The sequence below is a fragment of the Hippoglossus hippoglossus genome, chromosome 17 (assembly GCF_009819705.1).
Source record: "Hippoglossus hippoglossus isolate fHipHip1 chromosome 17, fHipHip1.pri, whole genome shotgun sequence".
Lineage (NCBI taxonomy): Eukaryota > Metazoa > Chordata > Actinopteri > Pleuronectiformes > Pleuronectidae > Hippoglossus > Hippoglossus hippoglossus.
Genome location: NC_047167.1, coordinates 1,475,018 through 1,601,010, shown reverse-complemented (window position 1 = coordinate 1,601,010; position 125,993 = coordinate 1,475,018). Strand labels below are relative to the sequence as shown.

Below are 125,993 nucleotides of genomic sequence, written 5' to 3'. Positions count from 1 at the left end.
AGCAAACAGTTACAAGTAAGAACAAAGGATTAGATGAAGGACGACTGCTCAGTAGAACAGAGAGGAACTCTGGGGTTATCACCTTGACTGATTTCACCTGTGTGCCACTGTTGATGTTAAAAACTGAGCACAGGTTTAGTCATCACTCAAGCAGAAAGCAGTTCAGAAAACCTTTTTTAAATGTGAGAGGTAATACCTGCTGCAGAGTGCTGTTGCTCACAACAGCTGTGATGAAGTGTTTTTACAGATCATCAGCCAAATAAGGCCTCACAGCTATAAACATCACTCTCGTTACTTTCATTAGAACAACCAGTCTGACAGAGCTTAGAGTTACACAACTGTTCCTGATGTCTCACTCCTCGCTCTCCCCTCTATTCCCTTCTCTCTCTCTGCTCTCCTCTCTTTTCTCCATTTTTCTCCACTCCCCCCAACCGGTCAGGTCAGATGGCCGCACACATTGAGTCTATGTAAAGTGCCTTGAGATAGTGTATGTTATGATTTAGCGCTATATAAATAAAATTGGATTGAAGTGAATTGAATCTCTGGTCGGGACTAAGCAATAGATATGACATGCATTGCTTCATATTGCTCTTTAAACTGTGTGTCCAACAGTAGAAACAGTGGCTGCTAATTAGCATAGGAACAGGACGACAGGCAGCAATGTAAGAAAGAGAACGTGGTCATTCGTTTTACTGCTCACGCTGTGGCTCACTCCAGCAGCAGGCTCTATTGATAGGATTATTGATAATGTGGTTTTTGTCAGGGTTAAGAGTCGTCCACTTGCTGCCTTTTTAGAACCGCATCTCTACTGTTCCCCGATAGGCCACAACATCCCAGTCACATTTAAAGTTACTTTCCATTCCAAGTCTGGTCTGATATTGTCTCTCCATCAGTGAACTCAGATGGCTGTCTTTCTGGTTTGCTGATTGAGTGCATGGGTCGCAGTCACCTCCAGAAGCGTCTCTGCTGCAGCTCAGCTGTCAGGTAAGACATCTTGCAGTTTACAGACGTTATAGGCGAGAGCAGAGTTTTCCAACTAGTGTGTTGACTGAATCAGAATGAATTAGACTCAAAGTCGAAACAGATCACAAACACATGACTTTTGGGCTGTAGCTCTCTGGTCCATTGTACTTATAGTAACCATGGCAGCTAGCTCCCAGGTGATAATGGGAGAACAAATGAATCATGGGTGTGGGACCCTATGACAGACATACCCTGCTCAAATGAATGTTTCTACAAACCTTGTACTGAAGGCCGGGGTCAGTCCTGTGAGAACACTTCTACAGTCCACAGTTTTGTTCTGTTGTGTCCAACTGCCACAGGTATATCAGCTCGATTAAATTCAACTTTAACCAACATCAGGCCAAATCAAGAAGATTTACAAATATCCGCTTCTTTGTTTGCACTGTGGCATAAAAAGGATCAGTATGAAAAGAACAGAATGTGAATTTACAGAGGCGCATTATAACTTGCAGAGGTTTTAATTATATTGACTTAAGAGTGGATCCTAATGGCGGCAGTGGACAATGACTGTAGACTATAATGGCATCCGATCTTGATGGTGGATCATGATCATGGTGGCTGCTGACCATGGACTATGATTGCAGCAGGACTGCTTGATATATAATATTTCTCCTCGGATCCTCGACCGTTACTGACAATAATCCATCAATTCATTGACCTCCAGTTATGCTTCAAAATGTTTATTCTTATCAATGCTGCTAAAACCTTTATCTTGATGATGTTCTCCTTTACACTTGACATCCATTGCACTTCTGTCCGTCCTGGGAGAGGGATCCCTCACATGTGGCTCTCTCTGAGGTTTCTACCTTCTTTTTACCCTGTTAAAAGGGTTTTTAGTAGTTTTTCCTTACTCTTGTTGAGGGTTAAGGGCAGAGGATGTCACACCTTGTTAAAGCCCTTATGGTTTTGAATAAAATGTTATCACATCAATTGACACACACACACACACACACACACAGATGCTCTGCCTTTGATCTTCGCTGATCCTGTGACTTTTCAGTGTTACCTCTATCAGGTAAAAGTGGTTAAAACCCAAAAAGTAAAAGTGTATGATTGTGTGATAAAATGCTGAACTAAGATGGTTACCATTATACATCTGTAGCATGTGAGCATGTTAGCCTTTGGTTTAAAACAGCACTTAATGTGGTTGGAATATTAGCTTCACAGTCTTGTTCTCACTTCGGTTACGTTCACTACTTTTGCTCTGTTGACTATTGAAAGTGGTTTAAAAACAAATAAAAGCAGATACATAAAACCAGTGAGTAGCCCCTTTAGAATGATCTGGATGAATTGCATCGTGTTCATGTAGGGTTTTATTTGCAGAGATGAAGGTTGTCGATGCCACTTCATCATTCACCGGTTTGTTGGTACTTCCTGATGTTGTGTCCATCAAATTCTTTTCACTGTCAGATTTCCATGATTGATAAGTGTGTTTCCTACACCAAGAAGTTTGGAGGGATGTTTCCCCCTGTCCATTTGTTTGTTGGTTTGTTAGAAAGACTGTGCAACAACTACTGGACTGATAGGGGAAGGATGTGTTATGGGTCAGGTAAGAACCAAACCCAATTTGGTGTGGATCTGGATAAGGGGGGTTGATCCAGGACTCCTTCATCACTTTCTTTAACATTGTGAAATAAGGAGATTTTAGACAGGGAATGATTTATGGATCTTGATGAAAAAACAAGCAGGTATATTTAGGTAAGGGATGTTTATGACTATATGAAAATTGGTGCAGCTTGAGTGAATTTAAGGAGACTTTTGTAGGATCCAGCTCTGACACCACTCAACAACCATTATAGTTATTTACTGGTGCTGATATCATTAGTAACATCCTTACATCTATTACTATCAATCCTATTTTCATTATAACAGATGGCCGTTCACATTGAGGCTGGTTCTAGAGGTTTCCTCCAGTTAACAGTTCTATTTTCTCCAGTCAAAGCTTTTGCTCGTTGTGGGAACTGTTGGATTTCTCTATAACTTCATATAAACATGTGAAGTGCTGTGAGGTATTATAGGTTGTGATTTGGTGTTACACAAATAAAACTTAATTGAATTAAATAATGAGTAGAGTCTGTCTCATTTCTTTACACTGGTACAGCTGATTGTTTATTCTCTACCATGTGATACATGTCACAAAGCCATTTACACTGATCTTATCTGTCTATCTATCTATCTATATATATATATATATGCTCATATCGATTACTGCAAATCTATAATTTCATCTTTTTTTTTGGTGTCCACTTTGGGCAGAGAGGAGTATGCAAGTCTGTCGTTCCCATTATAATATCAAATGTATACTGCAAACATGACTGAGGTCTATGGGATTTGTATGGGTATCCACAGTGATGGCGAGTATTAAACTAGAAGTCAGTTGTATGTAGAACTGTAATTACTTTCATTTGTGACTAGATAGCAGTGAAAACCGTGACTTTAATAAGAAATGATCCTCACAGTTCACCCTCTCTTTCCAACCCGCTAGCTTTGGTTGTGCGATTGCAGTTTCTGTCTGAACTAAAATGACATTAGCGTTTCCCCTCAATGAGACCAGTGAGACGGACCTTTGGGAGTAAAACTGGACTTCCTGTCTACAGAATACTGTACAAGTGAAAAGTCGCTGGAGTCATCGTTGTGTTGTCCCAAACCTTTTATTTCAGCTCGCATAACAGATCATTTACAGAAAACCGTAATACTTCAAATCTCCATTAACAGCCCATCATTGTCAGTACATCACAATAATTTAATCACCATGGTCATCGTCTACAGGACAGTATCAGATCCACACACTGAAGGTCATGATCGATGGACAAAACTTTGAAAGAGATGGAGCTGTTTTTATAAACCAAACAGAAATATTTCCCCACAACACCCCTGAGCTCACTAAACCCAGATGCTGTATGCTGGAAACAAAGTATTGCAGCCCATTGCAGCCTGTACATGACTTCAGACCAAAGTTTAGGAATGACAAACTTTCACCGGGGCGCTGCAGTGTGGCCTCTCTGCTGCTTGACTTTTATTGCTTTTCCTTGTGAACAAGAATAACATGTTTGTGTTGAAGTAGTACTGCCCCTTAGACCTGCCTGACAAACAGCTTATGGCTTTGTAAAAAAAAGCTTTTAAAGCATTTTCAGAAAATTAAGTTATCTTTATTTCTCCAAGTTCTTTTTAAAAATGTTCCTTTTAAAAATCTAGAAGCTCTCTTGGTAAAGATTGCAATCTTCAATGTTAAAAAGATTTGACAATTCACATTGACTTACAAAGTGGTAGGAAGTAGAAAAGACCAGCTAGTGTTACAGAGAAACAGGACAAAACATCCTACAGAAACAGCTACTGCTCACCACTAGGGTGCGCTACATCCCTAAAAACAGCCTGCTAGTTACAGTATGTGAGGACTACACACACACACGCGGGACATGAGAATTCTTAAAAAGTGAGGAATGTTTTTCTAATGTTGCTCCTCCCACTGTAATGTTGTGTTGCAATAATTCCTACAATGTCAGTTGTACAAAGAGTTCACTGTCAGTATCCAAAGGAAAATGTGCTGCACACGTTGCTGCAGCCACTGTCCCAACACCACCTCAGTCACAGTAATTCATCATATCCAGAGCAAGGTGATGTACAATTAGAACAGGGGCAAGAAAAGAACGATAGCCAAAACATCAGGTCGCCCTTACTCCAAAATACAGACAGAGAAAGATCTCATTTGGATAATTTTGTTCTGGGATTTGATGGAATAATTCATAAAATGATGTTTTGTGCTCTGATCTTTTGGGCCTGCATCAATGTTTTAAAAAGCTCATACAGACAAACTCTGATGTTTCAGAGGAAAAGGAAACAGTAAATTAGTTTCCCTTAAACCAACAAACCAGTAAAGCTTCACTGCTGAAGAGAAAAACAAAGATGTTGGTTCAATTTACTGGCATCAGTTGGTTAGTAATGACTGCACTTCCACAGGAACATGGCTCCTGATCTATTTAACCCTCTATGAGTCAGAAATAACTTTTTTTTTTACACTGAAGCTACTATTACAGAAACGGATTCTGTCTCACACAGGGTTAACCGCATCAGCCCAACTATCCATGTTGCTGGTGTGTTCTTAAACAGAATCTTGACACCACCACGTGACAGCTTCGCACCATCAACAGTGGCCTACGTTACATCACAGTTCAAACTCAAAGAGCTGAAGTAACATGTTGCAACTTCAGCTGAAACCTGTTTGATCGCCTGGTTGGTTGCTCTTAGTATTCATGTCTGGAATATGAAAAAAAAAAAAAAAAGACTATACAGACCACACATACACACACTGGTACACGTTATTAGGAAACAAACTGAAGGAGAAAAAACAAAATCTTCAAAACGACATCACGACACTTGATTCTCACAGAAAAGATAGATTAGCAAGAGATTTGTCAACACACTCATGAGTAAAACATACACACACTCATTCACGCACACACTCTCTCCAAGTTCACATGCTAGCATATGGCTCATCCTGGAATCGACACATACTGAGTGGTAAATAAACTGGATGGGTGGGGGGGTGAGGAGGCTGAAGAGGGGAGGCAGGTGACAGACTGTACGACAGCTTTGCATAGAATCTACAACAGAGGCCAAAGAAAACTGCTGAGTGGAGCTGAGCTGCTTAATTCTGAATTTCCACAGCTACGGGGGGGGGGGGGGGGGGGGGGGGGGGCTAAGCAAACTTCCTGATAAATGGAAAAGATTGGTCTTAAGTCATGGCCTCATTCTGCTTGGAAATTGTATTTAGATACAAGACGCCCATCTCAGAGAAATTTCAAAGTACAGTTCCAGATACTTTGCTGTTACAGCTCAAGACTCTGGTAGACCTGCTGCAAGTAGAGCACACAGATGTCACATTGCCTAGACATTTGGCCACTCACACACACGCACACGCACGCACACACCACCCTGAACAAAACTGGAAATGGGTGCTCAACTGAAAAAAAGATAGTGAACCAAAACTAAGAAGGAAAAAAAACAAGAATGGTAAAAACAGGAGTACCATATTAGTAAACAGTTTTCAGCCATCATTTCACGCTAAAAGGAAAATTTAAAGAAAGGTGTGAAAACAGAGGGGGAAAGATGGGAGGGAGGGTTGAGGTGTTGTCACAACGACTCATTCGTTCCCCGGAGGTGGAAAAATGCACCATTGTTCTGAGCGCACTCAGATGGTGCTGATGCAACGTCAGTGGGTCCCTGCTCCGTCACCACGACTGCAGCCTCTACGTTTCTATGGAAGCACAAACAGGATGATGTTAACCTTCACACAAGTTTTGTGATTACTTTGCGTTGGAAGGTAATTATAGTGTTCCAGTAAATATTTCCCATTTCCTAGCTTGTGTATGTCTGAAACGGTGTTAGATTCAGTGACATACACTGTCACTAGTTAACAATTCATGGTAGATCACAGGTTTTTTCTATAGTGCTGTGTGTAATTCATACACTTTTGTATGCAGTGCTTCCTTCTATACTACTGACACAGCTGTAGCAGGAGAAGGGGGATTCTTCCTCCACACAGCTGGCATCCTCCTGTAAACAACTGCTCTGGCCTCATGTCATTCCTTATGCAATAGGAGAAGTCTCACATGGTTCCACTGCTAAGCCAAGATCAGAGAAGGAACAGATCTCTCTACGTTATTCAAATATACATCCAAACCACAGGGGGAGCTCGGCTGGTTAAAGGTCTCCTCTGTTCCGTCCTGCTCTGTGATCACACATTCTGTGCTTCAGAGCAGCTAACATTTAGTCTCTTATTGGTTCTGCTGTAATGCCTCACCAGACAAAACACTACCTGCCGCTGCAGCATCTGTGTGATCATCCTTTAAGATGTGGTAGGTGGCAGAGCACAATCTTTAATGACATCACAGCTCCCGACAGTGCGTCATTGTTATTTTCACTAAATTCTGTCTTCCCCATTTTCCAAGCCAAAGCCAGTGTTGCATTCTCTCTGAACTATTTATGTAAAATGTGGAAATGACTTAAACCATGTGAATGGATGATAAGGTCATAAACTGTATGAACATCACTAATGAGCATCATGCTAGTGGAAGACAATGTTTACCTGTGGGCTCATCCAGAATCTGTTCCTCTGTCTCGACAAACTCAGCTTCTGCAAAGACAAATATATATTGTAAATTATAATTATATGTAATCCTGAATAATGATGTTTCCTCATAAAGCATTTACCTCAAACAAATGTATCACACGTCTCTCCCCTGTGTCTTTGTGTGTGTGTGTGTCTGTGTGTGTGTGCCTACCTTCTTCTTTTGTCTCCTCTTCCTCTTGGGCTACTTCTTCTGTCTCTGTAAAAACAAATACACCAAAAATCATACCTGGATCATCAGCTCCAGTTCTCTATGCTAACAGATTAGCAGAATTAAATAATAGTACACTTCAGTTTGTTATCTCAAGTCTATATCTCCTAATACAGCTACTGGACCTACAGTGGGTACTTATTTTCATCGTCTCTTGAAATGAGTGAACTTTATTCCCTCTGATGGTTCAGTAATCAGTGCTGAGTCACTACTTGCTCATAAAGCTACTTTATGCTTCAGATAGTACTGAAAATGGAAATCTGTTTGTAAGAACCTCAGATACTTGGTGAGCACTGAATGGTTTCTTCTCAACTCTTTAATCCAAATAAAAAAAACTGTCAGAAACCATCTTTGAAAAATATGTTTAATTGAATATATTTGTAATTTGACTTTTTAAGTTTGTCCCATCTGCTAACATGGAGGGGATGTATACTGCAGCACCAGGAGATGATCCAAATTTTGTTTGCTTCACTTTTGGGAGCCGTCATGTAGTATAGTCACTGGTGTCCACATTGAAAAGGCCTATAGACACTTTTTTACACACATGCAGTGTAAAAATTTGCAGCGTTTCCCTCTTGTTCTCAACTTATACTCAAGAGAGTGAATACACATCCCAAAAATGTTGAACTATTCCTATAAGAGTGATACAGTATGTTGATCAAAGTCAAAATACACCTCCTTTTCCTTCTTACCTGGGACTGTTTGCTCCTCCACTTCTTCTGGAGTATCCTCTGGGGCTGCTGCCTCCTCTGCAGCTGCCTCCTCTGCAACCTCCTCCACTGCTTCTTCTGGAGCTTCCTCCTCTTCCACAGGCTCCTCAACAGCTTCTTCTGAGGGAGCGGCCTCCTCCTCTACAGCTGGCTCGTCTGAAGGAGCGGCCTCCTCCACAGGCTCCTCTGAATGTGCTTCTTCCTCCTCTGGCTCCTCTGAAGGTGCTTCTTCCTCCTCTGGCTCCTCTGAAGGTGCTTCTTCCTCCTCTGGCTCCTCTGAAGGTGCTTCTTCCTCCTCCACAGGCTCCTCTGACAGTGCTGCCTCTTCTTCTGCTACCTCTTCAACAGCTTCCTCAGCAGGTTCCTCAGCTGCTTCTTCTTCTTCTTCCAATACCTCCTCAACAGCTTCTTCTGAAGGAGCTACCTCTTCTTCAAATTGCTCCTCAGCAGCTTCTTCTGAAGGAGCTACCTCTTCTTCAAATTGCTCCTCAGCAGCTTCTTCTGAAGGAGCTACCTCTTCTTCAAATTGCTCCTCAGCAGCTTCCTCTGTGGTAGTAGCCTCCTCTTCCTCAGCTGGCTCCTCCACAGCTTCTTCTGTAGGAGCGCTCTCCTCCTCTACAGCCTCGGCCTCCTCCTCAGCAGCCACCTCCTCCATGGTTTCCTCCACTGCAGCCTCTGCTTCAGGTTCCTCCACAGCCTCGTCAGCAGTCTCCTCCTCCACAGCCTGCTCGGTAGCCATTTCCTCCACTGGCTCCTCAGCTGCTTCCTCCTCTGCAGGCTCTTCTGCCATCATCTCCTCTTCAGTGACTGGCTCCTCCTCAGCTGGAGCAGCCTGAATTAGGCAATATCATCAGCAAAAGGTTAATAAGATATGGACATATTTGATTAACACACACACACACACACTTTTTGAAGGGTCAGGAAGACGTATGCTTTTCAGAACTAATGTTTGTTACTCTTAAGATCAGGAAAATACAAATGATTCATTGTGGAGGGCCTCCTTTCTGGCATCTTCCCTGCTAATGAGCTACTCCTCTGACTGGCAGTCACACTGGGGTACAGTCAAGTTCTTCTCTAGAAATCTGTGAATGAAACAGTATGCAATTATGATGCAACAATAACAAAAGGTCATATACCTCCTCTGTGGCCTCCTCGACTGGGGCCTCCTCTGCAGGGGCATCCTCCTCTACAACAAGAGGCTCCTCCTCCAGCACCTCTGGATCCTCCTCAATCACCTGGAAAGAAATACACCAGACAGATTTCAGGGACAGCTTCACATTTATATTTGTGTAGTTGTAGAGGTAATGATCCCAGTGCCAATGGAAAATCAACCTTCAGCAGGAATATGTTCCACTGAAAGCATTCAATAGTGTTTGCATCTGAAGCTTTTCTAATATTAACCTGTACAAACCTCAGGAATCTCCACAGGTTCTGGTTCAGGCTCTTCTTCAGGCTCTTCCTCAGGTTCTGCCTCAGGTTCTGGTTCAGGCTCTGGAAGCAGAGAGTTGTACAGATTGTACTCCACATAATCTTGAGTTGCCCGCTGCCTCCATCCCACCTACACTTCTGTACTGTATCTAGTACACACTTTTGTGTCCATCTAGGAATTTTCAATGATTAAGGCATTCCCACTCAGTTACCTGATGGTGGAGCAGAAGTGTCCTCTGCTACATCAGCTTCAAAGATCTCCTCCACAAGTACAGGGTCGGGCTCAACAACAGCTGAGGGGAGAGAAGACGACAAGGGAAATTTTAGCATTTTTTACATTGAGAGGCACATCTGTGTTATATGTCTACAAACATATAGAGTGATCAAAGTGATTCACTTGTAGCAGAATAAGCCAAAAAGTGTAATTTATTGATTTTATTTAGATTTTTTTAAACATCCCTTATTAAAAAAACCCAACTGTTGAAAACTAGTCCTGGCTTCGTGAACACAAGTGTAACTAATGACACTATTAACTGCCACATTACATTAAGGTATTACAAGAACCAATACTTACACAATAAGTCAATGCAAAAATTCTCAAAATTCTTACAGTATCAACAATGTCATAAGTGCTGCACATGAACTTCTTTCACAACTGATGAGTGCAGCAGAAAGTTTTTACAACTTGAACACAAATTAGTATAATACTTAATTTCCTTTTTTTAATATACAGAGCAAGTGTGGGGTTAGGGTTATCCTAGCCTAACCCTATCCTAGCCTAACCCTAACCCCATTCCTCACATTGACAATCGTCAGCACCAACAGAACCTCTGAATGACGGCTCAGTGTGAGCTGCTGGTGTCTGGCTGGTTACAGCCGTAATCCCACCAGCTGAGGAAGCTCGGTCACCTGACTACACCTGCGCTCCCTCTTCCCTCATTATCTACCATCACCATGTTCCTGTGCGACACTGGAGGGAAAGTATGTGTATAATGAACGTGCGTTTGTTACCCTCCGGTGTGGGTTCGGCTTCAGGAATCTCCACTGGGGCAGCAGCGTGTTCGTTACGGGAAGTGATGACAACAGCTTTCTCTTTCAGTCCTACATGAGATGATGCACACGTTGGCAAGGCAGTAGTAGAGACAGAATATCATTTACATACTGTATGTGTGGGTCCATCATGTGAATATTCAGTGATTGTGGTGTTAATTTTACATCTGATTTGTGGCTGTTGCAGAAGAAACTGAACAGAAGTCGTTTAGGTGGTATTGTTGCACAATGGTGTGAGTGTCTGTGTGTTTTAAAATGACTTGTACAGGACCTTGTGGGGACAGCTTTGTGTAATATCACAGAACATCATTCAGATAAAACATCACTTTTAACAGACCATGTGTAAGAGAGGCATTGGTTTTCTTTTGCAGACTGAAATTGATCTCATTAACATATTATGGTTTGTTGTAGATTGTTGACGGAAACACATTTGTGTAACATGTATACACAGGGAACCTTTTGTGAACTGTCATTTAACAGTGTACTGAAAAGTAATCCGTGTTATCCCAGGACAGGGAACTATTCTGAAGAGCAGGTCTAAACTGGATGTCAGTCTGAAAACAGAAAATTGAATAGGGTGATCTCCATTTCTGAACCTCGAAACACTCAGACGATTGACTTAACATCACTTTACGGATCAAGAACAAAAAACACGAGAAAGAAATGGATCCAGACACTTTATTGACAAAAGACAAAAACTTTAAGATAGTGGAACACAAATCTCCCTAAATTAAGAAAAACTCACATTGTAATGTTATCTATTGATTTCAATCTATTCAAATCCAACCATGATCACAGATACTTAAGTGTCTCATACTTGATATCAATACCATTTTGGACCCCTGCAGTTTGAGTTCCATCCCCCCCACCATCCCAATCTTCCCTTATACTCTTAGAAAATGGAAGCCAACTAAAAGCCTACAGCACAGCTTTGTTTCTGAACATTGGCTGCCGTCTGCTCATTACAGCTGTTCTCACATATGGACTTGGAACGATGTCTAGACAATTGGGTATGGACACAACTGGAGACTGTAAGATGTGTTCTCAACCACTGGACATACTCTGGTTTAGAGAGCACTGGATAAAGAAGGCAGAATAAATGATATTGTCAGCACATCTTTACTCCAGACACTGTCCTTCTCTGTTCACAGTCATTACACAGACTTCGTCCCAGAGGGCCCTTGAGACTCATTTCATTTTTCTGGTAGCATGGACAGCTAAGGTGGCTAGCTCAATCCAGAACAGGACGAAAGCAATTATGACACATAATATATTAAATTAGCCGAGCTGGAAAGAGAGCAAGCATGCTACGGTCTTGTTGTTGGGGAGGCCACTGAACATGTACTTCAAAACTAAACTGTTTACTTTGTTGCATTTGACTGCAAATTTGTTTCCTTCAATATTCTAAAATCATATTCAACAGGTGAAATATCTAATTTGTGCACCATGATGGTCATAGTGGGGATTAATGTGGACCAGCTGACAACCACTGATCTATACATCAACCAAATGAGGGAGGTATCATAGAAATAATAATACAAGATATTGGTACGGTACCAAAACAATGATTTTGAAGCATCACTGTGACCAATACAACAATGACAAGGCATAGATTCTTCTTTACCTTCATTGGATAAAAAATAGGCCAAACTTTGCAAATGTTAGTTGTCTAAACATGAGTGGATGTACAAAAACTTTGTAATGAATTACTAAGTTTAGTTCAGAATTGAAGTAGAACAAGTGACAAGTATATGAATCTGACAAGATTTGATTCTGAACAGGCAATGAGTGAATAATACTGGCTTCCTATGGGATCAATATAGCCCCCGTGAGACCATTACCTCTGTTATCACTTCTTGCCTCCACCGTCTTTGGTTTTCTTCCTTTTTTCTTTGCCAGATTCTCTCCCTCTACCCTTCTCCTCCTGTGCTTTCCTTCCTGCCCCCTCTTCCTTCGCTTTCTCTACCCCGTTCTTCGACTTCTCTCTCTCCTTGTCCTTGCCCTCCTCTGTCTTTATCTCATCCTGTTGTTTTGCCTTTTCCTTTCTTAGTTTCTCCAGAGAATTTGCCATCTCTTCTTTCTCCATCTTCTCCTCTTCCTCCTTCAGCCTGGCAGAGACTCTTTCCTTCACCCTGGCTGTCATTTCCTTCCTCCCCAGATCCAGCTTCTCCTCCTCCTCCTCCTTGTTCAGGAGCTGTCTGACTTCAGCCAGGGCCAGCTTGGCGAGCTTCTTAGCCTCCACACGTTCGTGGATGATGGCCAGCTGCTGCTTTAGAGCATCCCGCAGCTTCCGGCCCACATCCTTTATTGGAGGGGTCTCTGGGATGAATGATCAATGACAGTATTTGGGGCTTGACCACTCAAATGATTTGTTATGGGATGAAGACCATGCTTATATGTTACTGGACATCTACACACCAGACGGGCATGTCCATGTATTAATTAGGACCACAGCAAGACCAGGTCCATGCCACACTTGGTTTTTATTACTCTCCAGACAGTGTTGACTTTGTACACACCACCCGGATGTTACACTCGTTTAAGAAACAGGTATAAATTCTGTTCTATTCTGGTTTACACCAGTTAAGCAATTTCTTAAACATGAGCTAAATGTGTCAAGCACAGGCAAAGAATGAGGCCAAACATCTTTAAATCTCTGCAAACAACAAATAACCAATGCTTAATTTAATAAAATGGATCCAGAGTGTGTTAGTTTAATTAACACCCACTAAAACGAGTAGCTGACACTTTGTCCACTAGACCACACTGTAGCACAGCTTCATGCATGTGGCTGCCTGACAATACCTTTCTTAGCTCCTCTTCTGTCTGTGTCACCTGGTTTTTCATCTGACATTACACAAGAACAAGACATCAGTTACATCACTGGAATTCTTTACAGCCAATACCAGCGTTAATGTTAGAGACACACCATGTGTTATTCAACTGCAACTGACGTTTTGTATGAGATACACAGTGTTGCTGTAAAAATCTAACAGTTACTTTACTAGGCATCAACAAGAGATGAAATTCTGCTTGGATGAATCTAAATTGAGCCAGGTAGACCTTTTTACAGTCAACAATGTCACTAGACGAGCTAGTAAACCAAGAAGACCCTAGCAGTGGCTGACCTAAATGGACTATATGATATATTCTCAAAATAGGGTTTTATATAAAGGTTTCACAACTTTTAAATGTTATTGTGACCAAGTAATAAGTATATTAGCAGAGGTCAAGGCAAGGCCAAGGTGTTTTTAATGCACCAACTAAGTGCATGGATTTTCGGTCTCAATAACAAAATCTGATCTAAAACAAGTGAGGCCATTAAAACTAAAAAGTAATAAACTGGTTCTCTGTTTGCTTATGTCAGCAAAAAAGGGAAAAGATTGAGCATAGATTGTTTGATTTAAAAGGTCCAGTTACTGCTACACTGAGAGACACACATAGATGCTGCACATGACCCTAAAGGTTGTACTTTACAGAATTATACAGTAATAAATCTTTGTGCTTCAACAATAGCATGTATACTCATTATCTTAACAAGTTAAAGCAGGACTGGCCTGTTTCAAATCAGGTATCCTCTGTGCAATAGCTATTCAGTTGAACTGCAAACACACACCCTCTGTCACATGCACAGGGGAATAAATCTGGTGCTGGTTCCAATCTACAGGCAGCAATTATTGGATTCAAGCATGATGAATCAAACACCTCTCAGCATTAGCGGTCTCAGCCCACTGCTACCAATTCAACACACCCTTCTACCGCAGCACACTCCTCTCAACTGTCACACAACACAGACAAACTGGAATGACCACAATTCTATCAGTGCACACCCATAAACCTGAACCTTGACATTTACATCTCATGGCTGAGAACTACCGTCAGTGTATGATAGATAGATAGATAGATAGATAGATATATATATATATATTCATAATTTGCTGAGCAGACAGATGGTACAAGATAAACAATATGAAGCTCAATTCCTGCACAATGCAAAAGAACTTGAATGATGGGAAACAATCCTACAAAGCTTGTGTGCCACCTTAAACTGATGATCATAACCCAATATATCCCTTTACATTAACATGAATCTGCATCCAGATGTGTAAGCTGGTTAATGTCATCTGAAGACAGGGCTCAACTTTCACTCCTACAACTGTGGTTTTATTGTGTAAAGTGGGGAGACTTATCAAACATGGTGTAGTTAAGTTGAAAGAAAACACACTCAAATAGTGCCTGTGACCACATGCTGTACACAGACCTGTGTACTACCTGAATGACAGAGGCAGAAACTGACCTCATGTGAACACGCAAAGCACAATTTGTTTTGTGTACCCAGCTGCATAACTGAGGATCCAAGTGATAGAAATTGTATCACTCGTCCGAGGAACTGTACACGCCAGTAAATGAGCAAACACATACATGTATGTATTTAGACATCCGCTCTACCATAAAAACACAGGTCTGCTGTCGTTGTCTTGTAGAGAGTTAGAAGGGAAGGTTGATGGCTTTTATGAAGATGACAGCACCTAACAAACTAAGCATAGACTGGAGAACAGTAAACCAAGTCCAAAAATGGTCTACCTGCACCTTTAAAGTGTATGTAATCCATACAAAAAACAAGTTGCAGTTTTACAGGGGCACTGTGCCAAGCCATTTCCTGGTCAGGACTGGTTGCAAGGCAACTTGGTCCAGATAGCAGACAGGCAAAATAGTGGGGTCTTGCAAACATTAATGCTAGATTTGACATTTGCAATTACTATTGCAGATAGCAGTAGTTTTAGAGCCTCTCAGAGCCATGCTGCTGTATGGGTGTCCAATCTTTGCTGAGGAAGCTGCTTTTCGCATTTTTTGACATGGAGGATAGGCAGCAGAAAGACATTGGCCAGATTTATTATTCTGAGGAGTATGACTTCAAGGACAGATGTTCAGATGATGTGGCTGAGATCCAATCACAATGCAAACAAGTCCATCTCCAGATTTGGTCTAGATGTTCTAATATGATTCCGATGGATTTTGGATATATGGGAATTTGCATTTACACCTGCATTTAACACCATTTTTCTAATCCAGATACTAACCATGTTACTACCCGATAAAAATAAGATCCAAGACCAAAAGCCTTTAACGTGACAGTTTAAAGTAAAAAATAGTTAAAATTCATGCTCACAGTCCAGAGTAAATGTTCTCAGGATCAGCTTTATGGCATGCAGCAGTAGGAAAAGATTCAATGTCTTAAAAGAGACAACTAAGCAGCTGTCCAAGTGCAAATCACCTGCCAACATGTTTGTACAGAAAATAATGCATTTATAGAATCTTAAAAAAGGTTTAAGAGATGACTTATAAAAGTGTTCCTGAGTATCATGTCCACATCACAGCAGAGGAACCGACATCTATAAAAACTCCTTCAACAGGATTTTACTTTCACAAAATTCTGCTGGAACAATTAAGCAAGTTTTTCAAGTCTGACAATACTTGGGGATTGCAGTGGGTGAAACCTGGGATAGGTAGGGCCTACAGCAATAGACAAGACTGGAGATATATATACCCAAAGCTACTGGCTGGGTTAATTTGCAAAACCTGCAAAGGTATGAAAAGAAACCCTTTTCCAGAACGAGTAGCTTAGCCTGTGGGATGCGGAGACCCTTAATTTGCGCTATTGATTGTGGAGGCCGACTATAACAATCTTCTGCCCCTGTTTCCCATCATCTTTTGCTCCTCTTCTTCGGATTCCGCTTTCATCATCGTCCTCCTCATCCTCGTCACTGGCTTCCAGAGCTTCTCCTGAGGCACTAAGTTCCTCCTCATCCTTGGGCTCCAGGGGATTTATCAGACCGTACAGGAAAGTGAAGAAACTGTTTAACCAATCAGAGCCGCCCTCTTCCACTTCTTCTAACCAATCCAGAACCTTGGATTCACCCTGACCATCGCCCTCACTGGTCAAGCCTATGCAAACAAGAGCGGGTGGGGGTCGTGGATGGAGGAGAAGTTCGGGAGCACGGTGTGGGAAAACAAATGGAGGGACACAGACAGCGGGAGGAATAAACTAATAAAAAGGTCAGAGGAAAGAGAAGTGGAAAAACATGGAGGAAAATAATGCAAAATGAAACAATATTAAGAGCAGAGGAGAAAAGAGAGGGAGGGAAAGAAACAAGGAGAAGGTAAGAGAAGTTTAAGCGTAGGCTAGGCAGCAAGGGATCTACTTAGTCTCTATTTAAAACCTGTTAGAGTTGGGCTGTCTACTCATGACCAACAAAATCAAAAAGGAGACAGTGATGACCCTGCACCATGTCACAGCAAATCAGCATCGACCTGAACTCTCTGCACTGACTCAGTTCAAACTGAGAATTCAGTTCAACCTGCTCATCATGTGTAGACAGCCTAGAATCACAGAACAGGAGTTACACAGACTAAAGAGGAGATGCTACAGAAGAGTTTCCATCAAATGTAAATGTCACACTTTGTGTTTGCATGAGGGGAGCTGAAAACAGCATAATCTGCCCAAGAATCATTAGACTTGCAGACGATACCACACATGGAGATTAATCAGGTTGCTAATGTGGTCACTGTCGATGTAAATTGACATTTATTATGGGAATTAAAATATTGAATTAAAATATTACACTATGCATTCCTTTTTTGTCATCTCTAGATAGTACTACACTACAAGAGCTACTTTGAAAAGATAGCTGTTACTCAGATATTTAATCTTAAAATGTGATTGATGCCCAGTAAACATTGAGGTAGATACAGAGGGATCAATTACTAGAGGGAATGACTGAACATAAAAAAGGTCAAACAAACATGTAGGTAGTGATAGGATAGTTTAAAATGTACATCATGTTTAGAATGTAAGAATAGCAGTAATCAATATTGTAACTACAACAATGTGGATAAGGAACATGGAGGATGCTCTCCCATCATGGTGGGAGGTGGAGAAAGCAGCAGTTTGCCAGCAGACACAAGACTAGCTGAGCTAGTTAAGCTGATAAAAGCTGCTTTCATACATACACTGGATGCCGCAGATCCTCCGTACTTTCTCTGGAGGAGGTGCATGTGTGAACGCAAATGTGAGACGTCCACAGTTTCTACGTACTTTATTGGCTTGTTCTGTTATGAACGCGTCTGTGCAGAGAAACTCCTGCTGCGTTGGGCATGTTTGAAAGGCAAACTCTGGGTAAACGCCGTAGCAAATTGTCCGGATTTTACCCAGAGGTCCTGTCGGAAAATGGCCATAGAGTGCTCAGGTAAGAGTCAAACTATTCGCACTGTAATGAAAATGGACATATTACATTCTACTTTGTACTTTTTACTATAGAAGAGCTTCTATGGGTCTAAACAAAGAGCCAAGATACAGAGCTACACAGAGGAGACAACAAAGGATAAGATGAGGATAAGTCGTACAGAATATGCATGGGATCATGCACTGCAGTGCCAAAGCTTAACCATAAGATTGCTGCTTAAGATAATTTGGGTAAATGAATGTTAAGTGAGGGAGGTCACAGAGACGTGGAAAAACAGAACCACTTCTGTTGACAGATTGAGCAGCCTGGAGTCTGATCAAACTAACTGAGCATTCAACAGAGTGAGAAACCATCATGTACCCGAGGACTTCAGGGCAGAAACAGTTGCGCAAAGTTTGTAAGGACATATCATTTATATCCTTAACGCTGCTAGCTGCTGAATATCTTAAACACTGCAAAAGGCATTTTTTCCTGTTGATTCACATACAATGTTGATGTGCCTTCAATAGATTCAGACAAGAAGCAGCAGCGTCCTGTTGGGACATACTTAACTTTGAACTCTAGTGCCTGTCAGAGTTTAAAGCCAGATAAAGTTCCACTGCTTTAATGGACTCCAAATATTAAATTTGACAAATGTTCAGGTTTTCTGAGGTGGGACACATATCATCTCGTTGAGCCTGTTATTAAACAGACTCTTCTGTTTGAATTTGGCCATTTGATTACAGCTGTGGTCCAACATGTCAAAACTAGTGTAATGAATTGGCAGAGTTAAAAAAAGAAGCAGAAGCTGGTTCTGTATAAAACCATGCAACATGCAGCAGACTTCACATGGACAAGATAACAGGGAGCTGGAATTTTTTTAATCCAGATCCCAAATATCTAAAAAAAAAAAAACAAAAAAAAAACAGTACCACTACAACATAATCTGGTAAAAAAGGCTTGTCCATTCAACTTTTAAACTGCCTCATTAACCCCATTAATTAGTTAAATTTTTGACAGCAGGTTGTTTCACAAACCTCATGGGTTAGTTATAGTACTTACAAACACGGAGCACCTACTGTACTTTCTGAAGTTGGAGCCTATTGGCTCAAGAGTTTACGGTATGTGAGACTAATAAAAAGCTTTTATAAGTGGAGAAATTGAAAGAGATGCATAGTTATTTAGAATTACAAAACTGTTAAGAAAACTCACCAAACCTCCAAGAGGTACTTCAGTCCACAAAGTGTTATGGAGGAGTTATGCTTTTTTTGTGGTTATCATTGATTATATTGTCTCTATGGCAACTGTATGATTGTCAGTCATGCAAAAGAAACCCAAATGCCATTTCATGATTTCATCAAACATAAATTACACATCAGTGGTCTGCAGAAACTGTCACACTCAGAATGAATCTTTTCCGACTGTATCACGACAGAGAAACTAATAATGCAGTATAAAATTGTAAACGTTTGTCAGCGGAGAAGAAAATATGTTCCATCTTTTTACTTTCTGCAGGACACGGATAGTGTAATTGGCTGTAGATTAGAGATAAATTAACTTGCCTAAAAGAACTTTAGCGTCTTCGACATCAAAATCACCATCGCCATCTGTATCGTATGCCACCAGTTTACCTACAGCATTGACAAACACAGTGGTCTTAAGGTTTATCCTCACAGGAATCATAACACATTATTGAAAGGTGTACATTTGCATGCATCATCACGGGTACACACAAAAAGATGGACTTCACATCCCAAGTCTATGTCCTTATCTTAATTTTTTAAAATGATGTTCCCCATGATAATCGTTCCTGTTCAACCCTTTCCAGACAAAACTCAATACTTGCTCTGCATAAATTTGCTGTCATTGAAGCCAATGAGGCTTCAGTATACTCATTTAATCTAATAAAATCTAGCAAACAATAGAAGCGAATTTTATTTAGTTCTGCATTACGTATATTGCATACAATGGTTTTCAGACCGAAATGTGAACTTATCCTTTAAAGAGAAACACCAAGTTCATGAGACTGGCTTCTTATCATCCATCACTATTGGAAGGAGTTAAGCGGCGATATGATGGATTTCACCAACTCAATCAGCTAGGTGAATTTCTTCAAATGTGGGAGAACATGGGGACAGTAAGTGTAGATGGCTTTGTAAAAACTTGGAGAGGTTTGTCCAATAATGGGATCGAGGAAGGGCAGAAACAAGTCTGAGATGAAAACTATCGCTGCTCCGGGGAATAGGCCTTAAAATTACTGCAGTAGATTTTTCTAAAATTTGCATTTTAGCAGCTAAACAGGGATGATGATGGTCTCTGGCCACAGTTAGCCTGACAAATGGAGAATTTTATTCTATTAGACTATTACTCTGAGAAATGTAAAGTGAGTGAGGAAACTATCTTGACAGCACAACTATAAAAGACATGACAACAATCGTGGCTTGTGATTTTTACCTTGCAAGGCCTCAGACAGGTTAATTTGTAAGCCTTTAGCCTTGTCTGCATGCAAAACACAAAACATGTATATTGGAATAACGGCAAGATTACAGAACAGATTTGTAATTCATAGAATAAGATCAGATAAAGACAAGAACATTCAACATTAATAATTAGGAATGCAGATTAGTGGGAGACAATACAGGGTAATCAAACGTGACACAGACATGCAACTAATAGGACAATTCAGTGAAGCAGATCAGTTAATGGGTAGTTTACGTGGTCCACATGCAACAGACCAATGAGACAGCACTGACGGAGATAAATGTATGTTGAACAATGCATGGTACTTGTGATTAATAAAGACATCTTAATGTCTCAAAAAAAAAAAAGGTGCATTTTCTAAACTAAACGTGACATAAGTGATATAGACTATTTATAAACTTTATATGCTCAACTATATAAAAGTATGATATAACCTGGATGCTGAACAGCACAACACTGGCAATATTCAAATTGATTGAGATTTTTACTTTTTTAAGATTTAACTGACATATCTGCAGCAGTTATCGAGAAATTGATTTCACTTCCTTTTCAAGAGTATTTTGTTTAAAGCAAGTGTTGGTGCATCAACACATCGTACGGAAGGTGGCTGCACACTGTCAAAGCATGGACTCACCTGAGGAAGAAAAGGAAAAAAAACGCCCACGATCATTTAGCATGTGTCCCCAATAGGTGAACCGCGGCCTGGACCGGACCCAAATGCTGTTCTATACAGACCCAGAACTATTAGTTTGGGATGGACCGCTTCCATTTTAACAGACCGCTTCTATTTTAACCTGCGCAACCCTCGCATAGTAGTCATGGCAGCACATGCTAGAGTTTACTGAACAAGAGAAAGTAGCAACAAAGAGAAAAGTTAAAGCTGTTTAGTTGTTGAGATTGTTTATATGTGTAATGTAGTTATATATCATTTTTGTTGTGGAATAATGTCTTGCAGTGCATACTTTTTATTGTATAGTATTTGTATTCAAGAGATGATTAAATGATATCAATGACCAAAACTTTTTAAATTTTATTTTTGATAAATTCATTATTATATTAATCGAGTCATAAAAACCTATCGTTAGATTAATTGAAAAAAATAATCGTTAGGTGCAGCCCTAGTTGATGAGAAAGTAATAAACAGAAGGACAGTGGATGGAAGCAGACTCACATCAGGTTAGTAATGAATGCTGAAGGTCTGACTAAAATGCTCTGACAATGGTAAAAATCATGGTTAGACTGGTTCATATTCAGGGTTGGGGTTTACTTAAGGAACAGATGACAGTAGTAGCTGAGGAAGGGTGATGTGGGAGAACGTTGAAATGATGACAAAATCCACACAAGTTGCTTCCATACATTTTCAGCAATGTGTATGAGATGAAAAACACTGTAGAAAGGAAGTGCACAATAATCTGCTTTTCAAGTCAAAACAGATGTGTTGCACAGTGAACTCACCAAGGACTCCCTGATAGTCAACCAGGTCAAAGTAGACCACGGCTACAGAAGTCCAGACTCCGAGCAGGGCCAGGACGATGAACCAGGTGAAGAAGCTGCCGCTGGATCCAGAGTCGGCCTTCTTCCCATTCTTACTGCCAGCTTGATTTTTCCCATCTGCAACATTACAACAGTATATGGTGTCAGATTCATATGTGGAATTGACACTTGGATTTCCTTTTTGCTCTAATATCAAATCATTAAGTCACATTGAGAAGCTGGTAGATTTTATTACCACTTTATGCATTTGCATAGACTGTATCATGCAAGCTTAGTATGGAATACAGCAATACCAATCATACAGTCTTGATTAAGAAGTTGTCTTTTAGCTTAACCACGCTATACGAGTTAGCAGAATGTGGAGGGAGGTCTGCCAGTACAGAGAAAAGTAATAACAAGAACTGATAGTCCACCTTGTCAATTACAGTAGATGTAGCTTGATGGATTGGTATTGTTTCCCAGTAAGTCACAGAATCACCTGAATACATCTGTGGCAGGTGAACTTTATCTGCTCATATCCCTGATCACTCCCACACTGTCACTTGGTCCGCTTTAACCTTAATTTTAGACCCAGCCAAACCTTCTAAACATGACTCTAAAGGAAGGAGTCATATAAGAGAGTATGGTGGGCAGAAAGTTCTGATAGAAGAAAACCTTCTGAAAGGAGCCGCGTGTCAACGTTTCCTCAGAACTGGCTCTGGGGAAAAGAGCCATGCGATGGAAACGGAAAAGTAAACCACATCCCAGAAGCTATTCCGGGGGTGTCGACGATATCCGACAATGCATGATGGGAGAAAATAGAGGCAGGGAGAATGAACAGGTGTTGTAGGTCAAATCTCACACAGACACACACTCAAAGAGCATAGTTCAGAGTACTTACATATATGATATACATTTCAAACAGTTTGCACTGATAAATATAGTGTTAACTTTGAACACAAGGATTTTCTATCACTGTATCAAATCCTGAGCTTCATTATGAGTTTGAGTCATTTTTTGGGGGATAAAGACTAAGTTCAGTTTACCATTAAACTAACATATACTTAAGTCTCTTAAATTCTCTAAACGTCTGAGGAATCCACGTCATCTGACACAGGAGACAGCAAAGGACATTTATATCTGTTTTGTTTCTATGTTTCTCAGACAGTTCAGCGTTAGTGTCTAGATTAGCATAAATTATTTAGCCAGGGGAAGACTGCAAGTTGCATTAACCCTGTTCGGGATCTACATGTGACCATGACAAAGTCAAACAGACTAGGACCGTCTAGAAGCACAAGTTATAGGTTCTAAAATATTCCATCAAAATACTGTAGTGTTGCAAAAATCTATTTGTGTTGTTTAGTATGTGTTAATCCTCAACAGCAACTGGCCAACTGGACAAAAAACAAAAAAAAGGTCACACACAAGTTTAAATCTGATTTAGCACACAGTTCCTCAACACATAACCCAACAATCCCCATACATGACCTCCCAGATGATTTGTCTGTCCATGTCAGCTCTCTGGTCAGTAGTCCTTGAACGCACACCTTCCTCACCTTGCATTTCCCCAGCAATGACAGTGGGGATCGCTGTGATAACAGGAGTGGCGGCGGACTCCACCAGGGTTACTGGATCACCCATCCCTGCCGACTGGCAGCCGGGTTCACTAACTAATCAAACAGGTTTACTGGCCACAGAGACAGCATGCAGTCCCAGTTCAGAGTAAAGAGCTGCTGTGTCTCCTAGCCTCGAGTCCTCTTTGTCTCACTATCTGTCCCGTCCCTCTACCTCCAATGACTGCCTTCCTTCTCTTACTCAACTGTAAGTCATCCTTGCTCGCTGTCCCTTTTGTCTATAAGCCTAATATAGCTCTGGGGGTCAAGAACAGCTATTTATAGTATGTTGGCCCAGCTGGCACTGACACAGACAGAGAGAAGAAAACAGGCATCAACATCACTGACAGGCTTGCCAGCCACTGGCAGCTTTACACAACTACTCTCTTTCCACCACCTGATCTGGAGTATTATATTCAATTATCTCTGCAGCACTGAGAGACCAACCAAGCATATAACTCTAAGCACCTGTCCAGGTGTTCTGACAAACAGCCCTGAAGGCAAACTTCTCCAATGTGCACTTATACTGAGTGCAGCAGTCTTTGTGACCAACTGTCGTTTAAAAGTTCCATTCTTTTTTTTTTTTTACATTTCTCAAAAACACCTGTCAAAAAACTATCAACACCATCAACACTGCACTTCTTCACATTCTTACCAACACTTGCCATGTTTGACTTTGATCAAATGACTGGTTGTTGAGAATGTTGAAGGACAGTCAGACAGAAATGTCTTTAATTTATACTAACATAACCAACATAAGTAGCAGATTCTTATCTTTATATGTGTGTAGTTAGCGTGACCATCAATTGCTTAAGTGGAATAACAGAAGTGCTGAAATGAAGAGTTGATAAATAAAGTAGTTAATTGGCTTAAACTTAATCAGCCAACAACCAAATAATAGGTATTTTAAATCAAGAAAATATGCCAGTAAATTTTTGACAGTTCCCTGCTGCTTATTTCAGTTCTGTATCAGGGTTAATATTGTTTCCCTTTAGTTTCGTACAGATAAAATAAACTTAAAAGAATGCAGAATTTTTTGTATTTTATGCAATGCAAGCCCTCCATAGTATCATAGTTCAGCTGCATCAGTCATTTAAATGACAGTTCTTGTGGCCTAAGGCTGTTACAGCCACACAAAGCTTCTCTCATTAACGCAGCATAGGTTTGGGGGTGGTGACTGACCATTATTGTGATCTACAGGTGATATGCACAGCTTACACACACACACAAAAAATACCACACATGTTTTCATTTAAAGAAAAGTAAATCACACTGACAGGGCACTGAGATTAATCCATCAAAAGCTGATTCCTTCCTCTAACACACAAACTCAGTCTTTCTTAAACCTTGGCTTAAGGAAAAAGTAAATGTTACACAGACATAGGCACTCGGGGATTGTAAATGTCAATACGATTACATGAGTCACATTCAAACTAAATCCTAGTTTAATTTGAATCAGTTTGGAAGAAACAGCTCTCAGTCAAAAGGGGTTTCAAAGTTCTGTCTAGTTCTTGGCAAACAAACAGCTCACAAACATGATTGAAAAAGTTCCAGTGACAAAGATGTCTTTTGTAGTCCTAAAACACAATCACACCAGAAAGCATCATGAAACTGTGTGGTCCTGAATTTACAGCACCTTACTCCCAGTCTCATGATGATGTCTGTCACACTAAATACCAGTCAATGCAAACAAAGCAGAGGTATTCTAGCCCTAAACTAAGCCACAGGGCCGATACTACAGATACAGGCAGTGCCTGTATGTCGACATTTGACTCAGCAAGAAATTCAGGTTTGCCCATTGGGGTTAATGTTAATGGCATTAGAAATATTTAACATGAACAGGATTGTGAATAGGATGATCGTTGAAGACTGCTCTTGTTCTTCTCCCAACACCTAAAAACTGTGCTACATTAAAAACAGTTAACACATAAATGCATTAAACTATATTAACTCAAAGGGGACCATTAACATTTGTTTTGGAGGATCAACTATCAAGAGAACTCCACCCAAAAGGACCAAAACACATCACTGGTCAAAAATAGAATAAAACTGTTGAATTACTCTGAGAAACCCTGAAAATCTTAAATCCTGCAGTCTAAGGTGAATACGTCTCACACACAAACTAATACAAAGAGTTAAAACTAGCTACATGCACAAACAAAATACACCAGTGCAGAAACTTAAAGACCAAACAATACCATACCAGTTTGTTCTGTTGTATACTCCATTCTCAGAGGACAACCGCAGCTGGTTCACACAGGAGGAATATGCAGGCCACAACGTTTCTTTCCCTCGGCTCAGTGTCTTCTGTGACACTGCACACACAGTGCTCCTCTCAAGTCTTATGTAAGGGCTGCAGTGTACGCCTTCAAACCTACTCCTCCTGAGGGCTTTTAACATGTGTGTGTGTGTGCTCATGCGTGTACACTCACATGCAGGTGGAATTACTTTTCAGGGCATTGTAGTTGGACACACTTTTGATACTGCTCTTCGTCATGTGGCTGACAAAAGTTCACTTTAAGAGCCAACGACATACACTGCTGAAGTGTAGCACTTTACTGGCAGGAGACCTTTCTTACAGGTGGCACCAGGATCTGTGATGGTGCAGAATAAATGCCATTGCTGGAGATTGTTATCCACACCAGCAAAAAGGCAGGAAACAAATTCCATGTCTGCTTTTGTTGTGAGAAATCCCCAAAAATCATGTGCATTAGCCCAAGCTGTTTGTTGAGCTAGCGTCAAGCTAATACGATTATAATCACAGGCTCACTGCACACAAACAGTCCAAACACAGCACAGCAGTATATATACATACATGCATGCTCTGGGGAAATTCCATTCCACAATTAATGGAATTACAGCAGTGCTACCGTGTTCTCTTTATTTCAAGCTACCTGAATTATTGCTGTCAACCCATACAGGGTATTTAAAACTTGCAACACCAGGTAAAAACTTTGAGCATTGTAATTTCATGCACGGTTAAATGGCGATGTTTCCATCTAAAGGATTTAGTTTGCTGATGAACACAATGCAAATACAAAGGGCACAACGCAGCATCACACTTCAGTCCCACTAAAACAGGCAAGGCTGTTACCCTTCTATCTCTGCATACTGCAGCGACTGGCAGCCCTGTGGGGGGTAGATAAAATGATATGATGTAGAATGGTAGAAAAAACACATGGAAGTTAAGACAATGTTTTAAAAATCCCAAGTTGAGGAAATATGAAGCCAATATTTAAATTGGGTGTAAATAACTCAAATACAGCAACAATATGAAAGTGATCAACACATCTCATGTAATCTCAGAGATGAACGATTCAGATCAACCATATGACCAACTACAGATGAAATGATGTGAAAATTGTATCATGATTATAGTGACCAAAATTATTACAACTATCAGCATCAATGTGATATTGTTAAAATGTACTGTAAATGTTCAAAAGTTACTGGTACAAACTATAGTACTTTCACCATGTTTTATATTGACATAATATATATTTCCAATAAAAATGATGATAGTATTTTCATTAGTTATCGAAGATCAACAACTTGTTACTTTAAGTGCAGGCCGCCATGTTTTCATCTCACACAACAAATGCTGCGCTTGTTGTCGACTTTGGTTGATCCTGGCCTCCCAAAAATAAAATAAATAATAATATCAAAAGGTGGTGTCAACAAGCGATTCTTTTCCTCTTTAGACCGCATGCCTGTGAAACACTCGGTATATAACTCACTGTGTATGCCTTTACTGTCAGGGCCAAAACCAATATTTGATAAGCCACCATGAGTGTTTGATCATGTGATGTAACTCAAATAAATACAGAAAAGGTGCAGAGACTCAGGGTAACCACCCATAGTAGCTCAGTCTGCCTTTCGACAGTGCAAATGGCAACAAGTCATAGGGCTGACATTCCCTTGAGGGCCATTAGCTGAAACATAAATGAAAATTTGTATATATAAACATCTTTCAAAGCGGCACTCAGTTATGATATCCTGTTCTCAAAGAACTTGGCTGAACTTTTCAGATAGAAAAACTGAATGCAATAACTTTTCCAGGGCTGTAGTCTCCCATTCAAGTGATTGCTGGCGCTTTCATCTGACCATGTCATTGATAATGAGAAGTGCGACTTCGGTGACTTGTGAAAACAGATGTAACAATTTGGACACCCTCCCCCCCCCAGGGGAGACTGGTCTTTGGTCGGATTTATTTTCTGTTGACTAAACGAGATCTACCGCTAAACAAATACACACTGTGTCAAAGAAGTCATCAGTGAGGCATTTGTTAAAGCACATGTGACCAAATGGTTACGTTTGTATATCAGAGCTCAACAACCAAAATGTAACACCTCCCCAAAAACAGTGGGTTAACATGCCTCTGTTAGGACAATCTTTCAAATTGGTGTTTTATGCTTGAGGCTGAACATAGCAAAATTTGAATCTTTTTTTAATTAATTTTTTTTAATAGTTTTTCTATCGTGTGATCATTATCTTTTTGAAATGATTATGCATTTGGCAAAAGAGGCCACATATGGACTGAATGTGGAGTATTCATTTAAAGCATATAATTTCAAGGATGTCAAATAAATGTAATAACTGTTATCTTCAGCTGGAAACTAATCATCCTTCCAAGCCAGTCTTCCTTACCAGACCCATTGTACTGTGTTTCATGGTAATCACCAGTGTGGACTGTTGAACCATACATTCATCCATAGGGGCTGTGGTGGGCGGGGTCATGAGAAGACCCGAAAAAAAAAACTGAACATTTTGTTCCCTACACTTTGCTATACCACTAAATGCCCTTTGATCCCCTACAGCACGGGACACTATAGACTCCACACAGATAAAGACAGGGTCGCTGGAATATACTAGAAACTTCCTGTTCCAACGCTGAGCTTCTGCAGAAAGACAGTTTATTCAACATTTTATCCTCCTATGGAGACTCTGCAGCTCCATGTAGTCTGGTTGTGGTATTAAGTAATATCCCAGTCACTGTTGCGGCCGAGAGACGTGAACGTCCTGTGCAGACGGGAGAGGACAAGGTGTTCTCTAAAGTTACATGAAACACGCCTCCTCCCAGAGTTTCTCTCCACATACACACACGTGGGCTAGCACTCATCGAGCCGCACTTCAGCGTGGGGGGGGAAGTTATTCAGCTACGTCCCGTAAACGAATAACTTTTACATTTTAAGTAAATGTTACTTAATGCAGATCGTGCTTAATGCTTATCACCAGCAGCTTTAGATTGACTTATGCGGGGTGGGGTTGTGGGAGCCAAGTGGAGAAGGGTCGCGCTTTGGGTGTTTGCCACGTCATGACATCTCTACACGACAATAGAGTCGGTGGGCTGTGTGTGTGTGTGTATAGTCCGGGTACAGACTGAGACCCCGGGGTCCACGTCTAAACCCCACCCACGGCCTCCGGTACTGACACGTGAACATTTGGTGGATGAACTGGGGGGCGGGGTGCCCACATGCACAAAGCTGGAGGAGCAGGCCCGACTGCTGATCCCCGCAGCCGGGCCTGCACACAGGACTCTGGGTAAAGATTTACACCCGCACGGGAGGAGACTGCACGTTATACATCTAGCGTGCCAACCCAGTGTTCCAGCGTAATCCCGGGAGCCGCCATGGTCCACAGGCCGGGCTCCAGCTGGTGGCTCCCTGAGCGGCGGAGCACCAGCACAATAACCATCGAGCGTCGACACAAACGGCGAGATATAACGCTGCGTGCGTGACAAATATATACGTGCACCATAGGAGCACCGAGCTGACGACAGTGTGCGCGAGAGAGACCGCGAGAGAGCTGCAGTGTTGACGTGCTAGCACAATGTCCCAGGCGGTGCTAAAGCAAAATGTGCACAAGTGCTCCGCGCACCAGCTGAGGAACAAAACTAACGAACACACTCGCAAATAGCTGCCCGCATTTCGACACGGCTTTCGGAAGCTACATTGAGCTAGCTGTCCCGGAGCAGGGCCCACAATGAACCAACAGCTTGACAAACGATTAACTTTGAAAGGCCGGACAGTGAAAGCTGCAGCGCGAGGGAGGGACGCAGCTACGCACCTTTGAGTTTCAGGGCACCTTTGGGTCCTTTCCTTTCTTTTGCCATGGCGGAGCTCTGGGAGTGGAGTAGCAGGAGGGCAGGAGCAGTCGGAGGCTGAGTTTCTGTGGATGAAAAGGAATCTGAATTTCGCCTCCTGCCTCATAAAACTCAAGAGAATGGAAACCACGTCCCCCTTTCTTATCGACGTGTCTTTTGGCCAATGGCGGGCATGCGCCACCAACCAGGCGGGGCAGAGAAGCACATCTGGCCAATGGCATTCGAGAGGCGTCGGGCTTATTGAACTGTGTGGATAGTCTTCTCTCTGGTCCCCGCCCCCCGCGCTCCTCTGGAACGTGGCAAGATGGTAGCACCGCGAGGTTTCCCTCCCCCCCCAAGCGCCACTCATCCCTATTATTTCAACATGGTACAACCACAGCGAAAAGAGATAAGATAGTATACTATAGTGTGCATGACCTTATGTAGGGTTGTAATTCATTTTTATTCCATTTTGAAACGTTGTTGTGGGAAAAAAATGAGACCAACCCAATTATAACATATGCACTTTCCCATACTCATGCAGAGGCCCACTCACAAACTGGTGTAGTCTTTTGTAGTCTCTTGCAGTATTTTGTGTTTGTGAATGTGGCCAGAGACCTTCAACACGTGGGGTTAAGACCCGTCTTTTTTTAATGATAAGCCTGAGGCAAACATATACCAGCTATATATACACACAAGAAATAACGCCATTGGCATCCATAATCTCCAATTAGTGATTAGCTAATCAGATTCATAATTTCTCCCTATATTACTGCTTATGTTACCAGAGAGGAAGCACAAGCATTTTTCTTTTATCGAGACATAAGAAAAATAACGTCTCTGCTCACATGTGATCAGTGTCTGTGGGTTTGTCAGTGTTTACTAGCTCCAGACGACAGTGAGGTGTTAGCTGGGCTTCAGTGGATTTGAAACGGAACCCCCATTTCAAGATTCAAGATTCAAGAGTTTTATTGTCATATGCACAACGATAACATTAAGCAGTCGCTTGCAATGAAATGCTTGGGTCACAGGCTCTCTTATAACAATGCTCAATCAAAATTTAAAATTTAAAATAAAATATACATATCTAAAATATATATATACACCTAAAGAAAAACAATAGTGCAAGTGTGTGCAATAGTGCAAATATGCAATAGTGCAAATATGCTAAGGTGCAGAGTTATGACAGATTGGAGGAGTTTAAAAGTCTTATGGCCTGGGGGATGAAACTGTCTCTGATTTGAGTTGCTCAATGGATTTTCCATGACTTGTCTTGTTCACAGTCACAAAAATGATGCCTGAACTTACCCACCCAAAGCTAATACCCAAATGCATGTATTTCTAACCTTGTACACTACGCCTACTATTTGATGCGTGTGTCTTGAAGGCCCTGCCATCCTGTACCCACTGTAACACTATCCACACAGTCTCATGCAGAGAACCCACCATTTGGTTTCCCCCCAATTGTTAAGTTCACAGAGTAACTGGGGGGAGGGGGACCATTTGAGTACAGTTGTTCTCACCTACTGTGTATGTTAACCCAATCATTGCGTGTAGCAGAGGTTTGGGTGTGAGCAGTGATCTAATCACCTGAATAGAATGGAATTTGCATGATGAATGTGTGTTTGTGGGGTTTGTGTGTGCCCCCCCCCCCCCCTGCTCTTTTTCTTTGTTTTCAAGCTGGGAGGGAGGCTTCCACCATGCTTCACTTAGCCGAAGTGGAAATTAATGAAAAATCTTTACAGCGAAGGTGGCTGTGGTATGTTTGATATAAAACACATTTTCTCCCAAAAAAATGTTTACCAAATGCAAGTTAACAATAAATATAATGGTGAAGAAAACAGGTTGGACAATTGGCTCAGTGTTCCCAACATACATGGCTACTTGTGGAGAGGAGAATAGCAGTGGCCACAGTTGTTTCCTTATTGATTTGGATTTTTCACTGCAAATAAATACAGTTATTCTGAGTGAACACCTTTGACCGATGATTTTAAACAAGAGTTAGACAGAGCTGTTCACCGTCATCAAAACACAAGACAATCATTTTCTTTTGGAGGAATGCTGTTTATCTCTCTCTGGTAAAGTTCAGGGACTAAAGGAGGCTCATGATGAAACAGAACTTTGAATTACATCCTTATCATGATGGGGATGTTTATGCACCTCAGTCTCACTCAGAGTCTCAGTCTTCAGTTGGCACTCAAAGCAAGCCGGGCCAACACGAGGGCCCTATGACTGATGATGTAATACCTAAAATATTCACACAACCTGTACAGTACACTATCTGCTGGGTAATAGATAAGGCCTGGGTACAGTGTGTGGAGAGCAAAGGGCAGAGTGACAACTTTCCACAGTGAAATGGAGGGTGAGGGACAAATGTTTCTGGGTTTATAGTCCCATGGGGATAATTAAATGCTCTGAATTACAATAACAGGGACACACCCCCTGTCACACCCCCTGTTAAATTGGTGTGCTTGTGGGCTATTGTATTTATCAAATGGAGATTTATGGCTATGTGTTTGCATCTGTGCAAGGCGTTGAGTGAAACCTCTCCTTTTATGGCTCCGGAGTTTCCTTCCTGAGAAATCGATCGACAGACACAAATGAATGAAAGGAGGCCCGCTTTGAAAGCATAGTCTGTTTGAAAGACGTATTCCTGCCCAGTAGGTACAGTTGCTTGATTTTACTTTCAGGTACACACATATTAACAGACAGTAATACTCTTAGACCCTCGATTCCTATCTAAGAACTCTTTGTGCAAAAAGGTGTCTAATGACAGATGTATGCGTTTTCCATTTCTGCTGAGTTTCTACTATTTGAAGTCTACAGATTAAAAAATAAACAAAGAAATAAACAAAGGAACCGATACATTTCAGTTTGTTTAATCAGTGAGAAAATATTTGGCATGTGATCTGCACATGTGTACTCTGGGTTCGATTTCTACTGTGCTGACTGTGCAGCCAAGTCTGAGTCACGTCATCCACTTTTTCCGGCAGCTCTCTATTGTCCTCTGCTGGCAGAGCTTCTCTTTCATAATGACCTGTATTTCTCTGACCCAATTTATCCTCAGACTGTAGTTTCAGCAGCAGCGTAACTGTATCCTCTGGCTGTTCTCTGGTCAACAGAGGGGGGGGGGGACCATCCATATATTGCACTTTGTACGATACAGTGATGGCATTATTTCAGTACTTAAAATGATATGTAAAATTGACATGTCAAAATCTCTGCTTTCTGCTTTACTGTGGTGAATACACCTATCAGCTATACTGATAGAGAGGGTGCAGCCAGCAGGGAGATGGATGTGGACTCACAGCTTCTCATAGTGGGCCTCAAACACCTGCTGCCTTCACGTACAGAACCCTGCCTTCATCTGGACGCTGTGGGAAAATGATAGCAAACAGCAGCCCTCATAACACCTGATGTCGTTCTCAGTCTTGTCACTGGGGACCAACCTGGAACAGACAGTTCAACAAGGTGTAAATGTCCTTGCAAATGTGATTACACTGTATTCAAAAAGTTTAGCTAAAAATTTCAAGGCCCATAAAAATACATTTTTGAGTTACACTTTGACTTTATTCAACTTAGAACTCTGTTAAATGCAGGTAACATTATTTTACATGATGTAACAAATTTCACTTAGTAACTTACAAGTTAGTTAAATCTGTATGCTGTACCCTCTTGGAATCTTCAGTTTATACGTGACCATATTTTTTATTATGGTATATTCATGCTTTTTATGGTCAAGCCTCATGCTTATACCTTATTGTGCAGTTTCAGCTGCACTGTTACAGAAACATTGGGCCTCATTCAGGGTCATATTCATTCTCTAAATCTACAGCAGGTGGTGTTAAAGTGCATGTGTTGCTCTCACATGTTCCATCTGCAGTGAGGATCCTGTGGACTTTCTTATTCTCTGGCTAATGATTAACAGCTCAAAAAGCAACACACTGAAACTGACACACTGTGCTTGAATCACAGGTCAGTATATCTTATAGTTTATTTCTGGGACCCTTGAATTAAAACCCATGAAGATGGTAAGCCCTCTTGTCTTGCTTATGTTTGAAGGTCTCTCTGAACCTGCTATCACATACTAAATAACACTGCAGGTGAACTGCTTTGAAATGATTCCTGATCTACGCCTTTAAAAGGTACAAAAGAATATGGGAGGTAAGGAATACTTTATGTACCCATAGGGAAACTTGCCTTGGGCTCCAGGCCACTGCGTCATAGAACACGTATCACAAAAACACATACATACAAATACATAGAACCTACATGTATCACAATACACATAGTCACACACACACACACACACACACAAGTACAAACATGCTACCCGTATCACCCTACACATGCATCCTACATTCAGACGTGTGTAGTAAACACGCTAAGATTCCCATGCTGGGTGTAAACCAGTGGTAGGCAGTGTAGTTAATGATAAGACCACACACTTGTAAATACTTAGGTGTGCACCTTGGCAACAAACTGGACTGGTCTGGTAATACAGATGCCCTCTACCGAAGGGGGCAGAGCAGGATCTTCTTCCTGAGGAGGCTGAGGTCATTTGATGTCTGTACTGAGTCAGTGGTGGCAAGTGTCCTTTTTTACACGGCTGTCTGGTGGGGAAGGAATACAACGGACAGGGACACCAAGGCGCTGGACAGACTGGTAAAAAAGGCTCGGACCAACTGGGGACTGTGGTGGAGAGATACACAAGAATAAAGTGCAGGCCGTCCTTGACCATGACAGCCAGCCAAGAGGCTAGTAGTAGTCCTTTTAAAACAAATAGATAGATAGATAGAGATAAATTGTCACAAAGTAGTCCTACTTGTTATTTAGTATCTTGATGTAGGATTTTTTCTTGTCAGTCTCATATTTTATGTACAGGGTGCATGTGGGATCACACAGAATCTTAACTGGATCAGGAGCAATAAAATGTACCATGTCTGGTTTGGAGTGAACAGTGTTGTGTGTGTGTGTGTGTGTGTGTGTGTGTGTGTGTGTGTGTGTGTGTGTGTGTGTGTGTGTGTGTGTGCGTCACTTGTGTGTTTCTTAAAGAGGAACAGCTTTGGAAATTACTCAGGAAACTGTTGATCAACCTGTAGATTGCATCAAGTCAGTTTGCCTCACATCAACAGACAAATGTTGACAAATCAAACATCTTAAATAACTCACATGTAGACAACAACCAAAACAAAAAGGTTATTGACAATTTGAAATGTATATAAAAACACACAAGACTGTTATCACAAATTCACACTGGAATGCTGTTCACACGTGATATTAAAATAGAAATTGTTCAAATGTGATATATCTTTTACTTCATGCACGAGAAGATCACGTGCTTCAGGTCCAAAGGTCATATCGGAATATTTCCTGAGAATGTGAATAATTAGTAAATAAGTTTGCACAGGTCAGTATGGTCTGTAAAATAAAAAATAAACCGAATAAAAATAGATCTATTCAGCACGATGGAAGATGTGTTTCTACAGCTGAAACCTAATGGAGTCAAATTGGTTTTGCATTAGCGCATGTGTCATTCTTTTTTTAATTCATAGTATTGTTAAAGGAACCCTCTGTAAGTAAGATATTACCATTCTTTGTCAGTGACGTCACACTGCACACAAACTATGATCCTCAATCTTGTTTCGAGAGAAACTTCCTTTTGTGCCAGTTACAACAGGGTTTCCACAGAGTAAACCAATAAGCCAAGTGACCACAGCCACAGGCGAATGTGAATCGAGGGGGGGGGGGGGCACCATAACCTACAATATTTCAAGTGCATGGCCTGCAATACAGCACAATTAAAGATATATTTAGCTGTTGATCAGAGATCTGTCATCAGGTGAACAGAAAAAGCAGTGAACGAAAAAGGCTTGTACTGTGCATCTGTCTTCAGTTAAAAGTGAAATGTTCTTCCATGGTGGATTGTTGCCAGGAGGAGGAGGGGTTCTGCAGTGTTGTGGAGTAGATAATGTTTAATAGACCCAGGAAGCCGATGGACATGTTTACTGACCTGCTGACACTGATCAAAGGTCTGTACAGATTTCAGGTTGTCAGAAAAGTAAACCACAAAGTTGCATTATCTTTTTTCATATTGATTACTTCATATTTTATTTTACTCATCTAAGTATATAGCAATATCAAAATATAAAAAGAAAATGGTGTGAGCATTACCAGAAAAACAAATGAGTGCAGCTTTACATCTGATACAAACAGGAACATTTTTATTTAAAAAAAAGTAAAATACCTAATTTCAAGAATATAAAATATAAAATGGAAAAGAGCTGAAGACTTCTAAAAAACGGTTTTGGCTTTGAACCCACAGATGTGATTTATTGGTCTTATAGGTAAAAAAAACAAGATTTTTATACAGGAATGAGGTCACTGTGTGAAAGTGTCACCAAAGCTTCTTAGCAGTGAGAACTGGATTTGGAAAGTCAATGGTAAATAATCTGTATTAATATGGCGCAATTCCAGTCTTAATGAGCACTTAAAGTGCTTTACAGTACAGTTTTCACACACTCATTCATATTGTACATCTATGTGCAGCACTTTCTCTATCACACATCTATCACACATCACTCACACATTATGTACAATTGAATGGGGGCCATTTGGAGTTCAATGTCTTCCCCATGGACACTTCGGCATGTGGAATGGGGGACACAGGGATCGAACTACCATCTGGCTTGTGGATCACACTTTCTAAGCCACAACCGCCCCCAAACTTGATCACATCTGCTCTGCTCTATCGAATTAATGCTTATTTCTTTATTAGGATCAGCAGATATGTTGACATATTAGACAGGGTTGAACTGTCATATACATACCGGTGGGTATTTATGAAGCATATAAACTGATCAAAGGTAAGTCTCTACTCAGGTAAAGACACCAATTTGACTATGATAAATCATTACACTGCATTCACAGCAGTGTAAAGCTGGAATATGACTCAGCTGTTGTGTCTGTGGAGCCTCAGACAGTATGGTCCATGTATCAGGCGCTAAGCTTGACACACACACACGTAAAACAATCAAATAAAAATGCCTTTACATACACAGACACGTTAAAAGACTCCATTTATCAATAACTTGTTGAGCCCTTTATATAATTTATGTGCACAGATTTCCTATTATTGGCTAAATATTCTTTTTTAAAGGCAGTAAAATTCACAGATAAAATAGTTACTATTACTGTTATTTCCAGCAAATGTTAAAAAACAATTAATTCAATTCAATTCAATTGTATTTGTATAGAAGAAAATCATAACATACATTATCTCAAGGCAATTTATAAATGGTTGAGACCTTAAATGTTCAGTGTGTAAGATTTAGGTGAAAGGGATCTATTGGCAGAAATTGAATACAATTTAGTTTCATCCAAATTGTACGAATTGGTGTTTTCTTCACCCTAGAATGTGCCGCTTATATTTAAATACTTCAAATTTACATCAGGAGCGGGTCCTCTCTACAAAGGCTGCCATGTTTTTTACAGTAGCCCAGACTGGTTTGTCTGACAACAGAAGGCGACCACAGGTTCTCTTTCATGTTTGGAAGGGGAGTGAGGGGGTATTCAGCTAAAATATTCAGTATTCAACAGAAAGTCAGCGGTTCGATCCCAGTCCCATCTGCATGCCCAAGTGTCCTTGGGCAAGATACTGAAGCCCAAATTGCCCCTTATAGAAAAAAAGTGCTGTCCATAGATGCACTGTATGAATGTGTGAATGGGTGAATGGCAAAACTGGTGGTCAGCAAGACTAGAAAGGTGCTATATAAATACAAACAATTTACCATGTCATTATTCTACACACTGAACCTTTAAAATTATAACAAAATAAATCAGTATACATATTTAAACAACAAAAAACAAATCTAACAAAAACAAATACCCTTATTGTAACTGTATCAAAATAAACTGCAAAATAAAGCAGCCATGCCTTGTATCAAAATAAACTACTGTATTTGTGTATTTTAAAAATACCCAAAAATACTTTCCCAAGTGAAATCACATCACTAAAAAGCTACTTCGATTGGGGTGTATTCCTTTAACAATTAATTATTTAGTTAGCAACCATTAGACACATATTTGGAAGTTGTTAACAAACATGTGGGCGGGAAAACGACCTTGTGGCGTGCATTTTCAATTATAATGCCCACGCAGTCTTATTCAATCGATCGATTGAGTTATTCAAGAACAATTCTCACGCAACAAAAAACAGCCCCCACTAAGTTACACACCTAGACTTAGAGAAGTTGTGAGCTACAACTAAAGCCGGTGGTGGAATGGATAACAACCTATTGTTTCATGGCTTTGCAGCACCACCTTGTTAATGACAATAAGGCACAAACACGTGTGTATTTACTAAGACAAACTATCTCGTGGCATTATAAAGTAATGTTGTACTACAACTCTGAAACGCTTTGTAGTTTCTTTCCCATCCACCACCGACAACAACTTAGCATAGGCTGAAAGTAGCAAGCGAACATTAACTGTGAGGGCTGCTAAAGTAACTTGGGTTCAATTGTTTGCTAGAACACTGCACAAATTTGATTTAGACACTGAAGCAAACACCAAAACATAGGAACTGTTAAGAATCGTAGCAATTTATGCTAAAAATCGATAGAGATATATCAGAGAGATATCAACCAACACATTTCTCTCCTTATGCGTCTTCTTCTCTGGATCATCAATTTTCAAAACCTCAATGTTCTGATCTCAACAAGCCTGGGCAAATACCTGAGTAGACACCAATTAGAGGCTGCATGCTTTGATTTTCATTTTTATGACGTCATCGCGTACACGTCTCACAAAAAGTATTTTACAGTATTTTTAAACTACAAAAATGCAAAACACTAAAGTATTTAGATACAAAATATGAATCCATTTTCATCAAACCTATCACATACAAATTAACAAAATACTATTTTGTATTTCAAATACTAAAAAATAAAATACCTGTATCATAAATACTGCCCATTATTGTGTACAATGAATCACCATACCTATCATCACCTACTCCTAATAAAAAGGCCACAATTTCATGTCATAAATGACTTAAACTTACTGTAAAAAAAAAGCTATGTTTTGAATTGTTAAATAGTACATCCACACAGTAACATCTAGCAACACTCATGTACGGCTGGAGATGCATTTATTTTTAACAACTACATTTGCGTGGGATGGCTGCCTCACACATCCTGTGTCTGTTTGGAGCATTGGCTACGCATGTGTTTAGAAATTATTGCTATGCATGTCCAACATAGAGTATGTACAATAACAGTGGGTGCAGTATGGTGGAACGTTTTGTTGACAAGATAACAGACCAATTCAGGGGCTTCATCCTTCAGAGGATTCAATCTATGACGATGTCAACCCCCTTTTCAGTTTGGCCCTTGTAGACTGCGAAAGTATGTAAACTCCATCTGATGGACTTCTTTCCAGCTCTCTAAACACAGCAAACAAATTACACAGTTTGTACTCGAGACTTAAGCACCTCAAAAATGTCTTCCAGTGGTCTTCCAACAACCATGGTCGAGAGGACATAACTCCAAATGTCATCCCTCTGAGAATTGTTCATTCAAGTCTTCTTGATTTATGTCGATATCAGCCGTTGGATGGGCGGCAATCTGCTGCAGGAGCTCCTCTGATTGAAGCAGATGATTGGTCCAGTCTCGGCACACCTCCTCTATTTCAGGCCCCTCCCCTCCATATTCTGGAGGTAGGACGGCCGGTGAGAAGAAGTCACTTAAACTGTCATGGAAATTGGCACCATGCATATGGATCTACAGAGAGAAGTAAGTTGGTTTTAAGCCATTTTCGATGTATTTGTATGCGAAATGGAGTCTAAGATCAGAGTCTGAGGCTATATCCCTACTACTACGTTTTTGTTTGAGAATGCATAATCTCTACGCCCAGCTCCACATTACTGCAGAGTTGTCGAGTCGAGGGGTTTGGAAACGCTGCTGGCCACAAAAACTGAACAGCTTGCTGATTGGTTCTTTTCGGTCACAGCATAGCCTTCGCTGATTCGTCAGGCTACAATAAAATGACCCTCTTCAGGAAGATAACAACCAAAGTATTAGTCTCGGGGGACTGGGGGGATTAAAACTGTTACTGAGCCAAAAGACTTGCATGGACCGAGATTGTTTTAGAGTGAAAACACAGTTTTCGTAGCGGTATGGATATAGCCTGAGAACAGAAACAGATATTAGAATTAAAGTGCAAACCCTTTGTTTGATCTTATCTGGCAGGAAGGGACGAATAAGGGCAAAGACCGTCCAAAAGAACATTGGCTCATTGACCAGATGAATTCCTCTGACTTTCAACGGAAACGATTCCTGATGACAAACAACCCCACCCCCACACACACATACAAACACAGATGTAAAAACAATGTTAAGCAATCTGACAACTTGATCACATCAGTCAATCAGTTAAATTGTAAAACAACATGGAATGGCGAATAATGGTTATTCAGATCAATCACACAAGACAATGAAAGACAATAACTCAAACTGCTGAGTATGATGATCTTAAGCAGACAAATGAAGTCAAGCAAATTGGCCAATCAATTTATCATCGAGATGTCCTGTGGTGCAACATACTATCAAAATGTTATTGTCTAAGAGCTGAAGTTCTTCCTTTTAGTCCTTTAATTGGTCGAAGACACATGTGAAGCACAGGCTTAAAGCAGGTGAGGAGTTAGAGGCCTACCGAAAGGACAGAGGATATCTTTTTGGCGATGGAAGGGTTAATCTGCATGGCATGGCCTAAACACCACCCCTGTAGGTCAAATATGACCTTTAGACCCCGCCTCTGCGTCTGTGTCTCCATGCAGATGATCTCTGATGTCATCAGGCTGACCTGGAACACCTGGAAGGCCGACCAGTCTTTGGGGTTCCACTGCCCTACAGACAGACAGAGAGACAGACAGACAGAGAGACAGAGAGGGAGACGGACAGACGGAACAAGGTTATTTGATCAAATGACTCTAGCTTATCATACTGTAGCTTTAAGCTGTTAGCTAAAGACAGTTTGGTTGAGTCTCACAACTGTCATTGCACACAACACCTAGAGAGGATTTGTGGGGTAAAACAATCATCTTGGTATGTTTGCATGTTGCTAATCAGCACTACACAGACTGCATCTGAGGATGGGGGTGATGCCATTAGTTAAATAGGTATTTACTCTACCTGAAATGTTGACCTCATGATGGTGTTAAATGGTAAATTGTCTTTATTTATACAGTACTTATCAAGTCTTGATGATGAGGCAAAGCACTTTACAGGACAGTTTTTGTCATTCACCTATTCCCATAACATTCATACAGTGCAAATATGTATGTGCAGCACTTTCTCTATCACACATCACTCACACACTGCCGGCACAGCCGTCAGGGGCAATTTAAGGTTCAGTGTCTTGCCCGGGATCGGACCGACGACCCTCTGGTTTGTGGACAACCTGCTCTACCTTTTAGCCACAGCTGCCCTTAATGCCCTTAGGTGTGAGGTCAGAAGACTAAATGTTTTATCGTTTCTCCTGGATGTCTATGAAATTCGTGTCAATCCATTCCATAGTTGCAAGGCATTTCACTCTAAACTGGAAAAGAGGACCTGCTGGTGGACTTGAGGAAGGAAATCAGAAAATCTGGCAACTGAGCTACAGCATGAGACTTCATTTAGAGGTTGATGAATGTAAGTCTCATTTATTAAATACAGAGTGCAGCTAAGAGACAGCTATTTAGGACAGAGCTGCAGAGACTGGGACTGTTAAATTGAAAACTGTAATGAATTGGGCAACAAAGCACATGAATCACACCCATAGATGCACAGCTTTGAACGTGATGGTGAATTTAAAATGTGGATGTGACTCACTTGAATCTGTCCACTGTAGTATGGAATTGCATTGGTGTGATAGTTAACATTGCATACAGTACACAAATGAACTAGAATTACCACAATGCTTTGTATGCCTCCGCCAACCTGTGCAGTTTCTGTGTACATATTTCGACATACTTTTTTCCAGATTCATACAAGGTCACTGCAACCTTTGACCATTGAAACATAATCACTTTATCTTTGAGTCCAAGTGACAACTGATCAAAAAAAAATGAGATGACACATTAAAGAGGCCAAAAACATGTTTTTTGAGGATACCGTGACCTTGACCTTTGACCACAATCTAATCACTTAATCAGTGAGTCCAAGTGAATTGTACCACACTGATTCTTGAGACATGGGACATTAGGTTTTAAAGTTGTGTCCCCACTTTTTTTTTTTAACTGTCAGACATTCAATAAAATGTACTAAAATCAGGCAATATTAGGGGCAGCAGTCACTCTGAAGGAAGTTTAAATCTTAATGTAAATATTTCCTGTGTCACAACCATGATATGTCTTCCAGTTTCTGAGGACATTGTTTAGAAGTAGGTTCTGTTAGTATCTAGCATCAAGCTGAAAGGAAATGGCTGCTACATGAACTCCATTTGTTTTGTGGGGCTTACACACACATAACGTTGAAGGCACATTGACACATGTAACCTGTCTCCTGACATGAGAATGTATTTTTAAAAATATTCTGATAGCTGTTTAAGGTAAAGTTAAAATTCTATTTTACAGGCCAAAAGAGCACAGACTGAAATCTTTATAATGTAAAAATATACACATATTGAAAGTAATTTTCTTCTGTCAGCCTTGGTGTTGACACAAAATAAGTGATGGCAAGACAAAAAGCACATTTTGTTAAAAAAGAAAAAAGTTGGGAGGTTGCATCAGAGCATAGCTCAGTAGCCTTGTACAAAGTTTAATCTGTCTGAGCATGAGGTTTTATTTTTTTCAATATTGGATCCTGTTTTGTCAAGAATCAGTGACCAGATGTAATGAAATTCCCTCCGGGCAGTCTTGATATATCACATTCACCGGGACGTGAGGTTCATCTTTGAGTCCAAGTGAAAGTTTGTGCCAAATTTGACGACATTCCCTTAAACTGACCTCAAAATATCATGTTCAAGAAAAACACAAACATGCCTTGACCTTTGGCTACCAAATTGAAATCCAAGTTCAAGTGAATGTTTGTGCCAAATGTAAAATAATTCCCTCAAGGCATTGCGCAGATATCACATTCAAAAGGCAAAACTCCTTGAGTCTAAGTAAAGGCTTGTGCCACATGTAATGATATTCCCTTCTGGGCATTGCTGAGATATTTTGTTCAAAACAACACAAGGCCATGTGACCTTGATCGTGGACTATGATTGCAACAAGACTGCTAGATATACAACATGCCTTCTCACATATTCTACCATTTATGACAATTACTCTTACATTACAATTGTCATTGCTGCTCCCTTCATCTCTATCAGACATTTTCTTATGTGTAAGGCAAGGCAGGTTTATTGGTATTGCACATTTCAACAACAAGGCAATTCAAAGGGCTTTTACATAAAATATAAAATGTTCTTAAGGTGGTTATAAGATGACTCTGAAATCGTATTAACGTGGCTGTTAAAGTTAAGGTCTGAGTCAATGACTACACCAAGATTTCTGGCTTGGTTTGTGGTTTTTAACTTCAAAGATTCAAGCTGACTTTGATTGGTGGGCCTGTGCCAGATAGTCCTACCTGGTTTTTCAGTCGGTCTAGTAATATGCTGTGGTCCACTGTGATGAATGCAGCCCTGAGATCCAGTAATACTGAGACTGAGACTATGCCAATATCTGTGTTTATGCGGTTGTCATTTAAGACCTTGACAAGAGCAGTCTCAGTGCTGTGGCGTGATCGAAGACCTGACAGGAAGACATCTAGTTATGTGCCAAAAAGACGTAACTGACACAGGAGGGTTTGTTAGCCTGTCAACGGTAGCAAACAAGGCATGAGCATTATCATTTTTTTTGGTGATGATGTCAGAGAAGAAAGCCTACTGTGCGTTTCTAAGTTTCTGATGATAAATGTGAAGTTTCTCTTCATAATGAACATGGAGGCCACCAATGTTTTTCTCTTCTGAGCAACGTGGCAATTCTCCATCGAGATCTTTTCTTACCAGAAACAACCTTCACCTTTTTATAACATTTTTTATTTTAGAAGTGATCTACAAGACACAGTGTCATTGTCACAGAGTAGGGACACAATATTAATCTGAGTCATCCGCAAACGTAATGACATGTCTGCCTTCATTCTGGCTCTGACATTTGTAAGTGTATAATTCCTCAAATAGGAGACCTGTGAAGGTCTTGTGGTTTTTCTCTGCACGTTACTGCAGATGTGTAGAGTTTTAAAGGGAACTGCCTTTGTGTTTGTCAATACATGCACCATAAGACATGAGTACATGGAAATAGTTATTTTTACTCCTTTAGTTTACACCATTTGGTTTTATGGTTTTGTTGCTTCCACCAATCCCTCCCCTGTGGCATACAAATGCTAAACTACACCATTTAAAAACAGCTGAATACATCTTTTAGGTAATACCTTATTTTTAGATAACTTGTAATTAAATGATACATTCAACCAAATTGAATGGTTCATTATTGTAACCTGCACAGCAAGCAAATCAAATTTGATTGACTGATTGATTTCTGGGCTACATTTTTTCAGCAATGATGTTTGTTCTCGTGTTTGACAGATATGGGCTTTTCAATGGCTGATGGCCATATTCAAAGGGCAGGGCGGCTGAAGGCCGATATAAAACACGAATATTATGTTTGTTTTCTTATTTGCAACTATTGAAATAATACAAATTAATAATAACAAAAAAGGGCAACAATTTAAATAAACTTAAATGGACATTTATTTAACACTAACCTATTATTTAGTTGAACACAGAAAAATAATTGACAATAAAAAAGGTATGTTGTTGCTGTTTGCTTAAGTAAATCTGTACTCTGCTTATTTATTTCAAATTAAAATGTCTGCAAGTCAAGCTCACTATGTGCCCTGAATTTACACCTGGAGCAAAGTGGCATCAAGTGCAACACAAGTGTCTTTACTATATTTTCAGATCAGTTGTTATTTTCGTGTCCAGTGCCCACATTTATGAATTGCAATTGCGCCCATCTGAGCACCCATGGATGTGTTGGTCTTAAAGGGGACATATCATGCAAATTCCACTTTGTTAGTGCTTCTACAGGTTAATGTGGGTATCTGGCATGTCTACCAACCCAAAAACTCTGGGGAAAAAACACTCGCGTGTTCTGTTATGGTTCCTCTAAGTCAGAAACGTCATGCTTGAGTGACTGGAATGAGCTTCCTGTGTATTGTGTCGTAACAAGGAACTGGAAGTCTCCCTACATGGCCTTGGCCCACCCCCCACCTCATCCCCCCCACCCCCCCACACTCGTTACACCGGTTTACACCGGACGGAGGCAGCGCAGCGCCGTTCCCAAGCCCGCAGCAGTTGCTCAGGCGCGACCGCTCGCTCTCCCATGCGTGAGCTGGAATTTGTGTCAACGCCACACAGCCAGCAGTGTGGAAGACTTCCGCAGTGTTCAGCACTACTGTAACACTGGCACAAACACACAGAGCCCCCCCACTTGTTACGCCGGGTTTACACCGGACGCAGCAAGGCTGCGAGGCAGCGCAGCGCCGTTCTCCAGCGCGCAGCCGCCTGGCTGTTCACACGGGACGTGCATTTCTCCGCGCTGGTCAGCCCCATAGACTGTATATATAAGGTCAGCCCGCGATTCTGCTTTCTCCGCTTGTTGTTGTACCCGTTGAATGTCGGGGTTCGGGGGTAAATGATGGTCTTCATAGCCCCCCCACCCACCCCTCTCTTTCTCTCTCTGTCTGTCTGCTTGTGTGCTTGTAGTGGATGGGCAGAGGGGGACATTTAATTATGTGATTGGGAAAATTAAAACTCCAGGACAACAGAAGGGGAATACAAAGTATGGGATGCATATTTGATAATTTATATCATATAAAATATGTCATTTATATCGTTTAAAATCATGGGGGGAGGGGGGAGCTGGCTCACTAGCATTTAAAGGAACAGGCACTCAAAACAGGTCACTCTGTGGAGGGCTGTTTTATACAGGGTAAAAAGGGTGCTGTTTTAAATGATCCTTGTGGTATTTTGACCAAAGTATGTTACAGACATTTCATTAAGACCCCAAGGAACCATATCAACTTGTGGTAAAATGGGCATGCTATGTCCCCTTTAAGGTAAGGTGTGGTCAGGAGCATTGTTGGTGCAGTGCTATCTTGAAGCAGCAGAAAGCGTTGACGCAACAAACACCTGGTCTTAGTTCAGTGCTGCATGTATCCCAGAAGTATGATTCATCATATCGCATGTACTCTGCTTTTATAAATTTATTGTTATTATGTTACACCCAAAACAAGTGATTCACAAAGGCAGTAAACTCAACCTCTTTGAACCATGCTCTAGCACAGACACTTTTTACTGACGTTTAACTAACAAGATTTGAACTCAACCTAAACAAACTTACACCATCTTCTTCAAACATGTGCTTATTGCACCTTTTTGTTTTATCTTCCCTTATGAGTGCAGTCATTGACCAATGTTGATTATCTCCAAATATACCATATATTTTGCCCAGGTAGATCAGTTCATCTCTGGATACTGGATTTCCTACCTGAGCACCAGAGCTGGACAGGAAACAATGCAGCTGGTAACTGATCCAGCACAGTTTGATCTTACTGGACTCAGCCTCAAATGTAAACATGTTCACTCATTTTAAGTATAAGTTATTACTTGAGGGCGGCTGTGGCTAAGGGGTGGAGCGGTTGTCCTCCAACCAGAAGGTCGGCAGTTCGATCCCAGTCTTCCCCATCATAGAACAACAAAGTGCTGCTAATAGATGCACTGTATGAGTGTGTGTTTGAATGGGTGAATGGCAAACTGTACTGTAAAGTGCTTTGAGTGGTCATCAAGACTAGAAAAGTGCTTTATAAATACAAACCTTTTACCATTTATTTGTGTAAATAAATCCTCCAACTGCTGTTGCTTCAAATCAAAAGAATTTAACAGGAAAAACACGGGGATTCTTTTATTGTGAAGCAGCCACAATAAACATAATGTGTTTGTCATATTGCAGTTGTAGTTATTATTGAAAACCAGGACAGAAATTTTACAGATTAAAAATGTAAGTGATTCTGTCATTTCTGTCTCATGTTACAAAGATATTTAATGTGATGTATTAAGCTAAAAAACAAGATTAAAAAGACACATTTGCTGGATACAGTAATTGCATAACTGCTTTGTGTACTGACCGATCCTGTAGATGAGCACCCTGCTGCCTGCATGGTCCCGCTGTGGAAGAACGGCGTGGTATGTTGTGCTGAGGAGGCCAAGCACAGAGGAGGGAGACAGACAGCCGCTGATCTCAGGACTCTCCCTCCGCCACCGCTGATAGTTCAGTAACAGCTGCACACGACACATGCAATGTTCAGGGACATGAGGGAAATCACAGGAGTCTACTGTACCTACATGACCTATGACTGCAACTGAAGCAGTGCCTTAAAGAAGATATGTGCTGTGGGCTTCTGAGACAAACCCTCAGAGTAAATGTCCCTGCCACTGAGGATCACAGGGAAATAGAACTACCAGCTCAAAGGGATAGTTCACCCAAAAATGAAAATTAACTCACCACTATGCCAATGGAGGGTTGGGTGAAATGTTTGAGTCCTCAAAACACTCTCTGGGGTTTCAGGGTTAGATAGCGTTGCAGCCAAATCTAATACAATTGAAGTAAATGGTGACTTCTTCTTCAAACCAAAAACCAAGTGTCCATAAGCCCCGACATTCAAATTCTACTTGAAATAAGGTCATTTACACCATGTTTAGTTGACATTTAGGCTAAAAACACAAAGTAAATGACGCAGTTTCGAGTTGAATTTGAATGTCGGGACTTCCGGACACTTGTATGACACCACAGGAGCAGTATGGAGGCATTCTATGTTTTTTTCTGTTTCAAAAAGTGGTCACCAGTTACCTCAATTGTATTGGCCTTGGCTGCAACACTTTCTACCCCTGAAAATGCCAAAGTGTTTTGTGGACTTAAACACTTCACCCACCCCTCCATAGTGGTGGGTAGATAATGAGTGAATTTTCATTTTGGGGTGAACTATCCCTTCAAGATGTTCAGTCGGAATGAAGGCAAAGGGAAAGAGCTGTTTGTGTCACTGTGTGTGTTTACTACAGCCACAGAGCTTCGACCCACATGGCCGAGCTCCAGCTGCTTTCAAATGCAGAAGAGCGCCTCACCCTCTCTGCTGAGCTCCCAACTGAACACTCTGCATGGAGCACCGCTTTAACAAAACTGTTTACACACAACACTTTAGGAATATGTTCAGACTGTAAATACACCCCTGGATCACTGGTTATTTTTAGAGATTTATATTTGTTTTTCACAGACACACTCTGGTACACTTTTACCAGAGAAGAGTTGCTGCCTGACGTCAACTCAAGTACTGGACTGCGTGTCTGAGCTGTGCACTTTCACACAACTAAACACACCATTTGTTTTTAGATTAGCTGATAGAGGCAGTAAACAAAATAGTACACAACTTACAATAGAGTAATTGTGTGCATGTATGACTGTTGTGTGTTGGATGACTGGTGAGGGATGGGTTGGAATCCTCGCTCTGACTCATGAGATGTTAATATCGATATGCAGGTGCAAAATATCTATATCTACTTATGAAGTTAAATTTATATATCATTTGGACTTTAGCTAGTTTATGGCTATTTTACATTGGAATGATGCACATGTAGACATTGACAAGTCACAGTGTGTTTGACTAAAGTGGCACTAAGATAAGACTTTAAGCACTTTTTGTAAATTTGTGTATCTCTGTGTCTGTGAAACTGACCAAATTGAAGTGAATAAATACACAAATCCTGTACCTCACCTCTTTAAGGGCCTTAACTTGGGCCAAGCATCACTCACAAAATAGTCACGTGACACATATAGGTCAAAGACGATAAAACAGATATAATCGGTACATCAATAAGAGCAATCAAAAATTATTTCGACCAGTTACCAATAAATTAACCCTCCGCAGTTGCAACTAGAACCGTTTTGCAAACATTTTCAGTGAAAATGAATTTTTCTAAACTTTCAAATATACAAAGCAACCACTGAAAAACGAATGCATTGTAACTGTAAGGGCAGTCCACCTCAGTCAAATAATAGAGGAAACTGTTTGCCATCAGTTGCACCATCATTTAGTCATTTACAGAAGATAAGCAGCACCGTGGATTCTGAACTCACCAGAGCACCAAAGTTGTTCTCATTTAGGTTGTCAGTGACTTGAGGATTGATACTGATGCCAAGCAGGCTACAATACTGGTTGATAGTTCAGCGTTCAACACTGTAGACGTCATCAACAGGCTTGAGAGCTGGGTATGTCTGTGTGACACCCTCCCTCAGTGTTTCAGATCATATCAACGTGATGATTTCATGGTTGTACTTGATATGATGTACTGAGTCGCTCCTGTTCAGTCCTCACATGTGTCAGCACACAGACGGCACACGCCACATTTCACTGTTATAACTAAAACATCAGCACTTTAAATTCACTGCTCTACTGCCTGAAGGACATGAATCTCTGGATGTTACAAAACTTCCTGCAACTGAGTAAAGAAAAGACCACAGCCCTAAAGTCGGTGCAGCTGGTGCAAAGGCTCACAAGCAGCTTTGTGCATATATGGAGTCCCAGTCTCTTATCTCACCGCTGACCAAGTCGAGGACCTGGGAGATATTGTTGTTGCTGACCTAAACCTCTATCTAATAACATCACCAACTTAGCATTCTATCACCTTGGAAATATTTCTATCTCAGACATTTCTGTTTCATTTTCACATTGAGTTCTATTGAATTGAACTTTTAACCAGTTGTGTGCATGTATGAATGTGAGTGTGTGTTCCTGTAATGTCTCACACACACACACACACACACACACACACACACACACACATTACACTGAAATGTATCCCTAAAAACGAAAGTACAAGTGCTTGCATATTGTGAAATAAAAAACAAATATTTGAGATTTACAGTATTGGTGACATTGTGTGGTGTAAACTGTCCAGCCTGCAGAAGATGAGTTGTCATGTAGTTATTACATTAACATGTGAGCACATAACTGCTGCTCTGTGATTGATCAGCACACACACAGTGGAGTGTGGTCCGCTTCCCTGAACAGTGAACAACAGCCCAAACTTTCATCAAGTTACACTCAAGTTCTTGTTTAACATCTCAGACTCTCTACTGGTTCACAGTGTTCTCCTGAGGAAGATGCAGCTGTGGTACCTTCAGACAGCGCTCCACGTCGAAGTCTCTGGCCCGCAGGAACTTGAGGAGGAAGCCGCGGGAGAAGCTCCTGACGGCGGACAGCTCGCTGCTCTGCAGGGCTCTCTGCCTCAGGCCGCTCACATGCGGATCCAGCTGCTCCGAGTCGTCCGGGAGATCACTGAGCTGAGGCCCGTTCATGTCGCTACCTGGTCCGGTCACATTTCACTGCTGGGTAGTGACGGGCAGCTGCTGGAGGAGGAGGGGGGGCGGGGGCTGCAACTGGAGGGTGTGTGTGTGTGTGTGTGTGTGAGAGAGAGAGAGAGAGAGAGAGAGAGAGAGAGAGAGAGAGAGAGCGAGAGAGAGAGAGAGAGAGTCAGAGAGTTGTCTCTCAATCAAGTAGGTTACCATGGAAGTACTCACTCAAATACACTGAACTTAAGTACAAATGTGTGTCACCTGTTCTTCACTGGAGTATTGAGTATAACGCCGGGTTTACACAGGACGCGGAAGCGCCGCGCCGCGCCGCGCAGCGCCGTTCTCCAGCACGCAGCCGCCTGGCTGTTCACACGGGACGCGCATTTCTCCGCTGGTCAGCCCCATAGACTGTATATATAAGGTCAGCCCGCGATTCTGCTTTCTCCGCTTGTTGTTGTACCCATTGAATGTCGGGGTTCGGGGGTAAATGATGGTCTTCATATGATCAATTCTAAGACAAATGGGTGCAAAACAATATTTTATTTATTTTGTACAATGTTAGTACTTTGGTTCACTAACACTGCTCTCATGCTCTAAACATTTTCAGTGAAAAAGCTCCAATAAACCCACTGTTTACTTCCTGTTCTGCTCTTAACGACAGACAAACTTAGGTCTGGCTGCTGATGAAGCATTGGAACTGATGGGTTCCTTAACAGAGTGAGGTGTTTCATTATGGGAATGGCCTCAGTGTGACCAACTAGGGAAGCTCCAATGACACCACGTCTGTCCTTGACAGACAGGTCGACCATATTACCACTGTTGGCCAGACCCTCATTGATCATTCTAGGCCGGTTTCTTTCCGTGTCCATGCAAGGAGGGATGTGAGTTTCAGCTAACATGTATGTGAGGTTGAGCCAGCCACTGAAAATCTCTCATCATCAGAAGCCCCATGTGTACAACAGACGTCACTGATGCCATCAGGCCGAGCAGGCGCAGGCATAATCTGAACGACGCGGCTTTTCTCAGTCGAAAGAGGGAGAGACATTGTGTGAGACGCGCTAACCTCCCCTCCGTAGCGTGACACGACATGAGAGCGAGTTTATTTTGAGGCCCAGATATTATGTGCATTGTAGGGTTGCACTCGGCTCTTTGCCCAGGTCATGCTGAACCCGAGATCCCTGAGATGATGGATCACCGAAGCGGGATCCCTGACTGCCTGTTTGCCGGAGTGAGAGCATATCAGTTAGTGGTCTGTGTGAAAATGTCCTGATGCCTCTGTTCCTCAACGGAGAAGGAGCTGCCTCCACACACTTGCTGAACACCCACATTGTCACATGTTCTTTAAAACTTGGAAAAACTCTCAACACTAAATCCACTGTGTGAAAATTTATAATTGCCCCCCCAATCTAAGCAGTCTCGATCCGGGCCTGCAGAGGAGTGCACTATTTCATAATAGCAGGAGATGGCCATACACTGGTCTGGAACCAGCGACTCAGCCTTTTTATATGAGGTTTGGTGAATTTTGGGGAACAGAAGAGGCTGATGGAGCCTCCTAAATAAGGGAACAACTTTTGCTTACATTTTCATGTGTGTTACTGTGCATGCTATTTTTACTTTATACCAGATATGCTCCTTGAAATCTAGAGCTAAACATAGAGTTTTATAGTTAACTTGTGATTAATATCTGGTGAGTACAAATAACAGTATGTTTAAATCGTTAAAGTGAAATAGTTAAGTAGTACTTCACATATACCTTACAGTACTTGATGCAGCCGTATGTGCGCTGTAAGAGTAAAATCTAAAGCCTGGGTGGAGGAGCAGAAGCTGCTCTTTCATTTAAAATGAGCAGCAGTAGTTTAGTTGTAATGATAGTGATGAGGAAGAATGCAAACAGTCCAGGTGCCGTTACTCATCATGACTGTAGTGAGACAGTTCATGTAGCAGCTCACATCTGTTGTGACGTCTCTTCTGCAGATTAAAACACAGTGTTAGAAAATATTTCATACAATAGGTATCAATGTTATCTTACACATGCTAACTCATATTACTCCTCTACTGTGGTGTAATAAGCGGTGGTGGATCATGAGCGAGGTGGCAGCTGATGGTGGACCCTGAGGGCGGCAGTGGATCATGACGATGGATTGTGGATTATGGTGGCATCTGATCGTGTTGACAGCTGATGGTGGACTATTATTTACAACAAGACTGCTTGATACTCACATACTCTGCCATTACTGACAATAATTAATTTACTTCCCATTATGTTACAAACTGTTTATTCTAATCAATGCTGTAAATACTCTTATTTTTCTGATGTTCTCAGTTACACGTGGCATCTATTGCTACTCTGTCCGTCCTGGGAGAGGGATCCCTCACATGTGGTCAACACTGACAATTTTATATGTATATCATTAAAATATATGTTGTATTTGAGGCCAGACTTAGCTCAGTCATATTCACAACTTTTTTCATAGTAGAAATTTTAAAGGTTTCAGCTGTGTGGTTTATTTTATTTGAATTAAAACAACATAACTTTAACTTGCCTCATAAAGGCAATAATTTAAACTCACAATTATATGCATACAATTATGCATTGTACAAATAAATTGGTTTTATTGAAAGCAGAAAGCCAAGAGCTAAGAATTAGCCTCAGAGGAATGTCATGATGAGGAGAGAACATAAAGGTTCAAGCCCTTTGGCAGGGTGATGAGAAGCCATGAGTTGTACTCGCTGGTTATCTTATCAGAGACACTTCCTTCTGCTTGTTTGCAGTCTGATTATTTCTTTCTTTCCCTGGAGTTTCTTCCCTGTCTTTGCCATAATAGACGTGGGTTCATGTGTAAAGCCTCAGCTTAAGTGTAGGGAGATTCTGTGTCTTTTACCTGCACATCTTTGACAGTCCTCATTGTCTGTAGTGTCACAATACAAGGAGATAAGTGGAGACAGGGGGCAGTTACTGTATCCAGTTTGGCTTTGGCTTGATATATAAGATATACTCTTGGTAAAACTCCTATTTTGTTTTGTTTTTATCCACTCAAACCGAGTTACTGACGGTGCTGTACAATGGTGCAAGGTCATTGTTATTATTCTGTACACTGACTGTGCTGTATTATTGCTGAGTGGTAATAATCCATTCAGTCATTAATATTTGTACCAAATTATTTGATTAAAATGTCAAACATACCTATATTACAATATACTAGAACAAAAGACAACATGCAAGGTATAACGGCACATTTTTTAAATAACATAATATAAAATACATTAATTGTCATTTGGCTGAGAAAATTATTGAATAAAGAAAGAAATTTGTGAACAAGGATGAATACTGACTAAAATGAAAAGTGACTGACATGATCATTGAACGATAAATAACCCTAAATTAGAGCTGTAGGATATCCTTACTGTAAGTTAGGCAGAATAGATGAATTCACAAAGGTCTCGATCAAGTATATGGAATATTAATCAGTACTTACATGTTTGGATCGTTGATCAGGTATGATGATGAAGTATGCTTACTTTGGGTTTTAAAAGCTCCTTGCAGTCAGTGTAGGTCACACTCTTATAATCGGAGACCAAACTCAGCCATTTCAGGTCTTACTCTTATAAGGCTTGGATCCTAATCACCAAGATCTAGTATGTTTACATCAGTCAGTAGAAGATTATCCAATATCCCCACTACTTGTGTTATTATTGTGACTTGAGACAATCATGTCTTGTGTGGAAATTAATTTAAACTGTAATTTTTTCAGTGAAGATGTGAGTTGATAATATAACTGAATAATAATAATAATAGGAATCTGAATAAATAATTCATTTTTTTATAAACATAATAACAAGAAAGGCGATTGACTGTCACAACCAAGATTTGCCTCGACTCACAGGGGGCAGGGAGCACTCTTCTCTATCTCTATCTGTCCAGTAAACAAAAAGTTGATCAAGTCAACTTATGGTTCAGAATATTATAGTCAAATCGAAATACACATATAAATACAAAATGTTATAATCAGAACTAAATACACATTATCATCGGGTTAGTAGATAAATAAATAAATAATAATGAAATAAAAATCATTGAAATTATTTCAAAAATAATAATACAAAATATATAATGATCAGGCCTGTCCTACAGCATGTCTTTATATTCTATAATAAATAAAGTTGTTTTATATATTTATTTATCCCTGTATTAACATTTATAAATAAAGTTTATTAATTAATGTATTTATTTATTTATTTAGAAACCATTGAGTGTAAGAATGTCTGGGTCCATGTGTCTCTGCCACCGTACAGGTCCTCACATGTATGTTTACAAGACATCTCAATCCACTCAATATTTAGGTGTTTAAACTCATTTCTAAATATACTGTACATTCGTTTGTAGTATTTGCTATAGAGTATGAGGGGGAGAAAGAAGTAACGAAGTACAAATACTTTGCTACTGTACTTAAGTCAATTTTTCAGAGGACTGATTACTTTCACTCCCTAACTGGTTTCAATTCAGCACAACTAGACTGCATGTGTCCAGTAATTTTTCTTCTTCTCTGTACCAGTTCTGTGCAGGTTGTTAACAAAAGAGGAAAACTATCCTATTTTGTGTGCCTAGAACTTTTTTTCGTTTTGCCGAGTTATCATATGGGTCATCGTGTATCGTTGAAGTTAAAATTTCATTTTTACTTTTGTACTCAAGCACATTTCAGAGCCTGTACTTTCTTACTTTTACTTGAGTAAAGGAGTTGAATCAGCACTTCTACTTTTACCAGAGTATTTTTTTTACACTAGTATCTGTACTTCTACTTAAGTAAAGAATGTGAGTACTTTTGCCACCTCTGGAAAAAAGGTCATTTTGTAAAATCATATATTCAATAAATTGCCATATAGACGCAGTGAAAAGGAATAAATACATAATTGTGTGTTTTGGAAGCGAATGAATCCAAAATGAACACTCGACCAACCCACACATGAAGACGTGCAGAGCCTGGACCAGTGGTGGTGGTGGGGCTGGAAACCACTGGACAGAAGAAAGGGACAGCTTGATTTACTCCAGTCCAGACGGTGGCGCTAACGCACTTCTAACCGACATGTTAAGAACGCGGAAGGAGTGAGTGTTCACGGCTCCACTCACGAAGAGGACCAGAGTCTGTGTGTAAGGTCCCGCTTGTTGGTGTGAGACATGTCGGGCAGCAGAGTGATGAGAGCCATCCGAGTGAGTGAGTTTGGAGCTCCGTCAGTTCTCAGCCTGTGTTCCCAGGTGGCTGTCCCACAGCCTGGACTCAGACAGGTGAGACTCCCAGCTGGTCCCAGTTGATCCCAGTTGATCGCCAGGACCAGTCAGTACACGCTCCTGCAGTCACATCACGACACCAGTACAGTGAAGCTGCTGAAGGCCACGTCATAGTGTCAGTAGCACCTTTCAAACACCAGAGAGTGTCTCTTGTCTTTACAGTTGCATCACCTGACTTTACTGTTAAGTTTGGTCTCTATTTGCCTGGTGGGAATAATCTCAGCTAACAGGCAGCGGCACACAGGTTCAACTTCAGCCCTGCTCATGGGACTGGCTGCATGACCGGACTGACTCCTGAGGGGCCCCTCTGGACCCACAGCACAGGGGTCACTTTAGTTAGTTCCATAGGCGCTGTGAAACCAGTATGTGTGATGGAGCTGGAAGTCAACTTGCAGAAAATTAGAAATGCTTCTCATGTGAACTTCGGCTTCATGGTAGTTTTCACATTGTTCTTGGATAACAAACACTTTCCAGTCAGTACATTATTAAAGACAGAAGTTGTCACGTGTATTGATAATGACCGTTTTTTATTTGTTGTGTTGTTTGTAAGTTGCAGCCTCGCAGTTCTCCTATGACGGAACAACACAACCTTGTTAAGGTTTTACTGTGTGTTCATCACATGACAATCACAGCAGCTTGATAAAGAACAACAAAAATGTTTAATATAAAGAGTTTGAAACAGTTTAGATGTTAAAACCAGAGGAGGATGAGTCAACGTGGCTGATGGTGTCCTTTAGTGCCACACATTTCTAACCACGTATGTAGTATGAACCTTTGAACTGTTGATCCAGCCTTGTCTGTATGAATAAACGTCATAATGCCTTAATACAGTCAGTATTTTAGCCAATAAAATAGTAAATAAATAATAAGACAACACAGTGTGTTATGAATATGACAATAGTAAATAAAATGTATTCTAATTGAAAGGATAAGCTGTGCTGTTGCAGTTGAGATTGGACACCTCTAGGACTCTTATTCGGTCTGTTGTGCTTGGCCTTGGTTTTTGATGTCTTATATGACCATAAAACCTCAGCATGTTTATTTGTCTGTTTTGAAATAGAACATGTTGATTTCGAACTGACCGGCCTCTGGCTCTTCCATGATGTGTCTCTGCTGTAGGTGTTGATCCGTGTCCAGGCCTGTGGCGTGAACCCTGTGGAAACTTACATCCGTGCTGGGACTTACAGCAAGAAACCCACCCTGCCGTACACACCGGGCACCGATGCAGCTGGAGTGGTGGAAACAGCTGGTGAAGGAGTCGTTGCATTTAAGGTCTGAATGAAAAACACTGCACATTAAAACAGAATTATTGGTGGATACAGTTTAAATTTATGAGATATCATTTAGTAAAAAATACATGTCCATTTAAAGCATGTATGTCAGTACATATACAATTGCATATCATCCATTTGCTTGTTTTAAGCACTAGATACCAATACAAAAACATCTATTGGAAGCATTCACCCTGTTTGATTAACACCAATAAAAGCTGCTGTTATTACACATACCGTGTGTGTGGGTGTGGGTGTGGGTGTGGGTGTGTGTGTGTGTGTGTGTGTGTGTGTGTGTGTGTGTGCGTTGGCAGGCAGGAGATCGAGTCTTCACCACAGCCACCGAGTCTGGAGCTTATGCAGAGTTCACTGTAGCAGCTGACGACTGTGTCCACAAGCTGCCTGATGCTTTAGAGTTCACACAGGGAGCAGCCATAGGGATTCCTTACTTCACTGCCTACAGAGCTCTGATTCACAAGTAAGACCATGTCACTGTTCGAGGCTGCAGCTGCACCGTGGTGGTGAACGAACAGATGCATATGAGGCTTCACAGGCCAAGAGCCTTTTTTCCCTCTGAATAATGTATGCACAATTTACAATGTATAAGATTGTTCTGCAAATTGTTGTTCATAGGCTCACGAAAAACAATATGCTGTTAGTAAAAACTGCTCCTAAAATGCTCAGAATATAAAGAAAATAAAAGTCATCACAGGCTCACACACACACGGCCCAGTGTCATTGAAGTGTTGCTGCTGTATCTTCACATTATATCATTGTCAATCCCAGTGTCAAGCTAAACAGATGCTTAAATGATATGAGAGCAGTTTGATTGCACAGAACATTTTCTGTATTGACTTTAACTTCTTTCCTCCACTAACACCATCAGGACAATTAATCAATAAAGATTAAAGCAGTGTCCGTTACATTTGGTAGCCATAGATGTAATCATGGTACTATTAACAGCTGTAATGAACCTTGTAGTAATGGCAATAAAAAGTAGAGCTTCGGGAAAACAACAACCTAGAGAATAGTACTTTATCGTATTTAAATATTTGAACATCTTATTTTTAATCTATTTCCATTCCTCTTGAAAGTAATGGGAATGTTGCCTTGTCATGTGACTCTTGTGAGTGGGGAAGTCGGCATGAATTAAGAGAGAGAAGAGCACATTGATCTGTTCAGGTTTTTTATACAGGAAATACAGAGTGATGTTTATTGATATGACAGAATGTGTTTTATTCTGCTATGTGGTGTGTTACAGAGCCCATTCTAAGGCTGGAGAGACCGTCCTCATCCATGGAGCCAGTGGAGGGGTGAGAGTTTTTTTTAATTTTTCTATTTACTTAAAACAGTTAAAATTATTTCTACATCCTAATTCTCTCTCTTTGTGTGTGTGCGTGTGTGCGTGCATGTGTGGGCATGCGTGTAGGTGGGTGTGGCCGCGTGTCAGTTGTCCCGTGCTCTGGGTCTCAGGGTGTTGGGGACAGCAGGGACACCAGAGGGAATGAAGCTGGTCCTCAACAATGGAGCTCACATGGCCTTTAATCACAGAGAACAGGGCTACACAGATAAAATCATGGTAAACACACAAGTACACAAACACCAGGAAGAAAACTCCTTTTACACAATGAAGCATTTGAGTCCTCAATATCTTCAGCTCACAGCATCACATGTTTGTTTTTTTCACTTCACATTTCCCGACAGGTTCTTTTTAAGTGATGTTTGGATTGAATACCTCTGGCAGTGATCATGCCATGTGTCAGGATCCTGTAGAATGATGACTCTGATTGGTCAGTTGTTGTGATGGTGAATCAACCTGGTGAGAAGTGAATCAGCTTCATAACACTGAACCCCCTTGTTCCAGGAAGCCACAGACGGCAGAGGCGTAGATGTGATAGTGGAGATGCTGTCAAATGTCAACCTGAGCAAAGACCTCCAGATGTTGGCCTACGGAGGACGTGTCACGGTCAGTAGCTGTACAATCTGTAGTTCTACCACAGCCAACATCTGGTTCAGTTCCTTCTCAACTTAATAAAAGGTACCACCAGACATCACACAGGGGTTTAGGGTCCAAAGATTTAACACACCTGTCTTCATCTATCAGCTCCACAAACTATATTTTCAGGAATATTCAGGAAGTAGTCGTCACACAAATGCTCTGCAGTTACTTTTTCTCAAATGTCACATAACGTGAATGAGGAGGCAGTGGTTTAGGTAAAATATTGCAATAATGAAGTGATCATGGTGGGAATTCATCACCATCTTCAGTTATAACAACATAAACTGTATTTAAACCACATTTTCTGAACATACTTAAAATGTACAAGCAGAAATTTGAGGTGAAAGGGACAAGTCCTTAATTATTAGCTCTACCTCTCAGACTCATCTCTCACAGACATGACAAACCTATTTTTTGTTTTAGCACGACTTTCCAAGGATGTCATTATCTCCATCTCCATGTTAGTGCAGTGTAAGTCTGTTTTTTGATGGACCAGGTCCTAAAAGTAGTGGACAAAGTAAGATGTCTGGGTCACATCATTAGGGAGGATTTCTGTGAAGATGACGAAGAGGGTTAGGGTTAGGGTTAGACGAAGTGCAGCGTCACTGCTGTAAACCGTATGTACAGTAACATGTTGGCTCGCATGTTGCCTGTGTACAGATGATGTTAGGATAACACTTTTTGGAGCCTACTGTGTTCTCCATTTACACGGCACACTTGAGGTGCAGCTGTAGTCCTGCAACAGTAATAAAGCATCAGGTGGCAAACAGTGATGCATTCAGAATTTTGCTGAAATTTCCAATATGGACAAGTGCAAGCCACATGCTTTATGTCTAAATTTATGCATCAATTAACTGATTTTAAAAAGTTGATTATAAGGGCCTTAACTGAGACTACACTACTTATCTTGTTTTATGAAACGCTGGAACAAATGTCTTTGTTTAATCTCTGTGGATTTGTAAAGCGTGATGATTGTATTTCTATATTTTTGTTCAGTATTTTTAAATTTTTTTAATACTGATATGGACCGACGTCTGAAGTATAGCTAAACCAATAAATCCACATGTGAATCATAGACGAGATGCTCTTTATAAGTGCTGAACTTGCTGGGGTACATTGTAATCAGTAACTGCTAATGGATAATTCATTATTTGTGAATAGTGCCAATAGACTTGCAGTTAACTCACTGATCCCATGGCACCAGTATACTTCCTGTTTAAATCACCCAGACTTTGAAAAACCCTGGTTGACATCAATGTTGACTTGTCTGTCACTTATCAAGATGAATGAAAAGTGACCAAGAGAACAACAAGTTCACCACTAATGCTCAAATACACATCAGCATCACTATCATAGACAGTATATACAAGTGTATGTAGACTGCAGGTACAGAAACTGAAGCCAAAAAGAAGTCCGTTCTATAGAAGTCTATGAGAAAACAACTCTACTAAACATTTTCCAAAGGAGCTTATGGTCTCAATCTCTAGATTCAAGTCTTCTTCAACACAGCATGATGCTCATTTTATAAATGATGGTCCCATTTAGAGTAAAATAGACAACAAAGCACAGTATGCATTGGGGCCTGCATACAGTAGGATTGATAGGTAATTCCATCCAATGGGTGCTAGGTGACAGTTGTAGGTGGGTGTGCAGTGTCTCAAGCTCTTAATCAGGCTCCACCCCACTCTTCCAATTATGCTTACTTTTAAGCTGTGTCTCAATTCGGGAGCTGCATTCTTCTGAAGCTGCATTTGAAGGCCGATTACTAGATACTAGACTGTCCCGATTTGAAAGCTCCTCCAAATGCGGCTGACAAATGCTTCTTTCCAACTCCAAGCAGCAGATCCCATGATTCATTGTGCTTCTGTGACAAACGGAGGTAATGGGGGCAGCAAGCGAGGCGAAACCGCAGAAGAATTTAATTTTAAATGTTGGTACTCAACCGAACACCTAATGGTACAAATGTTTAAAAAAACAAAACATCTTTTCAACATTTAAATGAACCAAAGAACTTTTTTCAGTTCAGCAGCTCTGTTGCTAGGCGACAGCTGTAAGGGCAGGAAAAGCTGGGGATGCAATATGAAGACCAGACCGTCTCATGTCAGATTAGCCAACACGGCTAATGAAGGATGTAGACTGCTGATGTCCGCTGCGTAGATCGGGTCCCCCGAAGGTTGCGGCCCCTGAATTGAGACACAGCTTTAGTCATAGGTTTGGTTTTAGTTCCCAAAACCAAACCTATTCTTGACTCCATGTAACACACAATGTCTTTTTCTGTTTATTTAGCCAGCTAATGACCTGATGTTTGGTAGTAGCATCACAGTAGTATCACAGCAGTAGTAACACTCCTTCATCTCTCTCACCTTTGCTCTCCTCAGGTTATTGGCTCCAGGGGCCCCATAGAGATCAACCCCAGAGACACCATGGCTAAAGAGAGCAGCATCATGGGAGTGGCTCTTTTCTTTGCTACACCGGTACGAAAATCACACTTGATGGTTTGATTTGGTCAGATTTTTTTCAGTTTCTGTTTTTTTTTTTTTAAGGCTTCACACACTGTATGTGTCTGAGATTAATGGCAGATGTTCTATCCATGAGACAACTCAATTAAGTGAAAGGCTGTTTACAGTTTGGATGGGTTACATTTACCTTCTTACCCCCAGCAAATCAGAAAATTCTGTTGTCCCCTCACATGAGTCTTGGCTGAAGCTAAAATCTGCAGAATTTGACCACAATCACATTATAACATAACCACAAATAATGGACAGCAAACAGCTTTTGACATGGAGGCAAGAAAAGCTGATCCTGCTACAATGCTTTGTTTGAAAAAAATATTTTCTATATATCTCTTCCCTCGCTCCTCCTCCCTCTTCCGTTCTCAGGAGGAGATGAAAGAGTGCGCAGCGTATCTCTACGCAGGAATGGAAGCTGGTTGGCTGCGTCCAGTCGTCGGTTCCCAGTATCCACTCGACAAAGCTGCCCAGGCCCACCATGACATCATCGAGTCCCCCGGGGCAGCTGGGAAGATAGTCTTGACCATGTGATGCCATGATACCACAGGTCAAAGGTCATTACGTAGGGTTGGGGCTGTTGATAAAGTAGAGACTACAACAACAATTAAATATGAATAAAAAGAACTATCTGTATTTTTTCACAAATTTTAATAAATCATGCTCACAAGTGATGATGTGATAGTCACTGTTGTATTCCTTCCATGGTAACATTAGTGCACATTTGCTGCAGTGGGTTAAGCACAGGTACAAATGGTGAAAAGTGGTGCTTGTACTTATCAACATAGAGCATTATCATGTGGACCTGGATCCCTTTGGCTTTACAGAGTTTTATAGTGAGTTTCAGCTCATTATTCAGCTCGTCTGGTCGACAGCTTCACTGTCACCACCCTCATACATTTAATTTCACCAGGATCTCGCCAGTGCCAGTTGAGAACCGAACGTTACATAGTCCACACTCCGTATCAGTGTGGACTAATCTAATGAACCAATTTGCTGTTTGCCGACCGCAAAACCTCCAAAGGAACCAATGTTTTACCATGATTAACCGTAATCATTAAATAATACACGTTTTTCTACTGTACAGCTTCTAATTTGATCATCAGTCGCCAAAAGTCAGTCGCCTTTTCAAGCTGACTCATACAAGCCTGTGAGATGTGAAATGAGAGTAAGGAATTAGACAGCTGATATAAAATTGTAAGAATTACTGACACAAAGGTTAATACCCTCGTCCCATTAACAAGTCCACATATTGTCCACAGTTGCTCACTCAGTCATTTACAGGCCAACATCCCAAAGACACTTGAGAAGATGGGAGCTATGTATATGTACAATATCCTCACCTTACAAGCAAAGTTAATGAAAAACCTTTTCCCAATTAAATACCTAATAAAAATACTTACATTTTTGTGACAGTTCCATCAAAACTATTGATATTAAGGGGAAATAATTAGAATAAAAGAGCTAAATTCAAGGTTAATTTAGTGGAAGGTGAGTCAGAGCTGACATCTGTTCCTCTCAGGTGACAGTCGGCTCTACTGAGCATGCTCCATACACAGCCAGGTAACCTTAGCTACACACACTCGTATACACAGTAGCTGCTATACCACTGAAGCAACCAGTCAGTGATGAAGCAGTGAGTTTAAATCCCCTGACAACAGACATCCCACAGAGCTACAGTTAATTCATATGGATTAATATGTGAGTGGAGTGTACCATGTCCTCAGCAGGGGTGGTCGTTTGGGTTCTGATCAACAGGTAAGCAGTTTATAGTGGTTTTTAAATGGTATTGGACTCAGCCATTATTTGTGTATTTTAGGAGGATGTGTTTGAATGACTAAAATTAGGCAACTGATATAAAGAAAACCTATGACATTTAAAAAACAATCTGTCACAAGTTTAGTGATCCCTGGTGTATGTAGACATACTTAGAGAGAAGTTGTTCCTCAGCTACGGTTACCATGGAAACCATGGCTGTGTATGGGTGTGCACACTGCTGGGACTCAGAGCAACGTTTTTCATTGCATTGAATGCACTGTTCCGAATGCACATGACTGATAATAGAGTTAAAGTTATTGTTAATCAGCTGTATTGTTATCTCCTACTGAAATAATAGAATTTTCTCATCACAAGCTAGTATGGAGGGAGAATTATTCTACAGCTAACTTTCCTTTTTCCACTTAAGTCTTTTTTGATTTGATGCATTATTCAAAACAAACATACAATAAAAGGAAAACATAACATAACAAAAAATCAAACAGGGAAAAACAAACAAATAGAGAGGGTTTACATTTGAACATTTTACAGTTTCTAGTGTAATTGGCCCTAATCAGGATTTTATCCAATCATTTTTTATAGATAATAGTGTTATGATAGAGCTGATGTCTCTAAACCTTATCATTTGTTCCCCGTTTTCTGGTAAATGCATCTTCTGTCACTCTTGAACAATAAGTCATAATTTCCATCACATATATTTCCTGTACTATATCTAACCATTGTCCATGTCTGGGTTTGTTCCTATCAAGCCAGTATCAGGCTTCTTGCGGTGGCCTGTCTTCCAGCTGGGAGTAGAATTTTGACCAGATACTTAATCTTCCTCCAGAACCATCACTATCATTTATAGGCAGCTAGTGAACAGTGTGTTTATCAGAGCTTTTTGTCTGGGAGAGATGATTATGATTTTATATTGAGGGTTGATGGGAACATTGAGATTCAACCGTAAACTCACGGATTGATAACTGAACAGGCAGACGAGGCAAGACACCTGGTTATCACTTACAAAAGAAACACAAACACACAGTACAATAAAAAGATGCACAATGACCACTGACACTATTATTATTATTATTGAATATTCACATTAAATCAAATAAAGTGTGACGTTTTGGTTAGTGGTGGTATCTGTACTATGTTCACACAAAATACGCCCTACTTCCCTTTGAGGTGAAACTGCAAACATGTCAGTATATAACACTGTCATAGTCTGTTGTGGAAAACTTCTGCAGTTGCTCATGTTCACTAATCAGCCACACTAATCTGTTAATAATATGAAACCTTGCTGTTGTTTGGTAACTCATAATATTTCATCAGAGGGGAGGGCACACTACAGAGAAGTCTATCGGATGAAGAGCTTGAGCAGACACATCGGCGTCATGGCTGTCATCCATCAGTGTCCTCTGTGGATGACCTGAGTCTCCTCTGATGATACCACACACACACATATATATTCTCTCTCTTCACTTAATTCATTTAACTTGTTTTAATGTCCCAGTAGATGACGATAGTGATAATGATGAAGCTCTGCTGGGTTACAGCCCAATGGAAGAGATGCTACCTTATCACCATGTTACCTGTTCTCTGACACAATATCACCTGTAAGTATAATACTTTCCATTATCAGTATAATTTAATCATTGAAATTTATTCCAATGCAGTTATTGCAAGTCGATTGTCACACTGACTATTAATAAAGTAATAACGTCTCCAACCCACCAACATTAGGTGTTTTGCGGATGTTGCTGCTGTCAGTAATCAGAGCCCTGCATGTGTCCCATCATGCTTTGCTTCCTCCGTGGTTTGTTCTGAGGATACCATCATTGGCCACAGACTGGCTCATAGGTAACACACATTCTGTGCGTGCACAGTCCATAACTAAAAGATTGAATTCAATTCAATTTTATTTGTATAGTCAAGACCTTAAAAATTAAATGATGTTTCATGTGTTTACATAAATACAAATGCACATGCATACACACACAGACACAAATGTGTTCTCAGGTGGAAGAAAACCTGGGATGACACAGGTATAATAACTCAACAGTATGATGAGATTGTACTGAGATTGTACTGAGAAGTAGTTTTTTCCTTATACCATCTTATTTCACCAGTCTATTTCAACATTCTTACATTTGCTTCATAATTGCAAAATAAATTAAAACACGATCTCATCCCTGCTGCCTCTCAGGGCCTCATAACAATCATAGGATGGTATGTGATCGGGGTTACAACTGCAGCTGGCCATCTGTGTCTCCTCCAACCAGGACATCGCAGTGTGATGTCACGACCGTACACTCGAGACCTGGCCATCGCTGCAGTTATCTGCTTTATTGGTGAGAATGATACACAACACAATGAAAGTAGGTTTAGCTGTGTCACTTCATCAGGAAACATTGTTTCATAAAGAAACACAGTTTCGTGAATGCAGACTTGAACAACGAACACTCGGTCTCGTAAATGAATGTGTCTATTCTGGCTCCATAGGAAACATCATAGAATCTGCTTGAATACCCCCCCCCCCCCCCCCCCCCCCCCATGAGAAATTTATTCCAAACTGCAAACAGGACAAGGTCAAATATCTTTTCTGAAAGTTATTGAGTCATTCAGTATCATGGTTTACAGAAAGCATTAGATGCCGAGATGCTATGTCAATGGTTAAAATGTCCATAATGACTTTCAACAGCTAGTTTATCTACTTATGTATTAATTGTGTAAAAGATTAACCATAATCATTATTCTTTATAAGTATAGTTCATTAATATACAGAACAATGCATTGACACCAAAACCACAGTTTGTTGCATCTTACATTTTGTCATATTAGTTGCATTAAGATTAGTTATGCCACCTTTACATTATGTCACATTTCTCTAAAATTAAAATGACGGCCTGTTAACATCAAAAGTAGTCGAAGCCAAATTAGTTTGTGTCGATGGGAAAGACGGATGTGCGGTGGCTAACTGCAAAAAAAACATGTGCTACGTTAATTGCACTTTGTACCTTGTGTAAAAAAACACCAAGTGGAAGTGGAGTCAGATCGTCTCTGCACAGTGGTTCTCATTTCCTAACTCCTTACAGCTTCTACTTCTGATGTTTCCTTGACCCTGTCACGTATTCCATCAGGGTCAAGGAATAGTGGTTAGGAAAGGAGATTATTTGGACTTTTCGAACGCAGCCCCTGTCATTTCACTTTCAAATTTCAGGTTATGTGGAATTATATATTTGGACTCAGTTTACGTTATCCATTAGTTAGAATTTTTCATTCTCAAACTCATACCCTCCCAAAGATTAACACTGCCTAGGTTTTTTAATTGTGAAAATTGCATTCATCATGTACTCTAATTCTTTGTAATCAATTTGTTTCTTAAATGAATTGAATTTGAAGCTAAATGATTTTTTTAATGAATGATTTGTCTGAATATGGTCTCAATTAATTTGTAATGTGAAAAATTAAATAAAATTGTGGAGATAAATTTGGATACCTATTAGAGACACTGCAATTAAAACCTGTCCTCTCCTTCTGTGCTTCAGGTGGAGTTGGCTTGACTCTGCTGGTAGTCCTGATTTACTATCAAGTGTCTCGCAAGAAGAAACTGAAAGAAAGTAAAAGACAGAAGGAGGAAGAGGAGGGAAGCACCTCAGGGATCAGCAACCATGTCAACCACGTGGATGTTAGTGAGAAGAGGAGGGATGTGTTCATGCAAAGCAGTAGCGGTCAAACATTGGACAGGAACGCCATGATGTTAGAAAACCATGGTGGCCAATTTCGGTCCGAAGGGGACGAAGATGGAAGCCATGTTAGGTGCCTGGACTGCACCAAAGGACAGAGGGGTGTGTGGCCAAATCAGATGAGATGGAACAACGGGATAAACAGAGAGGTGGAGGCAGAGGAGGAAAGAGAGAAGAGGAGAATGAGGGCGATGATGACAGAGGAGGAGAGGAGAAAGCCTGGGACTCAGCAGGGAATCCTGGGCAGGGACGTTCCTAACAAGCCTCTTTCTCTTGGCAACTCCAACTCTCTCTCTCATCCATGGAGAGAAACGTTCCACGAGAGGCCTGAGACCCTGACAGCTTATAAAACAGACAGAAACATGGACATCCACAGGACTGGGGTGGAAAGTAGGAGTAATGGAAATGAGACTTTACACTGCGAGAGCTGTCACAGGACCTACAGACCACCAGAGCACACGATGAGACCGGGTAGGATTCACAGCAACATGAGAGACTCTGCTCTATTTGATGGCTTCCCTCCACAACACAGACTGATGGACATGGGAAGGAATGTTAACTACAACCAGTTTGACATGATGAACAATACAGATTTCAGAAGAGAATCAAGACACGTAACGTTTGATCTGGAGCAAGGTGAAGACAGGAGGGAGAAGAGGGGGAGGACCTCCAGAGACAAAGAGAAAGGAAGAAAAAGGAGACAGAAAGTTAAAAACCAATCCCCTGGAAAACTGAAGGTTAAACTAAACTTGAGCCCTCTACGAAAAAGCAAAGTCCATCCAAAGAGGAAAAATGAGCAAGGCCACTTGGACAAGAGCAGCTCCAAGAAAAGTAATGAGAAAAGACAGGATAGAAAAGAAAAGGAAGGAGAGGAAGGGAAATCAAAGTCAGGCAGGAAAACAAAAGGGAGCAGCGAGAAAGGGAAGAAATCCACCAAGAGTACAGGCTTGTCTGAGGAAGAGAAGGAAACCAACGAGGACGGAGAAGGACAGAGCAAAACCACCTCTAAACAGAAGAAAACAGAAGATACGGCAGCTGACAAGGAGGAGAATACAAACCCTGTCCACCCCCAACCTGCTGATAGCACCAGTACTGCTGACCAGTCAGCCTCTGCTGGTACCATTGGACAGGGTCAAAACTTGCAGGGTGGGAGTATTCAGTATCAAGAAGCTGGATTGCTACTGAGAAATGCTCAGCTTCCCTCACAGCACCCCTTTTCCCTATCTGCTGCTGATGGGAATCGTACTGCCAACCTTTCACTGCTGGGCTCAGCTGACTCACACCTGACTGGCAGCAGCCTCTCTCTTCAAGGAGGGAATATTCTACTCAACACCATGGCCCCAGGATCTAATGCACTGTTCCCCAATGGACAAGCTAATTCTGTTGCTCCAATCCTTGGGCCAAGCTCAGCTTCCAGTGGCGTAAACAGCTTTAACAGGCAAACTGGGGTCGGCCTCATGTCTCCAGCTACTGCTCTTCTGGCTAACTCTGTTCATGCTAACACTTTGCAAGCAAGTGTCTTACAATCCATTCCTCTTCATAACTCCCAAGCTGGAGGACTTTCCACAAACATAATAACAAATCCAGTTATACATCCTGTGCCCAAACAGGCTCCATCTCCGAGCCAGCTGCCTCCAGACAGTTCTCCTCTTGTAGTCGGACTACAGAACGATCCAGCCCAGGGACCAGGCTCTCAGACTGTGGAAGGACAACATCAACTGTCCCTGGAAACTCAAGCAGCCCAGTCCAAGGAGAGGCTCCCTGTCCAGGCTCAGGCAGCTCCAGGTACAGATGGTTTGACTGGGGTAACCCCTCAGGCACCGGGATCAGTGACCTCTGTGGAGCGTTTGTCAGACAATATTGGTCAGACAGGGACTGAGCATGTACCTGGTGGGTCAACAGACAAAATGTTAGCTGGGGGTGTGGTTCTACCTGGAGGAGCAGCAGTGGGGGTGTCTGGAGACAGCACAGAGGCAGCTAATGTGTCTGTATCAGGTGTCTGTGTGCCTGGTTTATCTACACAGAGTGGATCCTCTACAGGCGCTGATGGAGCTGCTGCACTGCTGCAGCAGGAGTATGTGTCAGAGGAGGGAGGCTCCTCCCCGAGGAGGAAGCTGAGGCTGGTGCTTCCTGAGAAGACATCCAGCCGACCCCCCACTGCACTGGAGAGGAAAATACGCTAGCAGCTCACACCATATTACAAATGAGTTGGGTAGATATATTCAATTCAGAAAATATCCAGAGCTGTTCACTCCGAATTAAAACAAATCTTTAATGCTCCCTGCAGGATAATTGCCCCACAGCAAACAGGTCAATGTCTCTGCTGCATTGGGAGCCCTGGTCTCTGAGCGTTAAATGAGTGCTAAGGGAAGCGGAGACAAGAAGAAGTTAAATATAATAACTGATCAGTTGTGGCCACAGTCTCTGGGCTCAGGTTCAGACGCGGGTTCAGGAGGAAGTCTAGACAGGCCTACAGGCTGAGCAGGAGATCCACCTGGCGTTACTGACGATCTGACCGAGACCAACCAGTCGTATACTGCAGAGGTTGCTGACTGCTGAATGCAGCTCTGATGTGCAGGTGAGTTCGAAACTGTGACATCACACTCAGTCAGTCCTACACGCGGACACATACATGGACCAGACATGGACATACAACACACAGGGGGACGACCGGGGAGAGAGACAAAAGGAAAGGGCAGGCAGCAGGTGGGTCCAACAATGAGAAACTTCATTTTTAGATTTCTGTTTAAATCTGTGTGAAGATGAGCAATTGTCAGTACAGTGTACAGAAAGTGAAGGGGTCTGAATATTTTCTGAAGACACTATATTTTATGGATTGTTTTAACAAAGGTCAGACAAAGCACGTCTACATGTCAAGTTAAATATCATAAAGTCTTACTGAAGGGGGGATTCAGACAATCTGGGACATTGGGTAATGTGGGACACCTAAGCTTCAGTCTGTTTATTTCCTGTTCTAACGAAATCTAGTCAACAGGACTTTTACTATAGGTTTAGCATGGACATCACGTGACTTAATGTGGGTGCTGTCAAACAGAAGCTCCCCAGCTTGAAATTGCATGACAAGGTCAATGATATAGGATTCTGAAAAGATTAATGTTCAGGATATAAACCTGTCATAAATTAGACAAGGTTCCTAATTGTTATCAAATTATGTTTATGGTGCATTCAAGCAATAAAATACCGTAGAATTGTTTTAAACTGTTTTTAGTTTATCAAACTAAAAACTTTACTTTATCCCACTTTATCAAACAGGATTGATAATGTGGGACACCATGCGTTGGGTAATCTGGGACAGTCAATCAAGTTCTCTGAATGAGGGAAATATGCATTTAGGGACTGAAGTAAAAAAGAAAAAACTAAACTAAACCGATGTAACATATGGTCTGCAGTTGTCAGGAGTTATTGGTAAATCCAGTCTGTCCCTGTCTGTTTAAACTGACCTGGTCTGGTTAGTTAACTAGCACATAATCAGTTTGCTCTCTAAAGAACAGAGATGATCTAAAAAGCACAGAAGAAGTCCTGTGGTCTGCAGCCACTGGTTTCACCAAACATGTGGAGACGGCACTGGGTGGTCGGGGATGATGATGGTCTCTGGCCCCAATAGAAAGAATAATCTGTTAGTGTTATTTTGTTGAGTGATTTTATTTTTAATGTGACACACCTTTAATAGAATGTTTCAAATTAATATTAAGTTGAGAATAATAGTTGATTTAAATTATGGTTCTTTATGAAGTAATTTTTTCATAATGCTTTTCAAAAATTGGTAATATTGAGCTTTGCATGTATAAAGCAAGGTGATTAAAGCTTTTTTAAAGCATAATGCAAGTGTCCCAGATTACCAAGTGTCCCAGATTACCAAGTGTCCCAGATTATCAAATGACCCAGATTATCAAATTCAGACAGAATGTCTCCTCTGAGTACGATATCTCCGATCTTTCTTCTTGTATGGTAAGAAAACATCTTAAGTATTACAGAAAGGTATAATCTGTTGATCTAATGTGTAAAACAGATATTGGAATAAGTCGTAGAAGTCAAAATTGCTAAAAGGTCCCAGATTACCCAAATTCACCCCCTACATGTTGTTGACTAATGCCCTGATACTATGTTCTTGAAGTGATTTTGTATACTACAAGAAAATGTAATTTGTAATTTTCAGTTGTTTGATGGGGTTCTGCTTTTATATTTTATTATTATATACACTGGGTATGAATCCATTTTTTTGTAAGCTTGTCCTCATCGTCAGGTCAAGAATAAACCTGATAATAAGATATGAGATATATAAACAATGTAGTATATGTTTGGATACAATTTAACATGTGGTCACCCTTGGATACTTGTGTAATCAATTATTGTTTGATTAACAAAATGGTGCAGTAACATCTTTAGCATTGAAACTGACACAAATGAGAAGCAGCTATAAAAAACATTTACAGACCACATTTTTTAATCTTTGTAACAAACTGAAGCAGCAGGAACTTTGACCTCTGTGCTGATAGCTGCTGAGGCTTGGAACACTCTGATGTGGTTCTGAATGGGTCGTCCATTAATCAGAAGGTAAGTGGTTACATCAGGTTCGATCCCTGGCTCCTCCAGTCATCATGTTGAAGTGTGTGTGTGTGTGTGTGTGTGTGTGTGTGTGTGTGTGTGAGAGAGAATGTGATCTGTTGTGTAAAGCTGAAAGTGCTCGATAAATGCAGTCCCTTCATGCACAGGAGGAAACATTCAAATTTTTTTTTTTACACTGGTTTGTCAGGGAAGCGTATTGCATTCACACAAAAAATTCAGATCTTTTCTTTTGAATTAACAAGAGTTTTTTCTGTTTTCACAAAAAAAAAAAATCCTGCTCTTTTTTAGGGACAGCCTACCTCACAATCCCAAGAGAAGCTCTTATTAAGCATGAAGAGCATTGAAGCCAACATGTCCCAACTGTGTAGTTTGACCCAGTTTTATTTGGTTCGGGGTTGAGACATTTTGAGACGCTTCAGTGCCTGTATACGAGATGAGAGCTTCTCGGTAATTCAGAAAAACTGAGCAATTTTGCAAAAAGCTTCCATAGTTTGTAGTAGATTTTTCTGGAACCCATAGCCAGACAGAAAGTGAATAAGCTATGAGGTTTGGGAAGTGTGTATCACCTCTAAGTGGAAGCCTCTGTGACATATGATTACCCATAACACCCTTCTCTGCACAGGGCTGCAGAGCGTTAGTGTGTCAGTGCTGTGTTGGGTTTCAGCTTTTGGCACAGAGACAGCTGTTTGCAGTGTGCTGGGTTTCACTGGTTACACTGCCGCCCTCTAAACGCTGACCACGGAGGGTTAGGTTAACTTTTACCAAACCTTTACCAGAACACTGGGCTCTTGACTGTAGAGAATCCTTATGGGTACAACTTCAATCAATCAATCAATCAAATTTTATTTGTATAACAACAACCAATAAGAGTAACAAAATGTGTGACATAGCGCAGAGTGACAGAAAAATACACCGACTAGTTTGTTTAAATACTGTCTCCTTACCGGACTCCTCAGCAGCAGCTCCTCTGTCAGTCATTGTACCAAACCACCCAATTTGAGATGAATGGTTGTGATCAGGATGGATGGAAATTGGTGTGAATAGGAAGCAGGTGGGGGGGGGGGGGGGTACAAACCCACCTGCAAGAATGACAAAATCCAAGCACCTGCTCTGCTGTCCAGGAAAACAACCCATTCTGTCCTTTAGCTTTATCTTGGTCTCCACTCCTGAAGTAACATGTGTCTCTCACACAGTTAAATATTTAGCCATGTTCATCAGCTAGTTGCTGACCTGACCTGTGTGTGGTGTGATGCTTGTCAGGTAGAGTACCGTGGATTCATCAGAACCTGCCCCTGAGAACAGCTGCCCATTCACCACTGGAAACAGCTGGATAAGAGCAATAGAAATACAGGCTGTAAAGAGGCTAAAATGCTACTAACTGCAGAGTAAATTATTCCCTGTGGGTTCATCACTACATATAATCAATTGTTATGTTACACATGGTAATTTTCTCTATTTTTAATATAGATTTTTTTTTTTTTCTCAAATCCTTTAGTTAATTTGACTCAGCTCTTTGTGTTGTGTGGTATTCACGTAGGTGAGCCAGCTCCTCAAACTCCCAGCCTGCTGCTGCACTGAACTTCTGTTGTGATGTTGTTGACTCCAGAGGATCCTCAGTGAGCTGGATTACAGGACAATGCACCTAGAGGAAGTAGGTGCACCCCCCTATTTTTGCCATCAGGGGGCAGTGTGTGCCTTCTGAGAGAAATAAGATGTGAATTGATGCGATAAAAAAAAAATCTTTTACTGTTTAACAGTCTTATTGAAAACCAGCTGATAAAACTCACAAAAATCACTTCATGATAAATGGTATTGTCTTAAAAATATAACATGTACACAGCTCCATATCTCATCATGTGGAGAGTTCATGCTTAACTACTAATGGTGGTTATAAAAAAGTAAATAATAAGCAATATTGAAAAGAAAGGCAATCTCTCGAATTGTTCATCTTATCAAATACAGTACCAGCCTGCACCAACCACCAACACTTGTTCACACTAGTGTAGCTGTGTCCCCAGGCTTGTCTGTGTGAAATGCAAATGTTGCAGAAGTGCCTGCTGGGTGTGTGATGGAGCTGCCTTGCCCCTTACCCCACACTAGACTTGTTTCTACTGAAGAATGAAAATATGCACCGATATCCTGTGATTTATACACATGTCAGATCCATTAGTATCTGCTCACCTCCGGCTGAACTGATTATTAATCACACTGATTATTAATCTTGTGCGTATCAGACCAATAACTAACATGATGAGGATACCTGAGGTCCGACACGTCACTACTTCACCCTGGCTCTTAATCTTTTCAATATTGATGGAAAACTGTTTTTATAATATCAGCTTATCTGACAATTCTTATGTCTTACTCTTGAATCACCCTTTTTTTTTTTGCGTTACTCAATAGTAAGAACAAATGATAGTGTCTCATATAGTCACAAACCCAAGTGTTGCTTTGGATGACATGAATCAAAATGTAAAGATTTGATCACCCTTAACTTTCCATAATACAGCAGCATTTTTTGACCTCAATAATAAATGGACTGCTTCTTTTTCTGGCACTCAAAGTTCTGTAAACAAGTATCAGTGTTTGAGAAATGATGGATCACCAACCCTCCGCTGAGCAGACAACCTGCTCTACCTAGCTTTGTGTGTCTGTTGTGTAGTAACCCAGGGCAGTGAGTAAACGATGGGTGTATCAGAGCTTTTCCACAGAAAACCACATCTTGTTGTTACAGGAAATGACAAATGTCAGAACTGTGAGGGATCCGGAGTTGTTGGCTGTACTTTTAATCAATGCTGATGTCTGAATGCGAGCATACTTCAAATAACTGTTTCACAGGTACGGGCAGCTTTAGAATGTAATTCAGCCTCTGGGGAGAGGGTTCACCTTTCAGCACAACAATGACCACAGGCCAAGACACTGGAACAGCTTCAGGATGAGTCTCTCTGCTCTTCAGGGCCTCAGACACAAAGCCCAGACTTGAAGGTGGCAGTTCAGAGAAATTTCCATCCAATCTGATGGAACATGAGAGGAACTGATGTGCAAAGCTAAAAGGGATTAAACCACCAATGCTGGAAGCTATAATTGCTGCCAGAGGGGCTTCTACAGAATACTCAGTGAAGGGTCTGTATAGATTTGTGTTTGTGGTTCCTGGTTCAAATCCCGATTTTGGCAGGGGTCTTTCTGTGTGGAGTTTTGAGTTCTCCCCATGTCTGCGTGGAGAACTCCTTCACACATGCAGATTGGGTTTAGGTTAACTGAACACTCCTAACTGTCCACAGGTGTGAATGGTTGTTTGTCTCTATATGTTGGTCCTGTGACACACTGTCCGGGCTGCATCCCTCCACGTGGCTCCTGATTGATGTTCAAGATCAGTGAAGACAGTGGGTTTCTCGATGTAAAGTTCACACATATTAGTACAAAATGAATTTAATCCAAAGGTGTTTTAGTCTGGACCAGTGGCCCGGCTGAGAAAGGGCTGAAAACAATCGAAATCTCTGTTGAAACTATTTTTACAAGAAATTATTAGAGCTAACAAATACATATTTTACAAGACTTCAAAGGCTTTTGTTTTGCAATTCCAGCTCCCCTGCTCTGAGTGAATGCAAAGGCCAAGGTGCAGACAGTGAACTGTGTCACAGCCGAGCTAAAGAAGTACATTATTATGTGCGCATGATTAAAGCAGCTGCCACAAATAGTTGGGAAATCAACATCATAAAAGAGGCAGGTTTTGGAGTAATGACTGCACATCAATGCAGCACTGACTTTATTCTCAAACACATTATAAGAATCTAAAAATAAAAAAATCTTCATGGTAGTTGTTGCCCAGAGTTCCTTCATCTGCCAAAAAAAACACAGTAATACAAAGAGATACAGAGCGAGAGATATGTCTCTCATCAATCATCATCATTAACACTAAAACAAACCTTGAATTGATTAAAAAACAACATTAAAACACAGCCAACCCAGCAATAGTTATAGTTTTTTAAATAGCCTCTCAGCACAGAGGGACAGAGATGACAAGAGACCATGCAAACCCAATCAACTGCTCGCTCTCATTAACACTTCACACACTCACACATGCAGGTTGGATCCAGATCAATATTATCAACAGACATATGCCAGGAGGAGGAGCTGTCATTGTACAAAGGAGTATTTTTGTTTCTTTTCTTTTAACAAAGAATTCTTTGACATTTCATTATTTCAAAAGACTAAAATACATTGGATTTCTACCCCGGCACATGTGAGCCTCACTGCGAGAGAACAATTAACATTTCTTTTAAAAGCTACATAATTCAGTCACGACTGTGTTCAGCACTGCTTCAGAATCACATGTTTTTTTTGTCTCTATAGACATTTTATTGGACGTCAGTCCATACTACATCAAGCCGAAGGCTGATATTCATATAATTAGAGACACAATTTGTGAGAATCTGTTGTATTGGGTTATTAACCCTTCATTTGCGTACTGTGCTCCTCTGGCTTTGGTTGTAGAAGGATACAGCATTTATAAGGGGAAAGGGAAAAACGATCGACAGCTCACAAAATTATGTTACAGCAATTTACACTCTTTGAAATGATGTTAACACCATTTTTACAAAATGAGAAAGTAGATATGAAATTTTGAGGGCTAACTGGAAATTGGACAGAAGTATATACATTTATCAGCATGGTTCACAGCACAGTACCTGCCCACCTCTTCTCACTGCTGTACACATTTTCTTTTCTGCAGAGAAAAGATCTGACGATGATCTTGTCAGTTTGTAACACTGTCCTTGTGCCTTAAAGGAGAATTAACACACAGAAATGCTCTTTTTTTTTGGAGTGTTGACCTCAGGTTTGGTTCAGGTTCAGGTTCAGGTGGTCTCTGTGTGGGTTGAGCCCCTCTTGGGTTAAGACCGGACGAGGCTTGTGTTGGTGTAGAGGTGAGGCTGGAGGTTTCCGTGGTGTGGCAGTTCAAGGGCTTGGCGGAGGTTTGTCCTGAGATTAGCTCAGATACAGAGTTTTGTCTCTCTGAACAGCTCTGTGAGGGGAGGAGAAACAGAATGAGCTTAAAGATGGAACAAAACAGTCAGAGACAGTGAACAATACAGTGGATATGTTTGACAGTGGAGGGGGCTGATATTAATGTTTATGGCTGGAATGCAAACAACAGGGCTGGGCCTATAAACACAAATGGATGACTGAATCATTGGTCAGTCTGTGAAAGGATTCTAAAAATGGACTTGTGTGAGACCGTATGATGGAGCAATTATCTCCAACACGTAAAAAAAAAATGGGAGAATACATTTGCCACTTGCCATTTTTCTCCTTTTTATATTCCCCTTATAAATTCCACACTCCCATAATCCCCTTTCTCCCTCCTCCATTTTGCATATTCTCAGCAAAGAAGTAAAGAACAAACAAAAAAAGAGAGGTCACAGTGAGAGTTTCCTCATTGGCCGTTGCTCTTGCTGGCGCCAACATTTTCTATTGCGTCATATGGGGGAGGGTTTACACAGGGACTGTTGCCAACTCAGTGCCTTTGTTGCTAGATTTACAGACTTTTCAGGATCTCTACCAAAACCTTTTTTTTTTCCAATAAAGCAACAAATCCAGCGACTTTCTGGACAAACATTCGCTTCTGTCAGTAGAAGAAGGTCACTAGTTCAGCACCACAAGTACGAGGTGCTTGACATTATTAACATGCTAATTAGCATATTACATCATGCAGCAGTATTTAGCGACTTTTCAAGCAGGATTGAACTAATTTCCACAGAAACTCATTGTTTACAGTGGTTCCACAACAGTTTTCATCTACATCCTCAATTTCACATATTGACCACACACAGTCCACACATACATTAGATTGGATTAGACCTGGTCCTGTTTGGATACCAGGATGCAGGATTGTATCAAATTCAACACAAGAGTAAGTTACTCTTTAAAAACCCATCATGGTCAACGACTCTACCTACCCGTTGCCGTGGTAATCCGTGCTCCAGTCCAGAGAGGGGTGGTGATTTGGTGTGTGTCGACCCAGCTGGTGGTAGTCCACTGATGATGGCATCACCGCTCCACCATTAAGCATACCTCCTCCTAATTGCTGGTAGTCAGACCGGAGAGAGGGAAGGTAGCCCTGAAATAAAAAATAAAACATTTCATGTAAAAGATCTATATTTATATAGATCTTTTCTAGTCTTGATGACCACTCAAAACGCTTTACAGTACAGTTTTGCCATCAAATAATATTTCAGTTGCTGATACACAGATGTGTGTAATACCAGATGAGCAATGCTGCTGCAACAACAGGATGCATTTTCATGTTCCTGCAACAGGGGAGGTGCTAGCGAAAGGTTGGTGGGTTCTACTTTCTGATCTTTCTAAAGCTGACTGTGATAGAGTCTGATAACAGCCATGGAAGTGTGGTTTTAGTTTGCAGGTAAGAGAAGAGTAGCTGTCTATCACAACCAGACAGACTGTGAGGCGAACCTCACCCAGGGGACGAGATGCATCCAGAAGTAACTTTTAGTGGTTCCAATCACTGATTTGGCAAAACACTGCTATTTACTTCTTGAGTTGCCACATGTGGTTGCAAATACTAGAAATTCCTCTCTCGTATCAAACACGCAGTGATCTCACTCACAAAACTCTCAGCAGCCTAGTTGATGTTAGATTTGGGAGTGTGTCCAAAAAGTCTGTAACTTCACAAAACCAACTATTCAAAATCATTCTCACTTCATACTTTGATTGGCCAACTGTGTAGCTGTGTGTCTCTTTTTCACTAAATGGGACACTATTAAGTTGAACAACCGAGTATTACACTATGAATGTCTTCCCGGAGAGTCAGTAATCCTTAGGCTTCAATTCTACTCCCTTGCAGACACAAGCTGAGGACACCAGTTGTTCTGATTATATCTTATGTCTAGTCCACTAGGAGGAGTGCATGAGCAGTTGGTGCCCTTGTGGCTTAGTGGCTGTGCAGACTGGTGAGGACAAGTCAGCCTGGACACAACTAATGGGAGGGTACATGACATCCCCTGATCACAAACTTCATGTCACCCTCATGTACTTGTGAATATGGAAAGTGTAACCTTAGCTTTAGCGCTAAAATTTGCTTATAAAATTGCACTCTTTCTTAGTTACTAAAGCCTTTTTCAGACATGAGCTCCGTAGAAATCCGCACAATGGGGTCCGAACAGTCAGACACGTTCACAACAACAGAAAAATCTCCGGAGAGTTCATCCGGAGATATTTGTTTTTTTCATTGTTGCGTCCATCGCATGTTAGAAACGTCATCGACACGCCCACATCCTGGCACTGAATCCTCCAGAGAATCTCCTGCTGTTTTCTAACATGGGCTCATTCAAACATTATCCGAGTGAGTTTTTATTAAGGGGCTAGTCGGAGGAACTCCGGAGAATGTGCTTCTCACATACAGCCCCTCCGGATATTTTCAGATACTGTATTCAGGAGTTCAATGCAGATCTTAAAGCATCTGATGTCAAATTTATACACAGAGGGATGTCAAATCAAATCAAATATACTTTTATTGTCCCATAGGGAAATTTGTCTTGGGCCAAAGTGCTACAGCAGCTGCTGTCAGACATATTTATACACTTTCCAAGGATATAATTACCTCCAATGTTGGTCAAACAAAACGTCCATTAATCCACTAAGAAACAATAGAAGCAAAGATGCTCCTTATAACTCCAGCGATTGAGACAAACAAAGTAATCCATTGATAGTTGACAATCAGGAACTGCTAATAGACAATTCTGGAAACTTGTAATGATGCCAAAATTTAATCAGAGCGGAGTACGAAAGTTAAATCCTTGACATACATCACAGTTTTACTACATGTGTTTAAAGGTTGATGTGTCTTATTTATTTCCTCTTACTATGTATATTAGTCTGTAGGCAGCTGAGAGCCCTTCTTCAGTAAAATGGTTTCTGATGAACATGGACACGAACCCAACTTAAGTGGAACGGGAACAGAGCCATTACAGGTTCATCAGCAGTAATTACTGAGTAATTTGCCAGGAGGGAGGAGGGAAGCTGAGGAAAAATTAGGATGGAAAGGTAAGAGGAGAGGAAGAGGAGGAGGTGAAGAGAGGAAATGTAGTCTCAGACCGTAAGAGATGGGAAAAGGGAAAAATAAGCGAGTGCAGTGAGAAAAAGTGCAGGGGTGTGTGTGCATGGGAGTGAGAGAGAGAGAGAGAGAGAGAGAGACAGAGCCTGAAAGGGAAGTTAATCTGAGTGTTGTGAGTGAAAGAGGAGGACAGCAGGTGGTTGGGTTCTCCCCCTCGCCTCCCCCTCTCCTCCTCTACCTCACCTATTCATCCATTGTTTAGCAAATTCTTCTCCTTCACTCCTTCACAAAGACCCCATCTGCCTCTTTTGTCTCTCTCTCTCTCTCTCTCTCTCTCTCTCTCTCTCTCTCTCTCTCCCCCTTCCCCCATCATTTCCCACTCTTCACTTGGAAAATAAAAAAGTTAGGAGCTCTGTCACTGTGTCCTCTTTTTTTTTGTTTATTCTTTCCATCTTTGCTAAGAATATGCAAAAATGGAGGATTACGGGAGTGTGGGATTTAAAAGTGCTCTATAAAAAGGGGGATGGAATGGGAAGTGAGACTCCATCCCCCCATTTTTTAAACTACTTGGAAGAGACACCATCTGACCGTCTCACACCAGACTGAACACAAGTTCATATTTATTATCCATTACAGCCACTCGGCTTCCTCTTGTTTCGGTTAACGATCAACAGTGTTTGACTGACTTAGGCTACATGCATAACACTACGTTTTCGTTTGAAAATGGTGTTTTTCAAACTAAAACGATCTCTGTCCAAACGGGAGTATTGGTTACGTATCAGTTTTAATGCCTATCCATACTAACACGCCTAAACACTCGCACCATGTGACCACTCACGTACACACAGGAAGCATTTGTTTGTTAGTTTCAGAAAGAGCAAGGCTAGAAACTAGAAGCAGCAACTGGGAAAAGAAGGTAGCAGTTGGATCATTATAAAATGCAGAATTTAACTGCACAGCAGCTGTTAGCGAAGACAACAGAGTCAGCAACGCTTGTAATTGATTATCCATGTTGCATTCTACACTGGTAGCCGAGGCCAATGTCGGTTGTTTTCTTCCAGAGAAGGGTCATGTGATAAGAGCCTGAAGAATCAGTAGGCTACGTAGTGACCGGTTGTGAGTGTCTATGTCATTCTTTCTAAACATCTCCGTTTCTGCCCGTCCAGACTACAAAGCAGCCCCGAGATTTCAAACATTAACAGGGCCAGCAGCTTTTCCAAACTTCTCAGTTTTAGTGGCTCTAAAACTTAAACACTCTAAAAAGTCGTGTGGGCGCCAAGCATATCCACAGCAGAGTTGTAGTATGGCCGTAGTTTCACTGATTGATTACACGAGAGATGGGTAGAAAGAGAGAGACAGAAGCAGAGAAGACAGATCAAAAATTGATGTCTGATTAAAAATTGGTTTTAGAAACTTGACAATTAACAACTATTTACAACTTTACATCTTCCTCAGTATTTCAACTTGTCTGTATAACATTATCTGTACTGTCTGTATTTTTTCAGGTCAGCTAATTCAGCACCAAATGTCCTAACGACTCAATAATGAACATGATTAATAATTAGGATAGGCTGGAATTAATCCCAACCACATCAATTTATTCAACTTAATCCAATACAGTTCTATTCTATTACTCAGGTCCACAAGGAAATGCAGATGTATTTTCTCCAACTCTAGCATCCATCTCGTTTCCACTGTGTGTGTGTGTGTGTGTTGTCTCCTCTGCTGATATATTCATCTACTTCTGCATCTGTGCAGATTCTCCAGGATATGTGCATACTGAGTGTGATTGTGAAAAATAGTTTGATGACCCAAAGCACAAATTGAACAGTACAGATGAAACAGTGTGTGTGTCCCCATTCCATATTTAAGGAAAGTGAAGTGAAAATTAAGTACAAAAAATCAGTATACACATGAAAAAATAAATACATTATTGGTCTGTATTGTCCCACAATGTATTGGGCAAGGAACATGTGTGTTTGTGTGTGTGTGTGTGTGTGTTTTAAAAATAGAATACAGATAATATTCTAGTGTACAGTATACAAATAGTTTGTAGCATTAAATTACGACAAAGATTCTCTACTTCTGATGCAATCTCCACATCTGCCAATTCAGGCTGAGCTCTACACATCCATGATTTGAATCATTAGTCAAGATGTCACCAAAGCAGGAACCTTAAGCAACTTCAGTGAATCAATGTACTAAGCATTGGAAAACCAATCTATGGATGGTCAACTAAAATGTCATGGTAAAAACTCATTATAAAAACATTATATGGCATAATTATTTTTCCACAGGTTTGCTGGATAAAGAGGGCTTGATATATAACACTATAGTAAATATGATTGGTATCAAGTCTTATCCAAATCTCATCAGACACCATTAATGAACAAGCAAGTAAAACAACAAGTCAAAGTGACTGACCTGTGGCATGTTAGGTGAGTGTGTCATTCCCAGTGAGTGTCCACTGAGCTGCTGGTGCTGGTGCTGGTGGTGTGGACTATGTAGTCCTCCCAGGTGTGCCTGGCTATGGAGGGGAGGGGTGGATGCTGTCACCACATTGCCGAGCGAGAGAGCTCCCTGGTGCGGGACACTGGCCCGTGGCACAGTCCCTCTGGAGGACAGAGCCTGGAGCTGGGGGTGGATCTGGGTGTGAGGAGGAGACAGGTGAGGGCCGAGGCCGGGGCTTGAGGCGTGGGAAGGATGGGACGGGTGAGGGTACGACATGTACATGCCCGGGTGCTGATGGGGAGGGAGAGAGTGAGGGTGGGAGAGTGAGCTGGAGGAAGGGTGCTGGCCTGGGTGACCGGTGTAGACTGAAGGTTTGGGTGTAAACATTGAGGTAGAGGAGGAGGAAGACGAGGAGGAGTGGGGCAGCTTCATTTCAGATGGGTCATTGTAACTCTGGGGAAGGAAAAAAAGTTTAAAAGAGAATCAGTTTTACAACCCTCTGGACTGACCTGTTTATTCATTTAGCACATTAAAACCTCAGACGTCCTCTAGAAGAGCATCCTAACAGCACTGTAATGACAACAACCCCCTAAAACCTTCATTTCCCATGATTCATGACACTTTCCTATTTGATTTTAGCAAAGTATTGAATTTGTCATGTATTAAAATCCACGTCTCATCCAGCTCTGAATCAGGGGGAGCGGCAGCTTCTTTTCTTATCTGATGTCAGATGGTACTGATGGTGAGGTTTTACTCAACACAACATCTGCAAACAAACACTTAACTATGGTGTTTCCACACATGGCTTAAATGACAGTAATTCCTCCCTCATGTCAAACTCTGCAGTTGTCTCACACACAAATATCTCGGACAGTGTTTTTTATGTCTGTCTTTTCATTGCAATGAAAAAATACTTCTTGCGGTTCAGTTTTCTTTTATTATCTTGTGCGACAGCAGTAATCTGCTCTGTGATGGTTCATCAAGAAAAACTGTCAATACTGATGTTCCCCATCCCTGGCTTAAAGGAGAATTGTGCATATGTTGCATCTGAATTGTGTGTGTGTGCGTGTACTTGTACTTATATGTTTGTGAGGACCATTTTGAGTATAAACCTTACTGAGTGAGGACATTTTTGGAAAGTGAGGACATTTTGGCCGGTCCTCACATACGGGTGTGTGTGTGTGTAGTACCTGTGAGACCAGGCTAGCTCTGTAGGCAGCCAGTTGTTTCAGATACTCCTTCTTTGCTGTCTCTGTCTTCTTCTTGTACGACTGAAACACAAAAATTGTATTTCTCAAGAAAAAAAACCATTAATCAAAAAATAACTTCTACACATTTATTTAACTAGAAGTAACTCAATAGTTAAGTAACAGTTTTTATTAATGTGAACTATCTTCAGTATTTCAGGTATAATCCTCATAAGGCTAATATTTCTTCCCATCTGACTCATTTATCCAATAACACACAACCATAATAATGAATTTCCAAAGCACCAACTACAACTCTTCTCTGAATGAGCTGAGTCGCCTGTTGTTGGCTATTATGCCAAGTCAGTCATAACAAATATTCTCAATTGTAATGTTAGACCTGATGTTTCCTGTCACAAAGACCATGTAGCTCCACTTTGTTTCCTTTATCATTTAACACGTTATTTCTTCCCACTGGACTTTTTTTCCACCATCTATCAAAACTGAGAAAATATGACAGCCATGCTAGCAGCTCCATTAGGCTGTACTCAGGCACAGCTTTGCTTTAAAGAAAAAACTTTATTCAGTATTGGTCAGTAAGCTAACATGTGCACAATGACAATGTTAAAGGGATAGATCGCCCAAAAGATTAAAAACCATTATGCGGATGGAGGGGTGGGTGTTTGAGTCCACAAAACAATTTTCAAGTTTCAGAGGAAACATATGTATATTTTCTTGCAGTTTTTTGAGATCCCTTTTAGTTTGACTGTCACTGCTATGATATGACTATGGATTACTACCATAATTCTATTTAAGATGATAATATGATCAACAGCGCTGATTTGCTGGTGGAGACTCTAAATGAAAGAAGGTGGATCTACCTGTTTCTGTTCCTCTCCCAGGCCGTCCCACATGGAGGCCACAATCTTGGACACTTCTCCAAAGGTGGCGTTGGGGTTCTGGGCCTTGATGTTGGCTTGGGTGTCCCTGAAGAACAAGGCATAGGCAGACACTGGTTTCACTGGCTCATTGGGGTCCTTTCGCTTCTTCTTCTTTGGCGTTTTCGGTTTCTTGATGTCCACTGTTGCTGGCCGCTTCTCTGCTCCGCTCCCATGCTGAGAGGAGAAGGAGGAGTTTGAGAACGAGCTAACTTTTAAGATAATATAAACTAAAAACTAAAACAGTGGTAGGAAAATAACATGGTTGGTTGTGTAAATGTTGTGTAGCAATGACTGTATCATTAAAAAATATGCTATGATGATTTTTCTTTGTTTTTGTAATTTTCCCTTCTTTCACCCTGGCCTTTGTTCAACTGGTGTACACATTTGGTTATTTACATTTATTATTATTCTGTACGAGTCCGTATATTATAATAATTAAATCATGTAATAGCAATTTAATAGGATGTTTTTTAAATGAACAATATCATTTGGTACTAATTACCAATAAAAGGGACATATTCAAATGGTACATTTATTAACTAACTAATTAATTCCAATTAAAAGACTATTAATTCAAAGAAGGTCAGCCAAACAAGCATCATTGTGAGATTTGTCTACAAACAAACATACAATCTAATCAATGTGAAGAATAACATTTCCAAAAATAAATAAAAGATAAATATATATTCAATGCTCAACATGACAAATACAATTTTGTCACAATGTTAACCTGTAATTAGCTACAAATTATGTAGTTTTAAATGGGACACTTTCATGATATGATCAGAAAATAGCAGATCTGTAAAATAAAGAATTACTGTCAAACTAAAACATTTCAAGTATATCGGTTCTGTCAGCTGGAGGATGAAACAGGCTTCAGAAATGTCAGCTTTTGTCCAGGATGACTGAGATGTGCACATTACATACAGTCCATACAGTATCTCTAATGTATTTTCCACCATTTTTACCAATGTACTGTACCCCTGTTGTGGGCTGTATCAACTTAGTTTACTTCTACCACCTGCTAATGTCAGTCTATTATTGAGCTATTATGAGATTCTTTCTCAGTATATCAATAATCAATTATTTTACCAGTGACACGAACACAGAGAAAAGCAGCTATGCAGAAATCTCTCAAGTATAATAACCAAAAGTATTCTTACTAACTTGTGCTCATATATGAACCTATCACTTGAAGGGAGGCACTGATTAAATATGATCAAATATAGTTTTGTATCTAAATGATTTTTTCCTTTTATTATGACTATATTTCCTTTCTATTTTTTTTTTTGCCTAGTTGTTTTTTTTAATTTCATGATGTAATCTTAAAATGTATTTTATTTCCTCCTTCATGTTTTTAAATGTTGTTCTTATCATTTTCTTTGCCTTAAACAAGCTAGTGTAACATGTATAATGGCTTGTAATGTTGCCCGTCTACAACTCATAGCCGAAGAGAAAAATAATGCTGGTAACTCAAAAACTAAATACTTTACTTTGCTTTACACAACCAAGCCGCCATCAATATCATGGACAAAACAATAGGAACACCTGCCACCATGACACAATGGAGTACCATGGCACTAAACCCACCCCAATGGTCATACTGTTGAAACAACAACTCTCTAAAACAGCTTCAACACAAATTCAACAATGAAACCTTAAGGAAGATAGGATGTATCGCAGTGCTGCTGATTTGGACCACATTAATTCAATTCAATTGTATTTGTAAAGCCCCAAATCATAATATATATTATCTCAAGGCACTTTTATCGAGGTGTTCCTAATAACACGACGACAGAGTGTGTTATTCAACAGTAGGGTTTCGTTTCCCCAGAATTTGAGCAGTCAGTTTGGTGCAGAGTGCTTGTTTTAGTGTGAGACACAGAACGAGGGAGCTGATTTCCATCTAGTTGATATGCAGGGAGAATGGGTCTATTATGACACATTACATTAGCATAACAACTCTTCACTGTCTACATGCACACACACACACGCACGCACACGGACACACACACACACACACACACACACACACACACACACACACACACACACAGAGAAATGGTTGCTACAGCTTAGTGTGATATGACTCACTAACTGAAAGAAACAGAGGATTGTTTTTGTTTGTGTATACACACAATCGGCCACAACATAAAAAACAGTAACTGGTTATATATACAAATCCCCTCCAGAACTATTGGAGGGTCAGAGCTTATTCTTTTGACATCTTGGTGTAAAACATTTTTATGAGACGAGAGTGGAAATTTTCTGCTTTTATTTCCTGGTATTTGCATCTAGATTGTTGAACACCCTTTTGTTTGAACACACCCAATTTTTCAACTGACGGACGATACTGGAACATGTGCCTGACAGGTGTTTATTGTCGCCCAGGTGTTGTCTTTCAGTTTGAATGTTTAAACTTCAAATAGCTAATTTTGTCTTAAACTTGGGTAAGTCACAGATAAAGTTGATTTGAGTCATTGTAAAATACATTGGGCAAAGCAGATACATCGATTGACTGAATTGAAACTGAATGTTTGCTGATTTGATGACTGAGCAATAAACATCGAACAGATCGACCAAGGACAACAACGACTGATGACAGGGCGTGTGAAGAAAACCCCCAAAACAACACTGTCACAAACAAAAAATCTCACAGCCAGTGACATCAGCACCAACATCAAATCTATCCTTTGTCTTAAATTTTCTGGCCTGTCCATGCTTGTATTTTTTCATGACTAGATTTTTGTAATGCCCTCTTTACAGGTATTACTCTACTGCTGCTAGAACCACTGGTTCAAGAAAACATGACCATACACCCACTCAGGCCTCCATCTTTGGCTTCCTGCTTGTTTTTGTATTGATTGTAAAATATTTTTGCAGTACAGGCCCCAAAACTCTGCAATGACTTACCTGCTGAGATCAGAAATACTACATCTGTTACCACTTTTAAATCCCTTCTCAAAACACAATTTAAAAAAGCCTAAATGTGTGTATTAAAATGCATTTTTATTTAACTTGATGACTGTTGATGACCTTTTGTAGAACTTTTTAGCTTTGTTAATAATTTTTACAGAAATAAAGCTCATTATTGTTATCATTAATATTAAGTAACCCATGTGTGTGCGTGTGTGCTTTTTACCCTGAGTCCATCATCATTCTCATCCTCATGTGCTGAACTGGAGGGAGATGGTGTGGCAGATTTACTCTCTGGAGGTGAGGGAGAATTATGGGTGACAGAGTTGCCGCTGAGCCCCAGCTGGGATTGGTTGATGGTGGACAGCTGACTCTGTTGAGACATGCCTGATTGGTTCCTGGGTCCAAGAGCTGCTTCAATTGGCTGTTGGCTGCTGGTAAACCGAGAATCGGAGTTCACCATCTGCTGCATCTGTGCAAAGACAGCAAGCGATCATTGCAGTGAATGATTCTGACGACTGGATGGAAGATCAACCAACGTCTACACAACGTTCCTGTCTGCCACTTCATTGTTTGTTTTTTGCGCTTCTAAAATGATCTCTGTCCACGCAAAGGTTTTGGCACAAAATCAGGTTTAATAACCATCCCTACTAACAGGCCTGAAAACGCAGGCCATATCGAATGATCACATGAACACTCATATACACTGATACGCATGTAAGGAGTTGTATCATTGCAAAATGCAGAGTTTAACTGCACAACAGGGTCAACAACACTTGTAATTTATCATCCATGTTGTGTTCTACACTGGTGGCTGAAGTTAATCCGGTTGTTTTCTTCCGGAAAGGGGTCATATGATGGGGGCCTGACAAATTAATGAAGGCTTTTAAAGACAAGTCGATATTGAAACATGGATCAAACTGAATACTACAATGCTGCTCTGTGTCTGCTAGTGTGAACAGAAAACTGTTTGCTAACACATTCACTACAACGTTATAAGGCTTCTAGCTGGTGAACATAGTGAAGCATTTATCAGCTAAAAAGCCTGTGCATTTTCAATAGGAGTTGCTGGAATCCATCAGGTGACTAGAAAAACAACAAATAAAAAATACAGTGTTTAGGCATATGCTTGTCCTAAATAGTCAAAAAGCAATTTAATTCTGCTTAAAACATCACTGAGTCAGGTCATATTTTTTCTTTTATATAAGGTTTGTATCTAATATTCCATGATGGAGTGAACAGAAGGTGTGCTGAAACAGTATCTGAGCGACATAACATGTTCATGTAACAGACCTACTTAGGCTTTGAGACAGGCTCTGCCTTTGCCTGATAGGATTTGTACAGTGTGCAGCCGTCCAGGATTCACTAATAATGAAGTCTGATAGTAACCATGGCAACCGGCAATACAGGTCAGACAGAAGATGGGATCAGGAGTCATTTAAAACGTCAATTCCAACTCGTCTGTAAATACATCAATATAGATTTTAAACTCCATTTGCTACACTCCACAGAAGCGGCTACAAAACTTGATCGGGAGCAAATGTTATGATGTCCACAGATGCAGATTGGACAGATAAAAGCACAAGTGTATTACCTTGTACACAGATCCTCAATAATTTGTCAGAGAGCTGTTTGCTTCGAGATTTAAAGTGAGGAGACATCATATAAGACTTATTTTTTGTACAATACGATAAATAAATGAAAAGAAAATTATAACATATCGGCTTAAATATGAGACAATTTAAAAAAGTGGTGGTCCTCTTACATTTGAAGATGACATGTTTATTAACCCCCCACCCACACACACGTGCGCCAGCACAGCACAGCACACAATACCCCCAGAAACCAAGAGAAAACCTGGAAGAATGCATAATATTTCCTTTAAAATATATGTCCCCCAAATAGACAATGGAGGCAATCTTGAATAAATAAAGGTCATCTTACATTTTTTTCATTAATGTTGATATTTAAATGTCACATCAAAATACATCTTAGTAAAAACTGTAGCTCCAGAGCCATGAGGTAAACTACAACACAGCAGTCTTAAGCAGTTCTGGACAAATGGATTGAATATTATTTCGTGGCATATTTTTCCTTTGTGCTCCAACTGTCAACCATTGTGTGGTGTAGCTTAGTCAACTGACATTGCCAAAATGTGAACAACTGATGAGTTAGTCATCAGTGGTATTCTGTTCATTTCTCAGGAAAACAAAAGTTATCACTGCTAAGACCTGCAGCATGGGAACTTTGACACGTATTATAGCAAAATATGAAGATGGAACTCGGTTGATGGCGTGTATTGAGAGTTTCCTCTTAGTAAGCATTGAATAATAACGGATGTGGTCTTCTACGCACTGCCCCTCTTGGGAAAGCATAGCCAGGTTACTGGCAGCAGGCTCTGAATACAGCTGCGGTATTTAGACGGAATGCACAGTGACATTTCTCTAACTTTGGAACAGGTTTCACATTGATGTGCGTACCAGAAAGACGTGCTGAAAAATATCGGCTGCGGTTTGGTACTGGTTGGGGTAGGACTTCGATAAACGTCATCGTAGTGAACAGTTAAAATATTCCACTGTCATATGCTCTCGAAAGCTTTTCACTCTGATCTCACGTACAAGCTGAGATATTAATGATGCATTGATAAATAAATAAAATACATGGATTTAAATGAAGCAATCAACATTTTTTACTGGTTTATTTGGTTGTTGGAAATATGTTTGGGCAGGTTGGGTTTAATGATTACAAATTATTGTTTTATTTGTATTATGACTATTAAACTGCGAGGATCAGGATGAGAGATTGAATATTTACAAAACTGAAAAGAGAGGAAATATATGGGAGGGGATGGAGGTTCTGTATTATACCTCTGATTTGAATGGTTTGCATGGTAACATCACTGGCAGTTGACTGGAATAAGAGGTCACACAGCCCCATGAAGAGCCCAAATCATTATCAAAATTAAACCACACATGTTAAATAAAACAATGCATGGATTTAAAAGAACTAATCAAACCTCTTAATGGAAAACATTTCGTTTTCAGAAACATTTTTCGCAAGTCTGGATTTAATGACTAAAAAGTACTATATATTATCATATTATTGTTCTTTTATTATGACTGTATTATAGGAATTAATCTTCAAGGCTAAGGATGACAGATTGAAACTTAAAAATTAAAATAGTTACTTTACTAACATTTTAAACACAAGAGAAGAAATTTAAAGAACGGGAAGGAGCTACTGTATTTAAGCTCTAATTTGAGTGGTTTTGTGTGGTAGCATCACTGGCAATTAATAAGAATAAGTTGTCACAAGGTCACAAAACACAACGTAGAGCACCTAACTTAAACACTGTTGAACCACACATTTGGAAATTTAACAACGGGAAAAGTAGAAACCTAATTTTCCTTCTGGCGTTCACAAAATCATTTCTGTTGAAGAATGAAGGGAGTAAGAGAGGGGGAACCCCTGAAGGGTGAGTAATGACTGACTCATGTCATGAGGGAGGGAAATTTTGATTAATCATAAACCAGGGGCACATCTTCACATAGGTGTCATTAATGATGGTATTTCAAAATGTAAAGTAGAGCAACAAAATCCCAACAAAATCCCAACAAAATCAAACAAAATCGTTTTTTGCTTTTAGGAAAATCAGAACTTGAAAATGTTTAATTGTATTTACTATTATTGTTGCACAAAGACATATGATTGAAAACAAAACTATGAATCTTTGGTCTGAATTACCAAAACATGCAAACAATGGCAAGCTATGAAACATTGTTGTTTCTCCTTACTATATATAGGGTTAATATTAGGGTTGGGCCATCCATCACTGATGCAGTCAGTAATCGTGATGTTGAACCCAACATAATGACCCCACCCCCACACTCACCACACACACATAAATTCTAGTGTCTCCTCTATGGCGTAGAAAAAATACATTTATTACTTATTTCTTATTTATTACCTATCTGCAGGGATTTCCCCAGGGATAATCAAGTTGAGTTGCAGAACGATTGAATATACTGTAGAGAGCCGGCCAGAGAAGAGTGAAGGAAAATGAAAATGAAGGATTCTAATTATTACAATAGATCCTTGTGCTCAAGAAACAGCTTATTTAATCACACAATATATACGACCCAGTGGATGCACGTTCTAACAAAATGTTTATTAATGAGCATTGTCCCTGTAATTTTAAACTGAATAAATAAATTATTTATGTTCAAACATAACATTTTTTTTAAAAAATCTATACCTGGTGCTCAATTTCCTCAGTAAATGAGAATAAATAGTCTTAAATTGCATTGCAAAACCAGAGCTCCTAGTGTTTTTATGTCTTTCCATTAAGATGATGCTGATGATGTTAATAAGTTTTTTATGAAATCAGTACTATTAGTACTTTTCTTTTGAGTATTTTACTTTGCTACCTTTACAGTTAAAAGTATTACATTAAAAACAATTCAAATGAAGTTATGCTTGACTGTGTGAGAAGGATCGGTACTGGTGTCAGAACGAGCAGTGAAGTTGTGGAGGACTTTGCAATGGAGAAGACTGATGCTCAGACAGGTGAGTGTAACAACTGACTGATCGGTGTAAGTCACTGTACAGAGGAGAGCATCATTAACCACCGCGTTGCCCGGCAACGTAGCCCTTTGTCTGTGTTTGTCAGCTGCAGCCGCTGTGGAGTTTATGTTGTTTATACATCTTGGCCTTTTCTGCTACTTATTTCTATATAAGTGGCAGATATTCTATATAAGTGGCTATATATCACTACATAATGTCTTTGGATACCTGCTTTGGAATTCCTACACTTGTAATTATCAATTATCAATTGTCAGTTTTATGCACAGGCTTCAAAGTGCCTCACCAGAATTTATTGGCTAGCATGGTGTGTGTATATATTCGTAGCCAAGGATGTTCTTTCATTTGACAGTTTTGTGATTTAGCATAATTCCAGCATATGAGATTCCTAACCTTTAAAGAAGGGAAGCTTCTTTTAAATTGGAACTCAGTAGTGTTTACTCAGATTACATGATTACTGATGAACTTTGTCTTTTCATTTGAGTAAATTCTCCTTGAGCAAAATTTCTTTTAAGCAACAGTATTTTACTTGAGAGCAATTTTTCAGTTCTCTATTTCCAACCCTGGATGTCAACAATAACTGCTACTGAGTAGTTGCCTCCTCTCGGAACACACACGCACGTACACACATGCACACACCCCATCCACCCTGTTTAGACTGAGCCAGGCATGGTTGCTAGGCAACCATAATTCATGGACTGGCACTAAATGTATGTTAGTATGAGAATATAAAAGCGAGCTAGAGAGAGAGAGCGAGAGAGAGAGAGAGCGAGAGAGAGAGGCAGGGCATAGACAGACAAAGATGGAAAAAAGGACCTTCTCTTCCCGATACAAAAATCATTATTTCCAATGTTACACACATAACAGACAGGTTAGTCACAATCAAATGAATAAGAAAGTTATTAAAAGCAGTGTGCAGTGTTATTCTAGTGTAATTCTAATTCGAGGCCATCATGAGGTTTCATACTGACACTTATTATAACAGGCAGCTTTAATATGAAGACCGAGACAACAGACAGACTGACAGATGAAACTGTGGGAGGGGAAAAGGTTTAATTGATAATAAACTGGTCTTTATTACAGACACTGACACATACACCTTCTGAAACCCAGTTTATGTGACAGTTGAAGTAAATGTAAGTCTCAGGTCTTTTTTTTACTGTATGACACAGTTAGATGTTCTAAATGTCACAGCTAAAAGCAAGACTTTCACTTTACTGTGAAATGAGAACTTAAAATATGAGGCAAATGTCAAATCAACCAGCTGCCATGATTGGCTTTCAAATAACACTGCCCCGGGCAATATCCGATTTCACATAGTTGAACTGAATAAAATATGAAAGAGTATAGTTAAAATATATCTGCTGGATGTCGGTTCAAATCTCAAGGCTCACCAAGATCCTTAATTTTATCCCAATAATTAAAAGTCAAAGTATTTTTGTGCAAGACATATAGAAATAGTCCATCTTGTATCAGCACACAGTTTAAGTGAGATTTTTAAAGCATGTATTTGGTCAGCTTCAGTGTCAGGTATTTGAGTGGTTTTTACCATGACAAAAATATCCAAACCTTTCTAAAAATATCTTGCACTTCTACAACATAAACACTGTTTCCACAGCAGGAGCTTTGCCCAGGCACTAGGAACCCATTTTTATTTATTGTATTTTTAAATGTTGTTATAAAACTGTAAAGAAGCTCTGCATTTGAAAGGTTCTGTACAATTCAAACTGCACTGGCCTCTGATGTTTAACTTTAGAGAACATAAATGGAGATCATTGACCCAAGCCAAAGTCACAGAGAACTCTCATTTAGACATCATTCACAGGATCGACATGAATGATGTGGTAAATGTAAAATGTTTTGAAAGTATATTATAAAAAACTGGAATGGTTCAGCGCAGACCTCCTCTGAGGCTCAACATCCCCTTATGAAACCACATTCAAATTTACTAGATCCAGATATTTATTTGGATTTGCACCAAATTGCACACACATATAAATATTAATACCCTCTACATGTCTGATTTTATCATCAAAATCCATGAATTATATATTAATTCCTATCACTAGGTTGAGAAAGGCTGGCACTGTTTACTAAAATCTGAAGCTGATAAACTGACATGGTCCGTGTGTGACCATATACAAGAGTCTGCTTGAGTCTGAAAAAAAACAAGGACAAGACAACTTTACTTTTGATCGTTCTTTTAAAGTCTCCTTCCACTCAATTGTTTACTTTTATGTTATGTTACTTAATTGTAATGTATGACTGTCACTGTGTAGAATGATGTACACATTTGTTTGACACTATAAGACTAATTTCATATTCCTCTGCTGAAAGTGGAAACATTTCTCTGTGCTCACCTCAAATGACACAAGTATGTATGAGTAGGAGTTGTGAAATCACAACTACTGTGGAAGCCAATCACAGCTGAAGTAGGAGGCAGCAGTTCAGTTTTTGAAATAAAACACTTGCACATATAGGGGATTTTCAATGAAGGAAAGGGAGCAGATGTAAATTCAAGATTTAAAAAATAAGTCTGGAAAAACCATATCAGATACAAACTAGAAGGGCCCAATCTTGTCATTTTAAAGAAAAAACAATAATCTTGGATCCACTCTAACATTTAATTCGTTATTCCTGGGGTAAGCCGCACCCAATAACGAAATTATAGTTTAGATTTTACATAATCCTGCTAAACGAACACACAAACAAACAGATGAAAACATAACTTCATTGGTCAAACTTATTATTATTCCAAGCTGAGCATTTTTATAATTCATAAAATATACAATATGGGTAGTTTAATGTACATAGCTCTCTTTCATTTCAGAGTAAAAATGTCTCATCAGTGAATACTAATGAAAAAGCTGAATGATTTGCAGTGCCTGTAAGCATCTGTAACCTTTGATTTAGGAGACTAAAGGTCACATTCGCTAACGTCATTTACACGTCACTGCCACTTTACATGTCATGTTGCTAAAAATACATTTCCATTAATTTTCACGTAGTATGTATGTGATTTGTTTTTTGACTACTTACCACAGATAGTGTGCTGGTCATCGGGCCGCTGTCTGGGCTGAACGTGCCGCCATCTTGGTTCAACATAGCAGCTCCATCTTGGCCACCGGACATGCCAGGCAGGTCCATGCCCTGCAGCTGGTAGAGGTGGTGTGGAGCGGAGCTGGACGGAGGCTCCAGAGAGTGGTATGGTCCAGAGGGGGAATTGTGTGAGATGTGGGGGGGCATCATGTGGTCTGGCAGGTTCTGGGGGGTGATAGGAGGGATGTTGAAGTCCTCATCACCCAAACCACCAACTGAGTATGACTGGAAAAACAGAAAGACACAATTAAAGACGCATACAATGCATTCTTTTTACATCCTGTTACTGTGTTGTGAATCAACAAGAATGACCTTTTGGAGAACAAAGGCTCATGGGGAAAAAAATGTTGTACGATCTTGACGATATCCATGAGCCACAACTGCAACATTTACACTCCCAGAGATCCTACATTTTCCTCCCAATAAGTAAAGTCAAAGTATGTTTGTGCAAGACATACAGCAATAATCCATCCTGTAATAAATCTTTTGAGTATCAGCACAATTCCAGTTGGATTTTTAGAGAATGTAGTTGGTCAGCTTAAGTTCACTTCAGTGTCAGGTACCACTCACGTACACTGGGCATTCATGTGCCGGTGTACACAATGGCAATGGCAATTATATTTATATAGCACATTTCATTCGAAGAAACTCAAAAAGAACAAACAAATATATAGAAACAGATGTAAAGGTGTATACTATAATAACTAATACAATGAAAATGAAATGTAATACAAGAATATGATAAAATAAAGCATACATCAAATGCACCACACAATTAGACATAAATCATAGCACTCAAATGATACAATTAAACAGCAGCTGAACAGGAAACATGCATCACATATGGACAGACTAGATACAGAAAATGGCATGAAAGGCCTGAAGGAACAGAAATGTTATAAGTTTGCTTTTGAAAGTTGACACTGTTGTGACGGACCTCAGGTCAGCAGGCAGCTTGTTCCAGACAAATCTTTGTGACTGATCTGAGAGGCCTGACCGGGTTCTATCCAGTAAGCAAGTCAGAAATGTACTGTGGAGCTAAACCATTAAGTGCTTTGAAAACTACAAACAGGATTTTTAAGTTGATTCTGTGTTGTACTGGAAGCCATTGGGGAGATTTTAGTACCCAGGTAGCATTTGGTTGTTGGTTGCAGAAAAAGCTAGGCCACACAAGAGAGGCAGCAATGGCGAAAAGTAAGAGCAGGGACAGCACTGTAAAATGCAGAGTTGAACTTTATCCATGTTGCATTCTACACTGGTAGCCGAGACTAATGCCAGTTGTTTGCTTCTGGAAGGGGTCATGTGATAGGAGCCTGACTAATCAGCGAAGGCTATGTCATGAAGGAAAAGACCCGAAAAGCAAGCTGTGGTGAGGGTCAACGTCATTGTTTCCAAACGTCTGCATTTATGCCTGTCCGCACTGAAAAGCAGCCTCAGAGTTTTCAAACTAAAACAGGGTCTCCATTTTAGCAGCTCTAAAACTACATAGTAGTGTGGATAGCGGTTGTATCCATAGCAGAGTCGATGCATTTTCAAAATAAAATGTAGTAGCATGGATGTAACATAAGGCGGTCACATTCTATCTAACTAAGGACAGTGCTGTTCAAAGATGTGGACAACGTGGGATTTTAGATGCTGATGCAGGTGACCATTTTGAAAACCTGCACAGAGTGATTCAAGTCATGAATTGTGATTGTATGATAATACGATTGCGGTATGATTGTTTGGGAATGTCGCCCACTACTACATGAAACATTAGTTTCAGAGATAATAGATGGAAGAAATGTAAAACCTGCTTATCACCATTATTTTTGGAATGTTAAATTCCTAAACATCTCTGTGTTGAGTCATGTAGTCATTCTTCCTCAGCCTGAGCTCCTATCACAGACTAATTATCCCTAATGATACTCACAGCCTGAAAGAAAGCCTCATGAACAAAGTCTCAGTCATTCAGCAGCAGTACAACGCGGTAGTTTATATGTACAAGTCCCATTTGCTTGAGAGAATATGCAGAGGGGGCTCTTTGTGTGTTAAAACACAACGGTGCTAATCTGACATGCAAAAAGAAAACCAGGAGCAGTCCTGTATATGATAATGAATTGTTCTGAAAGCAAAGACAAATGAGAGGAAGACATGAAGAGGGAAATGGAGTGAGAGAATCATGCAAGAGAAAAGTGAGAGACCCGAGGGCGAAGAGAGAGGCAGTGTTGGAGAAGCCCTCTCATACTAATCTGACAGAGGAGATCTTTTATAGAGAATGACAGCCTTTTCTGCTTGGCTAGCCACACTCCTTTGCTCTTCATTTCTCTCCAGCCTTCTTCCTCCACCTCTCTTTTGCTTGCTCACTCCTATGATCTCATCATCACTTTCTCTTTTATCTCGCTCACTCCTCCATTCTCTCTCTCTCTCTCTCTCTCTCTCTCTCTCTCTCTCTCTCTCTCTCTCTCTCTCTCTCTCTCTCTCTCTCTCTCTTTTCTGATCTGTCTCAAACCCTGACGCAGTGTTGCGTTATGGGTTGCATGACTTGTGTTGTATGATGTATATGCTCTCAATGTAATGAGCGGCCACTGTAGTAAATCGTGATTTGAGTTATTTTTAAAGTGAAATGTAGGAAACAGTAATGTGCAATAGGAGATGTAGAAAATGATAAAACATCATCTCAACTTTTCATCTCCCCACTACAAAAACAAAGTCAGAGATAGAATCTGAGCACCTCTTTAAAAGTAATTCAGGATTTCTCCCTCCTTCAATTGATCTGTAATTTTGTGGGTCATCATCGTATCACTGTCACCAAAAATGTCACCAAGAAACAGTACAGCCTGAGTTGCTGTTCTAAACCTGCCTGTTTGGAAGGGCCTGTTTGTTTGGCCCACACTAATGCTGGTTGCACATTTCTTTCTGAAACTGTGAAAGTGACCTGCAGTAATAGAGCCAGAGCAAATAAAGACCTGCAGCAGGACTCAGTCTGCAGAACCCTGAAGCTGTAACTGCTGCTTCAAAGTTCATTGAAGCTCAACTCAGTACGCACAACCCCAAACTAGACAATCAATTGTCGTTGCTGTAGTTGTGATCAACAACAATGAGTCCCAACCACTGCTGCCACTAGTCGTCAGTTTAGTAATTTTGAATAGATTGCACCAAATTCAACACTGCACTTCCATGAGTGCTTAACAACACACATGCTAAGTGTGAAGCCGATAAGATGCATGGTTTTCGAGATATGATTTCTTCATGACAGAGACAGATTTCTGGAATAAGACAGATACAAAACACATTTTTTAGACTATATTTGGTGTGTGAACATTTGGTTGTCTTTAAAGTCTTCAACCAATAATCTATAATAAAACCTCATCAATGAGCCACACAGTTGCAATAAATAAACAAAATACAATTATTAATACATATACTATTATACACAAAGTGTAGTAGGAGTGTGTATTAGCCCCTATTAGGTTGGGTGTACACTGCACGATTTAAGCCCATTTTTTCAACCACTATATTCAGCTTCGTTGTGCGTCATTTGCTGTGTAGTGTACACGGGGGAGCGAGCTGAGATTTATTGCTCCCGGCCAACAATCGAAATGTTTGTGGAAACATTTGCAATTACTAGTCAATAAAAACATAGGGCCCTGTCCGTGTGCGCCACGGCGCACCGTGCAAAGCACAGTTAAGTGTCCAGTGTGCAGAGAGCATGACTGTGAGCATTTGGAAAACTGGTGACGGCATGCGCCTGGCGTATCTGTAAACAAAGAGAAATTGAGAGATTAAAATGTATGTACTCATTGTGTCAGTGGCGGGAATTAACCAACCATTGTTTTAAACTTCCCTTATCCTTCCCTTTAAGGAGAGTGCGCACCGCAGTATAGTGTCATTCAGGGGGGGGGGGGGGGGGCGTCACAAGGTAAATCTGTTTACTATCTCCCGTTCCTAATAAATACTTAATTTCATAGGATAAACCTACTTAAAGGGAAGGATAAAGGTATAAAACTATGTCTAGTTATCCCAACGTTAACACACCAACTACAATCTCTTCCTGTTTCCAGATGAGCCAGGCGCAACCTGTCACCAGCATCCCGAATGTGCAGAGTCACGCTCTGGACATTTAACTGGACTTAGCATGGTGCACAACCTATTCTCTAGTTCCCATGCATTATAATTTCATGGCCACGTAGTAATTTTTTCCCCCAAATGTCAAGGGCTCAGTAGCTTTCCACACAGGCATTGTGTACAGTGTGAGCAGTCGGATCGTGGCTGATGATTGGACCATACAGCCTGAGCACATAAATTGTGAGCTTCGGCTTCACATCGCAGATGATTTACTCAAACAGTATGAGTTGGAATTTAACAACAACATTTCTAACATTGTACAGTGTATGCCCAGCTTTAGACATTTCAATATATATCTCAATACACACTCCATGTTCTGAAACAAGAAATTATACAACCATACACAAACCAAATTGACACAAGTGAATTTGTGTATTTTCAATAGAGCCATGTGGGTGCATATATCCCTGTAATGTTAACATCACATGGCATAAGTAACCGCACACAAGGTTTGACTCACATATTTTACGAGACCCCTGTCTCCTCGAAGACTGCGAATGCAATCTTTTCAGGCACCATGGCATATGGACAGATATTAATCCCATAGGGAAATTGCACTTTTGACATATCTTTCAGTGCAGGAATGTTGTGACTGATTGTGTATCCATGTAGTCACATCTATGACTCTTGGTTTTCGAACTCGTATCAGTTCATCTTTATACACCTACACTGTGGTTTATTTTCAGTCTATCCCACAGACACTGTCCTGCTGCTGCTGCTGCTGCTGCTGCAAACACTCACTAAAGCATCATATGTGAATTATTCTGTGGCAAAACGTAATCCAACAACTGCACTTCAGTTTTAAGCAAATGTTACTTAAACAGGAGGAAAAAAACTTGGATGATAAAACACAGTATACAATATATAATAATAAGCATCCTTTAGACGTTCATACTCATAGAAAAGTTGTTACATATTACAGGGATAGTCCAGTGATTCTAAATTGTTATTCCAAAAAATAGGACGGTAAATTGGTGCAACATAGACAAAGAGATAACCTGACATAGTTCCTAGTGTGGGTGAAGCTCCAAAATCCTTGAATCCAGCAATTCACATAATGCAGCTCAATTACATCTTTTATAATCTTTGTGACTAGTAAATTGACTTTGACATGTGAGATTGGTAGCTCTCCCCTTTAATTACAGTTAAGTGGATCAACAGTTAACACCCACTGGGACGTATAACTTTCGCCTCTAATTTAAGGAACGTACCACTTTCCCTGCTGTCCTCATCCACAAGTAGAATTAATATAGCGCTATATTAATTGGATACCCACTGTCATTATCAGGGTAACAAAACAATTATTGTGCATCCTGCAGATGCTAGTGAAGTCGTAGCTCTCACAGATACTCTGAAGTTCTCTTCTTCAGTTACCTGGGCCAGTGGTTAATTGAGATCAGACACAATTAGTAGTAACTTTAATCGCAAATTCAGAAAAAAACAATGACTTCATTATAATTGCAGGAAAGCTGCGTGTGCTCTAGCCAGGACTAGCGTCCGCACCAGTGTTTGTCCATCTTTGGCTTCAGGGGGATTTGAATTAATGTAAGGAGAATTAATTTAAGGAGTTGTCAACCCGTCTCTCCTCTGCTTCGTGTGTGAGGAGGTGACCAAATTGTCAGGAGAGACAGGATAGAAACATGAGAAACATCACACTTAGCTGAAATTAATCCAGTGCAGGTACATAAGGTCAATGATATAAATATATAATACTTTGATATTTTGTGTTTGTCTAGTTGACGGGGGCAGTGGTAGGGGATATTCACTGAATATCACAATAGCACTGTATCATATATCATAAAAACTCAGGTGTAAAAGAAGCCGTTTGTTTGTTTTTTCCTTGTTAGTCACACACAAAGTTCTCTCTCCTTGCTCTGCAATCAAGAATCTAGAAATCCAGTTCTTTTGTAGAGTCACAAAAAGTGGGTTCTCTTGTATTTGACCATTTTCTCTAACTGCATGTGTTTTTCAGCCTGGACATCTAGTCGTTTGCTCAACTTCATACTCACTACCCTGTGTGTTTCAGGCCAGACAGTGTTTCATGGTCCTACTCTCTGACACCGTGTCCTGTTGAAGCACAGAGCTCTGCATAAATCACACTGCCTGCCTGTTTTCTCTCGCTCTCTCTCCCTCCCCTATACTCTCTCCATAATTTATTCAACTTCTGCATATATTACTCCCTTCTCTCTCCCTCTCTGTCCGCTCTCCCATTCTTGTCAGTACAATGGTCCATTCCCTAAGAACTGGGAGCTTATCGAAAAACTAATGCAGTCAGCATCAAGCTCTCTCACACATGTTGTGTTAACAAGATAAACACGCTTCTCACAACTTCACGTTCATGACAATTTTGTGACAATGTCTGTCAGACATGAACTCAGACAGACAAAAGGTAGATAGGCACGTTCTACCCATTTTTTGAAAAAGTGTAATGCAACCAAATCTCCAAGATGCATACATAGTTTTGGGAGTCTGTGAAAACAGCCACTCACTGATAAGATTTATTAATACATCTATGGTCTGTCTTGGACAGCAGCTTAAGTTTAAATAAAATCTAAGTTTAGATAACATTAAAATAATTTCTATGCATTCAAACACAAGGCCCACTGAGCTGCTGTAATTTGTCTATGGTCCCTAATCAGCTCAACCACTGAAGATCCAATTTGGGTGAGAGAGCACTTGAATGCTTGAAGTAACAAGAGTAAATAGGGCAGTATCTGTCAAGTGCAAAGTTACGAATAAAGAACAACAAATGGCTCAGATTTGAATGAGGCATATGTGCATTGTAATGCCTTGTACCAGCATTTAAAAGAGATGAACTGATATTTTGGTGATCCAGCAGTTCATATGTCAACTAATCATTTAGGCTTGAGCTTGTTCTGCTTAGACCAAGTCATTGCTGCAGGCGATGAGTGTTTGTCTTTTCCTGTGTCTTTTATTTCTGTTTTGGCTGTTACTAAAATTTAAATATCATTAGTGCACCCAAAACTTTAGAGTTTTTTAATCCAAATTACAGTAAAAACTCTACTTCAGACATCATTCCTTCCTCTTCAAAGATGCATGACAGTGCAGTGTTAAAGAGGAAGTCCAGATTTTGCAGGAGTTGGGGACTGCATACGTGGAAAAACTAATTTTTAGTGTGTTCAATTCAGTGCACCTCTGTATTGCGCTAACACAACTGATTTTCTACTGAAAAGTTGGCATTTTAAGCTAAGGTTAGTGAACCTGCATGGAAAAGCTAGCAAGAGCAGGCAATACTTTGAAAAAAATGCTACTGATACATCCCACCCCCTCCCATCAGCCCTCTCATCGAAGCTACGCCCATATAAATGTGCACTGCCTGACAACTGCTAGAAGCCGATTTTTCTGTGACTGGCTCACTAACCTCTGGCAGGTCATTTAGAGGTATCCACCCAATCATTTCATTCAGTCCATATAAAATGATTGGTCGTGTTTATTACAGCCCTGCAAGGGCCACAGACTCAGGCTTTTTTTACTTAATTCGCATACAATGTTCATACGTGAACAAATAAGATAAAAAAGTGTTTAAGAAACAAATTACCAACTCTACCTTTATGTTGCATTGTGGGAATTGTATTTGCAATGCTTTGATAAGAAAGAACAATGTTCAGAATTAAAAACACGGTGTCTCTAATTCTGCTCTTTCAATTTTGACCTGTTTTTTCTCTTAATCTGTCCATTTTTAATCCAACAATGTAACAGCAGTGTAAACAGCTGGTAGAAGAAAAAAGCTTTTGCTGCAACACTCTTTGCCAGCATGGTGGCAGTGTAAAATTCACAGGATCCCCTTGCCTGTAGATGGCAAGCATGAATGTCTACATCTGTAGGTCAAAGCTGTGTGTTCGTGAAACTCTGAGAGTTTTACCATTTTAAAACCACCTGAAAGAGCTGTCTGTGTGTGTGTGTCTGAGGTGTCTGTGTATTTTACCCATGGCAGACGGTGTGAGTCAGGCATGTGTGTGTCCCTCCTCCAGTGCTGTGTGGGTTGGTTTGTTGGCGACACCTTGCAGAGAGGCTGAGGGGGCTGTGGCACACGAAACTGTGCAAGGAATCAGAGAGACAAACAAAGGTTCAAACAGGCCCATAGGTCAGGAAAAGTCAGAGGTCAAATAAAAAGGTCATGAAGAGGGGTGTGAAGAAAAGAACAGAGAGATAGAGAGAGAGAGATAGAGAGAGAGAGAGAGAGAGAGAGAGAGAGAGAGAGAGAGAGAGAGAGAGAGAGAGAGAGAGACAAAGAGTGACAAAGATTATCCACAAGTGTTTGCTCACACACACACACAGTCATCAATACAAAAAACAGTTAAACTTGCCATTGAGCATCTCTAACCAGCAAAATTACATTTGGACTTATGCACAATATGCACGACAGTGTGTCTTCGATACTATTCCCCACCGTGACAGTACCTTTAAACTAACCTAATGTACCTTTTAGTTGCTTTTCATTCCAACTCACACTGTCAAGCAAAGTGCACATAATTAGCAGCTTGGTCCAGCCTCATACCTGCTTTGCATCTCCTTAGGCTGAACTGCCAAAGCTGGCTTGAGTAGATAGACAGCCTCTGTTCATTAGACCAGCTGGCATCACTATTAACCTAGCTCCACTAGTCCTACTTGTAGTAACTAGTTACATTAGAAGATTTTACCACACTCTGACCTAGTGCACCTTTAAAGTATTCTTGAATCACATCCTCAATAAAGCAAAAAGCACATATGTGATGACATGGCCAGGCATCATTTGTTTAAATATATGTAAAAACTATAAAATAGAGAAAAACAAAGACAAAAAAGAAAGTAAAAACCAGGGATAAAAGCTTTGGAATCAAGAATCAAAAGCAGCTTTGTAAATGTATGTTTTGAGCAGTGATTTGAACTCAGGTATCAAATCAGCCTGACTCCTTGGGCCAGAGCCTTTCAAAGTCTGGAGGCTCAAAATGTCAAACCTTTGGTTTTTAACTCAGACTTACGGATAGATAACAAAGTTCTGACCGAGGACGGAGAGAAGTTCTACATATAAGGAGGTGGCAAACCAGTATTTAAAAATATATATATAGTTAGCCGCTGTAGGGAAGCTAAAATCAACGTAGCAACATTTTTCTCAAATTATTTCAGAGACCAGCTGCAGTATTTAGTATAAGTTGCAAGGAAACCAGAGATTTTTAGGAGAGATGTGTACAGGACATTGTAGTAGTCGAGTCATGATGAGATAAATGCTTGAATAACCTTCTCCAGATCAGTGAAGGACAGAAATGATTCTGGTGATATTCTGTAGCTGATAAAAACATGGTTGGACAAGCTTTTTTATATGGAGGTCTGGTTTAACAAAAGAATCAAATATTACTCTCAGATATCTGTCAGTGCCAGTCCCACCAGCAACTCATATGCATGAATGAAGTCTTAACAAAACCACGAGAATATGTATCAAATGAATGTGTGTGAGCATGAGATTATAGGTAAAGACTTAACGTACAAGTGGTCCAGACTCTGTCCACAGTTTACCTTTCACATATGAAGAACGCAGCAGGAGATTCTCTGCTCAAATGCATTCACAAGACAGAAATCTCTAGAGTGTACAGGCGGGCGGGCGGGCGGGTGCCGCAGCAGGCAGGGATAGAACATCATGTATAAATTCCACTGCGGAGAGCACGTTTTTGTATACAGCACATCACACCGCCCTCGGCCATTATAGTCAAAATCTTTCCAATGTCATTGTCTTTCCAAATTGACATCTCTAATTGTTTTCTTTATTTTTTTTCAGTTTTGTGTCCGTCATGTGTTAGAAACGTCATCAACATGCCCACTCACTCAGACAATCTACTGTTTTCTCACATGGCTCACTCTGACATTTTCTGGAGTTTCAACTAGGGGGCTGATGGGAGAACTCCGGAGAATGTCTCCAGAAAATGATTCGGATAATTGAGTTCTCACATGCAGCCCCCAGAAGAGATTATCCAGAGTTCAGTGCATGTCTGAAAGCAGCTCTACAAAGTAATAGGTCTCTAATCATCGTCATGCATTAGAGAAGGGACGAACACCCTCTTTATTTGCACCCACACACATGTAGTGTGAGTGGGTTATGTTTTGTTGAGTATAAATACTCTTTTAGGCTTGGAAAAGTGTGTTGATGTTTTCCGTCATTCTGCACATTTATTAAGGTACAGTTATTATTCGACTGACCCATTCAACTTTTCAAAGTAATACTTCACCTCCCTTTCAGACAATAGCCTCCCAGTTTCAGCTTTAACACTGTAACTGCTGCTCCATTAGCGACACAAGAAATGACAAGGACAAGGGTCAGACTGGATTCAAACTGTTCCCATTCATCACAACCACCTCAGACTTTATAGAAGCAAAGATACTAATAATAAAACCCTAAATTCTTATTCCACACAACACCCCCACCCCCATCTTCGTATGGCACAACACTATGAATAAAACATCAAACCAGAGATTCCAATGCCGCACAATATTCTCTATATTGTACTCCATGAATAATGTATCTCTTGTGCTGTTTCTTATTAATATTGGCTTTGCTTGGCAGTGAGGTAATTCTGTACTAACAAACACACATCTTACTCTCAAGAGATTTCATTTGGCCTCTGGAAACTAAACACTAAATACAGTTCTATCCACATATATAGGTAAAACTGTGTGTTCACTGCATTGTGCAGTTCTACGGCTATTAACTAATCCAATAACAGCTGATCTTATATATGTTGTTCATCACACTGAGGCAATGTAACAGGACAGCTGTACATACAATACCCTACACCTACATATTCATTTATTAATCAACACAATAAATCTGACCATTAATTACTGTGCAGTATTTTGTAAATTTTTGTGACCCTAACCCCCAATGAATATTGTTGTTCATGCCATGTCAAAAAATTGTGGAAAACGTCAATCACAGTTTTTGAGGGCTTAAAGTGACTTCTTCATAACCAACATAAAAGACAAACCTTAATATGCAAACATACTAAATAGAGAAACTACTGTCAATGTCACAATTGCCTTTAATGAGCAACTCCTGTATATTGTACACAACATTACAGCGGCTCTTTATTTTGGATGAAGAGAAGAGAAGGTCTGGAGATAGAAAATCATTATAATGCTTAATGTGCCTGTTGTTGTAAGTGCAGTAAGTGGTATTGATTAGTGGGAAAGGATGGGAGGAAAAGTTTGTTTGATGCAACTGGAAATAACTGTGAAGATTGAAATAGCAAGAAGGTCAGTTCAAAGAGACAGTGGGCCACGATCTAATGATTTTAAAGTTAGCATCAACAAAAATCTTATATGGAAATTAGATCTTTTATCCATTACAATTACAGTGAGCTGGACGTTGAGTGCAGAGCTTTTTATAAGTCTTTGGTACCAAATGAAGTTAGAAAACTTTATTTTCATCCTAACTGGTTGATCTGCAATCTGCAAAGATTTTACAGTCCACATTTTCGTAAAAGGAAACTGAATTCAATTTATTAGTGTTCACTTGTGTAGCTTCTATATATATATTTGAGTGATTAGCTTAACGGCTGTTATTTTTTCATTTATTGCATGTCGGCTATTTCAGAGGTCTGTTAAGCCATCGACACAATCTTCAGACCCAAGTTCACAGATAAAAAATAAATAAAAGCTCTGTAATTTAGCTCAATATAAAGCATTGCAGAAACAAAATGAATGTTGTGCTTTACCTTGAAAACTGATGTGTTTGCAAGATGTGGAACATCTAATGTTACAGTGGAAACACAAACTTTTATTCCATTTAGAAAACAGCTCAATGCAATTACAAGCAATGAAATGCCAGTGAAACAACTTAATTTCGCACACTGTCCCTGACACACACACACACACACACACACACACACACACACACACACACACACACACACACACACGTAAACACTAACCTGATTGGTGGAGGCGAAGTCAAGGCCTGCTTCTGGCATACCCAGGAACATGGTGTCCCCGTCCAGCTGGAGGGAACAAAAAGCAACAATGTCAATAAACTATAAAACACGGCAAACACAGAACAGTCAGCAAGGAGACAATAAGTGGAGATGGAGATAACGGACCGCTGCCAGTCACCCGTGTGTGTGTGTGTGTGTGTGTGTGTGTGTGTGTGTGTGTGTGTGTGTGTGTGTGTGTGTGTGTGTGTGTGTTTGTGTGTGTGTGTGTGTGTGTCCATCTCCCTCAGACACCAATCAATAGAGTGGTTGTCCAAAAACCTGCTGGTGGTTAAAGGTTATGAACAGACTCACAATGACCACTGTTTGTAGAGCCAGTAGAGACTCTAAATATTTTTAATGAATAATTGATGGACAATAGTTAAAATCTACAAAACAAATAATGAAGGGCTCTGTATACTTTCTAAAGCCTTTTAGTCAAATGACGGCTTACAGTATTTATTATCTCAGATGTCACAATCCACTGTTGCTTCATTGTGTGGTATTCCTGTGTTGCATTTCCTATCGTTACTACAGTAGAAGTGTGGGGGCCATAAGTAATTCATAAATGACTGCCCTCAATCAGGGTAATAAAACGCTGACAGATTGGATGGATATCTTACAGCCTAAACTAATTCCAGCTGGACTCACAGAGAGAACCTCACAGTACCTTGTTCACATGGGATGACACACAATTGAATAACATATCACTCAGATTACAGGGTCTCCACACTTATTAAAATCCCTGTGAAGTAATGTTTGGTGTTAAGTGAGAGACAAATGTAATGTAACAACTGATTTGCTCAATTTCTGTTGTGGCCATCCTTCTCTCCTAATCTGACCTGACATAATGTCATGTAACTAAAATGACACTTTCCTGATGGTCAACTTTCAGCTTTTGGATCTTTGCTTTTCTTGGTATTTACATTGTGTATATTGTTATTTGACACATGCTTACATACAGCATGTTTGATACAGTCATGACAGATGATGTTCACTTCACTGTACACTTCTGAGTAAAGTCAGTCTCAAGTAGCAACTACATTAATCATTGTTGACTTGTTCATACTTTCCACTAAATCATGCCTGGTTCTTGGACCAGTTTCATTTAGGATTGTCTGAACCTCCGTTTTTAGCTGAACCACTACAATCACGGATATGTCATTATTCAGAGAGAGAACTGTATTGGATGGTGGATTGCATTCTTTACCTGCAAGTGTTTGTACTGTTGTTACTGATACTGTATATGGGCAGACCACTGTACTTTTCTCCAGTGATACTTTTTACCATTTGCAGCACTAGGGCTTTGTGAAGTATATATGTTCAATATAAAGCATGGCATAACAGTAGTTGAATTTGATTAGTATTAGCAAAATGAATTTAACATGGTGTGGCAAAGGATCAGAACACCTATTGATTTGTGGCACTCGTATTAGCTTAAATCTGAAAACAGTTATATCAGCTGCTATAACCTTTACAAGTCAAACCTCAGAACCGACAAGAGGAAAACAAAATATTTGGGTCCATAAAACATATTCAAGTAACAATGGTGACCTGGGGACATAATCACCGTCCTGACAAACAACTCACACAAGAACGTTTGAACAGGTGGGTACACACACACACAGGTGGACAGACAGGTGTAACTGCCCTATCCATTTGCCAGCTGCTGGGGTAATATGCAAATGAGGTGTAGGTTTACAGAGTCAACAGAGAGCCAAAACACTGTCGCAATCGACTCAACACACACACACGTTGTACTTCTATCTCAGTGAGGACACTCATCGACATAATACATTCACTAGCCCCTTACCCTAACCTTAACCATCCAAACTAAATGCCTAACCCAACCCTAACCCTTACCCTAACTTAAACCTAATTCTAACCCAAAAAGTAAGGACAGATCAAAATGTCCCCCATTCTAAAAAAGTCCTCACTCTGTAGGGTCTGTGCTTAAAATGGTCCTCACAAAGATGTAAGTACAGGAACACACAGACACACAGACACACACACAGACACACAGACACACAGACACACACACACACACACACACACACACACAATTTGTTGTTGGCTTATTAATCATTTTCTGAAATAGGAAGGTGAATTAGTTTATTGTACATTAATTAAACAAATTCAACAGCACAGCACAACTCTGTACAGATAGTGTCATCTGGATAAGACACACCAAATACTCTCGACTTAAAAAGTGGCCCCAGTGAAAATGTATGGTCCCAGTTTTTTGGGTAGACCATGGCAAGTACAACCTGCACTGGTTTACTCATTATAAGCAGTTTGTCAGCATGTGATCAGGTGAGCCCTGTTGATTAGCTATTGAGCATGGTTTAATTTATCCATGGCTTGATTTTTTGAGATCCAAATATATTTTAAAAGCTTTTCAACATGATCTTATGTCACCTTTCAGATAAAAGTTGTTCTGATATCCTACCATAAGAAAACACTGACCACTATAGTTTACACTGCAGAGTAACTAAAGCTGTCTGACCACAAACTCATGTGTCCCACATTACGCAATGTCCCAGATTACCCAAATTCACCCTACATAAAACACATAAAATGTGTTACGACACTATTGTGTTTTAAAGGCTTTTCTCATCCAATTTTGACATGTGCAATGGATGATGTATTGTTTGAGCCCTAGTGTGATGTGTGCCTGTTTAATATTCTGTCATCTTGTCTAGGAGGCATTTTTTTAGCAGCTGAGGTAGTGTGTAAATATTTTCTTTGTAATACCTACATAATGTAGGTCTTAATACAGGCATGATGATGCAGGTGGAACCGCCATCATTCTGTTTGGACTATAGCTTTATTTACATTTATTTCCCATTTGATAAATGAGTCAAGATTCAGTGGGCCACACTTTAGCTTCATTCTGAGACAGGAGAGAGCACCTATGGTCTAGATGTTGGGGCTTTTATGTATAAAAGTGTTGTTGGTTTTTTTTGGTCAATCAGTGCAACTATTGTACAAGACAAAAATAACAGTGTGCATGTCAAACCTTACAGTAAGATAACTTGACCGGACCAAATGATCCCCTCTCTGACTTCATGGCCTGTCTCTCTCTCCCTCCCTGGCTGCCTTCTCTATATGTGTGTGTGTGTGTGTGTGTGTGTGTGTGTGTGTGTGTGTGTGTCTGTGTGTCTGTGTGTGTGTGTGTGTGTGTGTGTGTGTGTGTGTGTGTGTGTGTGTGTGTGTGTGTGTGTGTGTGTGTGTGTGTGTGTGTGTGTGTGTGGGCAAAGCAAAGGTTTGAATAACAAGCAGCCAGCTAAGTGGATCAGGGTGGAGGAAGGGGGAAGAAAGGGGGAGAGAGACTATTAGGATGAAGGACAAAGGAAAAGAGAGAAATACAGTGTATTGAGGAAAGAAAAGGGAACAGAGATAGAGAAAGGAGAGGTAGAGAGAAATTACATGTGCAGTTGACAATAGGATGGAGAAAACACTCCAAAAGGAATTAAAAAGGAGAGAGAGAGTGATACTATAGCTGCATTCAGACATCCACGTATTTTCCCAGGAGAAGGTGCATGTGTGACCACAAATGTCCTAGTGAGGCGCTCTGCAGTTTCTACGGACTTTATACTAGGAGGCCAGACGGATAAAGATAAAATCCAGGAGAAGTCGATGTGTGAACACAGCACATGCCCTGCTGGATTCACAGCAACCGGGTGGGGGTTTAACTATTCATTGAGGAGAAGCAGAAGGCAAGAGCTGGGATTGGTCCGCTTGGTAGCATCGCATTTCCGGCAGACTTGCCTCCATTTTTGAATTGAGTTGAAGAACAAACATGGACGACGTCATTCTTTTCTTCATTGCAGTTCTTTAAGAAAAAGTGATTGCTGTGTAACATCTATCAGCTCCAACTCCAACTCCATCATGATCAGCTTAGTAACACTCAGCAGAGAATTTGTAAATAATTGGACCATAAACCGGAGGACATTCAACACCAGCATAGAAACTCTACCACCACTAGCGTTTCAGCGGTGTAATGGCGGCTGGACTCACACACACCTACGCACAACTATGAATGCTCGGTCTGTGCGTAGGCTACGTGCGTACCTACGCCGTAGCTTCGACGCAGAAGCATGAATTGGGCTTAACACGTGACACACGCAAAAATGAAAAAACAAAAAGAAAACAAATATCTCCCAGTGAAAAAGCGGTGAGACACATGTAGAAGACACCGGCAAAAATGTCAAGAGAGTTTGTGGTGAGAAGAGCTGACACCAGTGTCGAGGGGCTGTGAACAAAATCACGTGATCCACGCAGCAGAGTTATTAATATGTCAATTCCTGCCTCTGTCTGCTGCACCCGGCTGCTCCACCTCTCGCCTGAATAATGCGGAGGATTTGTTGCTGTTGTGAACGCGTCTGTGCAGAAAATCTCCCACTGTGTTGTACATGTGTGAAAGGCGGGAGGTCATGTCTGAAAACGGCTTAAGATACAGCTCCTTCACACATGAATCTGAGCTAATTTCCGCTTCAATTAAATTCAAGGCTTTTAAGAAAGCCTGAATGACCCAAAAGTGAATCACTTGCATTCATTTTGGAAATTTAATCTTAATATGCAATCTCAAAATCTTTTCATTACTCGATGGACCAAAGAAAAAAGAAGATTTAAAACTAGAATTCTGACTTGCAAATGCTGCACAGAAAGATAAAATGTTTTATAGTTAAAGTTCTAAAGTCAAAAACTCTCCTCAAGTAAAGCCTATGTTACAAATGGAAACATAAAGTTCGTTTTATGAGTTTTGAATACTTAAAATTGATTAATTCTCAAACAATGCATGCTGGGAATTCAATTACATCAAGTAAAAAAAACAAGCTGATGCCAATAATCAAACTTTCATTTAGATCTCTTCATTCAAATAATTTGCGTCCATTCCATTCAATTCCTTTATTGCCATTGTACAGTGTAATTATGTGTCCCAGTGGTACCAAAAACACTTCAGGGAGAGGAAAGCTTTTGTGTCTGTGCACAGTGCCATTGTCATGGGTTCTGCATCATATCAATAAATTAAGCTTGCAGACTTAATGTTTTTGATTCATGACCTTCATTATTTGAACAAGAAGCTTAAAACAAAACTTTTGTGAGACCAACTAGTTGATATATTAATGTTAATCATGAAATGACAGGTATTAGTTATTAGTTGGTATTAGTTGGTACACACATAACTACCTAAAATCAGCAAGAATTTTTAATTGCACATTCTCAACAACGACGATCGAATCACACATGATTATTGTGATTATTGTGTTGCAGCATCTTTTATTAACTCCAAAAACAAACTCACAAACTCTAAACATAAAGGGCCAGCAATTTCTGCTGGCGACTAGCTTTACAGCTCAGCGTCTCTCACGGTCTCACGAGTGCATCTTCGTGACTGTCCTTTTATCTGTCCCTGAGGCAGCTCAGCCGCTGCCTTTTAAACCTGAGGATCGATCAGCTAACAGCTCTCACCTGCGCTGGTACAGGTGAAGGTGTTCTCCCAGTCCCCCCACCTCCACAGACATATTCAATTGTGAGTCACTCACCAACTCAGGACCCTTCTACGCTGCTACCCAGTGTAAAGCTAACTCCTGGCCACTACGTTTTAGCACAAAACTACTGCGTGTTCAGATAATTTTGTCAAGATGATCAGATAAGTCGTATGCCGACTTGACATGGGTGGACAGCAGACTCAGAGCCTAGCAGAATACATTTTTCTCACTTTAACTCACTCAGACATTTTATAGTTTCGAACTTAATGCGAAACTATTAGCTATTTATGCTCCTGTCACAGCACAGAGATGATCTGTTTAAATGTCATTGGCAGATAGAAGTGTTTTTGGTCCCCTCTCTGACGACAGACACTGTTCATTTGAAGTAATTGCGGCTCCAGAGTAGCTAGCCTTATATGGCAACTTGTAGGCAGTGATATGCTAATGATCATGCAGGTGAGAGAAGAAGAATCCCGCATACTGTCCTGTACTTGCAAAAAAACTTTATCAAGTCTACAACATTTCGATCCTGTCTACATGACAGTGTACACTTAATTTTTTGGGGGAAAGTACAGGACAGTGTGCGGGATTCCTCTTCTCTCTCCTGCATGTGCTTTTTCTCCTGAGCACCTGTCCACTGTATTTTTGAAGGTGTGTGTTGGCCTATTCAGCGTTGTTTTATGCTAATGATCACAGATTCACAGCTCCAAATAAACCGGTTTTAAATCAGTATTCAAATGTAACGTAAGAGAGGCATGACATAAAAATACCAAAATGTTCTTGCATGAGGCTCATTTTTGTAGGCTATGACAGCAGTAAAAGTCTGACAGCTCCTAATGTATACACAGGACAAAAGTAGCAGATCAATCACAGATAAGCAGAAAACTCCAAGTCATTGTATATGATGGCAGAAAGAACATTTTCAGCAAAAACAAGTTTACACCTTTCAATATTGGCAATGTTTTTTTTGTCTACATCATTTATAATTGTAGGATCGGTGACAAAAGCAGAGCGTTAAAAAAGTGCAACAACTCCCAAATAATGCCTCAGGAACTGATCCCATCTCTTCCACCACAAGTTAATTGATCCGAGCCATTGTCACTAATATAGTACACACGGAACAATGCAGCGATGATTGCAGTATGTGATTTGACTGCAATATGTTTGTTTTGGAAACGAAATCCTGATAATTAGTCTCTTCTGGCAGGAATCTACTTCTGCCCATCTGTTCCATTTGGCAACCCCACCACCACCAACCAGGGGGTCCCTCGGTGCTTCGTCCCCTCAATTCAACCAAATGAAACACCTTCAGCCACATCGGCACACGTGCAACAGTGCTGCAAGTTACCCAATCGACGGTGTACGTTGGGCAGTGGGTGGGTGTTGTGGGGAGTCTGGCTTGATGTTCTGTAACGGGAATGACAGCCAACACAGACAGACGGACGGACAGATTGACTGGTTGTTGTTCTCATAGATAATTAGATGAGATGCCGACACTTTGGCCGGTAAGAAAACTGTGTGAGGAGACAATAGCAGTATGTGATACTCCAAAAAACCACTGGAGGGGGAACAAAGGATAAGATAATAACATATCTGTAGACGTGTTGGAAATCCTTTTAAATAATTATGTCTGAATTACCTTAATACTGATAGGCCATTTTAATTATACTGACAAAACCATTCTTATTAACACCTAACCCTAACCCTAGATCTGACTGACTGAAACTGTAATAATGTTTCGGTGGGTTTGTTGTAGAGTGGATTATTCTGCACACTAGAATGGACCATCCTGTTTATTCCGTGGCTAGTCGCCAGCAATCACCATAAGTTAACTCAGCCAACTCACGTGGAGCAGATTTATTACTACTACAACATAAAGTATGTGCCGTGCACATACACACGAGCACCGATGAGAAGAGGGTGTGATGATAATAAACTGTCCCCCAAGGTGACTCTGAATCACAGCTTTGGGTTGGAGGCGGGCTTTATGAAGGCCTGTATGAGCAGTGGAGACCTAAAGCTTCTGCAGATTTTTTTGTGCATGTATCTTATGAGTCCTAATTAAAGTTTGTAAATCATTTAAATGTAAACTTTGTGTTAGCTTTTTGTCCAACTTGAGATACATTTCCTTCAGAAGTAATGATAACGTTGGAAGGTGGCTGCAGTCAAAGCATGGATTCACCCGAAGAGCAAGCTAAAGCGAAAAAAATCGCCCACGATCATATTAAGTATAGGTCACCAATAGGCGGACCGCAGTCCAGATCCAGACCTTGCCGCTGTTTTATGCGGACCCAGACCTATAATTCGATTTTGATGGAGCGTTTCTATTTTAACCTGCGCAACATTTCACGCATTTATGGTAGTCTTATTTTAACCTGCGCAGCTTTTTCCATCTTTACGGTAGTAAATCCTGGCAGCATATGGTAGACGTTACTTCTCTCACTTCAGACTGGGCTGGTTTTTGTTGGGGAACAATGCCCTGCAGTGCATACTTTGTTTTATGCTATATTTGTTTGTATTTAAGAGAAGATGATTAAATAAATATAAATGACATAAGTTTTACATATTCATTTTTGATCAATTCATTATAATATTGATCAAGTAATAGAAACTAATCGTTAGATTAATCGGAAAAAAAATTATCGATAGGTTTATCAATTATTTGCTCGATGCTAATTTGCAGCGCTCCGTTCTCTCTATGGTCCATAATGTTTTTGCTATCCACACAGACAGTCAGACCTCATAGTTTCAGCTTCAGTTGTGATATGCAATGCAGTTCTTTCCCTCTCGTAACATCTGTTTCACTCTTTAATCTGTATGCCTGTCACTTGGAATCTGTTGCTTGTGAGAGGGACCTTTGTGCACTCGCATGTGCATCCCCGTTACCGCCATAGATTGAATTAATTCTGTGCGCTGGAAGCTTTATTTTGGTTTGTATCTGTAATTTTGAAGGCAAGATACCATGTGTGAAATAGGAATCCCACTACAACAGGCCTTTTTCCCACAGCAGACATTTTGACGGGTCACAGTAGTATAATTGCAGGTGCAACAAGCATTGACAATAGCTTTGTCCCATTTCCTACAATGGCATGTCAAAAATGTGACAAAGGCATCTAATAATTTTCTACTAGGAAAGAAAACAAACTTCTCGTCTCCCAGCTGCATTTTATTTTATTTGTCAGTTATTTATCATACATGTTAATATAGCATTAATTTAAAAGTGTCCCAGCTTTAAACCATTCCCTTTTTTCTTTTCACTAAGTAGTTCAGTTTTGTCTGCCATCCCACAATACTTTGAGAAGCAAATTTAAAAGCATGCCAGAGTAAATGAAGAAAACTTTGCTCTTGCTGGTGCACCATGCTCAGTGGGTTTCTCCATAAAACTGAAACCATGGGTCCAAAAGTCTGAGGCCACAAATGGAAAACTGGGCTCAGATTTTCAAGCTATCAATTTAAAATGATGATGATACCACACCAGAGCTGTGCACATATCTGAGTCCAGTTTAAACAGCATACCCACTAAGCTAATCCTATGATTTGCATGATTTGAAAACAAGTCATGACTTCAGATGAAGTGACCTCTTGACTCATCACAGCACTGGTTTAGAGCGCCAGATCACAAGATTATGGCTTCTAATTCTTATTGGTCTAGATTTTATTTCTCTACATTTTCTCATCCTGTTCACCCGTGCAATTTCTTTTCTTTTTTGCTTTTCTCCACTCGCTATTCTCCTTTTATTCACTAAGGCTAGATCCACAAAAATAAAATGAAAATGATCTCTAACCATATTAACGCACCTGAATCACAGCACATGGACATTCACAAACACTGGGCAGTGTAAATTGTCAACTCTGCAGTTGCTTGCTTAGTTGTATAAAATGCTACGAACGAGGAAGATCAATGGTATATTCTTATCTTGGAGCGGTTAGTGAAAGTTAGGATTAGAAGGACTTGTGATTCGTGCGAACATGGACGTTACAGAACATGGCTGTTTATGTCATTGTTTCCAAAAATCTTCGTTTCCGTCCATTCAGACTAAAACAGGTCGAGCAGAATTTCCCAAAGTTTCCATTTTAGGGGTTTGGAAGCTCGGGAGTAGTATGAATGCCTGGCGACAGCAAAACTGATGCGTTTTAAAACAAAAAGGTGGTAGTGTGGACGTAGCCTACGGCCTACTTCTGTGCTGCCTGTTCTCTTTCCCATTCTATTTGCTTTAGAAATACCTCACCCAGCTTTCACAGTCATCATGTTTACATTAGGCGCTCTCTCCCTCTACCCGTCCCTCTTGCACCCGACCCTTCCTCTCCCGCTCTCCCAGATTCATCCCATCCCATTCTTATCACTCTCTATTTTTGTCTACTCTCTGTACGGCTGCAAGTTCAGTAAATAGTTTATGTATTTAAATGGCTACACCACAAATACGTGTATAATTTCATAGAGAAGCCAAAGTCACCTCACAAGATTACAGCAGGTGACATCTTATTCACTTCTGGTATTAAGTGTATTGCTCATATTCGTGCCTGTGGACACTCATTGTGAGCACTGTCACCCAATCAGGGCTCAGCATGGCTCATCCACCTCTGTTCATCCATCCGGCCGTTCACGAGTATCACAAACAGTGACATTGTGCTGACTGCTGGCCACAGAGACACCTCCTGTGACACTTCATTCACGAGAAGTTTCAGTGTCGATGGTAGTATTAACAAGAAAAGACACAGAAAGAGTGGATGTGTCCTGCAGTACAAACTGTTGGAGCAATACAAATATGCAGAGCCATCTGATATTTAAGGTACAATCTAACTGATGTTACATCCTGTTACCAATAAAACGAGAAGTTGATGTGGGTGCCTTAAATGGACATACATATACGTTACATGGATCTTAAAGGGCCACTCAGTGATCCATTTGGTCAAAAGAACAAAAGATTTAAAGAAATGAATATATATCAAATCAATAACCAACTGCAACAACTCAACAGCAGTGACTATGGGCAGTACAAAGAGAGAGGGAGAGGATATGCTGGCTCTGGGATGGTCTCTGCCATAAAAACAGAAAAGGATTTTTGACAGTAATGACGTTCATGATCTGCATGGTCCTTACAGTTTAAATTCTGAAGAAAAGACTTGTGTGCCACTAAATTTGAAAGTTTCCTGTTTAATACAAAAGATTATTTCCTCAAAACTGTCTTCGGCTAATTACATTTATATACAACTAATTAGTAGGAACTTATTTTCATTACCGATTCATCTGCTAATGAATCAAGTAACTGATTCTAATTCATTTTGTTTGTCTATAATCGATCAGGACACTATTGCAGTTACAGTTACAACACATGTATTCATTACAGCCAAATGTGACGTTATCTCATGTTGTGAATTGTTATTTTTTTATACAGTTAAGATCAAACAAAGCAACAAATTATTAAGAGGCTGGAATCATACAATGTTTTTGCCCAAATATATTATGATTAATGGATTATCAACAGTTTCTGTTGATAATCAGTAACTGACCGACGCTCTGTTTTTCCATTCATGGTTTAAAAGGGCAAACATCACTGTTTCCTACATGATGTGTCAGTACAATGGTTGGTATAGTTACTGCCATGTTTTGTTCCACACACAATACAAGGGAGGAGGTCAGGGTGGATGGTCGATGTCCAAAGTGCTTAGCACCAGATTTATGTAATTGTAATAAGAATAATATAAATGGCTTCAGTAAGTATTTAGCCCTTACTTCCCTCACCCTCCATAACTTTATGGTGTTGTCAATTTGATTTTAAATTGGTCCAGAAGTTATAGCAGAGGCCAAAATAAAACATTCCGTTAGCTTGGGCATAATTGGAGATTTCTCTGGTTTTCAATAATGTTGGAAACATTTTGGATAGTGTAAGTACACAAGTCAACAAAATATATAACATAGGTCTAGTTGTTTTTAAATATTTTAATGAAGAATTGTTAAATGTTCTATCTTTAAATGAAGTGTGCAAACACTGGTGGGATCTGAGTATTTTCTGAGAGCACTGGAATTTCTCTGTTTAGGTGAGATGGAAAATGTAGCCCACTACAGGCATTACATCTTTACATTAACACATCTGTCAGACATGCCTCTCTCTCTCTCTCTCTCTCTCTCTCTCTCTCTCTCTCTCTCTCTCTCTCACACACACACACACACACACACACACACACTCCCTTTTATATACACCCCCCATCTCTATTTTCCCCCTCTCTCTGTTCCCCGACACAGTAATATGATCAGGCCGACAGAGCGGTGAATCTAAAGACACCGAAATATAGCGCAAACCTTAGTGGCCCCGGCCCCACCCCCACTACTCTCTCTCTCTCTCTTTCATTCTCACTCTTTCTCTCCCTCTCTCTCTCTCATCTACATCATCCCTACCCCCAACAACCGTCCTACTACCTCTCTCCAGTCCCTACCCCCAACCACAGAGCTCTCTTGCTCTCTACATCTCCAGCCTCTCTCTCTTTCTCTCTCTGAAACAAATACGCTCCCTTACGACACTCATGATTCTGAGGGTAGAGCATTTCTATGCTTCATGTTAGATTCACCGCTAAGAATCATCAGATTGATATATATATACTACACATAGTTCAGTCTTTCACTGTGTTATAAAAAGAGGTCATTAAAATAAAACACAAAAAAACTATGATGTTGTTCACAAAGATATTAATGTGATATTTATGTTAATGCTCAACCAGCATGTACTGAGGTAAAACTCCAAACTACATACTGCCTGTATGCAGTATTTACTACTAGCACATACCTCTGCCAAGGCCAACCAATCCAACACATCTGTCTAGTTCTTATAATAGAAAGATAAACACAAAAGGTGGTCTTTTCATAATTTGCACCAAACTGTAAAAACTCGTAGATCTCAACACCATAAATTTTATATTTTATATCAAGATCCAAACATTAGGACTTCCAGGGAGGTTATATTTTCATCCCTGTCTAATTGTCAGCAGGATTACACAACAACAACTAGGGATTTTCACCAAACTTGGTAGAAGGATGGGACATGGGCCAAGAAAGAACCCATTACATTTTGGGGTCCAGACAAAGATCCAGGATTTATTTTCACTTTCTTAACCATTGTGTAATAGGGAGTTTTTTAAAATATATTTTCACATATTCTCAGGGAATAATTCATGGATTTGATGAAAAAAGAATCCGGGCATATTAAGGGGACTCATATTTATGAGTGCATGAAATTTGGTGCAGATCCAAATAAAAATCCAGATCATGTGAATTTCATGACGAGACTGCTGAGCCTGGGAGGAGGCATGCACTCTATTAAGTGCCTAGTTTCAGTAGAATTTTGAAGAAGAAAATCTGGAAAAATGCCCAAGAAATCCACATTTGTGCACCGTCGCGGATCACACCATTCTACAGAGGCCTCTACACAAGTTATTTTCTTTTTTTAGTTTTTTGTTCTTTGTTCTTTGTTTTTACAGTGGTAGCATCTCTGTTTTCTATGTACATGGCATTGCTGTAGACTTTTCTTTATTCCACTAAAAAACAGTAGTTACATGTATAGGGGGAAAAAACTGTCCAACAACAGGACATTAAAACATACTATACTCCCAAGATCCTGTTTAAAAGTAGATCTCAGTTGGAACTTTGATGGAATAAAAGTCAGAGTAAGATGTCTGGGTACCTTAGACACCCGCTGGCAGGCAGTTTGCACCCTGGGTATTTGGGTAAAACTAAGTGTCCATGCTTCTGTAATTGCACGGCAGCGTCACCGTTGACAGTTATTCTGAGACTCCGTTCATTAAAACAGTGACAGAGATGGTTTAAGATTTTAAGCAGCTAGTAAAAGAACAGAAAGGGTGTGAGTGTGTCACTGCAGTGTGAACCCAGTGGAAGAGGTAATTATACCAACACAAGTCAGAGTTGAGCCCCTGGTTCCCCAGCTAGTGTACATTTAATTAACCCTCGGGGCAATGATGAGAAGTACAACACATCGATACAGTCAGATTTATATAAATATCATCGGATCCTCTTTAAGTTTACATCCCTGCTTCCTGTACAAATGTATAACTCGCTGTCTGTTTAATATTCTTATGATTTTCCTTTACACGCCTCAGCAACAAAAATACATGTACATAAAACTGATGACCGAACTGCGGCAGCATGATCACTGTTAGCTAAGAATATTTTTAGCAATATTATTATTTTTACAAGAAAAATAAGTAAAAGTGAAAAGGTGCAACGTGTCTGTTCCATTTAATTGTGCTAAGATTGAAGAGAGGTTAATTATCTGTCTTTAACTCTACTAGCTGCACTCATCATCCGTACCTACTGAAATAATGAAGTCATTCATCACTGTCAAATGTGCAGGGTCTGCCCCATGTGTACGTTCCTCACGTATCCAGACATCTTACTCTGATAACAAGCAAACCTGTGCATATAGACTCCTCTGACCTGTTTGCATCCTCCTCGATGTTTCTGAAAGTGACTCTGACCCTGACCTTGCTTTCTGGAGGCAGAAAGACAGCAGAGCATCCCATACACCAATGTAAGTATCACAGAGCAGGTACACGACAGAGGTGCTGCTGTGAATTCTAGTAAACATCAACTCATGTCATCAGAACTCCTTTGTTAGCACTTACAACGTGGAGCATATTTAAACCACTAGTATTACGTTTTAATTACAGCTGTTGTTCGTGTATCATGAACGGAATTAGATCATGTGTATCATCTAGTGAGTGAGCGGCTCTGGTGTGAATAAAGCCACTGGGGGGGTGCGGGGGGGGGGGGGGGGGGGGGGGGTTCCAGTTACCTTCATTAGCTGCTTTAATTAACTGTGGCCTAATAAAGCAATTAATTACCACTTAATTTGAGTGAGCAGAAACAGATGAATGCACAGCGAGGCTGGTTAAAGTAGCACAAAGGTGACTTTCATCACAGCACAATGGGGAGCAGACGTGGTTTGAGCAGAACATTTGCTCGTGTCGCTCCTGTCTTACCTTGTTGTTGCCGAAGGCCGGGTCCGGGTAGGAGAGCTGCCCGAGCCTGGTGTGGTTTGACACGGCCAGGGGCTGAGGAGGAGGTGGGTAAACTGTCACATCCATGGCTGACAATACATCCACTTCTCCACCGCTGAACTCTGCTTCCGAGTTTCTTTCTTCTCTGTCGGCAAAAAAAAATAAGCTACTCTCTATTTTATTTGTTCATGAAGTTATAGTAAGCTTTTCAGCGAGTCCTGCAGCTACTACCACGTAATAAAATGCGGGTTTCACGCGGATGAAGCCGGTACAAAGCGAGCTCAAAGAGTCGCTGAAGTTTAGGCTGATGCTCTTCTCTCCACGCCGGCTATCATGCTCCGGTGGCCGCGGCTCTGGGGAGCAAACTTCCCGTTAAACGCACTTCTTTGATACGGACGCTGCGCTGTAAAAACCCACCGGTTTCCGCTGCTCTGTTACCGACTGTCTGTGTTCACTAGCCGGTGCGTGTTTCGGTTCGGACCCTGTCTGTGCTGCTGTGCCGCTCGGTGCTGCTCCACTGCCGCTGCGCGTCTGCTCCGTGCCGCGGCTGCTCCGGACCAGCAGGTATACAAAGAGCTGCTCCGTCAAGCCAGCGGCACTCAGCGAGCAGCAGGGCCGGATGTGTGTGTTCTCACAAAGTAAAAGCTGGAGTTATGTCGGGAGGGAAAAAAATAAGAGCAGGGGAAGAACAAAGCAACTCGAACAAACACGGTGAAGTCATCTTTTCATTAATAACGTAAGAAGCACGACTTTCAAATATATATTTGGGGGAGCCCTCCTCAGTGGATGAGAGTAGTTGTGACACTAAACTATCTTTTAATTCCCGGAAGAGCTCAATAGCACAATGTGCTCCATCTAGAGGTCTAGTTAGGTGTTAATGTTTCAACTCGATTCATTGTTTATTTTATCTTTTTGCATTATTCAAATTATTTCATCTGTCTTTCTTTATATTTGCTTGCAGTAATGTATTCACTTACAACTATGAACACGTTTTCTTGTCAGGTATACACGTTTGTCCCTCTGTGTTTGTATATTTATATTCATTTTTTATTATTTATTTTTAATTTCAATTGAGGTGCCTATATTGGCTCGGTTGTACAATAAGGCTTTGACATCTTGATCGTCAGTCAATGTTTTTATGGTTCAAAAGTCAAAATTTAATAGCAACAAATTTAAATAGTGAGTGTATTGATGTGTATAAGTGTGTATCAAAAGTGTATTGATGTGTCTAAATCCTCAGTGACTATAAAAGTCCATGTGTGTCACAAACTCTTTTGCCATATGTATCCATGCAGATCCAGCATTCCTCGTACATGTGTGCCCCTGTTTTTTTAATTAATAGTGTGATTCAAACAAATTACAGCACATTGTGATTGATATTAATTTGGACAATAATACCACAGTGAACCTAGGGTTATTTATAGTGTAGTGGTCTGTACTGTGGTACTCGATCGGAACTTAGAGGTTCCGATTTTTTCTCTCCATCTGTACAGTGCTGTATCTCCTCTCTTGTATGCTGTTAAGCCACAACCTTCTGCTCCTCAGTCACTTTCTGTGAATCCAGGAAATTGTTGACAGTTGTATGTATAATCCATCAAACTAGCATTTAATTTCCAGCCCAAGAGATTCATTACCCAGAGAGCCAAGCTTAACTACATGATGTGAGGAAAGACACTGAGCAAGAGACTGGGCACTGTAAAGGGAAAGGAAGAAAATGGTTATGAAAAATCTTTATATATAATGCAGCATCAAAGAAAATGTCTGTCTGCAGGGAGCACTGACTATAAACACTCTGATGGTCTTGTGTCCAAAATGAACTCTGCTGTGACCACAAAGTGTATTTCTATCAGCTGAGTTGTTTAAAACAAGTTGTTGAACTTAGTTTTGGGACAGTCAAAGGCAGAAAACACCTATCTAGACAACAGTTCAGACAAGGTGAGCTGCCTCTCATCTTTGTACCTCTGGTGAAGGCCACTGTTGATGAGTTGATATGTCAGTGGTGTTTACCTCGAGCCATCTGTCCTGTTGTTGAGGCAGAGCTTGGTGTCTACCCATTGTTTCTACGAGATGTTTTTTATTTGAGCTGACTTTGGTTTGGGTCTTGACATTGGAGACATGACCAACAGTCTTCCAGCCCCCTCTTAAGATTATGCACAGAGCTTTTGGTTTTTGAGAGCTGAGGACAGTGCAGTGAAGAGGCTGCTGAAGACCCATATGTCCGCCATTCTTCAGTATCCCAATGTTGTGTCCAGCAGGGAATGGAAAGTTTGCTACAGTCTCCCACCATGAAGGCAAATGAAAGCTTTGAAAAGACCAGATCTAATGCTTCCAACGCATGTTTTTTAATTCAGTGGAGCTAAGGTGTGGCAAAAGGTCTGTTTGTGGTTCGGGCAATGTATAACACTCCAAACCAACATCAACAACAACAGCAGAAGGAACCATGTCATGGTAAGTCCATGCTTCTCCATCCACGTCTACTAGGATGTCATAGGTTTTACAGTAATGACAGATGCTTCATCTGCTGTTCTCTTGGTTAGAGATGGAAATGGGAGTTTTGGGCTGTTGTACCTTGTACAAGCTAGAGCCAAAATGCCTGCGTTGGACATGGTTGTTCAGGACTACATGGCAGTCAGTGGTTTGGTGTTTTGTTTATAAGCCGAGTGTGTTTCATCAAAAGGGCTTGTCAGATGGTGAAACAGTTTTGGAAAGAGGAAACCCCAGTGTCCTGACCAACAATCCGACTGGCCAGTTGTGAAAAGGGAGCCAGAAAGGAGCCAGGCTGTGAAGTTAGAAACTAGAGACATAGCTAATTTTGTCACTTTTTATTGGAACAACTGGATACAACACTATAAGCAATCAAGAGTGCTGAAGTGTAAGCACTGCTAGATAATTGATTATCGTATCTCTCCTCTCGACAGGCTTTTCTTCCTGCCTTCAGTTAGCTAAAACTTTTGGCTTTTAAAGAGGTTGGACAACAACATGGTAAGAACTGTTGATTTCAAGATAATGTTATGCTTTTTATTTGATAGGAACAATGAAGACAGTAAATATGGGGCTAGAGAGAAGGGGGATGACATTAATGATCCAGCCAAAAAGGAATAAAATGCTCCTTTTCAAACATGCCCAGTGTGTGATATAATGTCTTAATGGACCGATATGTAGAATATAGTAAGATTTTCTGAGAGGAAATGGAATATAATGTTCATAATGAGGTTTCATTTGTCCAAATTAACCAGAAAAAAGAATTGCAGTGTTTAGAATAAACTTTTAAATCTACAGCAGGAGTTTTCTACAGTTGCACCGCCATGATTCTACAGAAGCTGAGAATGGACAAATGAAACAGTGGCACTATGGAAGGCCTTTTTTGTATTACCTAAAGGCCAATGCAGCTCCTCCTATGTTCTTGGAGGGGGTATTTGGTCAGTAGCAATCTGCACCCTCACCACTAGAGGCCACTAAATTGTACACACTTTTTTGTGGGGTGACTGTTTTAAATCTTATTGAATTGTTTGAATTCATCCCAATCAAATTAATGTTGTTACATCTGTAGATGTCAAACATGTGGAAAGAAAAGAAAGAGAAAAGGCATCCACAGTGTCTTGAATCAGTAAATTAGTACAAGGCAAAAAAGCTTTTTAATTCCCAGCAAAATTAAAGTTAGACAGTTAATAGTATTGTATGTGTATCCCTGCAGTAAACTGTCGGATTGTCTTTTCTCCCCTGCTGGTATAATAGGATTTATTCAGTTTGTGAACATTATTAAACAGTTTCATGAAAAGTCAATCAAGAGGTCCTAATGACTTCAGAGAACAAGATAAGGTGTAAATGATCACATTGGGTGCAGGTATAGTAAATAAAATAATTAATGTGTGTGTCTGAGAGAAAAAGAATTAGGCCATTCAATACAACCAGAGCAGATTAACTGCAGCTTTCTGTCCGTACAAATGATCCTAATGACAGAACACATCTCCATTATCTGCAAATAGATACAGTACATGTACACAGAGGCATATAAACAAAGAGATGCTATCCCAGCCACACACACACACACACACACACACACACACACACACACACACACACACACACACACACACACACACACACACAGATGTGCACATGCTGCTGATTTACACACACAGGCTACAGTTCACTATTATAGAAGTCATACCATTATATCAAATATACCTGCACACACACAATCACGTGCATTATGGAAACACACACACACACACACATATATATATATATATATAAGCATATGAATATTGTACAAACACACAGACATACATGTAGGAAACATAACCATGTGCACACTGCAACCCGAAAATTATGCCAGAGTTCATCCACACAAAATCATGAAATGCATTTTCTCTTCTTCATGCATTCTCAAACATTCTTCTCTTCCTCTCTCTCTCTCTCACTCTCTCACACACACACACACACACACACACACACACACACACACACACACACACACACACACACACACACACACACACACACACACACACATCGACACCACAAACCAGCCCACACATACTTAGTGAACATACATACAGTGTGCGATTCACCCATCCCCCACCTACACATACATATATGCACCCCTCCCCTCTGAAAAAGGCATAATTCACTTCCATATTCTCCTCCCCCACACACAGTTCCTCTCTACAAAACTACACACACACACATCACACACACACACACACACACACACACACACACACACACACACACACACACACACACACACACACACACACACACACACACACACACAGTTGATTTCAGAGGACATTGACGTACATTTTACATTTTTTGTCCTGCAGACTTACTTTAACCTTAACCTACAACTACAAGATGCATTAACCTAACCCTTAACCTTAACCAAACCTTAAAATATGTCTTCATCCTAAAATGTTTTAAGTTACGTTACGAAGAGGACAAGTAGGACAACAACTCTTCATCATAGCTGTGTAAACAGATTTAGGTCCCCACAACAGGAGTAATATCTAGAACCCACTTACAAACAAACACACACAACCAGGCACACACACACACACACACACACACACACACACACACACACACACACACACACACACACACACACACACACACACACACACACAGACACACACGCACACACACACACTAAACCACATGCACAT

General features: G+C 40.4%; 5 protein-coding genes across 16 annotated transcripts; 2 read left to right on the top strand and 3 right to left on the bottom strand.

The window, feature by feature from the left end:
* Window positions 1-5,755: 5,755 nt before the first annotated feature.
* On the bottom strand, window positions 5,756-29,595 carry asph (aspartate beta-hydroxylase). Of its 10 annotated transcripts, none has more exons than XM_034612719.1 (14): window positions 29,406-29,595; window positions 21,709-21,864; window positions 20,227-20,271; window positions 19,335-19,403; window positions 10,511-10,600; window positions 9,712-9,792; window positions 9,483-9,562; window positions 9,208-9,306; window positions 8,653-8,903; window positions 8,241-8,619; window positions 8,054-8,204; window positions 7,305-7,349; window positions 7,109-7,156; window positions 5,756-6,277 (listed from the first exon to the last, which is right to left on the bottom strand). In XM_034612719.1, the coding sequence occupies exons 1-14, from the start codon at window positions 29,449-29,451 to the stop codon at window positions 6,270-6,272; spliced, it is 1,548 nt and encodes a 515-aa protein (XP_034468610.1). In that variant the 5' UTR covers window positions 29,452-29,595; the 3' UTR covers window positions 5,756-6,269. The 10 variants fall into 10 exon arrangements, with proteins under 10 accessions (XP_034468610.1, XP_034468613.1, XP_034468609.1 ...); XM_034612722.1 differs by lacking the exon at window positions 29,406-29,595 and adding an exon at window positions 25,543-25,681; XM_034612718.1 differs by lacking the exon at window positions 29,406-29,595 and adding an exon at window positions 23,283-23,509 and having other exon boundaries at window positions 7,109-7,153.
* A 9,090-nt stretch (window positions 29,596-38,685) lies between these two features.
* Window positions 38,686-49,950, bottom strand: ttpa (tocopherol (alpha) transfer protein). Of its 2 annotated transcripts, XM_034612750.1 has the most exons (5): window positions 49,679-49,949; window positions 46,635-46,788; window positions 40,135-40,328; window positions 39,648-39,758; window positions 38,686-39,203 (listed from the first exon to the last, which is right to left on the bottom strand). In XM_034612750.1, exons 1-5 carry the CDS (start codon window positions 49,856-49,858, stop codon window positions 38,976-38,978), a joined length of 867 nt encoding a protein of 288 aa, XP_034468641.1. In that variant the 5' UTR covers window positions 49,859-49,949; the 3' UTR covers window positions 38,686-38,975. The 2 variants fall into 2 exon arrangements, 1 of the variants encoding a protein (XP_034468641.1); XR_004616663.1 differs by lacking the exon at window positions 38,686-39,203 and having other exon boundaries at window positions 40,026-40,328; window positions 49,679-49,950.
* A 4,986-nt stretch (window positions 49,951-54,936) lies between these two features.
* Window positions 54,937-61,595, top strand: cryz (crystallin, zeta (quinone reductase)). The gene is made up of 8 exons (XM_034612745.1): window positions 54,937-55,136; window positions 56,259-56,411; window positions 56,725-56,888; window positions 57,672-57,723; window positions 57,840-57,989; window positions 58,275-58,376; window positions 60,788-60,883; window positions 61,289-61,595. The coding sequence occupies exons 1-8, from the start codon at window positions 55,029-55,031 to the stop codon at window positions 61,448-61,450; spliced, it is 987 nt and encodes a 328-aa protein (XP_034468636.1). The 5' UTR covers window positions 54,937-55,028; the 3' UTR covers window positions 61,451-61,595.
* Window positions 61,596-67,702: 6,107 nt separating this feature from the next.
* LOC117777789 lies at window positions 67,703-86,523 on the top strand. 2 transcript variants are annotated; one of them, XM_034612753.1, is made up of 3 exons: window positions 67,703-68,866; window positions 68,897-68,998; window positions 86,424-86,523. In XM_034612753.1, exon 1 carries the CDS (start codon window positions 67,755-67,757, stop codon window positions 68,601-68,603), a length of 849 nt encoding a protein of 282 aa, XP_034468644.1. In that variant the 5' UTR covers window positions 67,703-67,754; the 3' UTR covers window positions 68,604-68,866; window positions 68,897-68,998; window positions 86,424-86,523. The 2 variants fall into 2 exon arrangements, with proteins under 2 accessions (XP_034468644.1, XP_034468643.1); XM_034612752.1 differs by lacking the exon at window positions 86,424-86,523 and having other exon boundaries at window positions 68,897-69,240.
* On the bottom strand, window positions 75,178-121,400 carry tox (thymocyte selection-associated high mobility group box). Its single transcript, XM_034612713.1, has 10 exons — window positions 120,805-121,400; window positions 106,283-106,348; window positions 102,307-102,417; window positions 94,194-94,478; window positions 86,800-87,045; window positions 83,598-83,831; window positions 82,720-82,800; window positions 81,503-81,982; window positions 76,965-77,125; window positions 75,178-76,030 (listed from the first exon to the last, which is right to left on the bottom strand). The coding sequence occupies exons 1-10, from the start codon at window positions 120,907-120,909 to the stop codon at window positions 75,994-75,996; spliced, it is 1,806 nt and encodes a 601-aa protein (XP_034468604.1). The 5' UTR covers window positions 120,910-121,400; the 3' UTR covers window positions 75,178-75,993.
* Between the last annotated feature and the right edge of the window lie 4,593 nt (window positions 121,401-125,993).

Bases quoted from the DNA above. Each gene is read 5' to 3' on its own strand.
- asph (XM_034612717.1), bottom strand. From the start codon at position 23,367: ATGGGTGATCCAGTAACCCTGGTGGAGTCCGCCGCCACTCCTGTTATC. The intron at 20,272-21,708 runs GTGAGTTCACTG...TTTTGCATGCAG, and splicing joins TGACTATCAGGGAGTCCTTG to ACAAGGCTAAAGGCTTACAA. The intron at 9,307-9,482 runs GTTTGTACAGGT...ATTTCTTTCCAG, and splicing joins AACCTGTGGAGATTCCTGAG to GTGATTGAGGAGGATCCAGA.
- ttpa (XM_034612750.1), bottom strand. From the start codon at position 49,858: ATGAACGGGCCTCAGCTCAGTGATCTCCCGGACGACTCGGAGCAGCTG. The intron at 40,329-46,634 runs GTCAGTACACAA...GTCTGTCTGTAG, and splicing joins GGTGCTCATCTACAGGATCG to GGCAGTGGAACCCCAAAGAC. The intron at 39,204-39,647 runs GTTTGCACTTTA...TTCTCTCTGTAG, and splicing joins CAGATAAGATCAAACAAAGG to ATCCATATGCATGGTGCCAA.
- cryz (XM_034612745.1), top strand. From the start codon at position 55,029: ATGTCGGGCAGCAGAGTGATGAGAGCCATCCGAGTGAGTGAGTTTGGA. The intron at 57,724-57,839 runs GTGAGAGTTTTT...GCATGCGTGTAG, and splicing joins TCCATGGAGCCAGTGGAGGG to GTGGGTGTGGCCGCGTGTCA. The intron at 57,990-58,274 runs GTAAACACACAA...CCCTTGTTCCAG, and splicing joins GCTACACAGATAAAATCATG to GAAGCCACAGACGGCAGAGG.
- LOC117777789 (XM_034612753.1), top strand. From the start codon at position 67,755: ATGGCCCCAGGATCTAATGCACTGTTCCCCAATGGACAAGCTAATTCT.
- tox (XM_034612713.1), bottom strand. From the start codon at position 120,909: ATGGATGTGACAGTTTACCCACCTCCTCCTCAGCCCCTGGCCGTGTCA. The intron at 87,046-94,193 runs GTAAGTAGTCAA...GTCTTTGCACAG, and splicing joins TGACCAGCACACTATCTGTG to ATGCAGCAGATGGTGAACTC. The intron at 83,832-86,799 runs GTAAAAAGCACA...TTCTCCTCTCAG, and splicing joins AGAATGATGATGGACTCAGG to CATGGGAGCGGAGCAGAGAA.